We start from the raw sequence: 137,829 nt of genomic DNA, 5'->3' as shown, positions 1-137,829 counted from the left end.
AATTAAGATTTTTTTGACTTTCAAGTCCCCATTAGATTTTTAAAAATTAAAATTGTCTTTTAAACAATAATTGTTTATCATTTATGATTATCTATAAAAGAACAAGATGATTTGACATTTATTTTAATTTTCAAAACTTTAAAATATCAACTTTCAAATTGAAAAAACTAAAAAAAATTACGTGAAAAAAAAAACTAAGTTATTTTTTTATTCAAAACTAAAAATTTTGTGTCTATAAAGGAGCATGATGATGGAACATTGATGTGCAAAATTGAAAAATAAATAAATAACTTTAAAAATGAAAAAAATTGATAATATTCTCGGTTTTATTGGATAATTAAATCAAACCAATAAGTAGAAAGGCAAAAATGTTTAATCCCATACTTTGTTTTTTTATCAGTTAGTGAAACAATTAGATAGAGCATTACTATGCAAAATTGATAATGTTTTTAATTTTAAAAATTGGGAAAAACTAATATTCTCAATTTTATAAATATTACTTATTAATTCAAAAATTCTTAAATAGAACCTAAGCTACCATAATATTTGTAAATAGCACTTTCAGATAATTAACTCAAAAATTTATTATGGTCCAGATTTATTTTGTGTAGATCTCAATATAAAAAATTAAATTTTGATCACAAACTAATTTTTTTGGGTATTTTTTTTGTCTGAGTTTTTAGTCATAGCAATACTGCTCTACAAATATATTTTTCTATTTCTTTGTTTTTGTTGTTACCAAAAATATTCATATTTATAAGGGAAAAAAATAGTAAGGTGTCGTTTGGAAACACTTTTACATTTTTAATTTTCTGTTTATATTTACAAAAATTTAAAAACTCAAATAAAAACTTGTTTGGTAAAATTTTTTATTTATAAATCAGTGGTCTCAGTTTATATTGGCCAAAAAATGTAAACTCAAAAAATGTGTCTCCGTTTTGAGTTTTGAGTTTTTTTTTTTTTTACCACCCAACACTAGCCACCACTCTCCACCATTTTCCACCACCATCTTCCGCCGCCACCACCCACCCCTACCACCACCACTCACCACCCACCTGCCACCACCACCTGCCACCACCACCCACTAGCCACCACCACCCACCTGCCACCCACTCACCACCACCACCCACCCCTTGCCGCCACCACCACTACCACTACCACTACCCACCACCCACCTGCCATCCACTCGCTACTACCCACCACCCGCTACTACCATCCACCGCCCGTCACTACCACCACCACCACCACCCGCCACCACCATTCACCACCAGCCACCTGCTACCCACCCGCCACAGCCATCTACCACCCACCACCACCACCACCCACTCGCTACCACTCACCACCTGCCACTGTCACCCACCCACCCACCCACCCCCACCACCACCACCACCACCCACCACTCGCCGCCACCACCACCCACCTGCCACAACCACCACCACCATCCACTGGCTACCACCCACAACCCGCCACCGTCACCCACCCACCCACCATCACCACCAGCCATCTACCCGCCACCACCACCCCCACCCACCCGCCACCACTCACCACCACCCGTCATCCGCCACCCACCTACTACCACCACCACCTACTCGCTACCACCCACCACCCACCCGCCACCACCTGCCATCCGTCGCCCACCTGCCACCACCACCCGCCACCACCCACTGTCACCCATCCACCCACCGTCACCACTTTCCACCACCGTCTTCTGCCGCCACTTGCCACCATTTGTCATTTCTTACTCTTTTTTATATTTTAAATTTTTTTTAAACATTTTATCAATTACCAAACGCATTTGTAGTTTATGTTTTTTTAAAAATAAACAAAAAATAAACAAAAATCAGTTTATAAAATTTTTATAAATATAAACTGAAAACGTAAACGTTGCCAAACAAACCCTAAGTTGTATAGCTTCTCTCTCTCTCTCATTTGATCTCATACTTTGAACTTCTCTCCACGTAAATGTGATTTGTAAGAAATTTAACGAGTTAATAGTGTTATTCATAGCTCTATAAATAGTAAAGTTTGGGACCAAGAACTCATAAATAAACAAATAAAAGGTTAATTACAATTTTAATTTCTAAATTTTGATTCAAATTTTACTTTGGTCTTTATGATTTTAAATTGAATAATTTGGTCTCTCAACATTAAATCTAGTTTTCATTTGGTGATTTCATCTAAATTTTTATTAATTTTTTCTTAGTGTACACTTTAAGAGACTGTCAAGTATCCCAAAATCATTAACTTTTAACCCCCAAAAAAATTTATTGTGGTCCAGATTTATTTTGTGTAGATCTCAATATAAAAAATTAAATTTTGATCACAAACTGACTTTTTTAGGTATTTTTTTTTTGTCTGAGTTTTTAGTCGTAGCAATACTGCTCTACAAATGATATAGATTGACTCATTCATCTTGGAAAGCAAGTTTGTGTCTCAAATATAATTTTCTATTTTTTGTTTTTGTTGTTACCAAAAATATTCATATTTATAAGGGAACAAAACAGTAAATTGTAAACAATTTGACTATCAACACAGAAACTAAACACAAAATGAAACGCATAATATATATAAATGAATATGATTTTTTAAAATTTATTAGTGAGGCTTACTCCTAAAAAAATCTTATCCATCCATTTGATTCTATAACAAACTAAGGCCATGTTTGTTTGGGCGGACTGGATTAACATTCCCATGACTAATAGTCCTAGGACTACGAATCCGTTGGATTATGTATCCGATCTTAACTAATAGTCAAGCTTAAAATAATTAATTCCTACTTTAATTGTTTAACCAAACATCGGATTAATAATTTTATTGGACTATTAGTCCAATCCCAAGCTCATGTCCACCCAAACAAACATAACCTAATTGTGTTATATATACAGAGAAGACGAAATAAAAAATACACAGATGTGAGACAAAAATTATTCACATCTATAATTGCAAACATGTTGTCTCACATTTGTGCATTCTATGTTTAGTTTTTTCTATGCATCTAGATTTTTTTATGACAGAATTTATGTATTCCTGGGCTTATTCAATTAATATCTTTCTTGTATATCCCTTTCTTTCTCATGAGTATGACAGTCCAGGAAGAGAGGCAAATAAAAAATAGCTTAGAGCCAAATGGTCATCAGTACTATCCTCAACCTTTTGCAAATGGGGTTTTACATACCAAACACAAATCATTATCTAAAATGGCCAAAGTAGCAAATCTTTAATTTGGATTTGAGAGAAAGAGAAAGAGAACAAACACATTCATTCCAATCTACAATGTCAAAGTTAGGTATCCTTTCCAAGTGAATCACAGACAACAAGCATAATAAACTAGGCCTTGAGCTGAAAAATGACTCACGATCAAACCACAAAGCAAACCACTCCCATCCCCATCCCCATCCCCATCCCCATCCCCTTCCCCTGATTAACAATGACAAATTGGCAACACTCAAAGCACTTTCAATTTACAAAAACAACAATTGCTATTAGAAGAAAACCCCCAAAATCCGCAAACGAGGTGCTTACCCAAATCAGCATAACATGGACATCCACACTAGAACACCATTACACGACATCAATCAAGGGCATTGAAAAATCTACCATCTCAACATCCTTGGTGTTCAAATCATCCTTCACTTCAACAGCAATCAGAATTGAACCGGAGTCTTCCCCATTGCTCGTGCTCGAACCAGAACTGCCAAATTTGCTATCAGACGACAATGAAATACCAGACTCAATATGAGATGTAGAGCTAGAACCACTTTTGGGACTCACGTGCTGTCTTTGTGAATCTCCAATTGACTCTTCTTCCAGGGAACGGTTTTTGGCACAACCTTTCTCATCCAATTGTCTCAAGAAACATTCTTCTATCTCACTCAATGACTCGATATCATTCTCATCTCCGCTGCTGCTGCTGTTGCTGTATTGGGCATCATCGTGCTCATCATATTCGGACATTGGCCCTCTTAATTCGCAGCTCGTATCCATTTCTTGCTGGCTATCGATTTCCCCATCAGTTTGGTGATCAGACGAACCAGATAACATCGGTGAGTTTCCTCCTGTTGCAGCGTCTTCACGCTCTCTTAGCGTTTTCGTTATCAAAGTCTTCAGCAAGTTCATCACTTGAACCGCGTGCATCAGAGCCGTCAATGGATCAGACATCTGATCAGAGGAAAGAAAACCCATAAGCAAAAACATGATCATAATGGATTTAGCCAAGGAGATGGCTTTCAAATTGACAGGAAGTGCTAAATTATTTAAGGAACACCAAGTACTTTGGCATAAGGCAATAAGGTTTCTCAAGTTGAGTTACGTTCCATTTGTTTAACCGAAAAACTTATTTTTTTGAACATTTTTTTTGTATTATGTACAATGGAAAACGAAAGTAATGAAACTATTTTCTGTAGTCAACGGAAAATAAAGTTATTTTTGGAATTTTTTTTAAAAGTGAAAAGTGTTTTGCAAATGAATGTCTTACTAATGTCATTACACTACTACCGTCACCATCCTACCATCACCACATCACCAGCACCTCCACTCCTCCACCACGATTGCTACCCTCAACCACCACCCTACCACCGGTATGACCTCTCAACCACCACCTCCTCCACCACACCCTCCATCATCCCCACTAGCACACACCACCCCAAAACCACCACTAGCACACATTTAAGGTCACAACCAAACAAAGCAAAGCGTGTTTCTACGGGAAACATTTTTTGAAAAAGTATTATATTGAAAAATGTTTTCCCTTGAATCAAAGAAGCATTAGTGTGTGAATTTTTTTGTGGCTTGTTTGTTTACCTGAGTCATGTTTGGGGCGAAAACCATGGCGATATTTCTAGCATTCATTTTGTTGTATTCCTCATGCTCAACAACATCAGTCATGAGATCAATAGCCCAGTTGAGCAATGCTGATTCGGTTGGTTGTAACCGCTTCACAAGCTCCACTGATTCCTCCTCTGCGTCACATTCAAGAACTTGTTCAGGGGAAAGCCCATCTAACACACCCGAAGGAAGCTCTCGGAACCAGGCTTTGATGAGCCCCGCCAAGCAGTGAACATCAATGTCATCTGGCACAATGCCTCTGTTCAACTGGCTCCTCACTTTCTCCTCTTGACTGTTCTCTGGGTTTATCCGGAAAATTCCTTCCGCCTGCCGAAAAAAAAAAATGAAGTCAGAGAAACACAGTTAGAAAACCCTTCAAGATCAGAGGATGATGGGAACATATAAAATCAATCCTTTTTTTGTTTTTTAAATCGACTTTTCATTGATTCCCATCAACACTAGGTTGAGAGGACTGATTCATGCATTAATGGGACTTCAATGAAAATTTTATGGGACTTCGATTTATTGAAATTTTCCCAATAATGAGAGTTTTTTTTTTTACCGAAGCCTAGTCCTTTGACAACTTATTTCCTAAAACATTGTTATTTTAAACATAAACCCCATAGGCAGACTATTTTTTATGAAGTACTTCTACTACGAACACATAAATCGATAACGAAATCGGAAAAATATACATGAATGGATTGTTCACTTTTAAAAATCTAATTAAAATACAAATGTATCAACACATTCTGTGTTCAATTCTATTACCAGTTTTTCTATTCGTACACTTATTCTTTATGAAGTTGTGTATATATCTAATACACAACTTCAACCCACAACTTTACTAAGGCTGTGGTTTAGGATACACGACTTCAATTAATTTATTGTAAAATTTATTCAAATTGTGTTTTAAAATATGTTTATAAGCTAAAACAAAGTAAGCTTGAAAAATAAGTTTAAAACAACTTGATCTTGGTTAATATGTATGAAAAAATCATGGGTTTGGTTTGGCAAAAAAAAAAAAAAAAACTCCGACAATGAACCTATATAGAGCTTGGAATGCCCATTTGAACCACAAAAACACTTTGCAAAATTGTTTTTAGTTACCTTAAGACCTCCGTTTGAGTATAACCTCTCTTGCATTAGTAAGAGGATTGTAGGGACACTATTGCCTCTTGAATCATAAGAACACTGCATCGATTCTGCTGATACGCCAAAAACACTAGCACTGCAAAATTGGAATCACAAGCAAGCATTTGTTACAAACTCATATTTTAAATATATATATATATATATGTGTGTGTGTGTGTGTAATTTTGGATGTCATGTTAATGTAGCTCATGCAAGGTTGTTAAAATTGGGATATCAGGTAGGATCGTTGGGAGGGACTAATGGATTATTGATAATGATAATCTTTGTTATATAATTTTAAAAGAGGAATTTGGTGATAGACCCATCAATATCTAATTTGTCCTTCAAAATGACAAAAATTATATGGATCCTTTTAAAACACCTTAATATTTTAAAACTTCTTTATTTTAATAGAATACCCTCATATATATATATATATATATATGTGTGTGTGTGTGTGTATGTGTATCATATTGCAATCACTCTCTCTCATCATCTCAATCTCTTTTCTTTCTGTCTCGCTCTTATCACTGTTGCTCTCCATTGGTGCCATCCCCGGTCTCCACCAACGCCACCACTGCTCACCATGGAACTCTTTCTCTACCGTCTTCATCGCCACCGTCACTCGTCACATCTACAACCTCAGATTTAAGATTATTCACCGTCGTCATCGCCAAAAAATGACGGTTTCAGACGGTTCGCTAACTTGAGATCTGAGATACTTCACTCTCTCTCTCTTTGTGGTTCTGATGGTTCATGCTCTCTCTCTCTGTGTATGTGTCCCTCTCTCTCTCTTCTTCTTCTTGTGATCCTCTATTTTCGAACTTTGTCTCCCTATTTCTCTTTTTTCTTCTCATGATACTCTGTTCTTTGAACAATAAAATTTTACTCTAGTTCATGATAGCTGACTCTCTTGTAAAGCCATCCTCGTAGCTTATTTCAGAGTAAAATTTTACTTTGAATCATAGTAAACTTTACTCTGATTCAGAATAAAATTTTACTCTGTAATAAAAAATAAAAAAAAGATTAAAATTTTACTCTGAATCAGAGTATAAAATTTGCTATGATTCAAAATAAAAAATTTGTCATTATGCAGACCAACATGTAGTTAACCAGAGTAAAATTTTACTGTTATAAAAAATTAGAGTGCATAATAAATGAACGAACCAGAGTCGAATTTTACTTTTACATCTATGAATAAACAAATAAAAAAAACTCTTAATTTTTCATTGCAATATCTCGATTTCTTATTTTTCTATCAAATCTAAGTTTTTTTTATATCTCAGATCTAAAGTTATTGATCTCAAATACAAGTTCGTAGGTATCAAATTTGAGATGGAGGTGGTTTGATGGTACAAATGGTGGTTGCCAAGCAACAGTGAGAATGAGCAATGCCGGTAGACAATGAAGATGGTGGAGATGATGAACAATCGTTGAGTTGGTGAAGAGAGAGAGTGTGTTGTAAAAGAAATAGAGGGTATAATGATCAAATAAAATATTCAAATAACAAATTTTGGCCTTCATATAGGACTTTATAATTATGAGGGGATTTTGAAAGTATTAAATTTTTTTTTTGGTCCTTTAAAAAAAAAAAAAAAAAAACTAAAAGGGGTTTATGGCCAAATTTTCCATTTTAAAAAGATTAAAGAAAATTGGTAAATTTGATATAAATACATAAATTAGAGAAGACGTTAGAAAAATGAGTTAATAGTCAAAAATTTTATATAAATATACGCATATATATAAGAAATAAATAATAACAAAAAAAATTATTAGGATTGGGATCGAAGTAGAATCGGGATCCTATGTTATTCTACATCATTTATGATTCGAATCGTTTGACCCAATTGAGGTTGTAGAATCATAAGATTTTATGATCCGGATGGGGATTATGACAACCATGACCTCATGGTCTTTTTTTTTTTTTTAATTTTCTGAAAAATACAAAAAATTGTTTGGCAATTTTTTTTGAGAAAAATTTCTAAAAACACTAAAATGAAATGCAAAACAAAGATAGCATTTGGTAGAGTTCTCTAAATATGATTTGAGAATAGAGTTGTATTTTGAGTTTGTGAGTTTTGAAATTATGATTGAAGTGTGGAAAATTCGTTTGGTGAACGAGTTTTGAAAAGAGTTTTGAATTGAATAAGGAATTTTTGATGTGACATATGATATTTGATATAAAAAATTACAACTCATAACCAAACACACAACTCAAAATTCTATTTAAAACTCATAAAAAAATTTAAAAAATTCCAAATTTTTCTATTTAGAATATAAAAAATAACGGGTGTCAATTGTTTAAAAAAAAAACCTGTTCCGGTCAACCGGACGAATATCCGGTTAGCCTAAATTTTTCTTCCTTGAAAAAAGTTTTTAAAGTTAGGTGTAAAATTAATTTTTAAAAATTCTAAATAAATAAGACACTCAAAACAAAAGATGGAAATATATTTGAAGAATAGAACCGAACACAGCCAAATTTTCTTTTGGTTTTCAGAAAATAAAAGCAGAATATAAAAACAAAAACACAACCAATCATATCATAGTGTTAACTAAGTTAGTGTCCGTACATGGTTGAGGTTTTTTCTAGGAAAAGATCCCAGATAGTGAAAATTTAAGAATTCAAATATTTAACTTATTTTTTTTCTCGGAAAACAAACAACTTGGCATAGTTTGGGAATTTAATTTTGGTGGGTTAAGGGTTAAAATAGTCATAAAAAAATAAAATAAGTTATTTTAGTTATAAAAAATAAAACATCAAATCTAATCCATAATCATTACACTCTTCTTTCACAAAAAAAGTCAAAAAAAAAATTTCAAACTAGACTTTTTAACTCCAGACTAAAATAATTAAAAAATTAAAAAGCTAAAAAACTAATTCACTTCCCAAACGGAGGCTAAATCTAAGCATCTCTCTCTGATATCTAAACATCGCAAGAAATTTCAAACTAGAAATTTGGACCATTGTAGTTTATGATTGTCTTTTTGCGCAAAAAGGAATTTAATTTCTGGGAGTAAGAGTAGCTGAGGTTTTGTGCAGTAAAGATCCCAACTAGTGAAAATTTAAGACTCAAATATTTAACTTATTTCACTTCTTTGAACATTTTCTCCGAAGACAAACAACTTGATAAGCTAAAAAAAAAAAAAAATCGTATTTTTCAGAAAATCAAAACAGAAAACAAAAACACAACGAAACAGTGTTAATTTCTAAGAAAAATTTAAAAACTAGTTTGGTGAAAAAATAAAAAAAATTTAAAAAAACTCAATATTTTTTTGGGTGGATAATTTTTTTTTTTTTTTTTTTTGAGAACTCAAAAATATACTTTTTATGTTTGTTTTTGTCAAATTAATTTTTAATTTATCAAAAATAAGTTCTAAAACCTCAACTTAACCAGATATTTTATTATTATTATTATTATTATTTGTATTTTTTTAAAAAAAAATCAACCAAACAAGTGTTAATATCTAACAATATATATACTTGAGATTTTGTGTAGTAAAGATCCCAAATAGTGAAAATTAAAGAGTCAAACATTTAACTTATTCCCTTCTTTCAACATTTTCTCGGGAAACAAACAACTTGATAAGCTAAATCTAAGCTCCCCTCCCACGAGATCTAAACATCACATGAAATTTCAAAAACCCAGATCAACATTTTCAAAATAAAACAACCCAAAAATCAAAACAAGCTATAAAATAAAAAACCTGGCACTGGGGACTCTACAAGGAATCTCGACTTCGAACTCAACAGGAAGACCCAGAAACCCATTGAATCGATCGAATGTGACATGAGCAATGTGCTGAACATTCGTGGGCCATCCGATTTCCATATGTTGAACGGCCGAGATACCTTCTTCTTGTCGATCTACTCTGCAATAGACCATTGATTTTCTCAGTGCAGCTAAGAAAACCGCAGCAATGGAGAGATTGTTTTGGTGGTGGTGGTGTTGTTCTTGGTCCACTTTAGCACCACCATCACTAGTAGTCTTTGACAACATTACCATTCCAGTCATGTGTTTCTCTCTCTTTAACTTTCTCTTTCTCTCTCTGTTGTTGTGATGGTGAGGAGTGAGAAGAAGAAGAGATTTGAATCTGGTAGTTGTCGTTGTTGTTGTTTGTTGTTTCATTGATGGGAGGAAGGTGGTTTGAACTTCGATGATGTACTGACGTTTTTAAAACGGCCACTCGTTTCAAATTGTTATCTACATTCTTTATTCTCAAATAACATTAACCCTTTCCTTTTCTTTTAATTACCAATATGCCACTCAAACCATACTCTTTTTTTCTTTTTTTTTAAAATGAGCCGTGCTAGGGAGCTCGAAAGCCACCTCCGAATCCCCCGAATTCGAAGAAGAAAGAAGAAAAAGAAGAAGAAGAAGGACTGAACTGGAGGGGGCAATCGGCCGACGAGCTGCGACGATCTGCGAGCTGCGACGATCGGCCGCCGATCGGACTGGACTGGAGTGCTGCGACGATCGGCCACCGATCGGACTGGACTGGAGTGCTGCGACGATCGGCCTCTTTTCTCTCCCTCTCCCTCTCCCTCTTTCTCTTTCTCTCCCTTTCCCTCTCCCTCTCCCTCTCCCTCTCCCTCTCCTTCTGTCTCAGACCTACACCTGCATGAAGAAGAAGAAGGGAAAAAAAAAAAAAATACCTAAAATGACGTCATTTTGGGCATTCGGGGGATTAGGGGGGACAAAATTCGGGGAAAAAATCATTTTCCTTGTTAAATTACAAATTTGCTTAAAATACGATTTAACCATGTGGTTTTGAAAATTATATCTCACCCCTTAAAATTTTTAATTTCATAATAAATAGTACATTTTATTAATAAATTATCAAATCAATTAACAGTTTATAATGATCTCATAAATTTATTTTAATTAATAATTCAAGTAGTTTTATCATTGTGTAGGAGAGTAGTTAAAAATTTTATTTTTTTAATTAATTCTATCAAATAATTTTTTTTTTACAATGGAATAATTGTAATTTTTTAAACTATAAGGGATAATCTGTATTTTATGCAAACCCAAAGGAGTGTATTTGTAATTTGTCCTTTTTTTGGGTGAATTACAAATACATTCTTAAAGTTGGCTCTTATGATTTGAAATATTATAAATATTTCTTGTCAAATTTTTTATTTAATAGAATTAACTGAAAAAATAAAATTGATAACTGATGTCCTACATAATAATAAAATCACCTAAATTACTAGTTGAAATAAATTTATGATATATTTAAAAAATGTTAATTAACTTGATAATTTATTTTTTTTTAAAAATGAACCATTTGTTATGAAATTAGAAACTTTAAGAGATGGGATGTAATTCTCAAAATTACAAAAGATAATTCATATTTTAAACAAATCTCATGGGTGTATTTGTAATTTACTTTTTTTATATAAATTACACTAACCTCATCTTGAGATTTAAACAAAATACATTGCCCTATAAATTTGACATAATTATATTAATTTTTTTTTTGAAATTTTAATTCATTTAATATTAATTTTCTTTTCATCAATAATTCATTAGCAACAATAATTAAAAAATGGTATTGTTATCTCTTTTGCACTCAAGTATATATTTTATCTTATTTATTCATATATTCGTACACCATCTGTATTAGTTCTAATCACTGTAACCATACTACAAAATAAATTTATTTAATTACGTCAAATTTGTAGAATTTATGTATATGTTTTTTGAAACTCCAAAACTAATCACTGTATTTTACCTTTTTTAAAAAAAAAAGTAAATTATTGGTTTGAAAATTAACAATAAGGGCATCTAGCATTTTGTGAGACCTCTAAATTTTATAAATCCTAGCAAGACCCTTACTTTTGAATTATTATAATAAAAGCTCTTAGTTTCATGTTTATTGGCAAAATTAACCCTAGAGCTAAAAACGTATCACGAATGAACCTGTAGAAACCCTAATCGATCCCGATAACTTAGAAATCATTTCTAACACTCTAGTATTAATTATTTAACTCTCAAATTTTAGATTAGTAGCTTAAAATCCTAATTTTCGATTTTTATCATTTTCATTCGGTTATGTGTCTTTTAATTTAAAGCAAAATCATTCGAACCAAATTATTTTTCCTAACATTATTTTAATTAATACTACACTTGAAATAGATATTCTAATAAATTCCAAATTCACACATTTTATTTTAATTACATTTTGAGCCCAAATCATTCTTTATATATAAAAGTAACCCCCAACATTATAATTTTTTTTCAAAATATCTACAATATGTATTGTCACGACCCAAACTCGCCCCTACAGGTTTAGCATCGTAACCGGCCAGTAATCCTTGGACTACCGAAGGCCTCTGAACAGATTAACAAGATTAATAGTTTGATAGATTATAATTCTCTCCCTCTTCCTCTTTCTCTTTCTCTCTCTCTCCCTCTCCCTCTCCCTCTCCTTCTGTCTCAGACCTACACCTGCATGAAGAAGAAGAAGGGGAAAAAAAAAAATGCCTAAAATGACGTCATTTTGGGCATTCGGGGGATTAGGGGGGACAAAATTCGGGGAAAAAATCATTTTCCTTGTTAAATTACAAATTTGCTTAAAATACGATTTAACCATGTGGTTTTGAAAATTATATCTCACCCCTTAAAATTTTTAATTTCATAATAAATAGTACATTTTATTAATAAATTATCATATATCAATTAACAGTTTATAATGATCTCATAAATTTATTTTAATTAATAATTCAAGTAGTTTTATCATTGTGTAGGAGAGTAGTTAAAAATTTTATTTTTTTAATTAATTCTATCAAATAATTTTTTTTTACAATGGAATAATTGTAATTTTTTAAACTATAAGGGATAATCTGTATTCTATGCAAACCCAAAGGAGTGTATTTGTAATTTGTCCTTTTTTTTGGGTGAATTACAAATACATTCTTAAAGTTGGCTCTTATGATTTGAAATATTATAAATATTTCTTGTCAAATTTTTTATTTAATAGAAGTAACTGAAAAAATAAAATTGATAACTGATGTCCTACATAATAATAAAATCACCTAAATTACTAGTTGAAATAAATTTATGATATATTTAAAAAATGTTAATTAACTTGATAATTTATTTTTTTTAAAAATGAACCATTTGTTATGAAATTAGAAACTTTAAGAGATGGGATGTAATTCTCAAAATTACAAAAAATAATTCATATTTTAAACAAATCTCATGGGTGTATTTGTAATTTACTTTTTTTATATAAATTACACTAACCTCATCATGAGATTTAAACAAAATACATTGCCCTATAAATTTGACATAATTATATTAATTTTTTTTTTGAAATTTTAATTCATTTAATATTAATTTTCTTTTCATCAATAATTCATTAGCAACAATAATTAAAAAATGGTATTGTTATCTCTTTTGCACTCAAGTATATATTTTATCTTATTTATTCATATATTCGTACACCATCTGTATTAGTTCTAATCACTGTAACCATACTACAAAATAAATTTATTTAATTACGTCAAATTTGTAGAATTTATGTATATGTTTTTTGAAACTCCAAAACTAATCACTGTATTTTACCTTTTTTTTTAAAAAAAAGTAAATTATTGGTTTGAAAATTAACAATAAGGGCATCTAGCATTTTGTGAGACCTCTAAATTTTATAAATCCTAGCAAGACCCTTACTTTTGAATTATTATAATAAAAGCTCTTAGTTTCATGTTTATTGGCAAAATTAACCCTAGAGCTAAAAACGTATCACGAATGAACCTGTAGAAACCCTAATCGATCCCGATAACTTAGAAATCATTTCTAACACTCTAGTATTAATTATTTAACTCTCAAATTTTAGATTAGTAGCTTAAAATCCTAATTTTCGATTTTTATCATTTTCATTCGGTTATGTGTCTTTTAATTTAAAGCAAAATCATTCGAACCAAATTATTTTTCCTAACATTATTTTAATTAATACTACACTTGAAATAGATATTCTAATAAATTCCAAATTCACACATTTTATTATAATTACATTTTGAGCCCAAATCATTCTTTATATATAAAAGTAACCCCCAACATTATAATCTTTTTTCAAAATATCTACAATATGTATTGTCACGACCCAAACTCGCCCCTACAGGTTTAGCATCGTAACCGGCCAGTAATCCTTGGACTACCGAAGGCCTCTGAACAGATTAACAAGATTAAGGGGCTAGCGGAAGCAAATACATAAATATAGTTGTCCAATGAGTTGTGCTGACTTATATGAAACAGAATATTTAAAAACTTTATATACAATAACCGGTAGTCAACCATACATTATACCCACACACATAACAGTATTTTAAGACCAGCCAACAGAATTAAATTAAGTCATACATATACATAGGACCAACAGAACTAGAACACAGGACACTTCGGGAACCTCCACGTGAGGCACAATGATTGGCTGACAACAAAACACAGATCCAGACAAAAACCTTCAGGCTCAGGCTCCAGAATGCTCACCTATACATATATATACACACAATGAGCTAAAGCCCAATGAATAACATTAAGGTAAAGGGGTTAGTGAACGAAATCCGAATATATCATAAGCAGAAAACAGACCAGAGCATCATCATTTTCATATCAGAACATAATAATGGTACATCCCATAGAACACATCACAGAACGTCTTCCGACTAAAGTAATCGGTTTCGGATACTGATTAAACACATATCACCACAATGAAGTGGCTAACGAGATCTCATAATTACTCGTATGTCATGGACCCGCATTTTCATATGACTTGGGACTATCTATGGATGCCATAATAGATTTCAAACTTGGAATATTCGTTTACGAAAACAGATATCATTTCAAAAATCAAAACTTATCATATTTCATTTGGAACGTAATTCATATGAACGTATCTTTACAATAACGTTACTCACAGTGGTTCCAGCAATGGTCAATCAATCCTCGAGTCTTGACCTACAATCACAAAATACATAACACAAGCATGTCTTATCATTACACATTCAAGTGGCCATTAAAGCTTAGCTTTCAATACATTGGTTCTTATTCTTTCTTATCACAATGCCTAAAACACACACACTTGCAGTCTCGGAACTTAGTACATTCTTTTCTTAGTGTGTTTCTAATCCATAACCTCATTACTATGGCTTAATTAAGACTTAAGAATGCCTAAGATGCAATGAGGATGCCAAAACATGCCTTGGAACACTTAGTCAAAATTTTTGAAAATAAGGTCCACGCTCGAGCGTAACTTTCCTCGCTCGAGAGGACATGCAAAATGTGAATGGTTGCTTGAGCGCACATTCCTTCGCTCGAGCGATCTGTAAAAGACATGAAACTTCTGGGAGCTCGCAATTCACGCTCGAGCGGACTTTTGGTCGTTCGAGCGGAGTGCACGCACTCAGATTGGTCACTCGAGCGTGAACTCCCACGCTCGAGCATAGATGCAAATTCTGGAATTTCCAGATTGCACCTTCAAGCTCAAAACTCGAATTCTAACCTTCAAAACACATCTCTTAGGCCCCAAAACTTAAGATAACATAGTAAACTTGTAAAACATGAAGAATTTGGGATCATTTCATAAAATCATGGCCCAAGGGTTTGTTAAAAACTCACAATTTCAACTTAAACTTCAAGAATGTTTATGAACACAACATGCATGAATTTTTCTTGTATCAAACTTCTCAAAACATGATCAAACACCACAAAATGACTTGAAACTTGATGATTTCCCCAAATGAAGATGAATTTCAAACATACAAGAGAAGATTCATGGAAATCATGCTCAATTGTAAGAAAATGTACATGCATGCATGAATTGCCACTCAAATCTTCTTTCTAAGCTCAATATACACATCAAATTCATAATCTTGAAGAAATTTCATGTTAATGACTTAGTTACACAATCTAGAGGTTGTAATCTTACCTAGAGTCTTCAATTAGCTAGGTACTTGCACAATCTTTGATAAATTCAAGCTATATAGCCTTCAATTCCTCCTTAATCTCTACCTTTCTCTCTCTAAAATTGCACCCTCTCTCTCTCTAAGATGAATTCTCAGATTTTTCCACTCAAGGGAGATGAAACAAATGAGCTCAAATGAGCTTATATCTCACATATAAAGCTATGATGCTAAAACACACTAATTAGAACATTAGGCTAACCAAACATGACTTAATTAATCAGACTGAATCGATTTTTTAATAAAACATGCCATAAGGTTCTAAAAATTCCAAATAACATATTGGTGGAGTCAATTTCGGTTTGGGATGCCGATAAGGCTTTATATTTACATATTAAAGCGGAATTCCAGACAGATATTTCTACAAGTAACAGATAGTAAGCCAAATATCATGCAATTTACATATTGATCCCATAATTCATTTGATCCACTCAATTAGCATCTTTAATCATTGATTAGTAGCTAATTACGAGTCAGGATTATTACATGTATATAGATAAATAAATGAGAAAAGTCCCTCAAATCTATATCACATGGCCAGCCACCCTAGCATATACACTTGTAGTGTACTTTTGAAAACAACATTGCATGATTCATGAAGGCAAATTTGACTTTGGTACAATAATTCAAGCAAATTTGTCTTGTACTTGTAACTAGCTTAGTTCTAATTAAACATAACCCTAACTAGAACTTGTTCAAGTACACAATTAGAGCTCTAATCACCCTTCATTCCATTATATCCTAACTAAATCCAAAGACATTCAATTGAATTGGAACTAAGGACATTTTGGACTTTTCACCATTCTTTTTTTTCTTCTATAGATACACCAATCCTCTCTACACTTTGAGCACAAAACACACACACACACTACATATCCAGCTGAGAAAGAGAGGAGAGGGAGAGAAAAAGAGAAAAAGAGCTTTGGTGGTAGAGGAAAGAAAAAAATAGAAGAAATTGTGCAAACTCTTCAACTAGGCAACAAGTAAGCCACAACACAACTCTCTCTTTTATTTTCATTTTTCAAATACATGGTATTAGAGATTTAAAATCGTATTTTCAGATGTATTGTAATGTTGTTCATGTGTTCAAAGTTGATGAATTAGGCTTGATCCTTCTTCTACTCATATTTCCTTTTAATAGATGTGCAACTACATTTTTTTCCCCCATATCTCACATTATTTCCGAAGGCATACCACCACTCTAAAAATCTGAGTTATTAACACATTATTTAGTATGTTTTCATCACAAAAGAATTGAAAATTTTCCCTTAGCTAGCCTCTTTTTTCACCAAACTTCTTATTTTGAGTATTGTGCATAAAAAACCTGTTTACATCCAACTTTCGAAAATTCTATAAAAATGTAGAAAAATCTACTAAACTTTAGTTTTATTTCAAAAGCTTCCTTAAAGAGTTAGCTTTCAATGAAAATTGGTTTCATTGAAAAAGAGTGAGCGGTTAATAAGAAGATCCAATTTTCGTAGTGATCGACGAATCTGGACAGCGCTAGAGTGTTTCATAAATAACTAAAAATCTAGAAAAACTATTCAATTTTTGAAAAATGTTCTGAAAACTAGATAAAATTCTCTACGAACCACAGGAAGGCTTGGCTAGGAAAAATCTGAAATGGTCCTTTTGATTTTAATCTTTAAATGATATTGAATCTGGAATTTTAGTTTTGCATTGGCACTACAACATTTTCTTAGTTTAGTGACATTTGAAAGTGCCACAAAACTATTGGTTTAATGACATTTTTTAGTCTTGTGGCATTTTGAACAAGTGCCATTTGTATCCGTGCCACGGTAGATACTTGCAAGTGCCACTACACCATCATGGCTAAAAACTTTCAATGACATTTTGATATCATGGTAGATATTATTTGTGACACTATCAAGCGCCATTAAAAAAAAAGTTAGTGACACTTATAAGTGTCATTACACCATCAAGACTAAAACCTTTCAGTGACACTTTAATGTCATGGTAGACACTATTCGTGACGCTATCAAGTGCCATTCGTGACGATAATTCGTTGTAAAATAATTTGATCCGCTCTTGCGGAGACTTGAACCGCCAACCTCCCGCACCATAAACCTTATACACCACACTCTTCCCACTACACCTCTATAGCACCACGTGATTATATGTGCAACATATATTATTTATATAGTACATACATCCATATTAATATAAAATTATATGTATAAACATAATTGTTTTATTGAACATAATTTATGTAAAATAAACTACTTACTAGCAAAATAAAAAAAGACCACTTTTGGCGGCTAAAATATTTTTTAGTCGCCAATTCTATACTTTTGGCTACTAATTGTTTTTTAGTTGCTAAAAAACTTAACTTTTGCTGACCAAAATCGGATTTGGTGGCCGAAGATGCACTTTCTGCTATCAAAATTTTGGTCGCCAAAAAATTTAATTCCCGCCTTAGGATTTTAGTTCTCCCGCGCTAAAAATGACCACTTTTGCGACTAAACTTATTTTTTAGTCGCCAATTGTAGACTTTTTGGCTACTAAAATTTTTTTTGGCACCAAAAAGCTTTACTTTTGGCTACTAATTTTTTTTTAGTCGGTAAAACCCATATAATCAGCGACCAAACTTATTTTTAGTCACCAATTGTAGACTTTTGGCTACTAAATTTTTTTAGTCGCCAAACAGCTTTACTTTGGGCTACAAAAAAAATTTTAGTCACTAAAACCCATATAATCAGCGACCAAACTTAGTTTTAGTCACCAATTGTAGACTTTTGGCTACTAAAATTGTTTAGTCGCCAAAAACCTTTACTTTTGGCAACTAATGCTATTTTGGTCGCTAAAAACTATACTTTCAGCGACCAAATTTTTTTTGGTCAGGAAATTTAGTCGCCGAATATGCTTTTTCCTGTAGTGTACATTGAGTTTTATTTATTTATTTTTAATCATTTACTACATTTTAAAAATTTACAAAATATATTGGCATTTTTTGTTTTTTCAAAAATGCCATTACAAGCTTGGAAAGTTTTTGGCTCAGTGGCATTTCTCAAAATGCGATAAAATATTTGTTTATGACACTTTTCACCTAAGTGCCATAAAAAGTAATTTGCACCTACCTAGTGTCCTGACATTTTTTAAAAAATGCCATTGTGACTAAAGTTTAGTGGCATCTGTTGGTAAATGTCACGAATATAATTTTTTCTGTCATTATTTTATAAAATGCCATAAAATTGATGTGACATTTCTTTATTGAAATGCCACTAGAGTCTTATACGTTTGTGGTTCTGTGGCATTTTTCTAAAACATTTAATGCCAATTTTTATTTTTGTGGCATTTTCTAAAAACATGCCACTAGTGTAGTGTCACTAAAGTGTAAATTTGTTGTAGTAACATTTTTGTTGTAGTGAAGTGACACTTTTTTTAATTGAAATGCCACTAGAGCCTTGTATGTTTGTGGCTCTATGACATTTTTCTAAAAAATGCCACTAAATATTCTTTTTGTGACATTTTTTAAGAACATGCCACTAGTATGGTATCACTAAAATGTGTTTTTGTTGTAGTGTGGTATTGTAAGCTTTTGTCTTCACGAATATGTTTATATGTGATCATGTCTTGGTATGAATTACATGTGTTATGGTTATGTTCCTTATCTTCTTCATTTGATGATGCTCATGCTTATGTAGATATCACTATCTTGTTAAGTTGTTATACTTTTAATTTAAGACATCTAACTCAATGGAAACCTTAATTGGGCTAGTATTGGATTTTCGATCACTTGAATAATGAAGAGATGATAATGTGTTATGTATGGATTGGTGGAATGTGCTCCCTAATTGAAGGTTAAGTCTTGCGCAAGCGATTATCGCGTAAGCCCTAAAATGAAACGGATGTATTTGGACTCTTGCAATAATTTGATTTGGTGAGATAAGGTTGGGTCCAGATGAGACATTCAGGAGGATAAAACTTTTTTGAAAGGATAATGATGGATTCGGGATGATAAAACCTTTTTTCTTTTCGCCGTCCCTTTTGAGGTCCACTGATGGTATTGCACAGTATGTAACCGTTGTAGGCATCCATAATAAGGTTAGCAAAGCAACAAAAGAGGAGGTTCCGAATAGTCCGGTGTCCAATTCTTGCGGTTGGGAGGATGAAATCTCTTTGGAGGATTTCTAGATTACTAACATTTAACCTTGTAATCCTTTATTATTGAATGATTATCATGCGTCATTACTTGCTTGTTATAATTATGATGGTGTATTGGATTGGGAAAAACAGACGGGGTCTGTGTGTGTTTACTGGGCATTCAAAACTCACGGCATTTTGTGCCAGGTATTGAGGACTATTAGACTGGTCGAAGGCAAGGCTGAAGGATTTGAAGACGTATGGCTACCCTATGAGAATTAAGAACTAGTTTTGTAAACACGTTTTGAGATTGTAAGTGATTAATCGCTTGTTGTATTTAGGACCTGATTTTGTAATTATTATATATATCATTTGTAACCTATCTTTATACTTCGTCAACTCATGTAGGCCTTGTGTTAATACCTTGTCAAGATCTGTAAAAAATGTAGCTTTGCTATCTAAGATGGTTGGACTTAAAAGAGAGGCTATATTGACTCCTCCAACCTTCTTGGGATCTTACTTGGTTATTAACTAAAGGACTCATTAATGACGTTTTCTATTCTTATAACCTTAAATAAACCATGTATTTATTTGTTAATATATTCTCTGATGCTCCTGATTTTTGGGGCGTCACACATTTACCTACTTGAATGAAATTTAAATTTGAGTAAATTATTAAAACACATTCTACTCCATCACTCAAATCCATATAAAAATAAGTGTTACCCCTTCACTCAAACTCAAATTCATATCAAGGGTTATTTTGAAAAAATAGTTAAAAGTTGACTATCTAGTTTTTTTTTTAACATTTTTTAAAATAGGTGTATAAATGTAAGAGATTATGTGACCAAAAATGAGTTAAAAGTTAGAAAGTTGCTACTGACCCACTCCCAAAAGAGCCCTAAAACACACATACACACACACACAAAAAAAAAAAAAAAAACTTTGCCAACAATAATCCATGAGTTAATTAAGTTTAATACTTTTGTGAAATTTTATTTTGCTCCATACATTTTTAATTATAATAGTGAACTTCTTGTACTATATAACTTAAAGCGTCAATTTCTTCATTTTTGCCAATCCGACTTGGTATCATATCTTTTTAGTTTAGAAGTTAAAAAGTTATTTAAAAAAAATCAAAAAGCCTACCATTTTATCCTACAAACTTATCTATAAATTTCAAATCACGTGGTGTATGATTACTAGAACAAATCCTACAAACTATCTATGAAACCTATCCTACAAACATATCTATGAGTATTTTTTCTGAATAAAAAAATGGTGAAGTCCAATATCTATTATGTTAGGAATCCTAAATAATCTAATAATTTTTTTATCAAACCTCTCACATGGGCTTGTGATCCACGTACATGTGGATTTGTGTAGGTCCAATATCAATGTGAAAATTTTGATAAAAAATTTAATAAATTATTTGGGATCCATAACATTTTCCTTTATGATGCTCAGAACCCATGTTTCCCACTTCATGCATCCCATTAATCAGTGGCCGCGTCACTTCACCTGACAAGAAGTCAGGTGAATTGAAATTCACAGGTTGAATAGGGGCAAAAATGTCAATTTATCAATTTTTTATTTTATAAATTATTTATTTTCACATATTTTTGTAAAAAATTAAAAAATTATTCCCAAACAAGCTAGTTTTTTTTTACATCATATTTTAGTCAAAAAACTAAAATATTACTAAAATCGTATGTTCTCAAACGAGGCCAAATGAGCCTAAAATATATATATATATATTTTTTGTGCGGATGTGTGATAAATTTATGCCTAACTTCTTTTATCTTTCTTTTTTTATGGGGATTTTTTTTAGGATCCCTGGCATTAAAATTTTATAGCATAAAGGACATCTAATATTTTCATAATGTTTAAGGTCCCTTAACATCAATCCAGAGAAAATTCTCTCTAGAGAAATTATGGATCCATCCCAAATAAATTTTGTTCCTAGAGAAATTCTGGATCCATCCTAGAGAAATTTTCTTCCTAGAGAAATTCTAATTTTCTCAGAAGCCAAACAGTCCATTGAAAGAAAATTAAAGACATAACTGGGTAATAACAAGAGAGTAAGTGGGAGTTAGTTGGATAATCACAATAAATTTTCAAAACGGGACCCGTAGTGGGCCCCACAGGCCCAACAGCACGGTCCAATCCGATGATGGACTGGACCAAAGCCAGGCTCATGGCTAAAATAGCCGAAAAAGCCAACAACCAATCTTTCTAAACGGAGCCAAACTCACTTCCCAAACAATGGCACAATTGAAGATGGAATTTGACTTTTTTTAAAAAATTAGTACAAATGTAGGGTATTAAGTGTAATTAACTCTTAATTAATAGTACCAACAAAACTTGCGTTAATCAAGACATTAAGGGTAGTTTAGGCGAAGTGATTATACTTGTACTTTGATTGATTGACTGATTGACTAATAGATTGATTTGAGAGAAGAGAGTCCTTTCTACATTTCGCCCTTTTGTTTTCAAGACAAATATTTGCTTTGCTGCTGCCTACGCATGAGTAGTCTCTTATCCACCTCCAAAAAAATGGTGGGCTAATGACACCTGAAATAGCTTATATTTTACAAAAAAAAAAAAAAAAAAAAAAAAATATATATATATATATATATATATATTTTAACATTAATAACATTCTTACGTGTCTTTATTATTTTGTTAACCAAAAACGTATAAAAATCTGTAGGCAAAATTTTGATCATAGTTTAATGGGTGATCATTAATTTTGATAAACATGTAAAATACTATTAGAATATGTAAAAAAAAAAAAATGTATAATATATGTAAAAATGTACATAAATATGTAAAAAAATTGTATTAAAATTTTAAAGTATTGTTTGGTAATGTTTATATTTTATTTTGTTTTTTGTTTCCAAAAATTATTAAGCTTGTTTATGTTTATTTTTATAAAAAAAAGAAAAGAAAGAGAAACATGTTTGTATTTATATGTGCTGGGGATCCCATGAGAGTAAATGGTAAAATAACATATTTGCCCTCTAAGTATTTGATTTAATTATGTATTATATTTAGTAAATTAAGTAAAATCTAAATGTCTCAATTTAAAAATGAAATAATTTAGTTTAATTTTTATTGATGTTTTATTTACTTAATTTTTTATTGATATTTAATTTTCTTAAAAAATAAAATAAGATAATTTTTTTATTTGATCTAGCCAAAAAAAATATATTAAAGACAGGTTTAATATTGCTATTACTTTATAAATAATTGAAAAGAGTAAAATAATTTTTTGAGTATTTATCATTTTTCATAATATTTCAATCAAACATTGGATTCAATAAAATAATTATTTACAGACATATATTCCATGAAAACAAACTTGGGATATGCATCATTTTCCTAAGATTAATAGTTTGATAGATTATAATTCTCTCTTATCCAGTCGGTCCAAACAAACACGGCCTTAGGACTGTTTTGGGTATAGCTTATAAATTAACTTTTTTGCTTGTTAGAAAAAAACGTATAAAAAAAATAGAAAAGTGATGTGATAAAAATAAATTAATAAGCCATTTATTTATTTTGATCCTTAAAGATAGCATGAGATAGTTGTAAGCAAAAAGTGGAGGCTGGTTTTCTTCCATGAGATGTTGGCCAGAGGTAATGGTAGAGGGCCACAAAAATAGTGGCTCAAATGGCTCAAAACTGTCAAAATGACGTCGTTTTGGGATCAAAACCTGTCAAAACGACGTCGTTTTGACAGTTTTAAGCCATTTTAGCTACTGTTTTTGTGGCCCTTAAACATTTTTCTTATCATGTCTTTTATTTTATACTGAACCGTAATTATATTGTGACCCGTTATATTAATGGCATTATTATCATATCATTTATAATAATTTTTTTTTTTATTTTTTGTAATATTTTTTTGAAATCAAAATAAATTAAATGCAGAGGAGCTCTCTTGGTTATGAGATCGAGAGAAGGAGCGGCCAAGATTTAAATAGTGTTTTGTTTCCATTACCATATATTTCACAATGTTTTCATTATTGATTAAAGACTTTTGTTTGTTTTATGGTGTTAGAAAGCAAAAGAAAATAAAATAGTGGCAGACCAAGAAAGAAACAATAATAACATAAACAGATGGGGGACGTGGGTCCCAGGCTGTTCCATGTTAATGTCCGTCCGTGTCTCCCTCCAAAAGCTACTATTCGAATTTCAAATACCGAAGAATGTGAAAGAACAATTGTTGTCTTGTTTTTCAATTTGATCGTTACTCCTATTATTATTTATTTGATTTTTTTAAAGACACAGGTTGCTTTCACAAAGATATTTGTGAAAGATTTTGGATGGAATTTAAAAATAATAATAATAATATTATGTAAAATTAAATAAAATATAAATATATTTTGTTTATATTTTATCAATTTTTTTATTTTTTATTTAAATTTCTTCGCAAATTTCTTAACTAAATACGACATTACTCTTTTTCGAATAATAATTCGCTCCACTGTGGTGTTATTAATATTTAGGAGTAATTATAATTAAAAAAAATATAGAATTTGACTATGGTAATAAAATATATTTAAAAAAAATTATTTTGTTAATTTAAATTCTAATATTCTAATTTATTTTAAATTTAAATCATATGTTTATTTTTATTAAGTAAAATCGATAGAAAAATGATATTTTAGTTATTAAAATCAATAAAAAATGATATTTTAAATATTTTATGTAAGCTTACATTGAATTTAATAGAAAAAAAAATATATTATTTTTGTATATAAATAGCTGAATGTTTAAATTAAAAAAATTAAATTTAAATTAATAAAATTTAAAATTTATTTTGTTACAAAGGTCAAACGCTAATTTTTTTTATAATTACCCCTAATATTTATTATATATATTCTCTGAGAACTCAAAGAATATATATACATGTTAACTCATAATGTTATTGATGAGTTGTTTCACACACCAAAAACAAACACTAAAATATACCAAATTCCTTAGAATAACGGTAAGTCCAGGTATCGATCCACACGGATAAATGAAAAATTAAACTAGTTTAATTGTTAGATTCCTAAATTAATTTTGATAAAAAGATTGTGGGATTCATAAACTAGTAATAGCTAAAATAAATTAAGAGATTAAACTAGCAATTATAAATAAAATTGGAATTATTAATTTTTGGAAAAAAAAAACCTAGGGTAATGAGCCTACTACTAGTTACATAAATAAGGTTTCAATTTGAGATTCAATTATGTTGCGGTTCGAACTAAATAATACTTCGCAACTACAAGCTCAAAGTATTTATCAAGAAAATTAACACGTTCAATGTATAGGTACGAACCATCTCAAATAGTACGAATCGTTCGCTCTAAATTAGGTTAGCAACACGACTCATCTCTCGTAGTATGACTTGTCTCATATCTTAAACATGAAAGCACAGAAAACCATTAAATAGAAAGTATTCAACAATCACAGAAAAAAGAATACTTGAAGAGAATGCTGAAAAATATATTTGAAACTTTTTAAGAACCATATAATTTGTTCAAACCTTTACATAATTAAAAAGTAAAAAGAAAATCTTATTTACTTGGCTATGATTTCATCAAAACCCTAGAAATATGAGCCTAGCCACTAATGGTGAAGTGGGAACAGGTAGAGGAAGAAGAAGCCACCATGGGAAACATTCTTCAAGCTTATTTTCCTCCAAACCCTAGTCTCTCTCTCTTTTTTCTCTAAAATATTTTTGAACCCTTTTACAGCCTGTTTTTTATTTTTATTTTTATTCCCAACAAAAGGGCCTTAAATTTTCACGTACGCAACCCTAGGTGGGCTGCTCGAGCGGTGGTGGGCCGCACATGCGGTGGAGCTTGGTCGCATGTGTGGTGAGGTGGCAAGCGGGGACTTTTTACTGCTTGCACGAAAAATCTGCTTTTGCGCCACTTTTTGCTTAAATTTGCATGTTGCCTGCCAAATCTATACAAGTGCACAAAACACATTATCTCCACCAAATAAACTAAATTCAAAGACTATAAAAATAACTTAAGTGGCCTCAATATGATACTTTTCAACCTACATCAATTATTTACACGCCAGACTAATTGATGTGTTGATTTAATTACAGAACCATTAACTATTAAGATATATCTGAAATCACCGAGGTTATGGACCATTCAGGTTGAATACGCACACCAATTGTATCTAGTAAAATTTTACAATCCATAAATATGGAGATGGAGATGGAGATGGAGATGGACTGGAGCTCGTTATGAAGCTCCCATTGAATTAATTAAAGCTCCGTTTGTTTTTAGAGGTAGAATGAAAGAAATTTATAGTGAGAGGATTAATAGTGAAATGATTAAGTAAAATTGTATTTATTTTGATGATAGTTGTTAGTATGGGGATTGTTAAATTATTTTTATATAAAATAATAAAACAAATAAAAAAATACAAAAAACATTAAATATTAATATTCAAAAAAAATACTCAACATGTAAAAAATTCAAAAAAAATAAAACAAATAAAACAATAATTTTTACTTAACAAAAAATTAAACATTAATGTTAAAAAAAAATGCCCAACGTACAAAAAATAAAAAATAAAAAATTACTAGTCTGGCGGACTATTTTTCTAATTAAGAGATTATTTTATTTATGAAATATGATATATATTTTTAAAAATATTTAGATAAATAATTTTTTTTTTCAAGAATAGGAAACTACGACCCCTATAATCTTTTTTTAATTACATCCCCACTCTGGTTTTTGCTAACAATGGTGGAATCCGGATCTTCGGTCGCCTTCCCCTGTCGCCCCCAAAACGACGTCGTTTTGGGGGCGAATTTTCAAAAAAAAAAAAATGCAGAAGATGGAGGAAGGAGAGGAAGAGGGAAGGAGGAGGAGGAGGGCCGGCCGGACTGGAGGGGGCCATAAATACAGGGGAGGAGGAGGTGGAGACGGGTCGGAGGCGGAGCTCGACGGCGGTCGCAGGTGCTGCGACGAGGTGGAGCTGCTGCAACGGCTGCGACGGCGGCGAGGGACGACGGCGGCAGCCTCCTCCTCCTCCTCCTCCCTCCTCCCTCCTTCCTCCCTCTCCCTCTTCCTCTCATTCCTCCCTCTTCTCTGCGTCTCTTCTCTGCGTTTTTTTTTTTTTGAAAATTCGCCCCCAAAACGACGTCGTTTTGGGGGCGACAGGGGAAGGCGACGGGTGATCCGGATTCAACAACGGTGAGCATAACTGCAATTTAAAGGCCCATTGTCCCACACGTCGTTGCACCTCGTCAAAACAAACCACGCATGCCTATCCATCTATGATCAGTGTCCATCTATCTATACTATATATTAAGTAAAAGGAAATTTTTAACCCTAAAACTTGTAGGAGCTCTAATCTCTTAATCTTAATTTTTTAATTTTTTGATTTAAAAAAAAAAGCCACATTTATTGACTTCTCCCAACCCAACCTCAGCATTTATTGACTTCTCTCAACCCACAATCTCTTTTGACTTCTTTCATAATTATTGCAACACCCTTTTTAATTTCTCTTATACACTATGGTTACACACAAAAATAAAAAATAAAAAAAAGAATTTAGCTATAGATCTCAAAAAGATATAACATCTAAATTTGAATTATGATTTAATAATATAATTATGTATTTTTTTTAGGAAAAATTGGTCTAGGGTCCCTCTCCCACTTTTCGTAATGGAAGAGATCCACGATATTATTTTTTGATGTCTAAGGTCCCTCCCATCTATCACAGAGAAATTCAGCCCCCTTCATTTTCTCTACTCTCACTCATCACCACGATCAAACACGCACATACACAGAGTTCACTGTTCGTGATCGGAAACGCAATCATCATCACTCTGTTTCTGAAATACATATCGATCATGGAGAGTGAGATGATCGTCGGAACCCAACCTGCCTTTCCTTCTTCAATGGCGCACTCTAGCAACCTCCCCTGCGACGGAGACGGCATTTGCATGATTTGCAAGAAGAAGTCAGCGGAGGACGAGACCATCACCGCGAGAGTGAGGGAACTTGTGTGTTGCTGTGTGTGTATCTCTTTTTTTTTTTTTTTTTTTTTTACACCAACAACCACCAGCACAGTCTTGAACCCTGAAAGAGAGAGAGAGAGATCAGGTTGAGAGAGAGAGCAGTTGCAGTGTATACGAGAGAGAGAGAGGGTGATCAATTGTCTATGTGGGCATCAAATTGTCATTTATGGAAAAACAAGAGAGAGGTTGGTCATGCATGGAGAGAAAAGTTGCCGAGAGAGAGACCCAGCTAGAGAGAGATGGAGATGGGCTTAGTGGTGGATTGAACATATTTCTCCTGAACATATTTCTTAAGTTTGTCCATTTTTTGAGTATCTTTTTTTTGAATTTCTCTGGGTTTTTGTGATTTTCTTTGGAAATTTATCAGTGAATTTCTCTGAGTTTTTGTGACTTTCTCTGGGAACTTATCAGTGAATTTCTCTGAGTTTTGCTCAAGATTGTCCTTCTTATTGTGCCTCATACTGTTGATTTCAGCTCTTTTATGCCAAATTGCGGCTTTGCGAACATTTTCTCTGGACAAGTTACAATATTGAATGGAGAGTGCTTCTGGCATTAGCAGCCTGGTTCATTTTCTTTCCAGGAAACAATAGATCATTTTAATACAGTGATAAAACCTGTGGTGTATCTCTCATTGTTCTATTCCTTCAACAACCCCAGATCTTCTTTTGTTGATAATTATATTGTATTGTTATGCCTATTGTACTGTGTTACTTGTCACGACCCGCTCCCCGTACCCAAGGGTTAGGCATCGTGATGGCCAGTAACCGAGGTTACTTTCGGCCAAATCTTTAAACAAATTAATAAACGCAAGCGGAAGAAATATTTAAATAAGGGTACTAAAATAATCATTGGAGTTTCTATTTTTATTACAAAATGTATTGACCAAAAAGGCCGATATTTACATAAAAGAAAAATACATCAATAAAAGTGTTTTGTGCCTACCCCACACGCTGGTCCTGACATGTCACCTGAAAGTGGTAAAAAAAAACTATAAACTCATGACAGAGTGAGAAATATTATACTAAGAGTATAAGGCATAAAATTCACCATGGATAATTAGTTAGGCCAAAAAGAGTTTGATACATATAATACGAAAATCATTTGATATATACTTCAGATCATTTAACATGTAATACGGAAATCACTATACAACCATAACCACGGTACATCATTAAGTGCCAAGCACTACACTGGTCAATGGATCCACGACAAACACTGGACCACAAAGTGGTCAATCACTAAGCCCATGATTATTTAAGTCCCCCAAGGCATGAGACTCACTAAGACAATGGTTATTTAAGTCCCCCAAGGCATGTGACTCACTAAGCCAATGATTATTTAAGTCCCCCAAGGCATGGGACTCCCGTGGTGGTACTCACAAAATATATTTTCATATAAGGTCATAGCCAAATATTCTTTAAAAACAAAACAACATATCCATGGGTTTCCTTTTAAGCAAATAGGGCTCAGAAATAAAACCAAGTAACTGAAACCTTTATAAAACATAACTTTTATTAATATACTAACTTGTGTAAAATAGATTTTGATAAGTTAAAACATACATAAAATACATTTTAATAACTCAAGGTATAATATAACTCACCTTAACTTTAATACCTTACTCTTTCTTTCCACTATCAAAGATCTTTTTAACTTTCACTATTCTTTCCTCTCTTCTTTTTTTTCTTTCTTTCTTTTCCTTTTCTTTTTCTTTTCTTTTCCTTTTCTTCTTTCCTTTTCCTTCTCCAGATTGATCACTCTCCCTATATATAGGGAGTCGACGCCATTCATCGGCCAACACGTGGCCGAGCCATCTCTCTCCCTCCAGATTCGTCACAACTATATGAATAATGCTTGGGACCCCTTTTGGGGGTCACCCCTCACCCCCTTTGCCACGTGACGGGTGGTGATTGGAGGAGCAGGAAAAAAAAGAAAAAGAAAAAGAAAAAGAAAAAGAAAATGTAACCAATGAGAGAGAGAGGGGGTCAAAGGGGGTGGGGGGAAAAGGGAGATGAATCATTGTTGTAACTATATATAGATTCAATCTTATCCTAAATAAATATTTAAGATAATTACCCTTTGACCCAATATTTTTATATAATTATATAAATAATTTAATTTCTAATTAAATTACACTTTATCTTATACTAACAGAAATTAATTATTTATTTTAATACCACACCCATTATTATTATTATTTATATTATCTATATTATTATTGTTTATAATTTGACCTCTAAACTTTTAATAATTATATTATTTTATAAAATTACACATAATAATATATAATAAATTATATATTTTCCGAACTGAGATTAAATAATATTAGTATAAATTCTACATAACAATTAAAATCTGGGTTGTTACATTACTCGCATGGGTTATGCACTGTCCATCTTCCTTGGACCTGGTCCTGCTCAACTGGTGAGCAATAACATTTCACTTTGAAAGCTCATCAGCTTTTCAATATGAGTTTCCATAAATTAGTTTTTATTTATCAGTGCAAATGAGCTTTAATTTTTCTGGGTATTGTTAAAAAATATATGAATATGTTTTGTAATTGCAATTGTAATTTGTTTCTTGGATTTGCAGGCTTGTACTTTGGTTTGGGAAGTGAGAGTGATTGGATGGGATGTGTGCTATGGAGCTGAATTTGTGCCTGAATTTGAACTAAATTTTCTCCAGAGAAATTCTCAATCCAGAGAAAATTCCCACTTTCGTTATCTGTTTCTACCAGAACAGATTTAACCATGATAGCTAGCATGCCTGCCTGCTTATGCCCATGTTGGGCAACTCATCTCATCATATCAAAAGATTAGGGAATGGTTTTGAGCTGCTTCTGCCTCTACTTCTAGTGGATGAATATTAACAAGGAGCTGGCAGTTTTGGTAAAATTAGAATTTTTTGTTGTTTGGCTGTGTATGTATATTAGACTAAGAAGCAAATAATATTCTAGCTAATGATAAATATGCATCAACTTAATTTCTTCCACTGCTTTGCTTAGTTGCCTTGTCCTCCAGCAAGGTTTGAACTGCAGTTGGGGAAGAAGCTATTGTGACAACAGTAGCAACAATGGTGGAGGATCAAACCTACAGCAGAGAAATTTGAATTTTCTCTGGAGTCCATGAAAGGCTAAGGAAATTTCTCTGGCAGTGTCCATGAAAAGCTAAGGAGGTCAGAGAAATTTAAACTCTGGGCCAATTTTCTCTGACTTGAATTTTCTCTGGACCAATTTCTCTGGACCAATTTTCTCTAGATTGTTGTTGAGGGACCTTAGATATCATGAAAATATTTGATGTCCTTTATACTATGAAATCATAATATCAGGGACCTTAAAAAAAATACCCTTTTTTTTTTATGTATATCTATCAAAATTTTAAATCACTTAATGAGACAAATTAATCAATTTTTCAAAATTATTGATTTTTAATTTACAAAATAGATTAAAAAAAACTATTGACTAATTTATTTATTTAATAACAAAAATATTTCATAATTTTTCCCTCCTAATCTCTCTCACAAATTTTCAAAAAAAAAATATTAAAACTTGCGTTCATTTTTTCTTCCCCAAAAAAATCAGATAATATTTTTTATTAAAGTTGTAGATATCTGCCTTTATTTTATATATTATATTATAACATAACAAAAAAAAAACTATAAAACTAAAAAAAAATGTTTTTAAAGTTTATCTAAATAACTTTAAATCAATAAAACTCACATGTTTAAAAATAAATGAAAACTACAGATAAATTAAATTTAAAAAAAAAGATACCCACAACTCCATCTTAAATAAACTGAAAAAAAAGTACCCGAATAAAAACCACACAAAAATAAAAAAATATCTATCTATCTATATCTATACTATATATTAAGCAAAATGGGGTTTTTAACCCCAAACCTTGTGGGAGCTCCAATCTCCCAATCTAAATTTTTTGATTTTTTGATTTTAAAAAAAAAAATTTTTTAGCATTTATTAACTTTTCCCAACCCCCAAGTCTCACACTCATAATAACACTTTAATGCATTAAGAACAACCATAAAAAAAAATTCTTTAAAATCCAACACATATAAATTCCTTAAAAAGTCTCAACACATATGATTATTATCCTTCATAATAACACTTTAATGCATTAAGAATAAGCATAAAAAATTTTTCTTGAAAAGTCTAACACATATGATTATTATCAAAATATTAAACTTTAATATAATATAAAAAAAGAAAAAAAGAAGACATTTAAAAAAATATATAATTTAAAAATCATAATTTTTATATATAGATAATTATAAATACAATCCACACATGGCACGGGTGATATGCTATTAGCTGACTTATTATCATGAGGAAAGTTAGAACTTTCAAGCTATTTGAAAGATTTATTTGTTTTTTCTTTTTGGTAAATCTTGAGAGAAAGTCAGGGTATTTTACTTATTTATTTAGAGACTGGTCTCAAAAGTTCGAAAAATTATACAATAGTCTTGTGATATTATATCATCATACTCCCTCAAGTTTTGAGTGTGAACATTGATTCTAAGGATTGCTTAGGGAGCTAACTATTTTAATTGATGTTTTTTATTTTTTATGAAAATATGTACAAAAAAATAAAGAGAAGAGTTAACGTTTTGGTAATCATTTTTTGTTTGAACAATTTTCTGTATAAAATAAATAACTTGAAACTAAATCGAACAAATAAAAATAAATTACTTACAGAATTTATTTACCGAAATGAAAAAGTACAAAATAGATCAAGTCGAGTGTGTGACACTCTATCCTTAAGACAGATTCGCCCTGCTCTGATGCTTACGGAAAATTGACGTCTATCTCCCAAGATACAATGATATACACAGATTGTAGTAGCACTCCAAACCATCTGTACGGCAAATTAGAACCTGTGTTCTATACTTTCAGAATTTTTCCTAAAAATAATATGAAGAATAAATCAATACAAGAGAGCACAAAAAGATAATGAGAGAATTTTCGGAATGATTAAGTTGTTGGAAGAGGGTCTCCTTTTATAGGAAAATTAGTGGCTTTACCGAACAGGTGTAATTCAAACTGAACAGGTGCAAAATCTGTTTGAACACAGATTTGAATCTGTTCTGGGAAGAAACTGAATCTGTCCATGTGCAACAGGTTAAAAAATCTATTTAGACTAATTTTGATCATGCTGGAAAATGGACTGAAAAAGGGCACTGTTTGGACAGAAAAATTAAATTAATTTCACAGAAAAAATAATGTTGTCAAAAAAATTAATATTAGAATCGACCCGACCCGACCAGATAGGCGGCGACAACGTGTGGTGGTTTGAGCCAAAGGTCACTTTGTCCATAATTCCTCATTTTTACAAACTTGGGGTGCCCGTTGGGGCCCAACCAAAGTATTACCACCTGAACTTATATACCCACATAAATTCTCCTAAGTTTTCAATGTGGGACTACCATTACAAAGAAATTCGTATTTTATTCTTTAATAGTCCATTCTACGAACCCAAAAACAACGTCAACTTTTTATTCACTCATAAATGGTTTTGACAAATTGTCTTCACTGTATGACTTGCCATGCAGCAAGGAATACATTACCTATGTGGACCCACCCCAAAAGATGTGTGGGATCCACTCAAATTTAGGCTCAAAATTGATCCAAAATAAGCTTATAAAACACCATAATTCCAACACTTTTTGACTATTTGCGGTTGCTGCCAAACTTGTCTTAAATAATTGTTTGATTGTATTTTTGTTTTATATTTAAAACTAGCACATCACCCGTGTTCTGCACGGGAGAAAATAAATCTTATTTAATAAAAATATAATAATTATATTTAATTTTTTTATATTATGTAAAATAAAAGTTAAATGGAAGCTAGCCAATCGGGATTTTCTTAATTATTTAAAATTAAGAAAATCAAAAAAATTAGTATGATATATTGATTATAAGGCTTCTCATTAAAATCTCATTTTGATTATATAAATGGGAGTATATGATTCACTTTATGTAAGTGAAACGATTCACTTTTTCCTTCTTTTCTCAATGTGAGAATATAAAATAAAAGTTAAATAAAAGCTAGCCAATGGAAATTTTCTTAATTGTTTAAAAGTTAACAATTGTTTAGGAGGAAAGTTTATTTCGAATCAAGCAATCTTAGCCATTAATCTTTAATTAGCTCAAATTTTAATTTATTTCAAATCAAACAAATTTAACCAATATATTTTGATAAAATCGCTAAAATCGCAATTAAACCAGCGAATCAGTCAAACTGAAAACGGTTCACCCTATTAGTTAGGTCAAAGGACTAACCAACTTATACAAAAATTAATTAATTAAAACTTTTAAATTTTATTTTAACTTTAAAATTTAAACTGGCTTGAACTAAAACATACACAACACTACAATATTAAATGGGGCATAAGGTTTATACAGTGAAACAACTCATTTTTTTACTCATTTTCCTGATATGGAATTGTAAGTTAATAATTGTTTGGACGGGAAGTTCATTTCTAATAAAATAATCTTAGTCGTTCAATTTTTAATAAGGTCAATCTTAATTTATTTCAAATCAAACAAATCTAAACAATATATTTTGATAAAATAACTAAAACCGTGGTTAAACCAGTGAATCAGTCAAACTGAAAACGATTCAGCTTAATCGGCGGCTAAGTCAAAAGACCAATCAATTTAGAACAAAATTAATTAATTAAAACCTTTAAATTTTATTTTAAAATTTAAACCATATTGAATTGAAACATATACAATACTATAATATTAAATGAGAGTATAAGATTTACTTTATATAAGTGAAACAACTCACTTTTTATTTCTTTTCTCGATGTGTGATTGTAATTATTTTAAAGTTAAATATTATGAGAGTTTCAAAATCTCATACAAAATTATTTTTAAAGTCAAAACGTCTATGTGAGATTGTACAATAAAAGTTAAATGAAAGTTAACCAATGGAGATTTTCTTAATTGTTTAAAATTAAGAAAATAATAAAAAAAAAAAATTGGTAAAGATAATAGGGCTTCTTACTAAAAATCTTTTATTGCTTATATAAATGGGAGCATAAGATTCACTTTATATAAGTGAAACAATTCACTTTTTTCTTCTTTTTCCGATGTAAGATTGTAAAATAAAAGTTAAATGAAATTTAACAAATGGTGATTTTCTTAATTGTTTAAAATTAAGAAATTTCAATAATATATATAAATTGAAGCATAAGATTCACTTTATGTAAATGAAACAATTCATTTTTTTCTTTTTTTTCCCCTCCAATTTGGGATTGCAAAATAAAAGGTACATGGAAGTTAGCCAATGAGAATTTTTTTAATTATTTAAAATTAAAAAAATTCAATAATTTCAGAATGAGGGTTTGGAGTTTCTAGAAGGCTTCTCCCTTAAAACTCTATTTATAAGATTCATTTTATATAAGTGAAACAACTTACTTTTTCTTTTTTTTTCCCGATGTGTGATTGTAACACTTTATATAAGTAAAACAACTCATTTTTTCTTTCTTTTCTCGATGTGAGATTGTATAAACAACTCACTTTAGTTTCACTTTTTCAAAATTTTATACCAAATTATTTTTAAAATCAAAACTATGTGGGATTGTAAAATAAAAGTTAAATGGAAGCTAACCAATGGGGATTTTCTTAATTGTTTAAAATTAAGAAAAAAAAATGAGTATGAGATATTGATCATAGGGTTTTTCACTAAAAATCTCATTTTGCTTATATAAATAGGAGCATAAGATTTACTTTATGTAAGTGAAATAATTCACTTTTTCTTTCTTTTTTCGATGTGGGATTGTAAAATAAAAGATAAATAAAAGCTAGCCAACGGGAATTAGAGAGGCATAGTTTAGGTTGGTAAATTTATCATACTCGATCATTTGTAAACTCATATGCATATTAAAAAAAAAAAAATTAAATTCATTCTAAAGTCATATTCATGTGATTACAATATATTTATCTTTAATAAAAATATATGATCTATTTATAAAATTATATATATATTATTTATTTTTAAAAATTAAATATAATAAAATTACGTGATTATAAATGATAGTTTCTATAGCGATCCCGATTTTTCTTACATTGGTTATTGTATTCCGGACTCGGTTCCGTGGATGTCTGTTTTTGTTTATGTTTCTTTCCGTCCTTTAATTCATTGTATTCGAGTTTTAGGATGTATTGGGCAGGTGTGTAACAGGTTGGGTGTGTTTTGAAACAAATAGTTGTTGCATAGATTTTGGTGTCTTCGCTCGAGCAAGGTTTTTGTCGCTCGAACGAGCTCTGTGTTTTAGTTCCTTCGCTCAAGCCAGGGTTCCTTTGCTCGAGCGAGAGTCGAGTGGTGTGTCTGATGGCTCAAGCGATGAGTCTTGCGCTCGAGCTTGCGTCTGTGTCTGGTTCTAGACCCGAGGGTTGCATTCCTTTGCTCGAGCGAGCGAGGACTGTGTTTTGAGTTTTTTCGCTTGAGCGAGCTTTTCTTCGCTCGAGCGTGCTTTTAGGTTGCAGACCTGAAACTTCGAATTGTTGGCTCAAGCGAGGCTTTCTGCGCTCGAGCAAGGTTTCTTTGTGTCTGGTCGCTCGAGCGACCATTCCTTCGCTCGAGCGAGCCTTGAATATATCAGTTGGCAGCAGCAGGTTACACTTCATTTCTTTACCATCTCTTTTACACAAACCCTAAATCTGGCTACTCCCTCTCTCTCTACATACCTTCTCTCTAAGAATCCATCTAGTTCTAATGATCTCCTACCCTAGCCTCTTTGTAAAAAAGGTGGAGCTTGGTGTGGGCTATATTTTGATCCGAAAATCTTTGGGTTTGGAGCATCTTGGGTTTTCTTCATCTTCTCCATTTGGTCTCTTCATTTGAGGTAGGGATAACCTACTCATTCCTATCAGTTTTGACATAGATATTATGCATTTTGTATAGATGGTGTTGTTTGGTAATTTTGAGAAAGTTAGGGTTTGATTTGAGGTTGAAAAGGGGGGTTTTCAATTATTAAACTCCATGTGTATGTGAGATTATGAAAAATGAAATTATTGTTGTTGAATTGAGGAAAATGAGCCTTAGGTCTAATGTTAGGAAAAAGGGGGAGAAACCCTAATTTAAATGTGACTAATTAATTTGTATAATTAATTTGAGAAATTGTGGAAATGTGAAATTGAGTTGGAAATCATGAAATTGGGAAATTATGGGATTTGAATGGTGTAGTTGAATAAATTAATCATTCACCTCTTAGAATGTTGACATTTTATCTGTTTAGAGATAACTGCTTTGGGCTATCGGTGGAGGATAGTCTTGATTGTTGTAGACACTGTATGTTGATTAGGGATAACTGAAACTAATCACATTGAATATGTCATTGAATATGACGGTTGGAATAATACATCGAATCTGTGTATTGATTAATCATTGTATATGATAAATGTTTAAATACATTGTATATGTATGTTGTGTGGGAGAAGATAGGGGATGTACTCCATGGTTTGAGAGGAGATAGGGAATGCACTCTCAAACCTGTTTGAGAGAAGATAGGGAATGGATTCCATTGATAACTAAGTTGGCCGGAGTGTCCAGGGTGAAAGTCCCGAAATTCTAATTACGTTTGCATAACGTAGATAAATTAAAATATTGGAAGTGTTTTGATATGAGTTGTAGTCTCATTTGAATTGTGGAAGTATGGAAGTGTTTTAATATGAGCTATAGTCTCATTTAATTGTTTGGCTAAATATTGAGCCAGGTTTATGAATGTAAATTGGATAAGTAAAGGAAAATGAAATGAAACACAGATGTAATTGTCATGGAACTGGAATGTGTTGTAAGTTGATTTATAAGTGTTAATCATTTATCAAATGCTAATATTTTAGTTATTGCTCATAATTGGTTTAGTATATCTTTACTGGGCTTTGGCTCACCCTATATGGGACATCATTTTCAGGTTCAAGTGATACGTCACATCCAAGGACGTAGCTTGGGAGGCTTTGAGGCTGTTAGATCTTTTTGTTGTTCTCTTTTGGTATTACATGTAAATTCAAGCCAAGGGCTTAAAGTGTATTTGAGTTAGTACTCTCTTTTTGTTACCAAGTGTTGGCTTGGAAAGTTGTAAGCCCGTAGGGCATGTACTTTTGTTGTCTACATGTAACACTTTTGTAATGAATACTCTGATATATAGAAATATGTTTTATTCTCTTATGTTTATGCATGTCAAGAATGTGGGTTTATATGTATTATTTTGAGGGCGTTACAGTTTCGCTCAAAGTAAATCGAACGTTAATTTGTTCAGAATGTTGCTAATAAAAGCTAAAAATAAATCAAAGTCAATCAACATGCCTCTTCTCATCTCCGACATGTGCCTTGTTACATTGTCATCCATGTGATTATAATCATGGAATTAACTTGCATAATTGCATTTGGAACAAAATATTGTTTTAAAAATATAATTAATTGTAGTCATGCGATCAAGATGGACCCAATTGGGGGAGATGAATGGCAACCTCCAAATTTCGAAACCCTTTAATTATAATAATAATAGCATTAATTATTAAAAAAAGCCTTTAAATTATATAAGTTGGCCTCCTATTAGAGAGACATATTTTCACTATATAGTTTGGTGAATCATCAGCCTAAACTATGATAAAAACTTCCAACCTAAATTATTTCAACCTAAATAATTCACTTTTTTCTTCTTTTCACAATGTGTGATTATCAAATAAAAGCTAACTAATGGAGATTTTCTTAATTGCTTAAAATTAAGAAAATTAAAAAAATTAATATGAGATATTGAAACTCTCACAAAACTCCCCACTAAGTGGGATGAGAGTATAAGATTCTTTTTATATGAGTAAAACAACTCTCACAAGGCTTCTTTTCTTGTTGTGAGATTATCAAATAAAAGTAATTATTTAAAATTAAAAAAATCAAGAAAATTAGAATGTGGATTTGGAACTCGTAGAAGACTTCTCATCAAAAAGTTCATTTTCCTTATATATATACTAGCCTGTCACCCGTGTTATGCACGGGATAATTATAGATATTTATATTTGTTTTAATTTTTTTAATATATAAATTATGTTTTTTAAGATTTTTTTATAAAAATAATTTAATAATCTTATCACTACCCATAGTGTATAGAAGAAATTAAAAAAACTATTACAGTAACTATGCACAAGCTGTATATATAATTATTTGTATGAGGGGATTTTAAATGCTAATGAGGGATTTTGACCAAATCAATAAATGCAGGCATGTGGATTGAAAAAAGTTAATAAATGTTGATCAGGGGATTTTGACCAAATCAATAAATGCTGAGTTTTTTTTTTTTAAATCAAAAATTTAGAAAATTAAGATTGAGAGATTGGAGCTCCTATAAGGCTTGGGGTTTATTAGAAACCCCATTTTCCTTAATATATTTACAATTATCTATATATGTGAATTGCGATTTTTAATTTTTAATTTTTTTTAAATGTCTTTTTTTTTTTCCTTTTTTATATTATATTAAAGTTTAATATTTTGATAATAATCATATGTGTTGGACTTTTTAAGGAATTAAATGTCTTCTTTTTTTATTATATTATATTAAAGTTTAATATTTTGATAATAATCATATGTGTTGGACTTTTTAAGAAATTTTTTTTATGTTTGTTCTTAATGCATTAAAGTGTTATTGTAAGGGAGAATAATCATATGTGTTGGGACTTTTCAAGGAATTCATATGTGTTGGATTTCAAAGAATTTTTTTTGTTATTGTTCTTAATACATTAAATTGTTATTATGAGGGTAAGACTTGGGAATTAGGAGAAGTTAATAAATACTAAGGTTTTTTTTTTTTTAAAATCAAAAAATCAAGAAATTTAGGTTGGGAGATTGGACTTCCCACATGGCTTGGGGTTAAAAATCCCCTTTTACTTAATATATAGTATAGATGTTGAAAACGTTGGTCATTATCATTTCTTTTATTTTTAATGTTAAAACAAATTTTCAAAATTTTGAGAATAAATTTTTATATTTCTTAAAAGCGGGATGTTTTCATAAATAGATTGTGTCTTTTTGAAAAATAAAAAATAAAAAATAAAAATAAAGAATGAAAACACAATTTAAATTATCAGCCATTTTTGATTGACAATTTGACATGTGAATTGAATTAGTAATAAGTCGACTACATGTAAATCTTGTTCAGTTAAAAAAAAAAAAAAAAAAGTCTCATGAAACTAGCAATGTCCATGAAGGATGGGGTTAGCATTATTATGAAGATGGGTGAAAAGAGAAATGTTATATTAAAAGAGTAAGATGATGTCTTTTTTTTTTGTGACAGAAAAATACCGCTGCATTTATTTAAATCATTTTGTGACTATATATATATGAAGTGGTCTCAAAGTCACAATGTATATATATATATATGTATATTGTTTTATTATTATTATTATTATTATTATTATTATTATTTTTTTTTTTTTTTATAACGGCACCCATTACAGTCGCAAATAATCTCCTTTTTCGTGACAGCATTTTCTGCCGTTGCAAATACTCTATTTGTTGCAAAAAGTCACATTTTTCACGACGGCAAGTTGTGCCGTCGCAAAAAGTCACATTTTTCGCGACGGCAATTCGTGCCATCTCAAAAAGTCACATTTTTTGCCACGGCAAATGTGCCGCCGCAAAAAGTTCCGTCTTTTAAGCCCACTTTTCTTATAGTGTTATCCTATAAAATTAAAATTAGAGGTAAAAAACTATTTTGTACTCATTTATAGAAACAAAAAGGGACAATTGCAGAAGAGTGGTAATATCACAAAATAATTAGAAAGTGATAAAACTGAAAACACTTCATGCATCACTTGGCAATTTTTATTTTTATTTTTTTTTTTAAAAAAACTCTAAATGAGTTGGTAAAGTAATGACTTGCATGACCGGAGGTTTCGGGTTCGAAACCTATACCAACTTCCTTACAGTCCTTGACTGAAATTGGGGAGTGAGGGGCGGCTTCCTCGACATCCTCTCTTGGGTTGGTTTGTAGGATCGGGTTATAAATGGACCCGACCTTATGGGTTCCTAGATCATAAAAAAAAAAGTGTGTGTGTTATTATCACTTTTCACCAATTATCCCAAAACAAAAAAATTTACTTTTTATATAATGAAGAATTTAACATAATAGGTAGGCCCGCACTTAAATCTAAGTGGGCCAAGATAAACTGGGCAGTTGTTTTTGTGAATAATCTGGCCACGGCTAGGTAGGCCTGTAGTTAAATCCAAGTGACCCTAGATAAACTGGGCCGTTATTTCCATGAACAATCTGGTCACGGCGTCAGGCGTCTATGGGCCTAGTTGAAGAAGTGAAACCCACATTATCTCTCAAATATCATATCATATCGTATACGGGCAAGGATTGTTTTGTATATGGTTTATAATTTGAATTTTTTTTCATTATTATAAAAAAACGTGTATAAAAAGTATATAAATGATTTAACTAAAATAAATTAATAAATTGATTTTTTAGATATTGCCCAAAGAAATCTAAATAAAACTTATATTCAACTGTCAATTGGAAGTATTGTTGGGCTTCAGTTTGGCTATTACGAAGCTGATCTAAATATTCTATTATACAATTTGTTAAGTAAATTATTCATACAAAAAATTAGATTGATTGAACAATTGTATGCATATTTTTAAATTATAAAATGTATACCACATATAAGTTATGATATTTATAACGTCATAATTATATCATCTTTTTATTATAAGTATAAAAATAAATAAAATAAATAAAAATTTGAGTAGTAATGAAACCCCACATAAATTTGTTTTGAGATGTAAGTTAAATTTTTTTTTTTTTTTATATTTTTTTTTAAAAAACGTGTAAAAAAATAATTAAATGATATAACTCAAAAGAAAAAGATAAAAAAATATATTTAGGCCAAGTTTGGGAAGACTAAAAAAGTATACTTTTTGTCTTTTTGGACTAAAAAATTGAGGTTGAAAATATGGATGTTTGGGTTAACTTTTTGACTTTTTATTGAAAAATGTATAATAAAAAATTGTAAAAATTGATTTGTAGGGAAAAATTTGAATTGGGAGTTGTGCAGCCGTAATTGTTGACTTTTGGTGAATAGTATTAACTTTTTAACTTTTTGAGTAACTTTTTGACTTTTTGACTTTTTTGAATCTTCCCAAACTTGCCCTTAATCTTTTTATCAAAAGAGGCAAAGTGTAACTTAATACCACATAGTGGTAATAAAATATTCGTAGATTATATTTATTTATAAAATGATAAATAATCTATTAACAAAATTACCATTATACCCCAATTTTTTTTTAAAAAAAATAATAAATACAGTATGATTTAATCACGTCATCATCCAAGCAATGAAAAAAAAAAAACAGCATATATTCTGGGGAGTTGGGGTCGAGCAAGGATCCTCTAGAGTGATTTTTTACTGGCAAGTTACATCAATTTTTTTGATGTAACTTGCCAGTAAATTTCAACCACACAATGTAGTACTCTAGGAAACTTTAGGGAAATTTCACTCTAGAGGATCTTTGGTGGTTGGGGTCACTGTAGCTTCATGTTCTTTTCTTCTTCACATGTTCATGCTTTGGAAGCGATTCCAAACCAAAACAATAATTTTACAAAGTGATTCCATACTTTAATTTTACTCCACCCACATTCTGTTCAACTCTCTTACATTAGAATGAACAAATGAATTAAAAAGATATCATTCATATGCACACCATTGACAAGATCGACAAGTGTAAAACCTGTAAAATTATAATGGCGAAGATGATTATCAGAGTTCGAAGCAGAGATGGGTTAGAGCGAGTTTCAATCGAAAACCCAAACATCACAATTTCCCAACTCAAAACCCTAATCGAATCCCAACTCAAAGTCCCCATTCCCACCCAAACCTTATCCACAAATCAGAACCTCTTGCTCGCCAAAACCCCCTCTGAAATCTCCAAATTCACCGACATGTCCAACCCTAATACCCCAATCTCCACCCTCCGAATCGCCCACGGCTCCATCATCTACCTCGCCTACCCCGGCGAACGCGCCGTCGCCGGTCCCAATTTCCGCCCGCCGGCTTCATCCGCCCGCCGCAAGATGACCTTGGACGATCTAATCGCCAAGCAAATGCGAATCACCCGCCAAGAAAACCCTAATTGCAAACATGTATCGTTCGATCGTGGTGCGGCCAATTCGTTTCAGAACTACGTGAACGAGTCGCTTGGATTTGCTGTCAAGCGCGGCGGAGTTATGTACGGCACAGTGTCGCCGAAGGGGAAAGTGGAGGTTGATTTTATCTATGAGCCGCCGCAACAGGGGACGGGGGAGAATTTGATCCTCTTTAGAGACCCTAATGAGGAGAAATTGGTTGAAGCAATTGCAATTGGGTTGGGGATGAGGAAAGTAGGGTTTGTATTCACTCAGACGATCAGTCAGAGCAAGAAGGATTACACGATGTCGAATGCGGAGATTTTGCAGGCGGCGGAGATGCAGGGGGAGAGTGGCTTGAAGGAGTGGGTGACGGCGGTGGTGAAATTGGAGGTGGATGAAGACGGCGGTGGCAACGTGCTTTTTGAGGCGTTTCAGATGAGTGATATGTGTGTTAGATTGTACAAAGAAGGGTGGTTTGAGAAGGAAATTGGGAGAAATTTTGATCCAAAGGTGTCAAGAATGAAGAAAGATGTGGTTGTTGGAAGCAAGAATACTAGGGAAGTTGATAATGACTTTTTCTTGGTGGTTATTAAGATAGTTGATCACCAGGTGAGTTCAATTTGCCATTTTTGATACTTGTATCTGCAACTTGTAGTCTGGTTTATCTTGAATTTTGCATTTGCATAGAAGATTCAGTAGGCTCTTTCATGGCATTGTTGTTGCAATGAGTATCTCATTGTTTGTTGAAGATGTTGTTTGGCATGAAAAGAAAATATACATACCTATATATATTACAGGAAGAGAACTTTTGATGTCACACGCGCTAGAAGAAGATAATAGCAAAGTTTTTTTGAAGCCAAATGTGTAAGGTGAGGCATTTTACCTCTCGTGAAGCGAGACACAAGCCTTTAAAGCATTGAGGCATAAGCATTTCGAATTTTGAATTCTTATATTTAGTAAATATATTAAATATTTTAGCATAGTATAAAAAATCAAAAAATAAATATAAATATGTAAATATTTTTCTTCTAAAATTGTCAAACATTTCATTGCAAAGAAAGAAGCTTGCCTTCATAAAAAATTTGGGTTATGTTTGGATAATGTAAGAATAAGATTAGGGTTCAAAGATGGGTTTAGGATTTCATTGGCAGAAGTTAAGGGTGATTTTAGTCTGAAATCCACAAGAAAAGCTTGAAGGTTGTGTTTGGATTTTAGATTTGGTGAAAGGAAAAGGAAGGGAAAGGGATTTAAAATTCCTTCATACGTTTGGTTGTTGAGGGAAAATATTGAATAAGAGAAAACAGAATAGAAATGAATAAGTAAATCTGTACCCTTGTCTAATTTATTATCGACTTTATTGGAGATCTACAAAGTAAAAACGATCATATACTTACAAACTTGTCATTTTCTACTCGAGTTACACATTCTTAGGTTTGCTTGTGTTTTCAATAGCAAATCTCTACTTATTTCCCTCTCATTTACCTTGTACAACCAAACAAGGTTTTCAATAGCAATTTTTTCAATCCCTTTCCTTTCCCCTCACTAAATCTGGAATCCAAACACAGCTGAAGGGTTTTCTGGACAAGGGGGAAAATTTATGTTTTTAGTTTTTTTTAATGGTAGGATAAATGGGGTAGGGCTAAGATCAAAGGTCTAGGGTATGAAGGAGAGAGCTGGTTGTGGTTACAGATTTACACTTGGTTGGAAATCAATTAAAGAATTAGAAGAGACTCTACATTGTGAAGGGTTGTTTCAACCATTTGCTCCATTATGTGAATAAAAGCCGCGTTGTTCATGTTAAATTCTTGTACGGATCTTCTCCATAACGTATTTTTGCTGCTTGTAGCCATATATGTAGGATGTGAATTCGTTATTCGGTCACTCTTTTAATCTGTGAGTTATTCTCACTACAGTGATTCTAATGAATTTTCATGGCAATGCAGGGCCCCCTTTCATCAACCTTTCCTATCGAGAACAGGAACACACCAGTGACAATGAAAGCCCTGAAGCATCATCTGAACCGAACAAGAAATCTTCCATTTGTGAAGCGAATTTCTGATTTTCATCTGCTGCTCTTGCTGGCAAGGTTTTTAGATGTCAGCACTGATGTTCCCGCATTGGCAGGGTGTGTACAAACACAGACACCTGTGCCAGAAGGTTACAAGCTTCTAATCGAGTCCATGGCCAGTGCTTGTTGATACTGATTGCAACTGATCCTTCTTATCAATCCTTTGGATGGCTTCTAATTGGGCTCTTTGGGTTGGTTGTAACTGAAATATTGAGAGCATCATGTTGCTTCAATTTGTTAGTATATATTTAGATTTTACAAAGCCATGTTATAGTACAAATACTTGCTTTGGCGGTTGATCAAGATGGAGTTGGAATTTGGATCATGAGTTTATGTATATATGTATATATATTCTCGTAAATATTTACTAGGGAAATTCTACTATACGCCTCAAATTATGTCATTTTCTTATTATGATCAATTGTATTATTTAGTTATGGCTCATGTGTTTTTTAGTTATATTTCATATTGTATTTAATTATGATATATATGTTTTTTATAATTATGACTAAAAAAATTAAAATTATATTAATTTTTTTTAATTATAATGTGCATATAAGATTTCCTATTTAGTGGTGTTTTGAAAAGTTGGTAAAAAATTGACTTTTTAACTTTTTTGACAAAAAATTGGGTTCTTTTGGATAAAAAAGTCGATTTTTTTTTACTAAAAAAAGCTAAAAAGTCAAAAAAACTGACTTTTTTGGTCTCTTCCGAAAATGCCCCTACTAATTTCATAGTTGTTTTATGTGATTTCAATTGTCATGGGCAGCAACACCTATGGTGGTGTGGGAAGCCTGTTTTGTTATTTGGAAGCATGATCTGAAGGCACATTCATCATCTTTCGTATATATTAATTTTTTTATTTGGTACTTTTTCATCTTTCGTATATATTAATTTTTTTATTTGGTACTTTTTCATCTCCAAATGTATTTCTTTTGGTCTTAGGATAGAAATTGGTTTTTTCTTTTTTTGTTGCAATTTTTTTTAAGGCAAGTATTGTGTTGTATATGTTATTGTTGCTGGAGATGGTTTTTTTCATTAAAAATATTGTTACTTGTAAGATAAAAAATAAAATAAAAAAAGAGAAGTGTTTTCACACTCTTTCATCTATTCTTACGATTTCTTGCACCATATAAACGAGAAAATCTATTTTTCTCACTAATTTGTATGTTTTTTATCGAAAAATTTTGCTATACACATCCTCAATCACCACCATATGCACTCTTAAGTTATAAATTCATAAATTTTTTTATTATACATTTCTTTATATTTTTTTAGTTATATTTTGTTTATCAACAATGCTATAGAGCTCTAAGTAGAGCTCTAAAAAGAGCTTTATTGAGCTGGCAGTCCCAAAAAAAAAAAAAAAATATATATTTCAAGCTAAAGCATCACATCAAACTGGACCCTACACACTTCCATGTCATTAGTGCATGGTTTAGAGCTCATTTCCTAGAGCTCTCAAGCATTTTTCTTTGTCTATATTCGTTATGACCTTTTTTTTTTTATCTCATTTTTTAAAATTATAATTTTAAAATCATTTTTGTAATTATAATTAAAAAAAAGAAGATAAATTACACTTACACCATTGAAATTTGGATTTAATATATATAACCCTCATGTTTAGAAGATTACACTGATCTCCTATTATTGTAATTATTTATACGGAATTAGCATTGGTATAAAAAAGACATTATGCACTTTTTTTTTTTTTTTTTTACTTTGTTATACTTTAAAAAAAAAATCTTATTTGCTCTGTTTTTCTACCAAGAAGTATTGTCCTTTTATTAGGGGTGAGCATGGTCCGGATTGGATCGGATTGGAATAAAACCAGGACCAATCCGTTTTCTACGGTTCCTAAAATATTGGAACCAATCCAATCCGTTTAAATCATGGAACCAATCCGAACCAATCCATTTAAATACGGATTGGATCGGTTTAGGACCACGGATTCACATAATTAAATAACCAAAATATATTTATAACACTTTAATTTTATAAAAATATAAACAGCGCTATATTAGTTCCACAATATCAACATATTTTTTTATAATAGCGACATACTGTTCTAAAATTTAAACAACCATAAGAAAATTGGTTTCACTATAAGTATTTAAACTATTACAAATTAAAACTAAAAACCAACAAACAAGAGTAATAAAAGAAGATATTATATGGTTTTAGGTTTGAGTTTAGATTTTATATAGAATTAAGAGAAGATACTATGGGGGAGAATGTATAATAAAAATATAGACTATTTGTATACGGTTCGGATCGGTTCCAATCCGGAACCGTGGGGTTCAATCCGGAACCAATCCGTATACTACGGATTTTTAATTCTTCAATCCGGAACCGAACCGCGGATTCAAAAAACCAATCCAAACCTATCGGATTGGACTGGACTGGATCGGATTACGGATTTCACGGATCGCTTGCTCAGCCCTACCTTTTATATAAGTAGGCAGTTTATGAGATGACACTATCCACCACAAAGAATGAAAATGTAATAATATCAAAAAATAAGATGTATTTGAGCTACATCTTACAGATGTCAGTGTTATTTACCAAAAAAAAAATAAAAATAAAATTATGTTATTTTCTCCGTTTTGTTACGAGGTAGGGATGAGGTGTGTACTGTACACGTATCCGGTCGAGTCAACTCATTCCAAATCCAAACGCACTCGCTGCTGCTAAGCCCAAAGAGGTCGTGGTCCGTGGATTTCTTTGGCGGGAGTTTTTCTGGTTCGATTCTCAATCTCCTCTGAGCCCAAATTAGGGCAAATGTTCTGTTCACGAAGATACTACTAGTTCTCTCTCTGTATCTCTCTGTGATATTGAGGGCATATTATCACTACTAGGTCATGGAGGACACACCCAGAGCTTCAGAACCATCAATTCGTTCATCTGTTAGTTTCAAATTTCTTACAACCATCCTCTGATTGATTTCTACATCTACCTATCACACACTTCTTCTAATCTTCTCTTTTTTTTGTTTTTGCTTAAACAGAAAAGAACTAGGGTTCAGACTGTTAGGACTGGCGCTGGCGGAGATAATAACCCCGATGAGACCAGCGATCGGAGTGATCACGACGACTCTTTCGATCATTTTGCCGAGCCTCCTCCCAAGTCTAAGCGTAAGCGGACTTCGGAGGGGGCTTCAGCTGCGGCTGCGCAGAATTCTGATCAAAGCTTGATTGGTTAGTTCACATTTACTTAGATTTTTAGTAAAATCTTCATTTGATATAGAGTACTCCAATGGCTAATCTCAATAGTAAGTATAAATTTGAGTAAAAGCTTGGTGAATGGCACAACTGTAAATTTAGAAGCTGTTATATCACCCCAAATTGCCTTTAGAAATTTGAGTTAAAAAAAAGGGGGGGGGTTTCCCGTGATTTGGGTCTAGAAATAGGTAAAACTCAATTTGGTATAGGTTTAAGGATTGGAGAATGTTTTGAGGGTTTTTTACTCAAATTTAAAGGTTTGGGCTGGAGTAATGGTAAAGAACTACAGGGACGCTGGATTTGATTCATAGAAGGGAAATGTTAACCACCACCCAATTATTGAAATATGTGAAAATTTGTATATATATATATTTAAGTGTATGAGAATATGTGAAATGTGTATCACAGTTGTAACTTTTTATATCTTATTCAACCCTTTAACAAAACATTTTATTTCTAACTTTGAAGACATGAAAAAACCAAGTATGGACAGAACTGGTTACAGTTGTGATTTATCATATTGATTAGGACTCCATTGAGTAGTTTCTATGTAGGTTTATAGGAGTACACTATGAGTATCATTTTGCTTTTTTAATTTAAATCTTGGAGGTCAGCTTGTTTGCATAATGGGTTAAAATTCAGTTTTTCATCTGTGTTGTTTGGATACCTACTATCGTGGAAAACATTCAGCTTGCCAGATTGGTATGTACACCCTTCCAATATTCAAGTGTGCAGACCTGCAGTTTATTATTAGGAAAAGGCGTAACAAGCATTACCAGAAAACCTTGATTCCCTAGTGATTTACGTTTCGGAATGCACATTATGAAATGTGATACATTCTTTCATTTTAAAATGATGAATTTATCAATCCAAAACGATCCCAAATTTGTTCCTAGTTATGTCCTTAGTTGGATAAAAAAACCATATAAAATGAAGTAACATTTAAAGAGGACAAAAAATGTAAAAAAATTGGGCCATATTGCTTCTAAAAATATGTTTTTACATGATTTATTTGAAAAAATAGACTATATTTTGGTATATGTCTAATTGTTAAAAGAAATTTTCTCTCACGTTTAGAAGTATCTTAAATTTTAATTGCTTGATATGTACAGTTACAATTCTACCCTATTATACTACTTTTTAACGTATGTGGTGTACCACTTTCCCGTTCAGATTCATTGCACTGGAAAAATCTACATTCCCTATAAGAGCATCTCCAACGGTGCATCCTTTTTTTCACCAAATTTGACTAAAAACTTCATTGGATATCAAGTGCTCTAACAGAGGATTTTGAGCTTTCATTAAAACACCGGTTGACTGGCCAGTGTATTTTTTTCACAAATTTTTGCCTAGAGGTGGTTATCCGGTGGTGAAAATTCAACGGTTATGAACAGTGATTTGATGAAAGCTCCCAACGTCCTCAATTTGGTGAAAGATTTTTGATATCCTCAATTTGATACTGATTTGACGAAACATTGGAGCAGGAAAAATGTTGTTTTTTCATCAAATTTAAATTTGATGAAAGAATTGATGAACCGTTGGAGATGGTCTGACATATACTAATATTGTTGTGGAAGTAGTTTGGGTTGGTAGGGGTGTGTGTGCGTATATGATTAGGTAACAAATGAAAGGCAACACAACAAGCCATGATATGTCAATTAATGAAGCAAATTGATTGTGAGATATAGGTTCAATTGATCCTAATGTTTTAGATAGCAAAATATTAGAAGACGAAATGATATCATTTGTGGTGTAGTGGTATCAAGAGTATCGAGTAATAGTTATTGGGAATTGGGTGACGTGGTTGTGAATTTTTTAAAATCTACCAATCGCAAAATTTATCAAAATCTATCAATCGAGAATCAATAACAAATTGGCCATATTGATTGTGAACCAGTTGTATCAGTTGTGAATAGGGTTGTGATAAACCAATACGTATCGCAAATCAGCCGATATGCAAGAGATGTTCATTCCCATACTATGAAAGGTATATCGGGTATTGGGGGGCCAATAAACCATATGTACTGTCCTATACGTGATGTATTGGCTGATATTTAAAAGCTTAATTTATCCAAGATGAAAAGTGCATCATTGTTCATTTTAGGGTTGGAACTTAAGTAGGTTGGGTACAGTTGAAGGCTAATGGAAGCCTGGCCATGGGACTTGTATCTCCTGGGACCAAACACAACCTTTGGTTGTGCTCCTTGACCCATGCTTGGAGTAAGTACGTCAGTCAGGTATATTTTGGGTTGGGGGGTGAAATTTATATCATTCAATCATGTATTGTCTACTTTTTTTATTGTAATGTTTCAACAATGATATTTGTGACCTATGTCACATGGATTTGAGTATGGGGATCAGATACAAAGTGTGTGTTAAAGGTCTCGTGCCAAAGGACACCATGACACAGCTAAATTATACATATTTTAAATACTTAATTTATTTATTTAAGATAAAATGATGTTTACAGAGTAGCATGGAGCATTTTATGCATTGAATGTCTTATACATGGTGTCATAGTAAACTATACTATGTATTGGCTATGTATACATCAGTATTTAAAAAGTTTCACTGTGTAGGTTAAACTAGTTTTACTACTAAGTTGTGATATGTAGGTATATATAGAGGTAAACAAAATGCGACTTATTCCATGTGGGAAGTACTGAGTAAAAAGTTTAATGGAATAGTCAAATCTAGGTCCTAGAGATGTTTGTCCCACATCGGAAAAAGAAACAAAGGATCTCTTACAAGTTTTGTATATAAGAGTAGTCTCACTATTGTTGTTGTATCTCCTCTCCTTTACAGAGGATGACATCGCCTAATGAGTGAATTCTTCTCACCCTTTTCTTTTACAAAATTTCCCCCCTAACCATAGTCCATGTTTTAAGCATTAATGCAATTTGGCTTGCTGACCCAGTAATGTTGCCAATTTAATCGTTGAGGGTTGAACTTCTATAGTGATCCAAAACTAAGCAAAAATTTGAAATGAAATAAGGTTTATGTAATGCCGTGGTTCTGTTTTGGCTTAAAAATTGGAGAACCAACCTAGGTTGGTTTATTTTTGGGTTATGCATCAAACTAAACCGAAACAACCCATGTGCACCTGTAGTTCGATGTATGCGGGATCCTTTGTCATCACTTATGTTGGTCCCATTAATGTGGGGTTTTAGAAGGGGGTAGACTAGGTGCAGTCCTTACCTTACCTTTGCTACTCACTCAAAACTGTGTGCTCACGCTTGATAGCCCAAGTTTTTTGACCATTTCCCCTAGCCATGCATCCTATAGAAATAAATATGATGTCTTATAAAATAAGTTTGTGGAATGGGCCCCACTGTCGTCAGGGTTCTTGATTCCTCCACTGGAGCCCAACTTTGGTCCAAACTTTTGGATCCATGACTAAACAAAACCAGAATGTGACTAACAGATTTTGTCTTGAAGTATTTGATATTTTGGTTCATATATATATATAATACATTTATATTACCAGGAGCATGTTTTTTCTGATGACCTTTTTACACAGCGGTAGTAAATTTGTTTGTATCTGCAGAGGTTATCAAAGGTAATGGGAAACTTGTTCCTCAAGCGGTTAAGTTTTGGGTTGAACGATATGAAAAGGATTCGAAACCTGCAATGGTTGAACTTTTGATGATGCTTTTTGAGGTAATCTGACATTTTTTAAATTAAACCCCTGAACCACACACACGTTTAAAAATTCTTTGTTGAAAGAACAATAGCTTAATAGTTTGCAAATGCTTAGTACTCTTTAATGATGCAAGTGCAACTGAGGAAGCATACTGTTGTGCAGGCATGCGGGGCAAAGCATCATATTCAACATGAGTTACTGGATGAGACTGACGTGGATGATGTAGTAGTTGCTCTTGTCAATCTGGCACAAAAAGTATCCTCTGCAGTTGGTTTAAATATGTTTCCTTTATATGCCTTTCTTCTTGTGTTGTATTCTGAGTATCCTTTGACTGACTGAATATCCAAAACCTTGAGTTTATGCGTTGACATTAGTTTCTGTAGTTTTGGCTTAACATCACCACAATCTTAGGGTGAAGTTGAAGATTACCAAAGCTCAAAAAAGAAGGAGTTCAAGAATTTCAAAGATAACCTCACTTCTTTTTGGGACAATTTGGCAATTGAGTGTCAAAATGGGCCATTGTTTGATCAGGTCTTGTTTGACAAATGCATGGATTATATTATTGCACTTTCATGGTCAGTGCTTGATTTTGGAGTGTTGAAGTTTCATTAAGGTTTTCAAGTGGGTTCGTCTGTTAATCTACTTGGTATTCATGTATTTCAGTACTCCTCCAAGAATTTATCGTCAGATTGCTTCATTGATGGGACTCCAGCTTGTCACATCATTGATAAATGCTACTAAAATGCTTGGTGAACAACGAGAAACTACTCAGAGACAGTTAAATGCTGAAAGAAAGAAACATGCTGATGGTCCACGTGTGGAATCACTGAATAAAAGGTTATCGATGACTCATGAAAAGATAACAGTGATAGAGGAAATGATGCGCAAAATATTTACTGGGTATGACGACTCTCCTTCTGACTCTCATCCTGATGAATCAGAAGGATTTCACTCAAAAAAGTTTTCCCCATTTTTTATGATCAAAAGTTTTCAAACTTGTCCAATGTGTTATTTTTTGAAGGTTATTCGTGCATCGTTACCGAGATGTTGATCCTGAAATTCGAATGTCATGCATACAGTCACTTGGTGTGTGGATTTTGTCATACCCATCACTGTTCTTGCAGGATTTATACTTGAAGTATCTTGGATGGACTTTGAATGACAAAGTTAGTTGTAATTGCCAAATAACCTTTTATGTTATTTGATCTTTCAATCACTGCTGCTAAAAACCTGACTGGCTCTTTTTGTCTTTTATAAGAATGCTGGTGTAAGGAAAGTTTCTGTCCTTGCATTGCAAAACCTTTATGAGGTGGATGATAATGTGCCATCTCTTGGACTTTTTACGGAAAGATTTTCTAGTCGAATGATTGAGCTTGCTGATGACATTGACATTTCTGTGGCTGTATGTGCCATAGGACTTGTAAAACAACTACTGAGGTATCTCCTGGTTGTTAACCTTTTGAAATCTTCTTTTTTTTTAATATCCTAACAGTTTCTGGTGACTGTTTATTCCAAGGTTGATGCATGATGAGGCTGGTATCTTTTCAGGCATCAACTCCTAAATGATGATAACTTAGGTTCTTTGTATGATCTGCTAATTGATGATCCACCGGAGATCAGGCGTGCCATTGGGGCATTAGTGTATGAGCACTTGATTGCACAGAAATTTAATAGCTCTCAACCACGTTCAAGAGGTTTCTTCAGACTGTCTTAACATCTCTACATTATGATCTTGTCAAGTCAAGCACTCATGCACATAAAAATGGTTTTTCAGGTGAAGAAAATGATTCTTCAGAGGTACATCTCGGTAGAATGTTGCAAATACTAAGAGAGTTTTCAACAGATCAAATTCTCAGTACCTATGTCATTGATGATGTTTGGGAGTACATGGATGCCATGAAGGTATGTAGACATATCAGTTTGAATGTTGGTGCCTGCTACTTGGCTGGCTAAATATTTCCTAGCTGGATTCCTGACCCAATCAATTTAAAAATATAATTACATTTATAATTTCATAATTTGTAATATTTATGTTTATTTATTTTTAATTATAGGTTAATTAGGAATTTTATTTATTTGGTTTTCTATTTATTAGGAATTCAGGTTTCCTTTTTCTATTAGGGTTAAGTTTCCTAATAATATTATAACTTAGTTTCTTATTTTAAAGTAGGGTCTTTATCCTATAAATGTTAGGGTTCATCATTGTATTATTTAGCTTGAATTAATAATATCAAGTGATCAAGGACTAACATGGGTTTAGACTTGAGTTGAAGCATGGGCAATCTGACTGTTCTTAATATTTTTAAAGGAATGTGATATTGAATATTTTCTTAGGTAAATGGTCTTACCCTAGTTGTTTTCATTTGTCACTTCTTAATCACATTTTGCTTCCTTTGTGTAAATTTTTTTTTTTGTTTGTTGCTACTTCTTGTAGTTGGACTTCTAAAATTTTGATTGCTTACTTTTTTGTTGGTAAAATTTGTTTCAAGTTCCACTTTATTAATGGACCTTCTGATATAGAAATTAGAAAAAATAAGCCTGTTGGTGCCTAGATGAAGCCAACCAACTTGGCTTGATCCTGTCAAAGATTGCATACCAAAACAAAACAATAACCAAATGATTGTGGTTAGTGACCAGTGCCTCAAGACTAGTCTTCAGCAACTAATTTTATGTTTTAGAGTTGGGATGGTGCTCCTCTTCGACCTTATCCAACCAAACCCTAGATTCAGGCCTATAGATGAACTTCCCTTTTGTTGAAATTGTTTATGTTTTTATTTGATGGTAGTTCACATTTTCTCACAGGATTGGAAGTGCATTATCTCTATGCTCCTGGACGAGAACCCCCAGATTGAACTTACTGATGATGATTCAACAAACTTAATTCGGCTCCTCTCTGCATCTGTCAAAAAGGCAGTAGGAGAAAAGATAGTTCCTGCGACTGATAACCGAAAGCAGTACCACAATAAAGCTCAAAAGGTGAAGATGCCCTCAGTTCTATTTGCTTCTTGTAATACCCTTTTGGTTACATTATTTCTTCTAGTTTTGCTTTTTAAGCTCTGATGCCTTCTGATGCTTCGTAAATGAAAACTGTGTAGTATTTAAAAATTGAATGATATAATGAATTTCTGTCTTTCGAGTCAGGTATAAGAGTATTTGTCTGGGTTGGATTGCTTTTCTTTAGGAAATTAGTTCCTTTGATTCACCATTTTCATGTATGACTAATGTGCACTGAGAGTTTACAAGCAATATATTATTCTGTTTTGAGTTCAGATCCATTTCATCCTACATTTGTGCATCACCTCTAAGAGCATCTCCAACGCTTCATCAAATTCGAGTAAAAATTTGATGAAAAGTTTGATTTGATATATGATGCACTCCAATGGTAAATTTAAAATTTTCATCAAATCTTGTTACAAGCCTGGTGTGGAAATTGATGATAAAGAAAGCCCGGTTGTCTGGGAGGATGTCCGGCCCAACGTCCACCTACAAAATTTGATGAAAGGATAAAGCTCCCTTGATTTGTTGAAAAATTTGACTCTGCCCCTTCATTTGATATTGGTTTGATGAAATGGTTGGAGCTGGGTTTTAATGCATTTTTCATCAAATTTGAATTTGATGAAACATTTGATGACGGATTGGAGATGGCCTAACATGAGAAATGATAGCGACACAGAACCAACCACAAACCATTATGTGGGGCTCACAGCCTTGGGAGAGGTTTGTGGTTGGTTCTGTGATGATTTCTGTGTATATTGTGTTACTATTAACACAAAGGGTGCTACAGGCCAATTCAGGAAAGTGTCTAGCCAAGAACCAAACTTACTTGGACTAACTCTCAAAATTTGACCTATGAATGAATCACCTTAGGGAGGAACTGGACCAAGCTAACCTCTCTGGTTGGTTCGGGGTCTGTTTTTGAGTTGGAATACTTCCAAGAAGGTGAATCATGGATGGCCTGACTTGTTCATCACTCATTAGTAGCATGGTCTGATTCTTAGCTCAATCATGAGCCATGTCTTTCTTATGTCCTTCACCCCCATTTGGGACTTATACATACATTACTATCATCATACCACCACTTTGGTATCTGTAAAATAACTGATGTATTAAATAAAATAAATAAAGAAATAACTGATGTAAAATAACTGATGTATTATTATTGATTGTATTGATTGATCTGATACATTGATGTGTTATATTACAAATCAGAGTGGCATTATATAGGAGAGGGTTTGGGTAGTAGGTGAGGAATAACTGATGTATTAAATAAAATAAATAAAGAAATAACTGATGTAAAATAACTGATGTATTATTATTGATTGTATTGATTGATCTGATACATTGATGTGTTATATTACAAATCAGAGTGGCATTATATAGGAGAGGGTTTGGGTAGTAGGTGAGGAGTAGGTGAGGGTAAATTGGTGGTAGGTGGAGTGTAGTAGGTGAGTGTGAATGGTAAATTCTAACAGCCCCCCGCAAACTCAAGGAGGATAGAAACTAACCAACTTGAGTTTGGAGAGAGGAACAAAACAAGATAATACATAAAAATAAATAAATAAATAAAAAAAAAAAATAGGAGACACTGTATGGTCGTGTCAGACCGTTGGTGAAGATACTGAAAGGTGGTGCCATAACGTGGTAGAGGACACTGGATGGCGGTGTCATAACGTTGTAGAGGACACTGTATGGTGGTGTCATAACGTTGTAGAGGACACTGGATGCTAACCGGAATCAAAGGTCGGGACAGTTTATAGGGTCATGTCGGACCGTTGTAAAAGCTGACCGGAATCAATGTCGGGACAGTTTATGGGGTCATGTCGGACCGTTGAAAAAGCTAACCGGAATCAAATGTCGGGACAGTTTATGGGGTCATGTCGGACCGTTGGAGATGCTAACCGGAATCAAATGTCGGGACAGTTTATGGGGTCATGTCGGACCGTTGAAAAAGCTAACCGGAATCAACGTCGGGACAGTTTATGGGGTCATGTCGGACCGTTGAAAAAGTTGCACCCTCAAAAGGTGTGCCTAATTTTGTCAAAAGGCGTGCCCAATTCATCAAAAGACGTGCCGGACATGATGGCGAGGCACGTGGGCGCCTTGGTTTGCGCGCCCGTGTTGTCGGTTGGTGGGAAGAGGCGCGCGATGCGCGTGGCTGCCTCGGCTATAAGACAGAGGCTGAGGCTGAGGCTGAGGCAAAAAACCTGCGAGAGAAATTCTGAGAGAGATTTTGGAGAGAGATTCTGTATCACTCTGTTTTCTGAGAGAGAGTTCTGAGAGAGATACTGTGTAACACTCTGGTGCCTAGAAAATGGCTTCATCGTCTTCCCGCGGGCTGCTCACCCTCTTTCCCGACCTCAACGAGTCAACGAGAGAGAGAACTGGTGCGGTGGCACTGGAAACTCAACCAAGCGCCCCGGAGTTTGCTCCGTTGAACTTTCCGATGCGGGCTGTGGAGCAAAGAATGGCAGGGCAGTCAGATGTTGAAGCCAATCAATATACACTGAAGTCATGTGTGGAAACCATGACTGCGGTTACAAATTTGTCGAACCGGCTGCAGAGTAGAACAAATGAGGTGCAGCATTTGAACGGCCAACTGGCTCTGCTCCAACGCATGTATAAGGATGCGCGAGCAGAGATAAGTGTGCTGAAAGCAGAAAATAAGGAGCTGAAGCGGAAGACCACCGTGATGTTCCGATTTGGAGGGCCGCCATATACTGCAGTGGAGGAGCAGGCAGGAGGCAACTTGCTTGGTGGCCTAGGAAGCACGGAGGCAACACCGTCAAGGCCCGCTCAGGACGGAGGCAAGAAGAAAAGACCGGCAGCAGAGTAGAGAAGAAAAATCCCGCTGTGGGTGTTTTTTTTTTTTTTTTTTTTTGTTGTTGTTGTTTTTTTTTTTTTTTTTTTTTTTGTTGGTTTTTTTTTTTTTTAAGTTGTGTGTAAAATGGTGATCGGGGTTGATCCCTGAGAGGAATAAAATATGGTGTGGTGTGCAAAGCTATATGGTATGAATGGAATGGGAAAAAGATTAAAAAATAATGGGAAAGAAAAATAAAGAAAGAAAGAAGAAGAAGATATGTGAAAGCAAAAAAAAGAAAGGTGGTTTTGTGGAAGAATAAAAGAAAATAAAATAATTGTAAAAGAAAATAGATAAAAATATTTGTGAATAGAAAAAGAAAGATAGAAAAAAGAAAAGAAAATAAAATAAAATTAAAGGAGGGATAGGGGAAAGAGAGGAGAATAAAAATATAGATAGAGATATAGTAAAAGAAAAAAAAAAGGTGTGAAAGAACGTGGGTGGAAGCCCATTGTGTTGGTGTGATGGTTGTGGATTCTAAGTGGGGGCATAAAAAATAATAAAAGGAATGGGTGGAGAGAGTTGGGACGTGTAAAGAAAAGAGGGGTGGTGTGGGGAATAGTCCCTTTTGAGGCACACCAAGCCCGAGCCCCTTTGTTTTTGTTTTTTTTTTTTTTTTGTCGGAAACCACTCGAGTATTTCCACCATCCACATCCATCTTTTCCTCCAAGTTCCTTTCCCTGTATGCAATATATTCTCCAGCAGTGGAGATGTGTAGAGCGACATGTATTGGGGTCCAAAACCAGTTTTGATGATTCGGGCGTCCACCAAATTTCGAACACTGAGGAGTTGGTGCTGCGACTTTGGGCATCCTCTTATAGTAGCAGCGGCAGTTAGAAGAAAATGGTGATGGTTCGTGGTTCTTTTCCTGACGCTCGTGCGAGAAAGAGAGAGAGAGAGCCCGAGAGCAGATGCCCGAAATCAGAGGGAGAGAAGATGCTATTGAATATGCTAAGAAACATAATGTACCTGTCCCAGTGACCAAGAAATCTATCTACAGCAGAGACAGGAACTTATGGCACCTCAGTCACGAGGGAGACATCCTGGAAGACCCAGCAAATGAGCCGCAGAAAGATATGTACATGATGTCCGTTGACCCAGAAGATGCACCTAACCAATCTGAATACGTAGAAATTGGGATAGTTTCAGGACTTCCCATTTCAGTGAACGGGAAGGAGCTCTCCCCTGCATCTCTTCATCTCCGAACCAGTTCATGCCAGAGAGAGAGAGACCAGGTGCAGAGAGAGAGAGAGAGAGATATCAAGCATCTCTTGTGTATATGAGATGGTCTGTGTGGAGGATGGGTCTGGAAAAGCTTGGTCTTCGTTGGCAGCCATTGTAAAGGCAGAGAAGAGCTTAATTATGGAAGAAGGTATGTGTAAAAAAAAACAAGCAGACTAGGTTGAGGTCCGGCGGGCGGCCAAGGCGAGGCTGCCGCCCGCCGGTGAAGCAGAATGATCAGGTTCTTAACCTTGCTCTGATACCGTGTAAAATAACTGATGTATTAAATAAAATAAATAAAGAAATAACTGATGTAAAATAACTGATGTATTATTATTGATTGTATTGATTGATCTGATACATTGATGTGTTATATTACAAATCAGAGTGGCATTATATAGGAGAGGGTTTGGGTAGTAGGTGAGGAGTAGGTGAGGGTAAATTGGTGGTAGGTGGAGTGTAGTAGGTGAGTGTGAATGGTAAATTCTAACAGTATCCTACGCTGGGAGTACACTTAGGGATCCACCACTCTGAATTGCTGGAGAATTGTGGCTTGGAGACTAGGATCAAGGATTTGTCTAGGATGCTTGGCTCATTTTCCCTTAAGGAGAAGCCATACCTTGATTAGTTTTAGAGAGAGAGACAGAGAGGCACTAACCCAAACATGACACTTCAAAAGAGGTATCATGCCTACCACTTATGTCATGCTATGATAGATCCTCACGATATTATACCTAACTTTGCAGCTCTCATGATGTGAACCCCAAGGTCTGAATTATGGGATGCATAGGTAGAAATGATACCTCTGCTTTGTTGAACCAAGGGGGGTCGGCCACTTGTCCACAAGTGAGCTGGCCTTCAATGATCTAGGACCTTATATAAGGAGGTATCCTCGCAACGTAAACAACATACAACTGGACCCATCTTTTTCTTCCACTTGCTCCTTGCAGTAGTCTCTCTCTCATTGCCATCCTCTCTTCCTCTAAGGCTACTTTGGTTCTCTCATCCTCCACCTCCAACGATTTCCATGCCATTGAAGTGCTCACCATCTTTCTAGAGGTTCACAACTGACCACCTCACCTACCATTGCCTACAAAGAGAATATAAAATGGTGGGCTCAGTCTGAGCCTCTCAAGTTTCATTCCACAAAGCCCTTTATCCAACAATGGAGGCTTCCATGTTCGCACTTCAATTTCCAACTCAATCTATACACAAAGGAATATTTGAGATATCTCATGGGTTAGAGACGTGCCTTACATTTGCATCAAGATCCTAATTCACCTTATGTATGTTCATTATGTTCAGAGGCGCCTTCCATTGGGATAGGAATCTGAATTTCTGATATCATTGCTGAATTAAAAGGACCTTGTTTATTGCCTTACTCAAACTATAGCAGGGCCTACGAGAACTTATATGGGGATGCCACTGTGGTATTGATTAAAAAGATATGTGCGATTTAATATTTAGTGGTAGGGATGGATTACCTAACCTATTTGTCCAGCACTGAAAGGATTTTGATTGGTTTTATTTCTTTTTACCAAACCAAGCGTGAATTTAAAACTACACTGAATGAACACAAGATAGTTGGGTTGGTTCAAGCCTTAGATTGTTCTGAACCAAGTTGCCCAAATATGTAAAGCGCTTGTTTTCTTTGGGTTTCACAGTTATCTGAGATGTCCAATTGAGTTCATTCAGCTCATGTCTGGAGAAATTTACTTATGAGGTTCTGTTTTTTTTTTTTTTCTATAATTATCAGGAAATGATTGAAAACAATAGGCGAGATGTTACTATCTCCATGATGAAGCGGTACCCTCAGCTGCTACGCAAATTCATGGCTGACAAGTCAAAGATAGCACCACTGGTTGATATTATTGTTTATATGAACCTAGAACTTTATTCCCTGAAGAGACAGGAGCAGGTTGGTTGCGGGAGTTTTACCATGCAAGTCATTCCTTATGGTTTACAGCCTAGGCGCAAAGTGAATGTTTAATTGCTTGCCTTTTCAGAGTTTCAAAATGGTTCTTCAGCTAGTGAAAGAGGCATTCCTTAAACATGGTGAGAAGGATGCTCTGAGGAGTTGCGTGAAGGCTATCAATTTCTGTTCCACAGAGAGTCGAGGAGAGTTACAAGATTTTGCTCAAAATAAATTGAAGGAACTTGAGGATGAACTTATTGCTAAGCTTAAATCTGCAATGGAAGAAGTAGCGGTATATTTCTACTGGACAACTATTTTACTTCTTTTATTCTAGTTATTCAGATCAATTTTGATATGTTTCAATGCTCCAGGATGGTGAAGATGAATACTCACTTCTTGTAAATTCAAAAAGGTTGTATGAGCTCCAATTGTCAAGATCTTTTCCTATTGATAGTTTATATGAAGACATGGCTGTGTTTCTTCAGAGTTTTAGGAACATTGATGATGAGGTGTGTGTAATGAAGTGTCCACTAGATTCACATTTTGTTTACTTCGGCTTTGCTTATGGTTTTGCTGTTCATGTTCTTTCAGGTTGTCAGTTTTCTGCTTCTCAACATGTATTTGCATGTTGCCTGGTGCCTGCAGTCTATAATAAACAGTGAAACTGTCTCTGAAGCATCTCTGTCTTCCTTGTTGTCCAAACGCACTACCTTGATTGAGCACCTTGAGTACTACCTGCAAACCCCTCCTGAAGTTCAGGTTGAAGTTAAACGTGGAAATCAGCTAGTGTGTAGGGTAAGCATTCTTTGCAGTGATTGATTTATGAACTTCTACATGGCCATATATTTGCCATGAAGCATGCTGGAAATTTGTGTTAATGCATATAATATGATAGTGGTGTTGGTGGTAGATAGTGGCATGTATAGAATATGATAGTGGTGTTGGTGGTAGATAGTGGCATGTATAGAATATGTAAGTGACATATAATGGGTTATAATGATGTTTGTAATATCTCCTATATAAGGAGTGTCATTTGGTCTTGTAAAATAAGAAGTTTTGAATATAACAGAAATATATTCCTTCTTCCTCATATTTTCGGAGTTCTTCTTCCTCATATTTTCTAAGTTGGTATCAGAGCAACAAAAAACGCAGCAGCCCTAAAACCGTCATAGCCATGTCGGAAGTCACGTCCGAAACTACTTCAACCCCTGCCGCTGCCATTCCGGTGAAAACGTCCAACTCTCACTCTGTCCAAATCACCACCATCCGCCTAAATGGTGATAATTTTCTCCGCTGGTCACAATCTGTCCGGATGTATATCCGTGGGCAAGGAAAGATCGGTTACATCACCGGTGACAAGAAGGCTCCTACTGTTAATGATCCGCTGTTCGACAGTTGGGACGCTGAAAACTCCATGGTTATGACATGGTTGGTCAATTCTATGGAGGAGGATATAAGCTCTAATTACATGTGCTATCCTACTGCACAAGAATTGTGGGATAATGTTAGTCAGATGTATTCTGACCTAGGAAATCAATCTCAAGTTTTCGAATTAACTTTGAAGTTGGGAGAGATTCGTCAAGGAGATGATTCCGTCACCAAATATTTCAATTCGTTGAAAAGGTTGTGGCAGGATCTTGACATCTTCAACACATACGAATGGAAATCAGTTGACGACTGCAACCACCACAAGAAAACTGTGGAAGACAGCCGTATTTACAAGTTTCTTGCCGGCCTCAACATTGAGTTCGATGAAGTGCGAGGAAGAATTATTGGCAGACCTCCTCTCCCATCCATTGGCGAAGTATTTGCCGAAGTCAGAAGGGAAGAGAGCCGAAGGAGCGTCATGCTTAAGAAAAAAGGTACTGGTGAATCAATTGAAATTTCTGCTTTAATTAGCAATGCTGCGGCCAACAAGGCTGCAAATTACCAGCGCAGGTTTGATGATAAGCCACGGGTCTGGTGTGATTTTTGCAACAAGCCTCGCCATACACGCGAAACGTGTTGGAAGATCCATGGCAAACCTGTCAACTGGAAAAGCAGCAAACAAGGAGAGAAGAATCGTGGCTTTCCTACTGCTAATGAAGCCGATTCAGGTCCCTTCAACAAAGAGCAGATTGATCAACTCTTAAAGCTGATAAAATCCAACTCCTCATCCGGTACTCCTAGTGTTTTGTTGGCACAAACAGGTAGAAATCCTAAAGCCTTCTCTTGCCTAAACTTCTCTCCGTGGATCATAGATTCCGGTGCCTCCGATCACATGACTAGTTTTTCTCATTTATTTAGTACCTATTTCCCTTGTTCTGGTCATGACAAAATCAGAATAGCCGATGGTAGTTTTTCACCTATTGCAGGAAAAGGATTTATTAAACTAACTGAGAAAATTAATCTCAACGCTGTTCTTCACGTCCCCAACTTAGCCTGTAACCTTTTGTCTGTCAGTAAACTATCTAAGGATTCTAATTGTCGTGTTACATTTTTTGAATCCCATTGTGAATTTCAGGACCAGAACTCGGGGATGATGATTGGGCGTGCTAGGATGCTTGAAGGTCTTTACTACTTTGATGAAGTACCTGTTAGTAATAAAAAAGCTCAGAGCTTTAATAGTACTAGTTCAATCTCTGTTCGAGAAAAAATAATGCTATGGCACTATAGGCTAGGACATCCTAGTTTTCTTTATCTGAAACATTTATTTCCAAAATTATTTAAAGGGATTGATTGTTCTTCTTTTCATTGTGAAAGTTGCATTTTTGCAAAATTTCATCGCTCTACTTATTTGCCAAAACCTTACCAGACTTCCAAACCTTTTTATTTGATTCATAGTGATGTTTGGGGCCCTTCTAAAATCACTACTCTTTCTGGTAAAAGATGGTTTGTTACATTTATTGATGACCATACCCGCTTATGTTGGATTTATTTGATGAATAAAAAATCTGACGTGAAAAATTTATTCACAAATTTTTACAATATGATTGAAAACCAATTTCAAACCAAAATTGGTATTTTACATTCTGATAATGGAACAGAATATTTCAATGAGCAGTTGGGTGAGTTTTTGGAAAAAAAGGGGATTTTTCATCAATCTACATGTCAGGATACCCCTCAACAAAATGGCATTGCAGAACGAAAAAATAAACATCTACTTGAAGTTGCACGTGCTATAATGTTTTACATGCATGTTCCTAAATATTTATGGGGTGAAGCAATTTTAACAGCCTCTTATTTGATAAACAGGATGCCTACAAAGGTGTTAACATACAAAACACCTTTCGATTGTCTCAAAGCTTTTTTTCCTGACACGAGGTTGTTTTCTGATTTACCCGCCAAAGTTTTTGGATGTACTGCCTATGTTCATGTTCCTAGTCAATTTCGTTCAAAACTTGACCCCCGTGCTATAAAATGTGTTTTTTTGGGTTATTCCTCAAACAAAAAGGGGTATAAGTGTTTCGATCCTCAAACCAAGAAATTTCATGTGAGTATGGATGTGTCATTTGTGGAAACAAAATCCTATTTCCCCAACACTTCTCTTCAGGGGGAGACAAGTGGAGTAGAAGACCGTTTTTGGGATATTTCTATCCCGCTCCCCAATGTCATTTATCCTACACAAAAACCACATCTGTCTGATAATGATCACTTAGGAGAACCAAGTTCTATGGTGCCTAGTCAAGAAGATTCTTGTTTAGGGGGAGAAGTACTACAAAATGATCTAAATCCTGAGCTTCAGGTTTATACTAGGAAGCGATTTCATCTGAGGAATAATGACCTGAATGTCCATCCTAATGACCCGAATGTCCACCCGAGTTCTGGCATCGAAATTTTAGGTAATCCTATTCCTTCTATTTCCGACCTTGATGTTCCTATAGCAATTAGGAAAGGTGTCCGAAATTGCATTAAACATCCTATTGCAAATTACCTCTCCTATCAAAGACTGTCTAAAAACCATAGAGCTTTCACATCTAGGATTTCACACTTGTTTGTTCCAAGAAATATACAGGAAGCATTGGATGATCCGAATTGGAAATTAGCAGTCATGGAGGAGATGAATGCTTTAAGGAGAAGTGGTACTTGGGAGATAGTTGATCTACCCAAAGACAAGAAAACAGTTGGGTGTAAATGGGTGTTTACGATAAAATGTAACGCAGATGGAAGCGTTGAGAGATACAAGGCGAGACTGGTGGCTAAAGGCTTCACTCAAACTTATGGGATCGACTATCAGGAGACGTTTGCTCCTGTTGCTAAAATAAATTCCATCAGAGTACTGTTATCTCTTGCAGTAAATTCCGATTGGCCTCTACATCAACTTGACATTAAGAATGCATTTCTCAATGGTGATCTTGAAGAGGAGGTGTTCATGAGCCTACCGCCGGGATTTGAGCAGAGACTTGGAAGCGACAGAGTATGCAGATTGAACAAGTCATTATACGGACTCAAACAATCACCAAGAGCGTGGTTTGAACGCTTTGGGAGAGGCTTTGAGGCCGTTTATAAGATCTTAAGATATTTGAAAGGAACTCCAGGGAGAGGCTTACTGTTCAAGAAACATGGACATCTTCAAGTTGAAGTATACACAGATGCAGACTGGGCAGGAAGTGTTACAGACAGGAGATCAACATCCGGATACTGCTCCTTTGTAGGTGGGAACCTAGTTACATGGCGGAGCAAAAAACAGAATGTGGTAGCTAGAAGTAGTGCAGAAGCAGAGTTCAGAGCTGTTGCCCATGGAATCTGTGAAGTAATGTGGATTAAAAGAATTCTTGAAGAATTAAAGCTTTCTCACCCGACACCTATGAAGGTCTATTGTGACAACAAAGCAGCTATATCTATAGCTCATCATCCAGTTCTACATGATCGCACAAAACATATAGAAGTGGATAAACATTTCATCAAGGAGAAAATCAATGCTGGCATAATCTGTATGACCTACCTTCCAACAGGTGAACAATTAGCTGATGTGCTAACGAAGGGACTACACAAGAAGCAATTTGATAAGCTGACTAGCAAGCTGGCTATGGAAGATATCTTCAAACCAGCTTGAGGGGGAGTGCTGGAAATTTGTGTTAATGCATATAATATGATAGTGGTGTTGGTGGTAGATAGTGTGTTAAAATCCACCTACTCTCCACCTACTTCACCCACTTAAACCTACTCCACTAAACCTAACCCACTACACCACTACCACCTCACCTACTCCACTAAACCTAACCCACTACACCACTACCACCTCCACTTTACCTACTCCATCTACCACCTACTCTTCTATATATAGGAATCATTGTAACATTCAATATATCTATCAATAATACAATCAATATCTATACAATTCTCTATTTCTCTTTATACATTAAATTTTTCTACATGGTATCAGAGCAAGGTTGAGCCTAGCATTTTCGCTTCACCGGCGGGCGGCAGCCTTGCCTTGGCCGCCCGCCGGACCTCTCATCTCTCAACTGTTTCTGCATCACTTCCACTACGCCGCGAAGCACCGGATTCAGCTCCTGGATTCGGTTCAGGTAGAAGTCAACGAGCTGTCTTGATGTGAGCTTCTTGCCGTTTATTTGCTGGAATTGGAATTGGCATCTCATCTGCTATTGTGCCACTTTACATATCTGAGATCTCACCAACTGAAATTCGTGGCACACTTGGATCTGTTAACCAACTGTTTATCTGTATTGGGATTCTTGCAGCATTGGTGGCTGGGTTGTCCTTAGCAGGAAACCCTTTATGGTGGAGGTCAATGTTTGGTATTGCAATGATACCCTCTGTTCTATTGGCATTTGGAATGGCAGCTTCAATGCTATTGCTTTCCTTGTCACTCACTTGGACGGTCAGTGTGTGAGAAGTAAAAACAGAGAGCAGAGAGTCAAGCCTGAAGAAGTGTAAGACAGTAACCTGCACAGTTTCTATTTCAGCACAGAAAGCAAAGTCTCTCTCTCTCTCTCGGGCATTGTCTCTCTCTCTTCCTTTTAATTAAGTGTTTAAACACCCTACACACCACCTCCACCCACATGGGTTGGTTCCCACCTCCAAACCACTTTCCTTATTTCCCCCATCTTTCATTTTGATTTCAAATATATTTTTATTATTTCTTTCTTTATTTTTCTTTCACATTATTTTTAATCGTTTTCAAATTCCATTCATACCATCTAGCTTTGCACACCAAACCATATTTTATTCTTCTCAGGGATAAACCCCGATCACATTTTTACACACACCAAAAAAAAAAAAAAAAAAAAAAAAAAAAAAAAAAACCAAAAAAACAAACACAAAACGATTTGTTTTCTTTTCTGCAGACGGTCACCCACCGACCTCACTTCCTCTACTCTGCCGCCGGTCTTTTCTTCTTGCCTCCGTCCTGGGCGGCCCTTGACGGTGTTGCCTCCGTGTTTCCCATTCCACTAGGCATGATCACTACTCCCTGCTCCTCCACTGCAGCATATGGCGGCCCTCCAAATCGGAACATAACGGTGGCCTTCCGCTTCAGCTCCTTGTTTTCTGCCTTTAGCATACTTATCTCTGCTCGCGCATCCTTATACATGCGTTGGAGCAGAGCCAGCTGGGAGTTTAACTGTTGCACCTCATTTGTCCTGCTCTGCAGCCGGTGCGACAAGTTTGTGACCGCAGTCATGGTTTCCACACATGACTTCAATGTATACTGATTCGCCTCAATATCTGATTGCGCTGCCATTCTTTGCTCCACAGACCGCATAGGAAAGGTCAACGGAGCAAACTCAGGGGCGTTTGGTTGAGGTTCAAGGGCAACCGCACCGATTATCTCTCTTGTGGACTCGTTGAGGTCAGGAAAGAGAGTAAGCAGACCACGGGAAGAAGAGGCCATGTTCTGGGTAGCTGGAGGGGAAGAAGAGGCCATGTTTTTGGGTTGCTAAGTGTTTCAGAGAAGCAGGGATTACCGATTGGTACTGTCAGACAGGGTTGGTTACAGAGTGTTTCAAGATTTGCAGCTCTTCGAGACAAGCTCTCTGAGAATGCAGAGGTTTCAACTGGTTTGTTATGCTTCCAAGCCTCAGCCTCCGCTTCGGTTTATAAAGACCCTGACGAAGAGGCCGACACGCGTTCTGTCGGTCACGTGCATCGCCGCGTGTCTGGCGCGCCTTTTGATGGCTCGCCGCTCGATGATTTCTGTCGGGCACATCTTTTGATAAAGTGGGCGCGCCTTTTGAGGGCGCGACTTTTGAGGGCTCACTATATATATCCATATATATATATATTTGGGCAGCCTATATACACCATCATACAGTGTATTTTTTAAGGGTCCGACAAGACTCTGTAAACTGTCCCGACATTGATTCCGGTTAGCTCCTTCAAGGGTCCGACAAGACTCTGTAAACTGTCCCGACATTGATTCCGGTTAGCTCCTTCATGGGTCCGACAAGACTCTGTAAACTGTCCCGACATTGATTTCGGTTAGTTTCTACAAGGGTCCAGCAAGACCCCGTAAACTGTCCTGCTACAACGGTCCGACATGACCCCATAAACTGTCTTCTACAACGGTCTGACACGACCACAGTGTCTGCTACAACGGTCCGACATGACCCCATAAACTGTCTTCTACATCGGTCTGACACCGCCATCCAGTGTCCTCTACACCGTTATGACACCACCATACAGTGTCCTCTACATGGTTATGACACCCCCATACAGTGTCCTCTACAACGTTATGACACCACCATCCAGTGTCTTCACCAATGGTCTGACACGACCATACAGTGTCTCTTATCCTCTTTTATTTTTATGTATTTTCTTGTTTTGTTACTCTCTCCAAACTCAAGTTGGTTAGTTCCTATCCCCCTTGAGTTTGCGGGGGGCTGTTAAAATCCACCTACTCTCCACCTACTTCACCCACTTAAACCTACTCCACTAAACCTAACCCACTACACCACTACCACCTCACCTACTCCACTAAACCTAACCCACTACACCACTACCACCTCCACTTTACCTACTCCATCTACCACCTACTCTTCTATATATAGGAATCATTGTAACATTCAATATATCTATCAATAATACAATCAATATCTATACAATTCTCTATTTCTCTTTATACATTAAATTTTTCTACATAGTGGCATGTATAGAATATGATAGTGGTGTTGGTGGTAGATAGTGGCATGTATAGAATATGTAAGTGGCATATAATGGGTTATAATGATGTTTGTAATATCTCCTATATAAGGAGTGTCATTTGGTCTTGTAAAATAAGAAGTTTTGAATATAACAGAAATATATTCCTTCTTCCTCATATTTTCGGAGTTCTTCTTCCTCATATTTTCTAAGTAAGCATGTTATTGAAGTATCCTCTATTGAATTGTGCAAGAACATTGGTCTAATAAAATGTGCTTTTTGTCCAAGGTTTGCACTATTTTTGCAGAACTGTGGTGTTTATTCAGAAAGACAAATTTTGCTTCAACAAAGCTGGAAAATTTAGGGTATTGTCCCAATGAGTCCGTTCTTCAAAAGTTTTGGAGACTTTGTGAACAACAGCTCAATATCTCAGGTGACTTGACTTTCTAATTTTTACTGTTAGGCTACAATTGTGCATGATAGGGTGATTTTAAGTTCATCTGCTGGTTTATATGTGATATATAACAGATAATTGTAATGAATCACTGAAAAGAAAAATAATCACAAGGTGATGGTATTCCTTATAATTAAGTGTACAACATCTGCTACTATTTATAAATATGATATGACATTAATTATGTGCTTTCCAAGGTTTACATCAAGAATTTCTGTATATGATAGGATAAAGTGATAAGTTTTCTATTGTTGTTGGGATAGATATAATAGATGCATCACCAAAAACTAAACAATATGATGGTGAATTGCTTTACAGTTTGACCTTTGTTCCAGGCGTGTGCTCATATGATGGTTGATGATGTGAGTGATTTGTTGCTAAAATAGCTTTAAAAGGAAAATTCCTTCGCCATAAAATTAGTTTTTGATGTTTTTAGAGTATAGATTTAATCCTCTGTGGGATTCCATGCTTAGCTGATGTGCAAGTGAATGTTATTGCCAGAGGGCTGAAAGTTTTTGCCAACATCATTTATTAGCTGGACTGGCATTGGGTAACAACCTTTCTATTGTTTGTCTCCTTTGTGAGATGATGGACTGGATTTGATTTTCTGAATGCATGGGGGTATTTTATGGGATTTTTTTTTTTTTTTTGTGTGTGTGTGTATCTTGGAGGATGTCTTTCCGTCTACCATTTTCTTCCTTTATGATCTCTTAGTTTCCCATCTGCGGCAGGCAGTAGTGTATAGGCAACTTGTGTCTGTGGGTAATCCTGAATCTTGTATGTCTAGCCACATATCTCCGTGCACCTGAATGCTAGTGTTGGTTTTTCCATGAGAAATATACACATAAAGGTTTAGCATGTCATATGCACTTTGGCTTTTTAGCTAATTTGTAACAGTTTTTCGTTAGTTCCTATAGACTTACTGTGCAGTACGGAAATCAGTTTGCATAGCTGACTTCTTTAGTTAGGACATGATACCCAGTTCATTACCATATATGAGGGAAATACTATGTGATATGTCGCGTAGATTTCGTTTAACAAATATCACATTGTATTGCTTCAGGAGAAATGGGAAATTGATAGTAGACTACTTGAGAGATAATGATAATAAAACGGATTAAAAAGAACCCATGGTGAAAATGGAATATAGTTCTAGACTGGTTTAAAAGATTTTTGGTATTTAACTTTAATGGCCATGCATTATTTCTGTGGTAGTAACAAAGCATATGAATTTTAATTTAACTGAACATGTAACCCTTGACAGAGCGGAATGATGAAAAAGGATTCATGTAGCCGATTCCACTTGATTGGGACATAAAACTTGGTTTGGATTGACTCATGCATTATGTCTGTAATGTTAAAGGTGTGGCCAGATGAATTGAGCATTTGGATTATATTATGAACAGAAAATGTCTAACTTAGTCATTTCATTGTTTTAATGTGTTTTGGTTAGTTATTAATTTTCCTTTTTTACCATTGATGTCTGTGAGTGTCTTGTGTATGGAGTACGCATATTTTTTGTTGTTACCTATTCAGATTAATTACTGGGAGTCTGGAACTCACCTGTTCTTTAACATGATTTTCAGTTAAAATGTGATATTTATCAAATGAAATCCAGCATTCTGCACTCATTTTTAGCTTTTCCCATCCCTAAAACTTCAAATGTATCTCCTATGGGTTTCTGTAGATGAGACAGAGGATGAAGATATCCATAAAGAGTATGTTGAGGAGACTAATCGACAAGCAATTATGATTGCTGCTGCCAAGTTAATTGCTAACGACACAGTTCCTGAGGTGAACATTTATTTGCGATTTTATAGAAGTTCAATGATGACACTCTTTTTGGTTGGGCAAACTTATTATGAATTCTACATTTGGAAGATTACTATCACGTAACTGGTTAGGAGTACGGCCTTGTGAGACTGTGGAAGCTGTTTAGTTGTCCAATCTAACCACATAAAATGCGTTGTAGATTGGTTAACTAAATTTTTTTGTTTTTGTTTTTCCCATTAATTGCTATAAAAAAGGAAGGAAAGAAGAATGCTTAATGGCTATTCTGAATGCAGGATTATCTTGGCCCGGAGATCGTTTCCCATTTTGTGATGCATGGCACAAGTGTGGCTGAGATTGTGAAACACCTCATAGCTGTTTTAAAGAAAAAGAATGACGATGTGTCCAACATCTTTTTAGAAGCACTGAAACGGGTAATGCTTGGGACTTTGTGGTCTGGTTTGACCAATTGATATTTGTTATAATTCCAAAATCTTATGCAGAAATAATAATTTTTCTGTCCCTGAATATGTGTGGAATGTATGGTATGAATTGGTGATATTATTGACAAATCACTCCAGATAGAAAAAACTGCAATGGATGCCATGCATTTAGATTTACTCGAACATGGTAGTTGAAGTTCTGGAGAATTTTTTCATGATATGAAAACATGGTCTTACTTTTAATTTATCTTCATTTGGTTTTATTTTTAACCTCAGCTGGATGTTAACTTTCTTTTATCTTGCTTTTGACTAGGCATACCATCGGCATATGATGGTAGTTTCAGAAAGCAATGATGGATCTCTTGCTGGCAAGTCTTTTCAAGAATGTAAAGATCTGGCTGCTCGGCTTTCTGGAACATTCGTAGGTGCTGCTCGAAACAAGCATAGATCAGACATATTGAAAATTGTCAAGGATGGTATTGAGTATGCTTTTGTTGATGCTCCAAAGCAGCTATCTTTTTTGGATGGGGCTGTGGTCCATTTTGTTTCCAAACTTCCTACACCTGATATCCTTGAAATGTAAGAGTGAATCTTTTTGACTTTTTCTTCTATAAGTTCTCTAACATATACATTTGGAAGGCAAATGTTAATGCTCCATCATTGTTGCAATAGTTTGAAGGATGTCCAAAAACGAACAGAGAACGTGAATACAGAGGTAGATCCTAGTGGATGGCGCCCCTATCACACGTTTGTAGACAGTTTAAAAGAAAAGTATGCGAAAAATGAAGGTTTCCAAGGTATAATTGGTCTTCCAATTGTTTCTTTAAAAAATCATGAAAGCTATTCTTTCTTCTTCGTAGTCACTTTGGTGTTGCCAGGCTTCTCCCTGGCAGGGCACCCCTTTTATCATTTAGTTTCAATTGCATTTAAATAGAGACCATTTCTGCTCGTTCTCTCTCAGTTCTAACTCTTGTGCTTCCTAATGTTACATTCTTTTCCTCACTAATATCAGGATTTAGAAAATAGAAAAAAATAGAAAATTTCTTTTGATATTAATGCTAATTTTGTATATTGTTGTTCAACCTTAACTTTGCCTGTGCTTAGTGTTTCATTTCTACACAGCCGTCCCCTAGCCCAGATAAGGAGGGTTGTGTATTAGGTAGCCTGATCTTAGTAGTAGGAAACTCTTACTTGGATGACGTTTCTTACTTAGAAACGCAATTATGCGCTCTCAAGTAAGAAACTCGTAAAAAACTCACTTCGAAGTTCTACCTGAGAGAGAATCTCTTGAACATACAAATCTCAAATAAATAAAAGAAAGACAACTCAAACTTATTCTAGTGCTTTTTACTTGTATAATACTTTTTTGATAAAAACAATTTGTAGTTGACATAATTCTCCAGTAATAATTCATTTTTTCACACATTACAATTGACAAATAAGCAGAAAAAATAAATGTTTATATTTAATATATAAAATATGAGAAATGCTAGAAACTCACAATTTAGATCTCAAATTCACCCATAATGATGTGGCAAGGTAGTGGTGCTATATATGATGGAGTGTGATAAATTAAAAATTGACATCTATCATGTCGTTGCCACATCATTGTGGGTCAAATTAGGGGAGTTTTTTTTAGAGCACTCAGATATTTTCCATAACATATATACATGCCTCTATAGGTGCTCCTAATCTAAAAAACTTATATATGTCCTCGCTCCCCCACCCCCGTTATTGTTTCTACTCTTGCCCGCACCCCCACTTCTTGCAACTAAGAGCCAGCCTGATAGTTAGCACATAAAAGTTCTCGTCAGATCCCTTATGAACATAAATCCTAACATGAATATGCGTGTAAGGTTTAAAGCGTTCTCCGTAAGCGACATGTTGCGTAGATGTTTTGAAAAATGGGTAAGGGGTGCCGCATCGACACCCGTTTACGGGGGAAAGAGGTAAGGGTCCTTGTGCTTTCTTGGACAAGTGCATGGAAAGAAGTTAGTCCAACATTTGAAGTTTAGATTAACAACTTGGAATATAGAGACACTAATAGGTAAAATTATGAAATTAGTAGATACTATGATTAGAAGGAAAGTTAGTATAGCATGTTGACAAGAAACTAAGTAGGTAAGTGAGAAAGCAATGAAATCTAGAATATTGAGTATAAAGATTTATCTAAAAACACTTGGTGTTTGAATAGTGAGATACATTCTTATAGATTTAGAAAAAGAGTAAATAGAATTATGGTAGGTGCTAAAAAAAATGAGTTTGACTTAAGGATATATTGATGCAATAAAAGACCTGTATAATGGGATTGTGACTACAAAGTAAATTTTCAATTATTGTATGCTAAGAAGCGCGGATATAGACAAGTGACACGACATTGACATGACACCAACACATTGATACCAAAAAATTTAGGATATGACACGTAGGTGATAGCAAGGTTCTGAAAAACGATTGCGGTCGCCGTAACGGTGGCGGTGACGCGGTTGCGGTTGCGGTTGCGGTTGCGGTTGCGGGGTGTAAAGGCCGTAGTGCAACGGTTGCGGTAATCGGAACCGTGAATTTTTTTATTTTTTGCACAATTGAAAAAAATTTACCAATACACATATTTTTTTTCCATGATCATATTTATTGGATTAAAAATAAATATTGATCAATTTTTGTAAATTTTTAAGTATGATCCAATATATTTCATATTTTTAAATCACTATAAACTGAGTTTTTTACATTTTATTTTAATAATTAATGACTTTATATTATACAAAAAATCAATCACTAACTATTATATATAAGATAAACAATGACAAAATTAAGAGAATAAATAAGAGCCTAAATATATATATATATATATATACATATTTTAATCAAGCCAAATAGATAATGACCACACTTATTATTATTATTATTTTCAAACAATATATAGATAGACACACACAAACAAAATGGTTTAGTAATAGCAGCTGAATAGAATAGCATAGGTCTTACAGTTTCAACAAATCAATAACATGTACTTCATCTTTCCTCTTCTCTCTCTATCTGTTGCTCCTCCATTTTCTCTCTTTATCTTCCCTCTTCTCTCTGTCTCTCTTCCCTCATTTTCAGCTTTTTTTTGTGTGTTTTTTCAAAAGAAATAGTTTGGAACCGTTACGTAACGGTGCGTAACAGGCCGTTACGACACCGTTACGACTGCTACGGCAGCCGCTACGGCTGACACACCTGTGAATCTCAATCACACTACAAAAGCGGCCGTAACGGGTGGCGGTAATCGCCAAAACCGTTACGTAACGGCGTTACATAACAGTTGCGGCCGCTTTTTAAAACCTTCGGTGATAGGCAAAATATAATTTTATATATTTTTTATATGACATGTATAAGCATCTATGAAGCACGGGTACTCCAAAAATAGTGCCGTACACGCACCGGGTACTTACTGGGTGCGGGTACGCGTATCGGTACGGCTGCACGCGTACCGGGTACGGCAAAAACCAGTTCGGTACGTCTGCCTCAGTTGGGTACGTCATGGGTACGGCTCGGGTACGGCATGGGTATGCCTTCGGTACGTTTTGGGTACGTCGGGGGCAGAAATCAATTTTTTTGAAAAATTAAGGGGTACCGAAGCAATATTAAGAAAAAAAATTTAAAAAAAAAAAGAAAAAATGTGCATACCCGTATACGAATGCCCTAAGCTTCACTGGTTTGCATCTCATCCAAGCAAAGATAGAGGCGACTTCGACCATCGTCATTTTCCTCTTCTGTGACTTCGAACAGTGATCGACTTCGACCCTCACCCTCATTTTCAACCCTCACCCTCGTCTGCGACTTCGAAACAGATCGACTTCGACCCTCACTCACCCTCGTCTTCGATTTCGACCTAGAGATTCGACCCTCGGCTTCAACTTCGACGCAGAGATCAGATCACCCTCCTCATCACTGTTTTGCCCTAATCTCCTCTTCGACGCAGAGATCAGAGGTATACGTATATCTCTCAATATTTTTTTTTTTTTTTTTCTTGTTTCGTCTTTAGTTATTATTATTAATACTGAAAATGCTAATAAATATTAATAATAAATACTATTAGAGTTGAAAATACTAATAATCATAAATGGTAATCATAAATATTATTATTAGTTATTAATAATAAAAAATTACTTCATCTTTATTTATTATTATTTTTTTCTTGTTTCTTCTTTAGTTATTAATACTGAAAATGCTAATAAATATTAATAATAAATATTAGAGATGAAAATGTTAATAATCATAAATATTATTATTAGTTATTAATAATAACAAATTTGAGATGAAAATGCTAATAATAAAAAAAATTAGTTATTCCTGAAAAAACAGTTTATGCTTATAGGATGTAATACGCAGTTTAGTTAAATTAGATGTATAAGCTTTTCACCACAGTTTATGCTTATAAAACAGTTTAGTTAATAATCAAAAATATTATTTTTTATGCTTATAAGAAAATGAGTTCATCAATTTGTACGTTGGATCTTTCAACCATAATTATAAAAAAATTAAAAAAATTAAAAAATATTGGTGTACCGCAGCCGTACCCGTACCCTACTTTTTTGGGGTTTTGCCGTATCGGCGTACCCGTACTCGTACCCGTACCGTACTCGTACCCGCACCCGTGCTTCATAGATAAGCATAAACAATTATTATATATTATATGTATGAATAATTCATGTAAGGGTAAATTACAATTACCACCCTGAGATTTTCTTAAAATACGAATTATTCCCTTTGGTTTTGAAAATTACGTTTCTAATTTCATAACAAATGATCATTTTTATTAATAAATTATCAAGTCAATTAATAGTTTTTAATGATGTCAGAAATGTATTTTAATTAATAATTCAAGTAATTTTATTACTATATAGGAGAACAGTTGGGAGTTTTATTTTTTTCTGTTAAATAAATTTTTTTGACAAGGGGGTCTTTGTAATTTTTCAAATCATAGGAGCCAATTCGTATTTTAAGCAAACCTCTCAGGGGGTGTATTTATAATTTTTCCTTAATTTAAATATAATAATTTTGAAGTCTAAATGAGGAAAATATGTACAAATTTACGTTATTTTTTTCATCGTTATATTTTATATTTTTTTATTCAAACTTGTAATGTGTTTCATGTTTGTTTAAGCGATCAACACATTTTCCAAGTGTCAAAAGTATGTCCAGGTCTATAATTTTTTAAAAATAATAGTACATGTTTGGACGTGTTTCTGACAATTATTGGAAAGTGTGATAAATGTCGTGTCAGTGTCCGACTGCTACCTTCTTCGAAGTGTTCAGACTTTTTGGAATATAAGATTGCGTCAAGGACTAGCTTTGAGTCCTTGCCTATTTGATTTAGTTATGGATGAATGAATTAACTAAACACATTCAAGATGATACCCCATGATGTACGTTGTTCACTGATGATACTGTTCTACTAGATTGAACTAAGGAAGGAGTTAACACTAAAGTAGAAATTTGGAGAGAAACACTTGAGCAAAAAGATTTAAAATTTGTAGAAACAAAAGTAAAATATATAGAATGTAACTTTAGTGACAGTAGAAGTAGAAATAATAGAGAAGTGAAGTTTGAAAACTAGAAGATAACAAATAGTGAACATTTCCGTTACCTAGGTTTTTATTATTATCATGGAAGGTGAGCTTGGAGATGATGTGATTTATAGAATCAAAATAGGTTGGTTCTAGTGGAAGAGTCTGTTTGACATATTAAATAGTTGACTAATACCAAGAAAATTGAAAGGAAGATTTTATAGAACAGTTAATAAGACCAGCAATGCTTTATAGGACACAATATTGGGCAACTAAGAAACGTGTTTATAAAATGAGTGTAGCTGAGATGAGAATGCTTAAATGGATGTGTTGTAAGACTAAAAAATATAGAATTAGAAGTGAATATATTTGTGAAATGGTAAAAGTAGCACCAATTAAACATGAGTTAAGAGAGAAAACGCTAAGATGGCTATGTTTGAATGGCAGGACTGGAGAGGTGGAATGGCAATCTCATTCCAATTGTCTTTCATTCTGTTGTTTGGGTGCATTCAAAATTCAGAATGTGATTCCTAGTTTGGTTCCCAAGATAGAATGAGACAATCACCCTAAGTGGGAATCCTATTCCCACATCGCCCCTATTTAAGAATAAAGCAGGTAGGTGGGCCCATAATATTTAAAATTATATCATATTCCTATAGAGGATTCTTAGGCAAACCAATTGCTTGAATTGCATTAACACTAGAATATTATTACTAGTAATGGGTATCCTTATAACAGGATTTTTATTCATTTTCTTTGAATTTTTTTATTTGGTTATTCAAACATAGCCTAAATGGAAATGTTAGGGATATGGGAAGACCATGCTTAGTTTAACTGAATGGCAAAAAAGGTTTGATGTAGCTGATCTCACTTGATTGGGTTAGAAGCCTTAGCTTTGTTTGTTTACTGTTGTTCAACATTTCTTCTTGCGCACCTACTGATTTGGGCTTGAACTACATTTCTTGTTCTCCGTTGACACGAGGATTGATGTCACTTTGAGTTGCAGATGAAAAAGAAGGGTCGACTGTGAGACGCCGAGGTCGTCCACGTAAGAGACAAAATGTTCAGGGAAAGAAACTTTTTGATGAGCACGGTTCAAGTGAAGAAGAGGATTCAATCAGTGCATCTGACCATGATGCTCGAGATGAAGAACAGCAGGAAGACGAGGAAGATGCACCTTTGATACATTCACTTAGGTCAGCATCCAAGCTGCGTTCATTGAGAGTTTCAAGAGAGGAAAATAAAGGGGAGAATTTGGCTGCTTCCAGAACATCAGGTATGAATTGTGATTACTTTATGCCATGTTTGATTGCTAATTTGGTTCGGATGATTACTCTTACCATGCCAGTTTAATCAGCTCTGTTATGCCAGAAACTAAATGCACTCTCGTTCACTTGCATAGTTGCATTTATGGTTATGGATCCATATAGTTCATAATGTAAGTGCATTTACGACAGATTTTTGGGGCTGAGTAGCCATATTAAAAAAAGTACAAATTAAAAATATCAAAAACACTTTGGTAAATTTGAATCTGGAGCTAGGTCTTTATTTTCTCCGAGTTAATCAAACATGGAAATATGATTATGGGATTGCTAGTAAGTTGACCACCCTTTTACAGGTACCACATCATATCATCAATGTCTAGGTTCTTTTTGACCTATGAACACAAAGATCGTCTTTGATGCTGAGTCATCACTAAGCATTGCAATTATTTTGGCAGATCTGCATATTCTAAGGTCTGTTGTCTGTTGTGCAGGGCCTTCTAGCTAGTAACTGCAGTGTTCAATATGCACGTTTAAGATGGTGAGGCATGAGGTTTTTCCATGAACCTATTCCTCCTCTCAACATTTCTGGTTGGAATTTTGAGACACTAGAAACAATGTGTTGCTTAAAAGTCAAGAACTCATTCATGTAAAATTGTAAAGATTGTGAAGTGGAGTAGAGCAGCCATGTGGAGACGCTCTGGTGTTTTGACAGGATGTTGAACCGATGTTTGTTTGTTGTATGGAAGTTTGTAAACATTGGGCGCTTCCTCATCTGTTCGACTGGTGAATTTGCATTTGCTATTTTTCTCCTAATGTCGTTTTCTGATTAGCACATTTTGGTACTACTAAATTTGAAATTGTCAAAATTATTTTGGATAAAGCCATCCCAAGAGAGAAAGCAATCAAAATTACCTTTTGATGGACAAATCCAGTTGAGAAAGAGATAATGGTCCATTGTCCACCATAGTCTGACATCTAAGCAATATAATGAACATTTCATTAGGAGGGTTAAAGACATTCTTTCCTTGTATTCCTATTATCATTTTAGTGAATCAAACACCACCTTAATTCTATACAAAAAATGCAGGTATCAAACTTGTTAAGACAAATTCTATAAGCAATGAATAGTGAAAGCTTGAAGGCAAGCAGCCAGATCCTGAGTCCTGACCAGTAATTCTTAGAACTTTACAGCAGCTCATCAAAGCATAATTCCAAGTTGAGCACAAAATCTCTCAATACCCAATTCCACCAAAAGTCACCGACTATTTGGTGCACTTAATCAGGCTGCTTATCCCTTTCCGATGTGCTGCCCCCCCCCCCCCCCCCCCCCCCCCCCCCCCCAAAAAAAAAAAAAAAAAAAAAAAACAAACAAACAAACATAAGCAACCACGGAACCTTCAATCTGTCATCCATAATGATAGGAGGTTGCTTGCATTAGGGGTGGGCGTGGGTCAGTTTCGGTCATGGAACCTTCAATCTGTCATCCATCTGCTAGATGGGTGAATTAAAAAAAATTAATCCGCATTCGTCCGTTAATCCGTCGGATGTGGATTGGTGGATGGATGCAAATCGATATGGTGGTTTAAAATTTTATAAATTTTCAACATAATTTAACTTATCCACTTCCTTAAAAAAAAAAAAAATTACAATCAATTATTTAAAAAAGTATTGCAATCATTACATGCTTCATCCAAAGAAAAAAAGTTTGAAACTTTAAAATATTACAACCATATTATGCCTTATCCACATAAAGTATTACAATTTGTGATTTTTAAAATATAAAAATAATTTAAACCACCAAAATCATGAACAGGACAGTAGTAGAGATTGTATGTTTTCGTATTGTTACATCTGTATCTATTTTTGAAATCAAAAACCAACCAGCATATATCATCTTTTTTATTTATTATTTTTAGAGTTAGATTTAAAAACAAAAAATATAGATAAATAATATATTTATATTTTTCAATTCAAAAAATATATTCAATTTGAAAACTCTTTTTCAATAGAATATTTAAATTCTTTTTCAATTGAAAACACAAATAGAATATCTAAACAAATTGAAAACATAAAACCTTACAAATTATTACAGTACTCATTTTTTACTTTTTTATTTTTATTTTTATTTTTGTTAATTTAAGAATTGAAAAGTATTTATTAAATGGATGTATTGGATATGTTTAAAATGGTGGACAATAACTAATATTTTTATATAGATTGGTGATTATATTTAAAAGTGGCTCAAGTTTGAAATGTCCTAAACCGATTAAACCACATTGAACTAAACTGTTTCAATCGTTTTGGTTCGATTTGATGGGTGAAGTGATCTGTATTGATATTTAAAATAATAAAAATGATATTATCGATTCGATAAATTTTTTTTACCTAAATATCGACCGTACCGAACTAATTATATTATACCGAACTAATAGTCCCTCCATTAATAGGACCATGATCCTATAAAAGGGTTGAGATTAAAAATTAAGTGGGAAGATTAAGAAACTTTTAAACAAAATTTATATTTAAAAAAAATTATAACATTAAAAAAATATTTAGGCCAAGTTTGGCATGACCTAAATAATACAAAAAGTCAAAAAGTCACTATCCTATTTAAGTCACATCAACATATTTAAATCACATCACCTCTCTAACACATCACATCAAACCCAACCCAAACTCAATCCATATAAGCCAATAAGTCAAAAAGTACACTTTTTTAGAACATTCCAAACCAACCCTTAAAATGAAAAAATAATTTTAATAGTATTTATAATATTATTAGTCTGATAATATATAATAAACACTTTTTATTTTATATTTTTAATTTAATATTATTATATTAATAAATCAACGCACTCAATTTCTGGTGGCTCAGGCTATCATCAGCAGCGTACGTTAGCAGCCTCTCTGTCGATATCATAGACTTTTATTATATTACAGTACTCATTTTTCCTTTCCTAAATAATCAAAAATCAAAATCAAGATGAAAATCAAACTATATAAAGCGTAAGTTAACGTAGTGTCCACAGTCAGACATTACTCAGTACTACTCCCCAAATCCCAACTCACATTTTAGACACCCTGAATCTCTCTCTATCTCTCTGTCTCTCTCCGATTTTTGGCGTCGAAGCTTCGTTTTCTCGACCTCTCTCTCTCCGATTCTCTCTCTTCAATCACCGTTACAGTTCACAAAGGTAATCTCTTTCTCTCTCTCTCTCTCTCTCGAAAATTTCACTGTTTCTCGACTGTTTCTCTGTGTTGTTCGCCCTGTATACAGTTCTTTTCCATAAATCTTCGAAACCTTTCACTCAAATTTGCCTAGGGTTTCAACGTCAAAATTGACTCTATTTTGCCTAAAATCTAGGGTTTTCTTTCACTTCTTCTGAAGTTTTTACATCTATTTTTTTTTTTTTTATAGATACTTAAGAAGAATCTTGAGCGAGCGTATATATATGTAATGTATATATCGCTGTATTTATAGTTTTTTTTTTCTGTAGCTGTAGATTTCGAAGAATGAGGCGCGCCAAGGAAGAACCATCAAGCAGCGGTAGACGTCAAGTAAGCACATCTCCATTCCTTTCTCAAAATTTCAAATTCGAGTAGAACCTTTATTTGATATGCATCACTCCAAAGGAAAAATTCAGATTTAAGCATAAATTTGGTTAACAAATTCACTAATTATAGAGTGGTAAATTTGATAGCCACAAAATAGCTTTGAATATTTGAGTAAACATTTGAGTCTCCTTTGATTTGGGTAAAAAATTGAGTAAAACCCAATTTTGATTTAGTTTGGGTCAAGGACTGACTGGAAGTTTTAAGTGATTTTTACCCAAATTTGAATTTGAATTTGATTTGGGTTTGAGTCAAAGATTGGAGACTCCCTAAGGCTGTGTTTGGAAAGCGAAAGGGAAAAGGTTTAAAACATACCTATATTTCATCAAGTTTTACACATCTTTTCACTTTCTCTTTCCAAATCCCTCCCCAAATCCTTGAACTAAACACAGCCTAAGACTTTAACTTTAGTCCGTTGAATTGTACTTTCATTCATCTATATCACTTTTGTTGGATGGGAAAAGGGCCAAAAATTCGTCAAGTTATTTTTGCACACTCAAGTTGGGAGGAAAATTTTTGTCGTATATTCTGGTTGGTATATTCTGGTTGGTCTTATTATTTATGTTTAGTTTTTTTAAAAAAAGAAAGACAATTGCTAATGACTGCCTAATGCATGTATAGAAATGTGTGAAAAGTTTATAAAAATATGTGAAAGTATTTTGAATTATGTAAAAAGTGCATTAGAATTCTAATTGTCTTGAAATTATCTCCATCATAATGATGACTACTCATAGGGTTGTGGGTAGCATGACCCTTTTTAAGAAAGAAAATTGTAAATGAAATTTTGTAAATTTGAGTGCCTTGGGGCCTTGTGGTATCCTGGGAGCTACAACAGACAATGCCAAGGCTCAAATCTACCATCTTCTTTGACCATTTGTACTTAACATTTGATGTGGCATACACCAATACTATGGATATAATAACTCCCACATGCATATCATTAATATCTAATAGTTATGGAGTATGTCACATGAGATAGTACATGCAAATGGTAAACAAATCATTTTTGGTCTATAATATATATGTAAAACGGACACCAACAGACAAATCTTGCACGAAACCGATGATTCTGGACAAGATTCTTCTAGCATCTCTAAATCCTGATGAGAGATCGAGTATGATGCATATCAAGATTGGAATGGCATCCAGAAGACAACCATACACACAAAGTGGTGTTGCCTTTATAGTTTTTTTTAATGGGAGAAAATTCTGTTTATGCTTTTTATTTTTATTATTAAGTTTTTCCTTGTAATTTTCAAGCACATTTTTTACTATTAGTTTTTTCCTCCGTATTGTAATATTATCATGTCTTTGTTTAAGTAGTTTGTAAGCAATTACATAATTAAATGGATACATTCTGATTTTTTTTAAAGGTTTTGATTTATTGAGACAGACTTTTCACTTAAAAACATGCTGTGGCTTTGTGCTCTGTTAATTTTATTTTCTATCCTTTTTTCAGTAAGTCACACATATGAAACCATCTCTGCGATACTGATACATATTAAATTTGCTTGATTAACAGACTCATCTATATGATAGTTTGTACTGTCCATTATAGTCTCAGAACTTAGAACATCAAGTGCATGCTTATTGGTAATGCTATAAGCTGTTCACAGGTCTCGTTGTTTTAAAGATACGTCTATTAGAATGAGAATTATTTTCTTAATGGTCTTGTTTGGACGGTGGGAAATTCTGTTTGCACACCACAAAAAGTCTCAGTATACACCATTTGTGTCATTCAAATATAAACTTATGAATAAAAGGTAAAATGTTCAGACATAAACTTTCGAACAAAAATGAATTGTCAGGATATATATTCCATTCAACTATTTATGTTTGAACGACTGTTTTTTGTTTGAAATATTATATCCGAACAACATAAATGGTGTGTACAAAGATTTTTTGTGGTGTGAATAGAATTACCCTTAGTTGGCTGGTAGCATAAGGGGTGGATAACAATGCCCCAGGACCTAAAGGCCAGACTAAGCATCCTATGGGATACATTGTCCAATGGTGGATAGATTATTTGCTTGGGGTTGGATTGGGGCCGGATAAGTCAGATCTGATCCCATTTCATGTTTGGAATTACAATGTACATGGGTAATTGGTAGATTAAGGTCACCAAATGACCGTAATACCCTCATTAAAATTATTACTAGTTTGTCCCTAGCATTTTGGTCAATATATAATTGACCAAGGAAGATACAAATGTGATTAGTTTTTGGAACTTTTTTGTTTGTAGCAGGTTACATGAGGGGCATCTAAGTAATTTGATATATCTATTCCTACCTTCTTTTTGTTTTTCACAAGAAACTCTCCCATCACTGTTCAATTTAAGAAACGTTATTTTCCCTCTCATACTAGTCCTAACCTTTTCTTCTTCTTTTAGCTACCAAACAAAGCCTATATGATTTTCTGACTACCATGAGATATATTATTTCTGATTTCATAAGGCATGTCTTCAGAGGATGGAGTTTTTACTTTTCTTTCTTGACCAAAAAATGAGATCGGAATATTGAAAGGGAATAAAGGACAAACAATTATTTATAGATTTATTTGCTTACTAATTGTTTCTACTGGAAAAAAAGTGGTTATCAATAACTTTGTTATCAGAATCTTACGATTCACGATTCGATTCGCAATTTTTGCAAAATCGATACGAATCTATGGGTGAATCTATTTTGGAAGTGAATCTCCAGTGAATCACACGATTCATAATCGATTCACGATTTGATTCACTTTTTACGATTCATGCAATTTTTGAAATTGTTGTGTACGACATATTTTCAACTCTTTTTTTCTCCATCTTTTTAGTGAAAATGGCATAATACAACTTTTAATAGCATTTAATACCAAAATAACCAACATATATACATGATTTATTGTTATTTTAGTGATCATGGAGTTTTTAATAGGATACAATCAGATTCAATCAGACCTAACATATTTTTAACCTTTCTTCTCATTTTTTTTCTTTTAAAAAATCATAACATATCTTCTAAAGATGTTTAAGATTAAAGTTACACTATGAATTATCTATTACTATTTTATTAAATTGAATATTACATGTGTGAGGTCAGTTATACTTTTTAAAATGTTTTAGGTTTTAAAATAAAAGATTCTAAATAATTCCTTGTTATTATTTGCTCACTGTTACTTAGAAAAGTATATATGTTTATTGTCCAAAGATCAACATTGTTGTTAATTATTGTTACTTTGGAAATTGATAATTTGTCTATTTGATTACTATCTTTATTAAGAATGGCTGATAAGAAATATCTAAAAAAGAAAAAAGGCAAGATGGTGATATTACATCTTTATTAAGAATGGTTGATAAGAAATAGCTAAAAAAGAAAAAAGGTAATGTGGTGATCTTACATAAGAACCTTTGTTAACTTTTTACCTATTACGTGATTATTATTCAAAATAACATTTTTATTGATTTAAGTCTAAATAGTTTATATTCATAAGATATATTTAACATCTAAATGTGTAGATATATGTTTTTCAGTAATTTAGAAAAAGTGACCGAATCTTTACGATTCACGGTTCGATTCGCGATTCGGTATAAGACCATTTCGATTCACGATACGAATCCCGATTTGACAACTATGATCAATAATATGAGAAGAGATGACATGACATGGAAACTAGGAACAACATAGTGTTATTTTCTCTTAGCTCATGGTGGTTTACAAGTTGTCTCTTACAAGTAAACTTCATATAAGAGGGATACCTTATCCTTGAAAAAAAAAAAAACAAAAAAAAGGATAGAGAGAGAGAGAGAGAGAGAGAGAGAGAGAGAGAGAGAGATTATATAATATAAAGAGTAAACTTTGAAGTTGACTGTTTGCATTCTGCTCTCTACCTCAATTCGAATGTGTCTCAAGATGAGGTTTTGTTGACTTGATTATCTGGCCAACTCCAACAGGCTACATCTGTATTGTTTAGTACTGTTCTGTTGGGCCATAGCATTTGATTTAGTACTCCTTATTAATTCAGTTATATGGAATTTTTTGAATGGTGGTCTACAGTGAAATGCTGCACTTGCTGTTTAACTAGCCATACTACTGTTGGGCCATTGTCTTTTGTTTTATATCTCTCCTTTTGGGCCATGACATTTGATTTAATTTTGATTCAGTCGTATGGCCCACTTTCTTTTCTCTCACACTTTCCACCCTTTGGTTAGGCCATTGACTTAATTTCAGCAGTGAAAGAGTTACACAGACTCAGCCCTCAAGATCTTAGTAAGCTAATCAGGGACTCTGAGAATAATATCCTTCAGACTGTCACTGAAAGTGGGTCATCTTTTCAGGTTGGTGTTTATTAATAAGAATTATTTTGTAATTTTAATAGTCTCTAGAGTTCGTTGTTTGTGTTCTTCTCGTCAATTTGACATATCTTAATGTTTCAGATTGATGTGGAAAAACTTGCAAGGTTTCTTCCTATGCATCTTATGGCAAAGCTCATGTCGTCTGAGAGAGATGAAGCATTGTTCAAATACTTGTTATGTGGAATTCGACTCTTGCATTCCTTGTTGGATATAGCACCTAGACATTCCAAGCTAGAGCAGGTTAGTATAAGTTAAGTCTTATTTATGATTTCAAATTTTCGTAAGTGGACTAGTAGGTTTCTAATGGTTATTAATTTTTTGAAAAGCAAGAAGAAAGAACAAATTTAAACAAAGAAAATTCTTTTCTTTCCCCTTTGCTGTGAAGAAGAAAGTGAAGAAAGAAAAAAAAAAAAAAAAAATAGAAAAGAAGAACTCTCCTATTTGTGCAGTGCATTGCACCAGCATTTGGGGGATCTAAGTTGCACCTATTGTGGGTCCACTACATGCAGTTTTTTCTTCTCTAGGAGTGTTCATGAAATCGAGTTCTCAAAATCTGCTCAAAAGTATTGTTCACAGTTTTTGCAATTATACCATAAGGGTGGTCATCATCATCTGTTGAGTTAATAGTTCAGATGGCTAGTTCTGAGTTTCATTTGCGGAGTTCATTGGTACTGCCTTCAATGGCAATTAGTGCCTTTTCTTTTTTTCTCAATGTCTTGTGTGTGGGCTTGTGGCTTACAATATTGGTCATGAATCCATTGAGCTACCTGCCTGCTTCATCTCTGAAGGGAAGGGACCATCATATCTTCTTGCTTCGCTTGTACAGCACTTGTCACTTTAGCCTGATTTGGCGTTTATTAGAGATTATTTTGAGTTTTGAAATAATTATCTTGTAGTAGCTGACTTTTTTGTTAGTACATTTTTTTTACAAATAAATAAATAAAAAATAATCTGCACACTAAGGAAACTAACTTCCCAACCAATACTTCCACAGCTGTTCCTTGTATGCCCCTACTAGACAGATATTGGCTGTAGCTGACATATTATCTTTTGTTAGAGCATCTCCAACGCTAAATAAAAAATTTCATCAAATGTGAATAAAAAATTGATGAAAAGTTTGATTTGATACCACTCCAATACTAAAATTAGAATTTTCATCAAATTTTTTCACATCTCCTATTGTCTGGGAGGACGTCCACTGGAGGTTGTTGGGACATGAACAAAAAAAGCTGTCAAATTGCTTTAGGTGGACATCCGGTCCAACAGTAACAATTTAAATTTGATGAACGATCAAACCTGCTTCTCGGCTATTTGATATCACTTTGATGAAAACGTTGGAGCTCACTTTTTAAGACTTTTTCATCAAATTTGAATTTGGTGACAGATTTGAGTAAAGGTTGGAGATGGTCTTAGTGAGTTTGGATGCTACCTTAGGAGCTATTTGAAGTTTTTAATTCGGAGTTTCTAATTGTTCATATGTGTTTAGTGAAACTTTTGAAAGATACAGAAGTTTGGATACTTTAAAATTATTCTAGATGTTTGCAGGAGTTTACTCGGCTCAATTTGCTTTGCCCTGGGGTGTTTATGTTCCACTTAAAATTTTCAGATCTGTTCCTTACTCTTTTGAATGTGTAATTAGCCTTTATTGAAGAGTTTGCAGAAGTCTCGATCATATTGGGGAAACCATACTTACATATTTATAGTTTTCTTTCAGATTCTGCTCGACGATGTGAAAGTATCAGACCAGCTTCTTGATTTGGTTTTTTTTCTGGTTATTGTTCTCTGCAATTATAGACAGGTTGTCCATTTATCTTCTTGAAGATCTATCTGCCATGTTGTTTATCTGTACTAAGGTTTGCATGCTTTGATGTAGGAACACCACACTTCAAGTCCTATGCCTCTATTGCATTCAGCTTTAGTTTCCTGTAGTCTGTATTTATTAACTGGATGTATTTCTTCTCAGTGGCAAGATCTTGCTTCTGTTTTGGTTGTTCACAGTAAGGTAAAATTTTCTCTGCTGCATTGTTTTAATCTATGGACACTGGTCTGGTATAAATCTAAGTAATTTAGCCTGCAAAGCTACTTGTTTGCATTTAAGACCATTTATGTGGAGATTTGTTGCTCTGGCATTTGTTTGTCTAAAAGTTGAGCCACATTTTCTTGCCGAATAGTCTTGATTACAAATTATTTTGATTTGTTAACCACTGAGGCAAAACACATTTAGCAAATGGTTGATCATGGATCTTTCTGTTACAGGTTGATATATTTATGGATGCAGCTTGTGCAGCACTTCGTGTAGACATAAAATTTCTCCACATAAAGTTGTCAGGTCAATATACTGATTTGTGCACGAAGTCAAGTTGTAATGCTGAAGGAACATTGATCTCTATGTGCCAGCAGTGCGAGGCTTCGTTGCAGTTTCTTCAATCATTGTGCCAACAAAAGTCGTTCCGAGAGCGCCTTGTTAAGAATAAGGTTTATGTTAAGAACTGTTTCACTCTATCTGTTGGAAGCAAGAAGAATTAGCAATATGGCTGTTGTTCTATATTCTATAATGTTGAAATGAGGCGAATGAAGTTATTGTATGAAAATAGTGAAACCAGAGGTACTCAACGTAGATTTAATGGCCTCTTAGTTGCTCTTGAACTCGTATTTGGTGTCCTAGTTGGAATGGGAAGTTGATTTGAACTTCCTAGACATACACAAGTCCTCAATTTGGAGCTGGTTGAATGGCCAAAATAATAGTAGTTTGCTCTTCAAATTGGGTCAACAAAGTCATGGATGGCAATTGGTGAAATTTCATATTGAGGTTTAAGTTATTATATCATGATAGTATATGTATTTGTATACGGGGTGCACCACCTTGGTGCCTCTTTAATAAAGTCTTATCTTATCAGGAAAAGAAAAACAAGATAGTGCATGTACTTACCAAACAAATATAGTATTATGTGGACTCAATATTTTTTCTCAAGACTAGTGTATGTTATTAGGTACTATTTTTTTTTAATAAATTTTTTGTGATGAGTAAATATTATTAGCTACAATTCCACTTGTCTTGTATGCCATTGGTAGAAACTTTATGATCTATGGGAACATTTGCACTTGATTTTGCAATGAATTCCAGTGTTGTTGGTCTTCCAGTTTTAATCCCGACCCCCTTGGTATCATGCCATGATGTTAAACTTGCGGCCTTTCTAAATTAAAGTCTCTCATTATTGTCCTTTAATGAATGTCTGCTTTTGCTACTATTTCAGGAACTCTGTGGAAAAGGTGGTATTCTTTTGCTTGTTCGAGCTATTTTAAACCTAAAAATCACTCCATTGTTTAGAGAATCATCCTCAGTTGTGGCTGCTGTGTCTAGGCTAAAGTCTAAAATTTTAACAATTGTAAGTCCAAGTGATTGGCATGACTGGAGGCTTAGGCTAATTGAAAATTCATCTAACTTTTACTATGTGATACTTTTTTGAATGAACTCCATTCACTTACCAACCACAACTCCTATTTCTACAGCTGTTGCATCTGTGTGAAGCAGAAAGCATTTCTTACCTGGATGAGATTGCCAGCACCCCTCAAAGCATGAATTTGGCAAAATCTGTTGCATTAGAGGTTGGTCAGCAAACCCTTTCTAGTTTGTATATTTTTACTTGTCATGCAATATGATGACACATGTTTTAATGTTTATGACACGCGCATTTTAAAATTTGGACAATTCGGCAATCATTTTTTGTAAGTAAAAGAATTCTATTATGATGCCATTAATCATCCAATTAGTTTCTTTATCATGATCAACCTACTTTATTTTTTGATATCATCTCTTTTTTCCATGGAACCTGCTTATCTGACAAGCTTGTTGGTTTTAATACAAATGTTATTGTGTAGGTTCTTGAGTTACTGAAGACTATGTTTGCTAGAGATCCCAAACAACTTAATGCTTGCTCTGACAAAAATTACCCAATGGGCCTTTTGCAACTGAATGCAATGCGCCTGGCAGATATCTTCTCTGATGACTCAAATTTTCGCTTTTACATCACAACATACTTTGTAAGCTTTTTACTAATGCCTGTAGCTTGTCATGGGTCCGTCTAATTCATATACTTGTTGTGATTCCCTTTTGCTAGTTTCTTATTTGTTATTGTAGTTCTCTTCATTGATGTCTTTATTCTCTTTTAGCCATGGGAAATCACATATTTTACAAGAATATGAATTACTGCATTTCTGGTTGAAAGTTATGTCCTGTTTATGGGATTTACATATGAATGGCTAACATTGTATGCTTTTTAAAATCTTTTCTATGCTGAGGTTTGCTGCTAATTCATTTCATATCTCTTCAGACAGAAGTTTTGACTGCAATTTTTTCAGTCCCCCATCAAGAGTTCTTGTCTAGTTGGTGTTCATCTGACCTTCCTTTTCCGGAAGAAGATGCTACAGTGGAGTTTGACTCACATGTGGCATCTGGGTGTGTTTTGGATTCATTGTCATCGTCAGATTTACTGAATGTAATGAGTTCAGGATTCACTCTCGTTCCTAGTATCATGCCTCGGGCTTCCTATGCGCATCAGAGAGTATCATTATTGGTCAAAATAATAGCAAATCTCCATTGTTTTGCACCAAAGATCTGTAAAGGTTGGTGTTTTTACTAACAATTTTTTTGATGCCAACTGCTATAAGAATTGTATCGCAGTTTTCTTGATCATTACGTGTAATATCTGTTTCAATTCACAGAGGAGAAGGATGTCTTCCTTAACAAGTTTCTTGAGTGCTTACGAGGGGAGCTACCTGAATCATCAGCTTCGGATGCTGAAAAAGCTCGCATAGTTATCAAGAATCTACGTAAATATTAGAATCTCATTATTAGTTGATGTGCGAAATTAAATGTGTTTTTATGTTTCTAATGACTGACATGTGTGTATAGGTTCCTTGTTGAGTCATGCAGAGTCTCTGACTCCTCCCTTTTTAAACGACGAGGATGTGCAACTGTTAAGGTGATTTAAACCTAAATTGTGTAATTACCAATTTCTTCTATTAATATTTCCTTGATATTTTATTTTGAGTTGCTTGACAATATCATGATGATTTCTGATTCTGAACTGACCTTGCGATGATCAATCACATATTCGTTAATGCAACATGATTACAAACTTCTAAAACCATTATGTTTGGTTTCTCTGCATATATATATATATATATATATATATTAAGTGTATCCCTACTCCATACTTGTCTCCTAATATTCTGTAGGCTGTAGAAAGCCAGCAACACACAATTTGAGACATCTTACACTTAAATATTTTAAGCCATTCCCGAGCTTGCACTTCTCTTTACAAGTCTTTTTTTAGCTGTTAAAAATACACACACACACACACATATATATATAATTTAAGACCTCCCACATTATAGCATGAGTATGATTAGTTGAAAGATCAGTTTTAGTCCTTTTACCTGAGCTGCTGGCCCATGATTCAGAAACATGCCAGAGAATTTTATTAAAGGGGGAGTGCTCTCATGTAGTCCCTACTCGGTGATATATGCCTTCATGGCAATGGTTAGCTAATGCATTAGCAAGTCTTTGTGTGTGCATGCGTTTTTTAATGTTTTTGACTTTTGAATTTCATCTCTTTATATTATTGAGTAGGGAAGGCCATGATCAAGATCTTTGAACCTATTCTATCCGCAACATTGATCTACATTGATGATATCCTTTTATTCCCCCCATATCTGGTACAACAATATGGCATTTTATGCTCTCAGAAAAGAAGATGAAAATTGGGGAACTTAAAATCAATTTCCTTGGCATGCACATAGCTAAGGGATAATACCAGCTCCAACCCCACATTGCCTGCCAACTTGAAGATTTCCTAAATGAACGTCTTACATACAAGCAGGTCCAACAGTTTCTTGGTATTGTAAATTACATGGCCAATTTTATTCCTAAACTGTCCAAATACAGGACTCCTTTGGCAGCCCAATTAAGGAAGAACGCTCCCTAGTGGGATGGGATCAAACACACTGCTGCAGTTATCTCTACGAGAAAACTCTCCAAAACACACCCTCCATTGAAAATCTCCCTAAGATCTCAAACACAAGTCTTCAGAGCAGTGGGACTTTTACCCTGCCAACTCTTATTGTGATTGCATGAGGTTCCACCTCAGTCACACAGCTCATAACAAGTATTAGATAGAGAATTTTTACCAAGAGTTAGTTATCTGACAGAATATAAATTAACAATGTTTTATGTGTCTATATGCTCATTTATCTGTTGTGCATTTAATTTATGAGTTATGTGTTATGAATTCAGTTGTAGTTAAACTGATGCTGTAGCACAGTTGCTTACTCTTAGAAAAATTCCTGACTCAAATTCTTAAAATTTTTGTTGCAGGGTGTTCTTTACGCAATTAGCATCACTGATTTGTCCAGCTGAATTAGAAGATAATCGAGTTCAAGTAATTTTTCCATTTATCTAATTTAGGTCCACTCTGGAATGTATTTTCACTTTTACTTATACTAAGTCATGGTGAAATTGTCATTTCCTTCCAACTCAATGTGATCAAACTGTGCTGCTTGAGGAAATTTAGGAAAGCAAATTTAAGGGATCAGTATGTGGGAATAAGTTACCCAAACTCAGTTTTATTGAACATCTTCAGGTGAATACTGGAATTTCATTTTGTTGTATTGACTAAAGTCACCGAAAGTAAAGAGGGTGGTGATCCTGCACTCAAAACGTAGATTGGCAGATTTTTGTGAAATTCATCAGAAAGTAGCGAATTTATTAAATTGGATCTTCAGATTTCTATTTGCTAGTTCATGGATTTCCATAAACCTTTTTTTAACCATTCAATTGATGACATCAGCGCAAGCTGGAACCAGTGTTACCGAAAATGTTGATACCCTAGTGAATTACATTGTGGAATTTCGTTCCAAAATGATAAATTTAGCAATCTAAAGAATTCCCATGAGTGTTTTTTTCCAATATATTTCCTCAAAGTTTCCTTAGGCGTTAAAAAAAATAATGAGCTAAAATCTAGGTTGGGTGACGTTTTGACATGACAAATCGTAAAAAATGGGCCATTAAAAACAAAAATGTCTTGTTACATGACTAATTTGGGAGAAAAAAAACTTGCAGTTTATTAGGTGTCTAATTGTAAAAAGAAATTATTCTAGAAATATCTTAAATTCTTATAGTGTAATCTATAGAAGCTTACTTCTATTATACCGTATTTTGGAGCATGTGGCGTACCTTTAGTAGCAGGAAACTTGTACTTAGGTGACGTTTCTTAATGAGAAATGCGTTTTTGCGCTTCCAAGTAAGAAACTTGCAAGAAACTAGCTCAATCAAGAAAGAAACTTACTCCCGACTGGGATAGAAATTCTTAAAGCATACAAATCTTAAAAAAGCAAACGAAAAACAACTTAAACTTATTATAGTATTTTCTATCTATTTATACTAGACAAACAACTTGTAGTTGACATTATTCTCAAATATTTATTCATTTTTAACACATTTTACAACTACGTAGAAAAAATAATTGTTAAAATATATAATTACATTTAATATATAAAGTTTTTACACACTTCCATAGGCATTCCTAACCTTAGAAACTTGTATAAGCTCTCAATTCCCCGCCCCCGCTCCTGCCCTCGTTAAGGGCGTACCCCATTCACATTCTCATTCCATGTACCGAAACAATACACTTTAGGTAACATAGGGTGGAACAATGTTATTAAAGGCGCGCCTAGGCGTGTGCCTAAGCCCAAGTCTCATTCAGACCTAAGGTTTGCGCCTTGTAGTGTTCCAGGCCAGGCGACTTCCATAAGGCACACCTAGGCTTGCGCCTAGGCCCAAGACCCATCCAGGCCCAAGGTTTGTGCCTTGTAGTGTTCTAGGCCAGGCGACTTCGATAAGGCGCCTGACTGGTCCAAGGCACAATAAGGCCCAATGCTTGTGTCTTGAGGGCTTTTTTTATTGTTGGTTTAATTGGTTTTGTTTAAAATTTGACCATTGATTTAATATAGTGAAGTTACAGAAGATCTCTACTCTTATTATAGATGCCAATGCATTGGGCATTCAATCCCAAATATATGATAGAAAAAAAAATAGTATTAATTTCTAATTTCCGAAGAACATTAAATATTTAACATTTCATTTTATTTATGTTGAATCCTAAATTATTTACTTATATTATATCTATTTTTTCATACAAGGTGCGCCTCACTTCAGTGAAGCTTGCCCCTCGCCTTGAGCCTAGGCCCCAGGAGACCTTGGCGCCTTAGTGCGCCTATCGCCTTAATAACACTGGGGTGGAACCTTCCATATCTACGCTTCACTCAACCACTCAAACTTAACGAGGAAGTCTATGTAAACTTGACAATAACTTGTTAGACGAGTTCCATGTAGCCAGTGAGTATGAGTACAACCCATGAAACAGGCTTTTGAGTTCCATTGCATTGTAAGAAATCATTCCCCCTTCAAGTGAACTCCATGTGTCTGCTCTGGCTACGAAGCGGTGGAGAGGAGTTCCGAAGCACACTAGTTGCTTGGACTTCATTCATGCACTTGGCAACTCAATTGGTGAAGGCAACATGAGAAACGTTGTCTCCACTGCTCGTGAAACAGAGGAGAGTCGGTCAGTCAGTATAAGGAATGTTTCTTAAGCTCAAGTATGGGCGAAAAGTAACATAGGCTGGAACCTTCCATATCTACACTTCTAAAAGGCATGAGCTTGCAATCTGTTAGGGAATTCAAGTTTCACCAATATATATTACTATTGTGCCATATTATTAGTTTTACTAACTTAGCAAATGAAATATTATATATCAGATTCATACTACTAAATGCTCATAACAATAATAAGAAATAAGTACATATCACAAGTACTTATAGCATAAAAAAATTATAAATACTTTGTAAAACAAATATTTGATTATATTAATGTATACATATTTAATAATAAAAAAATTAATTACATAAATATATAAAATATAAATGTTCTCATGATGCTCTCAACTTTACAAAATTTGAAAATTGGCGCTCTTGTTTCTGCTCTTGCTCTTGCACACGCACAATGAACCGGTGACTTAGGTACTGACAAGTAACATTAGCTAGGTGGATATCATTAAAATGTTGATCAAAATGATTTATTTCTATGTGAGGTTAAGAAATTCATGTTGTGCAACTTATTGGTGGCTGTAAAATTTGAATTAGGTTAGTTTCCTTCTTTTCTCTGAGACCAATATGGATGTATTTTGTCATAAATTTAAATAATTTTTTGGCTAATCTTCTATGCTATGCAATAAATGGCCCAACTCCAATGATTCTCAAATTGGCTATTTACCATGTTGATCTCTCTCTCTCTCTCTCTCTGGGGAGGGGAGGTGTAGATTTAATTTTGTTTAAGTGATCTGAAAAATAATTTTTGATTCCCTTTTAGGAGGATCTTAGTGCAGGGGGGTGCTCATCTCCGCTACTACATAAAATAGGTAACCTGAAAGAATGCACATCAGAGAACTCAGCTTTTCAAGAAGAGGACCAATTCTATGTCAGGGGCAACTGTATAGATCAAACTGGTGATATAGTGCCGCAAGATAAGGGGGAAGATAAAGGTAAATCTGTTAGGGTGGCTAAAGGTTTGAGGGAAATTGATCGAGACATTCAAAATGTTGAAACGAGTGGGTCAGATTCAAGCTCTACAAGAGGAAAGAACTCTGTTGATCACAATGTTGAGTTCCCAAACTTAACTGAGCACATCAAAGAAAGTGGGCTTGGAGGACTTCAAGAGGATGAAAAGGCTGAAGCTGTTCAGTCTGAAGAGAAGCAGCGACGAAAACGAAAGCGAACTATAATGAATGATAAACAGATTAGCCTAATTGAGAGGGCCCTCTTGGATGAACCCGACATGCAACGCAATGCTGCTTCAGTACAGTCGTGGGCTGATAAATTAAGTGTCCATGTATGTAAAGAGTACACTTACCATTATATAGGTTATGCAAAGTTTTTATTTTATTTTTTTATTAACATTAAGATGTATTTTCTTCCTAAGTGGTTCCTTTTTTCTTTTTCAGGGACCTGAGGTTACAACTTCTAAGCTAAAAAATTGGTAACCAAGCCTTTCCTTTCATATTCACCATATGATGTACTGCTCATCTTATTTTTACTGTGTCAGTTTATTTGATTCCAAATTAATTGCAGTCAAGAAATTGGAAACAGAACTTAAAATATATTAACAAGTTGAATGGTAGGCTAGTTATAAGATTTTCTTTTTATTGTCTTCCTATGAATATGAATTTTTGAAAATCAAATGGATCATAGTCAATGCTTGCACTGAAAAATTATTCACCCTTAAATTCTTTAGACACTTTGATTGGGTGGCAATGCATCTCATCACATTCCAAATACCCTTTTATTGACTCCATAATTGAGCCTACCAAGAAAGTGCGAGGGATGAAGTTTAGCTTGTAGTAACAGAGCCTCGAGGAAAGATTAAGTTCTGCTCATTTGGTTTACAAAGAATCTTGAATGAGTCACAAAATGAGCAAATTCCAAATAACTTGCAAGTGGCCTTGTTTGCATCGCAGCAACCATTTTTAGTGTCCTTATTGTTGCAAGCCTCTTCTATCGAAGTTGATCATGAATGTGCAAGATTTCCTACCTAGGTCTGAGATTTTTTTATTTTTATTTTCAAATCAACAATCTTCCTCAACAATCACCATCTTATGTACCATTTAGAGTTAGACTGTTGGAAAGGTATTCCTTGTGAATGCCTTTGTTTGCTTACTGTTACTAAGATTGTAGGCGGAATCTAGAACGGGGAAGGGATCTTCCTTGTCCCCTTTTAGGAAAAGATTTGGCATATTTGTGTATTTTAGGTTTACGCATAACTCATTCTTAGACTTTTGCTTAATGTTCCCGCATTACTTGCTTTTTTTAGCTCGTCAACATATGAAAACAATTAGTTTTTAATTTAGTTGAATGGTAAGTCCAAGTAATTATGTTCATATATTATATGTATATATATTGGTGCAGAACAGTGTTCCTGCATCCTTGTTCTTTTGGTTGGTAAGATTGGAAAACATTTTTTATACTGTAGAACGATGTGCAATGAAGCACACCAAAACAATCCACTTGAAACCTGACAGAATAGCAGCTAACCTATAAACCCCAACTAGATTCTCTCTGTCTGGCGAGATAGGGATACAAAAAAACAAGGATCTTTCACATCCAAAGAGTAGGAAATTTACCAAACCAGGGAGAGCTATGCCTCCATCTATCTTTTTCCTGTCTTTATTTTCATTTTCTTATCTTTTTTAGGAGTTTGTTTGGAGGATTTTTTTTTTTTTTTTTGATACTCTAGATTTCTCTGTAGACCTGTACAAAACAAGGGATAGGTGAACTTATTGATCATGCCCAGCACGGTGGCCTTTGCTGCATTGCTGAAGGTTGAACAGTTTTCTACCATCCTCTCATTCAACCTTCAAGTGTGTGCAAATGCATTATGTACATCTCTGTATTGAATTTGATAAGTAGACATCTGTGTAATGATAATTTGTGCAGCACCGTTGCAATTTCTGGGTTGGGACTATTGGATAGCCAGGAGGCCATCTTTTTTCCCTTCTAGTTTTAAAATTATTTTGAGGATGATTTTAGCTCCTTGTCATTGGTTTCTTAATATTTCACCCTTCTGTCTATCATCATTATCTGTGAAGTAAAGACATCTCTCCGGAGGTCAAGTACCGTTGTCCGACACGTTGGGACACGTTGGGGACACGAGGTGGCCCATATTTTCTTTATTATTTATTTTTACTAGAGTAGCATACCCAAGGTTGATGCATTTGATAGGAATAAATATTTGATATAGAATAAATATATAATATTAAAAAAATGACGTATAATAAATATATAAAATTATATGTTTTGCACGTGCATCCCGCGTGTTGTGTCTTGCATTTTTTTGAAAATTTGCACTTGGATGTTGTGTTGTGTCACATGGCCTTATCCATGTTTCTTAGGTCATCATCAAATCACATTCAATATTCAGTTGGGAGATGCTTAATCCCTTGCGTTGATTAATGTAATATTGAAATAATGGATTTGTTTTGTCACAAGCATACTATTTTGTTGACATGCACCTCATGTGAATCAAACAGCATGAGGTGCCCATTTATTGTAATTATTTTGAACTATAAGTTTGAGCTTTTTGTTATTAATTTTCTTGTTATATTTTTTTCAAAATTTTCAACATTGGCAAATTCGAAAAATGTCATACTTCATATTTTTTTTTTTTTTTTTTGAATTTTCCTCGTTAATCTTCTCTTATGATTTGACGCATTCTTTTCTGATGGAAACCTCCTCTCTCCCTCTCTCTCTCTCTCTCTCTCACACACACACCAAACAGGCTAAACAATAGAAAAGCTAGGCTAGCCCGAGCAGCTAAGGATGTACGTGTGCCATCTGAAGGGGGGGACAATGTATTTTCTGACAAACAAGGTGGGTCAGGAATTGCATCCCACTATGACTCAGCTGAAAGTCCTTCTGAGGACGTTTATATCCCAGAGGCTGCAAGAGGGATTCACCAGAGTGGAATTGGAGAAAGCACATTGAGAACTGGTACCAACGAAAAAGCAGAGACTGTGCACGCAGAATTTATTGGTATTGCATCAGCAGGATTTGTTCAGTGTGAGCCTGGTCAGTATGTTGTGCTTGTAGATCAGCAAGAAGAAGAAATTGGCAAGGGAAAGGTGCATCAGGCGCAAGGCAATTGGCATGGATGTAATTTGGAGGAATTAGAGATGTGTGTTGTGGATGTTATGGAGCTTAAGGTTGATAGATGGATGAGTCTTCCACACCCATGTGAAGCCACGGGTAATTCATTCGATGAAGCTGAAAAGAAACTTGGGTTAATGAGAGTGTTGTGGGATTCAAACAAACTTTTCATGCTGCCGCCTCGGTGAATGTGAGTGCCTCTCCTGCTTGAAGGGCCAGGTAAGAACTTTTTGTAATCTGCAAGCAGTGAATTTTCTACATTTTGACATTGAATAGATTATTATTATTAAGGTTAATTACACCATGACCTGCGCAACTATTAGCCAATATCACCTTACTCCTCTCATCTATGAACCCGTACATATTAACCCCTTCAACTATAAAAACGGTACAAATGGCCCTTCTACTGAAGGTGGTTTGGAAGGGGTGAAAGTGATACATGTTTATAGTTGAAGGGATCAAAAGGTATAGGTTTATAGATGAGGGGGTAAGTTGATATTAGCTAATAGTTGAGGGGGTCTTGTTATAATAAACCCTTGTTATTATTTGGGAGGTTGGAAGCCAAGTGTTCTACGAGGCAAGCTTTCACATGTGCATACATAATCTGGAAAGGAGGCTGCACTGCATCTCAAGTACCTATATGCGTATAAAGGGGTCACATAAATCACACATTAAATTTTCTGCAACTCACAAGCCAATAACTCACAATTCGATCAACACATACCGTGTGCTTATCTTTTCATTTTTCATAGTTAAAATCATGCCACATAACACCTCTAGTTTAGACTAATCACTTACATTACAATCATTGTTTCATATAAGAGGATTCCTATTTAGAAATCTAGTAGTATTACATATGTCTTAATATACCTTCTAACATCTTCATAATTTTTGTAGATTTATTATGGTTTTAAACAACAATTCAATCAAACACAAACTTTCACGTTCATATAGTCACATAAGACTTTACATTGTATCACATTCCATGGATATAGTATTAGAGAGACATAAATATCTTCATATACAAAGATTTTTGTCACATAATATTATCACGCTAACATTTGATAAGTACGTAGATTCCACAAAATAGAACCCATAGCACGGAAGGGGTACAACTTATCACACAACACAATATGATGTCCTAATACATGACATTTCTTTCTAAATGACTCTATGTCTCTTAGTGTCAAACCTGTTCCTCTGATAAGGGTTCCTAAACCTGTTGCTCTGATAGGTTTATTGTGTTATTGGGATTGTAATGCTTCCGCTAAATAAATGAGAAAATTAAATAAATTCCATATATTTCCAGATTTCCCCTCCCAAACACACATTAATGTGTACTTCTTGGGCGTTGTTTTTTTTTTTTATATTTCCAGATTTCCAAATGCACCTCTCACTGGGTATAGGTAGGTCTTGGTAGCCTGTGGCTATCAGCCAGTCATGCCTTAAATCTGCCTATAGTGGGGTTTGGGTCATGAAAGAATGGTATCAGAGCATATGAGAATCATGTGCTAAACATTGTGATAATGTCCATCTAAATGGAGCTATACTGAGGGATTAATCGAGCCAACTCCCGGTTAAATAAACCGACATTTGTAGCTAAGGGAGCTCTCAATTATCGATATATGGGATTTAAGAGGTGTCTTGTATAGATTTTAGATGTGGTTGCCACTGTGTTTTTCGCAATGTAGTGTAACAGTTAGTTCCATACTACATTTTGTTCCCAAAACATTCATGTCTACTAGCAAAAATTACCTTAGTAGCTGAGACTAACCACAGATGGCACCTATATAGATTGAGGCATATTCAAGCATGGGACATCTATGAATTATGAAACATTTCGTCATCATAAGTTTAAGTTCCAAAAATGTTGTACCGAAAATAAACTGACACATATCACCACTCGCCTTAACCCCACAAAAGTATGTTAGTTCCATAAGATAATTAGCCTACATAAGCATAAAAGACACTGCGTAACAAAATTAAGGCAATGCTCTTTGTTAGAAAACCCTAACCCCAATACTAGGAGGAGGGAGCATGTTTGATCTAATATATATATATATATATATATTCGTTTGTTCCAACTTTTGCTATTTTGTTATGTTGATCTTCCTCTCTTTTTAGGGTTCTTTTGTAATCGCTGTTTAAAACTGAATTAATGTCATGTGAACCAACAATGGATCTGCTGCCCACCGCATCACTTATTTTTTGTTTTTCCATTGCATTAATCAGTTGATAATTGCTCTCTAATTGCTGCTAGACTGAAACTACAGCCACAGGGGTGACATCCAATGGTTGAGATTTGGGGGGGAAAAAATTCAAGAGCAGGCCACTTCAAAAGACATCCACCAAGGAGGCGACCACACTCACAATCTAACTAATAACGGGGATGCCTACTACCATGCTTGAAATTTCAATCCAGGAACCCCCCTGACTGCGAATTTCTTGGAATGGCATCGAGTGGGCTCTGTTAATTGTGGTTGGGGATCATGTATAGCAGAAAGATTAAATGGTAACTCACCTAGAGAGAGGCTTTCAGGCTCCTCAGCCATTGAATCTAAACATTTTTGTATATATATATGTTCTTCTTTAACTATTATGGATTTTTTTTTTTTAAATGATAAATTATTTTTCAGTAAAACTTGAGCTATTTGTTGTTTGGTGAAGCGTCCAGATTTCCTAGTGCCAGGTGATAATGAGGGGCTAAAAGATTATCAAAACATCCAAGTTGATTATTTTCCAATGCTTGTATATGCTTATGAGAAATGTTATACATCATTGGTTTTTTCATCACTGTTTAGTAGTACTAGCTACATTTATAGTGGTCAAATAGTTCTCTATGTTCATGTTTGTTTGAATGGACATGACCGATTGGATTAACAATTCAAAAAAATTCACAATGTGATGTTTGGTTATAAAAATTAAGGTGTGGACTAATAGTCTATTGAGACATAATATCCTCCAAAATGGGGTACTATTGAATCCGAACAGAGTCGTGTGATACAAAATAGACGACTAAGGTTTTGGATTAATTAGTTAAATTATAAAATTAATAAGATTTTGTTAATCTCGTCATTATCTTGAGCTAATACAATCTAAAAGCATTAATAATTTTAGGACTAAATAGTTCTAGAAATGATGTTAATTCTATCTAATCTGGATTTGAGCAATTGAAGCAGTTGAAAAGTTGTTGACTAGGTAAACATTTTAGAAGTGAGATCTAAAAAAAGAAACCTCAGCCTCTGAGCTGGTTCAAAATTCATAAAAATAATATACATTTACAATATTATAAAATTAATAAGATTATGTTAATCTCGTCATTATCTCGAGCTAAGATAATCTAAACACGTGATAGGATATACAATCTAAAAGCATTAATAATTTTAGGAAATAGTTCTAGAAATGTTGTTAATTCTATCTAACCCAGATTTGAGCAATTGAAGCAGTTGAAAAGTAAGAAGTGAGATCTAAGAAAGAAACCTCAGCCTCTGAGCTGGGTCAAAGTTCAAAAAAATAATATACATTTACAATACAATACAATACACTATACGAAACCTTAGGGAGCAACTTCCCCCAACTAAAAGTTGTGCGAGTCATAAGTACAGCTTCCACCAGCTCAATTGTACAAATACAACAAAAGCAAATTGGGGAAGAGTGGTCACTACGCATCTGCTAACAGCTAGCTTTTCTACCATTCCCGAGCCATGTAGTATAGACTAGCCTCCTCTAATGGAACTTGGTATCTACATCATGAAAATACAACACGGGGTACTGTATATTGTGAACATGTATTGATGTAGAACTGGGCAGTGATCATTCTTGATGTAGAACTGGATTGTGATCATGCCCCCTATAAAAAGTGCGGTTAAGACATTGTAAACACTGTAAACAACAATTATGTCGCAAGGAATCAGATATATGCAAGTGAGTTCCGGTCAAGTTCAGGTTGTGGGCGACCTCTGGTAGGGGTTGGTGGCCTTTGAATGTTAAGCTCCTGCAGAGACCAATAACCAACAGAAAATACTCTATAAGTCAGCTAAACAGATATATTTTGTTATCAGTTGGGTATGGGATTCAACAAGAATCTCACCTGCATCCATGCATCATGTACGACACGTTCTGGAGATGTCTCTGGGGACTGAAAGGGAGGTGGCAGCGGATGAATCAATTTCGGAACGATGACCAATCCTCTGCCAACAACCAGTAGTGCTCCAGCGTTGTTGGCCGTCCCTGAATGCATTTGCACAATTAAGCTGTGAAGGGTTGGCAATAGTGAAGGAAAAACACAACTTACGAATGCTTACCACAATAGTTGGTTGCAGAAAAGAGTGTGATCAATTGGCCCTGAGCAAACCGTTCAAACCCATCCATAACGCATTCATGGGCTCTTATAATTAATTGCAATTTATTTTTCTTACAGAAATCTGTGACGCGATCAGGCTGCAAGCATTGACAATTTGTTATGATCTAATAGCAGGCCTACAAGTGCAAATAGAAGCTGAACTTCAACTCAGAAAAATCATTAACTAGTATCAAAATGAAAATGCTTGTGCGCCAATTGTTTTACCTGTAGAACTATATATCACAACTGCCAAAAACTTCCAAACAGTACCAAGGTCTTAAACAAATATCCAGTTTAAACTGCAAAGATTGATATATATACTTTTAAGCTATCGGGTTTGCGTCACAAGTCGCAACTACAATGTCTAGTTTAGTTGAGAAGTTTGAATATGAAAAGATGTGCTTTAGCTTGAGTAGGAAAGAAATCTCTGTTTCTAGTTTTCTTAATCCCTCTGTTTCTGCTGGTCAGCTTCCAACTGTATATGTCGCTGGCATCTAGTGTATCGACTTATTACCATATGAAAATATTTAGTAAATTGTATTGGACATACAACATAATGTAGCTGCAACTCTAAAGGTAACAATATACACCGATGCTTCAGAGAATTGAAAGTGAAAAGTTGTGTGATGAAGAGATTTGAATAAATGCATATACCAAACATTTCTGTCATTAGTGACCGAGTATGAATTTGTCAACAGTCTCATCCTACGGGTCAGTGAGTTCAGGATTCCAAGAATAGAGTAACCCAGAAGAATATATGAAATGCAAAATTCAACAAGCAAGGAAAAAAAATCAGATTCATTCCATATATGTGAACTAGCATTTGTACCCCAAAAGTGACGAGACCAGGCCCTCTAGCATTTGGTCTTAAACCCTCCACACTATCATTTTCTGTGGGATCAGACCTGTACAAAACATAATAATGTTGGCATGAAATTTTTAGATGATGTTGGATGGAAACTAAAAACTACAAATGAACTAAAACATACCATAGAAGATCCATTAAAATTATAGATCCACCATCCATAGTTATGGGTCTTTCAAGTTTCTCTATCTGTTCTACTGAATGTATTGACCTCCCTATTCCACCATGCATACATATAATTTTTTTCTCAATGAGTGCAGCAAGCGGAAGAAAGTTAAAAAGTTGATTGAATCGTGTCCATGCCCAGATTCCATCACTTTCTCCCTGCATATATACATTCATAGTCAGTACCTCAAAACCTTTCAAGGAAAAAAGTGTCTGCATGTTCCATACCATTCTTTCAATGCATTCGAGACGAAAACCAAAAAGTGCATTTATGTCAGCAGCCTCATGATTCCCGCGTATCAAAAAAACATTATCAGGATACTGAATCTGAAAATCATGGCATGGGACAAAATTGTCAGTAAGACACTGTAAAATAAAACCGAAGTACTTAAGTGATCAAGGCAGAAACACACCTTTAGTGCAAGGAGCAAGGTGATGGTCTCCAAGCTGTGCTGTCCTCGATCGACATAATCACCAAGAAACAAATAGTCAATGTACCTGAAGCATAGAGACAAAAATGGCTGTCACACAATTCCAGAAAATGGTTTGTCAAGCTTGTCATTTGGATTTTTAATCTATAATGAGAATGGAGAAGCATTCCACAAAATGGGACCCCCCTTTTCCTGATTAATCACAAGAGTTCCACATTGGAAAAGAAAAAAAAAACATCATCGATTGATGCATAAGGAGACTTTTACACAGCTAACAACATTAAGAGATGTATAATACAACTGCAACCCAACTTTCGAGGCCAGATAACCCTTCTCTAAAATGTCCACCGTGCCAAGCATCATTGCTTCTTATTAAAAGGTTTTTCACTTCCAAGTCCTAGTAAAAATCAAGAGGTGAATCATCTTGCAGTGCACAGATTAACTTGAATAGGCATTGGTGAAAAGCATAGGGAGATGGTCCTAATTACACACCACCTATTGATTAATTTAAGACTCTCATTCTAAGGCAAATTTGCCTGTTTGTCGAGCATTTGTTCCCTGCCCACTGAAGCATATAGACAAAGCATAGGGGGATGGTCCTAATTACACCCCACATATTGATTAAGACAGTCATTCCAAGGCAAATTTGCCTGTTTATTTGTTCCCTGCCCACTGATAGTTCCATCTTCCCTATGCGCATCAAACATGCACATAATCATTACCCCTAATACAAGTAGCATACTCCACTTTTTCCATAGCTAGTTAAAGTACTAGGCCAGAAAAATGGACTTCCTTTCTGACACTAATATTAAATTAAGTAGATTAATCTCATTTCTAAAATCTTCATCAAAGGATATTTGCATCTACTCCATCTGTTACTTGTTGTAAAAGATAGTTCCTAGAACCACCAGCTTGGCTCGAGTCCAGAATGTAAATATGATTCCAGAGCAGCACCTTGGAAACCATATTTCAGTAGAAACTTGTGCATGCCTTCCTCAGGTTTCCAACCCTACCAAATACCTACCCTCAAATTGTTCATTCAGAATACATTTGTGGGAGCATAAGCAAATCATCTCAATCAAGTTTCCCATAGTTTGCACATGCAGTGCATTCTCTTAACACATTTTAAAATGCATTCATTTCAAGTCTAAACTTCCAATACCATTCAGCCATAATTCATAACACATTCACACCAGCTCTACATATCCTCACTTGACCCAAATTCTATAAGCAAATCCTCAATCTCACTCCTCCCTTGTTATACATCAAGATCCTATTGCACTTCCATAGTAGAAGCACAACACTTCCATGGAGGAGGCATGCCGTGTTGGACACAGACACCTTGTGAACACTCCTAAAATTGTGTCCTACACTTCTTCAGGTTGTCTTAATTAATATTTTTAATTCATAATATCAGACATTTTACAGCCACTTCTCAAACATTTCGGTGACGCTTCTTGAACTCTTCGAACACAACCTATGCGAGAATCTCTTCAAAGTAACAACGTTTTGCTTTCTTTAGAATGCAACTTGCGCACTCTAAATACATTTTGAAACATTTATAAGATGAATATATCATGTGTATTTCAATGTTCTACAATTATTTTGCATTCTTTAGAATGTTATTGTTACGTAAATGGTATTTTGATGTTTAAGTTATGAAATATATTTTTAAAATTTTAATTAGTGTTATCTTGTTTTTTTCATTACATTTGAATAAACTATTCATATATTTGACATATAATAAATTTATGACAATATAAATTTTTAACTGGCCCTGGACCATGTGTTGTGTCTTGCATTTTTTTAGAATTGTTGTGTCAACATGTCGGTATCTGTGCTACTTAGACCATACCTTAATTAAGGTCTTAGAGAAGCCACAGCTGCCACACATAGTGCAGTATCAAAATCCATCTATTTCAAGGCACTCTGTAATTCAAGTTATACATCTAATCAGTGTCACCCAACTAAACCATTTGATTTGAAAATATAAATCCCAAAAAACAGTTTTAAATTTGGGCAGACAATCAAATTGCATCTATAGCAAAAAACACTTACACAAACCTAAGATTATGCAGGATTATTGATAGATAAAAATATTTTAGGCCTACAGTAACTGATGAACCTATGTACCAAAAGCACAACAGATCCCATCAATCCCAAAATTGCAGTTTGAAAAACAGATTGCTATCAAACTTACGTTATGTCTCCTGCAGGGGAAGGAAATCCATATTCATCAAATAAACGCATTAAATCACCAAACTGTCCATGAAGATCACCAAATACTTTTATAGGAGCTTTCAGTTGCAGAACTGTGGGCTCCTGCATAAAGATTTGTTCAACAGCATAGCAAAGCTCACCCACTTCATAAGAATCCAGAAAAAATCTCCTATTAGGAGGAGCTTTCCAGTTCCGAGGCATAAGCAAAGTAGAAATAATCTGCAAGAAAACAAAAGATAATGAAGAATTCACAAAACAATTCATTTTTCTCTTAGAAAACTGTGAGAATATTATGTTAATTATGGAAATATATTAGACTGATATATATTGTAAGAAAAACTGATGTATTATTGATTGATTTATATTGATTGATATCTATTACAAATGGTGAGTGGCTCATTATATAGGAGAGGGTGAGTGTAGTAGGTGAGGAGTAGGTGGTGGTAGGTGATGGTAAATTGGTGGTAGGTGATGGTAAATTCTAACAGCCCCCCGCAAACTCAAGGAGTATAGAAACTAACCAACTTGAGTTTGAAGAGAGGAACAAAATAAGAAAATACATAAAAATAAAAAAGGATAGGAGACACTGTATGGTCGTGTCAGACCATGGGTGAAGACACTGAATGGTGGTGTCATAACGTTGTAGAGGACACTGTATGGGGGTGTCATAACGTTGTAGAGGACACTGTATGGGGGTGTCATAACGTTGTAGAGGACACTGTATGGTGGTGTCATAACGGTGTAGAGGACAGTTTATGGGGTCATGTCGGACCGTTGTAGAAGACAGTTTATGGGGTCATGTTGGACCGTTGTAGCAGGACAGTTTATGAGGTCATGCCGGACCGGTGTAGAAGACAGTTTACGGGGTCATGTCGGACCGTTGTAGCAGACAATGTTGTGACAGTTGTTGTGACAGTTTACAGAGTCTTGCTGGACCCTTGTAGAAACTAACCGGAATCAATGTCGGGACAATTTACAGAGTCTTGTCGGACCCTTGGAAAGTCGCACCCTCAAAAGGTGTGCCCAATCTTTCAAAAGGCGTGCCATCAAAAGGCGTGCCCAATCCATAAAAAGGCGTGCCCTCAAAAGGCGTGTCCAATCCATAAAAAGACGTGCCATCAAAAGGCGCGCCAGACACGCGGTGATGCACGTGATCGACAGTGCGCGTGTCGGCCTCTTCGTCATGTGCTATATAAATGAAGGCGAGAGAGTAGCACTCTGTAAACACTCTGTAACCAACCCATCTCTGAAACACTCAGCAACCATAACATGGCCTCTTCTTCCCGTCCAGCTACCCAGAACATGGCCTCCTCTTCCCGTGGGCTGCTTACGCTCTTTCCAGAACTGAACTAGTCCACAAGAGAAATAACTGGTGCGGTGGCCAGTGAACCCCAACTAAACACTTCTGGGTTTGCTCCTTTGAACTTTCCGATGCGGTCGGTGGAGCAAAAAATGGCGGTGCAAACTGATATTGAGGCCAATCAGTATACTCTGAAGTCATGTGTGGAAACCATGACGGCGGTCACAAACTTGTCGCACCGGCTGCAGAGCAGGACAAATGAAGTGCAACAGTTAAACTCCCAGCTGGCTCTGCTCCAACGCATGTATAAGGATGCGCGAGCAGAGATAAGTGTGCTAAAGGCAGAAAACAAGGAGCTGAAGCGGAAGGCTACCGTGATGTTCCGATTTGGAGGTCCGCCATATACTGCAGTGGAGGAGTATGGGGGAGTGAACGTGCTCGGTGGACAAGGAAACACGGAGGCAACACCGGCAAGGACCGTCCAGGACGGAGGCAAGAAGAAAAGACCGGCGGAATAGGCGAAGAAGTGAGGTCGGTGGGTGGCCGGCTGCAGAAAAGAAAACAAATCTTGAGGTGTTGTGTTTTGGTTGGACTTGAGTAGAGAGAGATAGTGTTTTTCAAACAGCCAAAAAGGAAGAGAGAAAGGGGAGTGCGTCTTTGAAACTATATGCTGGTTTTGATCAAAACCGTGGGGCAAATTACCACCCACGTGAGTCCACTTTCCCATGTACCAACATCAATCAGCTCAGTCATTCTTTTAAAAAAAAAACTCTATCTCTCTCTCTTCGAAGACGAAGAAGACGAACCCAACTTAGACTTCTCTTCTATCCTCACCACCCTCCAACGAGAGCTCTCCGGCGACTCCGCCACCTCCGACGAGCCTGCATCTCTCCCCACGGCGACCTCAGAGTACAGTCATGGTGGTTTGAAGGGAGACGATGAGGAAGACGAGACTGAGAGGTTCATGAGACACCTTCTCGAAGCTTCTGACGATGAGCTTGGGTTACCCAATAGGGCGGACGGCGGTGGCGATGAGTTGGTTCACAGCGGAGACGCGGTGTACTTTTCCTGTATGTGGTTCAGATCTGGTGCAGGAGAGTAGCGACGAGGAGATCTGGGCGGCGGGAAAGACTGAGACACTCATTGGACCGTCGTCATCAAAGAGGTAACCAAGAGAAGATCCACCACCAGGGGCAGAATGGATCTTAGTTGAGGGCTGATCTGTAATGAAAGTGCCACCGTTCTGACCATCTGCCCTGAAGTATTTATTTGCAGTGCTGCTATTTATACCGGGAGGAATCTGCTTAGTAACATCTACTTGTTGAGAAGCAGCAGTAGTCTTGGGGGGAGGACCATTATTTACATCCTGTCCTTCACTTGAAGCAGGTGTTGGATTGTTTGTGGCTGGCTTTGGAGCCTCACCACTCCCAAATAAGTAGCCACGTGAACTCTGTCCGCCGCCAGAGCTGACTCCACGACCCATATCAACAAATTCCTAGACAAGAGACTCAGTCCTGCCCACAATGTAAAGCTTTCCTCTCTCGGATTAGATCTGGTGAAGAAGAGAGAGAGTGAGAGCTTATGAAAGAGAGAGCATCTGGTGACAGAGCCTCTTGAAGCCAGAGTAGTCTCAGTTGGGTTTATTGAAGGTGGTGGACTGGAAGAAATTTTAAGGTATGTGTAGAAAATTCTAGTGGACTAGGTTGAGGTCCGGCGGGCGGCCAAGGCAAGGTTGCCGCCCGCCGGTAAAGCGAAAAATACTAAGTTCTTAACTTAGCTCTGATACCATGTAAGAAAAACTGATGTATTATTGATTGATTTATATTGATTGATATCTATTACAAATGGTGAGTGGCTCATTATATAGGAGAGGGTGAGTGTAGTAGGTGAGGAGTAGGTGGTGGTAGGTGATGGTAAATTGGTGGTAGGTGATGGTAAATTCTAACATATATTTTAGATTGATTGTATAGGGTTATTCATATTTCCTATTTTAGATTAGGTCTAGGATTACTATATATATCGGTTGTACTCTTTGTATCATTGACAACTGAATATACAGATTATTCAGAATTCTTACATGCTATCAGAGCTTTGCGATTCCTGACTTCGTGGGAGCTAGGGTTACACATGAACTGGTCTAACTTCCTCGTGATTCATCTAATTGATCGAGCTCTCTCTTCTCGACTTATCTGATACACGATCGAACTACTTTGGTTTGATCTTTGGTTCTGGTTCACGCTCGCGAGGCCCACTATGGTTCTAGTTCGTGACATCTCTTCTCTCTGGTTTTGACTCACGACTCTGGTTCGACTCCAGTCTGTGTCTGATTGTGAGGGTTCTCGTTGACTTGTGAAGTTGGGTCATCACCATCACTATCTCGCACGACTGGTTTTCATTACTCATCTAGTTCGTGATTCATCTGTCGCGTGGTTGGTCAAAGCTTGTCGCCTCTCTCTCTGTCTCTCTCTGACGCAAAGGTTTTCTTCAACTTCAGGCTCTCTTTCCGAATTGGTTTTCTCGGCTTATCTCGTTTCATTGATATTTGTGGGTCTTAGGGGATTTGATAATTATATTAACCCCAATTGGTTATTATACATCCAGACCCAGCACTTGGTTATTACACTATAGTTTTGGATTTAGGGTTTATTCCACTTAAACCCCTTTATCTCTCTGATTATTATGATATCTCTAGCTATTGATGAGTGTGTCTTCTGCCATTAGCAAGGCTATTGGAAGTATCATTGTCCCAAGAAGGGACGCTTATCTGTCTCGTCCTTTCAACAATCTCAGACTCTGTTCCATGCTCCTTCTCAGAGTACTTTTTAGACTCTAGCCACTTATATTGCATCTACTCCGGCCCCTGATCCTGACTTGGCTTTCTTGAGTGCTCAAATTAGTCAACTTCAGCATATACTATCTACCTCTCAATCATCCCCACCTGCCTCCATTATTTCCTCTCTTCATTCAGATTTGTTTGAGTCTTCTTCACCACTTATATTGCATCTACTCCGGCCCCTGATCCTGACTTGGCTTTCTTGAGTGCTCAAATTAGTCAACTTCAGCATATATTATCTACCTCTCAATCATCCCCACCTACCTCCATTGTTTCCTCTCTTCATTCAGATTTGTTTGAGTCTTCTTCATGTATCTCTTCGTCTGTTTGGATTTTTGACTTTAGTGCCTCTCATCTTATGACTCCCTATCTCTCTGTACTTTAAAATTGTACTCTCCCTCCCTTTCCTATTACTGTTAATGCTGCTAATGAATCTGGTATGTCTGTTATATCTGTTAGGTCTGTCTTACTGTCTGTTGTTTCTGTTCCATCTGTCCTTTATGTCCCTCAATTATCTGTCAGTTTATTATCTATCAGTCAGCTTAATGCCTTCAATTTTGATGTTATCCTTTCTTCTTCTATCTGTTATGTACAGGATCGGATGTCCAAGCAGCTGATTGGGACTGGTTATAGAGTTAGAGACCTCTATGTGGTGGAAAGCCTACATCTGCCTATAACTACCTCTCCAACTACTTTTCCTCTTTTTAGTTAGATTTTTTGTCAAGTCCTTTCTATTTGTGGCATTCTAGATTAAGGCATTTGTCTGGTGACCGCTTACAGTCTTCAGCTCAATTAGGTATATTGGGTCAAATTTCTCCTAGTCAACTTACTGAGTGTCGAGGGTGTAAACTTGCCAAAATGACAGTCTTACCTTTCCGTAAAAGTACCTCTATATTCGATACACCATTTTCTTTAGTTCATACTGATGTCTAGGGTCCTTCTCCTGTTCTCACTAAAGGGGGTTCTGCATACTATATTTCATTGTTGATGACTGCACCGGTTACACTTTGGTTTATTTTATGACTCATAAGTCTAACTTTTACCAAATATACCGTACTTTTCAGTCTAGAGTCACTACACAGTTTAGGTCTACTATTAAATTATTATGGTCTGACTTGGGCGGAGTATACTTTAAAATTGAGTTTTGTGGATATTTAGCCAATTTAGGTACCATTCACCAAACTTCTTGTACTAATACATCTGCCCAAAATGGTCTAGCAGAGCGTAAACACCGTCATCTCCTTGAGATAGCTAGGTCTCTCGTTCTCTCTACCTCCATTCCAGCTCCATTTTGGGGTGAGACAGTTCTTACTAATGCTTTTCTTCTTAACCATATGCCTACCCCATTTCTTTCTGGTCGGTCTCCTTATGAGGCTCTGTTTTCTTAACTTCCTAATTACTCTCTCCTTCGTGTGTTTGGGTCTGCTTGTTTTGTCTTTTTAACCCGTAAAGATAGGACCAAACTTAGCATCCGGTCTACCCCATGTGTCTTTTTGGGTTATAGTCTCACTTATAAAGGTTATCGCTGTTATGACTCTGTTTCCCGTCGCCTTTATGTCTCCTGCCATGTTGCCTTTCTCGAACGTCTACCTTACTTTCAGCTTCCTCCTCTCACAGCCCAAATTTCCAAAGAAGATTTGGTTCATATTGATCCATTTCCTTTTGAGGTCCCTCCTAATGAGTACATCTTTGTTGTTCCTCATGAGCTTATTCTCTCTTCTCTTTATACCACCCCTCCTACCGAGTCCCTCTCCACTGACCCCCATGAGTCTATTCCCTCTTCTCCTTCTCCTTCTCCTTCTCCTCCTCCTCCTCCTCCTCCGATGTTAGTCTATTCTCATCGCAAGGCTCTCCTTCCACCAGTTGTCTCTGCCCCTGCTACTGATCCTCCTGCTTTTGACGACTCTGATCTTGGTAACCGTAAGTATCCCCTTCACATCCGTAAACAGGTAGTCAAACTTGGTTTTGCTAAAACATGTTTTTTTTTTTTTATACTGTACATTTTTGTCTGCTATTCACTCTTTTTCAAAGTTTCAGTCTTACAAGGAGGCCTGTCAGGATCCTTATTGAATTCAAGCTATAGAGGATGAGTTGTCTGCTTTGTACAAAACTAGTACTTGGGAGTTGGTTCCTTTGTCTGCTAGTAAGAATCTGGTTGGTTGCAAATGGGTTTACAAAGTCAAGACTCATTCTGATGGTTCTCTTAAGTGCTACAAGGCTCACCTGGTTGCCAAGGATTTTTCACAGGAGTATGGTATTGATTATGAGGAGACCTTTGCCCCTGTTGCCAAAATGACTACTGTCCGTACTTTGATATTTGTTGTTGCCTATGAAGCATGGATACTTCAAATAGAGAGACGTATCCGTATCGGATACCGACACTCCTTGGATACTTACAGATACGTAGTAGATACTTATTAAAAGTATCGGATACTTCTTAATTAATTTTGAAGTATCTGATACTTAGTTTTGACGTATCGGATGCTCCAAGTCACCTATTATTGGATACTTCTCAATTAATTTTGAAGTATCAAATGCTCCAAGTCACGTATTACTTCTTTTATGAAATTAGAATCGTATCATTGTTTACATAACATCATAACATAATATAATTGCAAGGATAAATATAATATTTTTACAATACTTTGCTTAGTTTTTATAAAAACAACATAGTAAGCTAAAGTAATAAAATTCATCAAATTGACATATCTTCATTGTATCATGCATGTCCCCTATAACTACATAGAAATAAGGATTAATAAGATAATATAACAATAGTAAAATTAAATAACAATAGTAAAATTAAATATCAATAAATAAATAAGCAAATAAACTTGCATAGAATATTTTTGACTAGTGCAAAAGGAAAAAGCATAGGGTCAAGTTGTGGATTGTTTTGATATTAATATTAAAATGAAATATTTGCAAGACCTATTGAAAATTTAAAAACTAAACTAGCTACTGGCTTAAATTAATATCTAATTTTTAAATATTAGTATTTTGCATTATAAAGTTACTATGGTTTCTCAACATTCTTGAGCTTATTTATTTTTATTTTTTACAAACGTATCCTAGCTGTACCCGTATCCTACTTTTTTAGGTTTTGTTGTATCGTTGTATCCGTATCGTATCGTATCCATACCTCGTATCCGTATTCGTATCCGTGCTTTCTAGGTTGTTGCTATTCGTCATTGACCTCTTTATCAGATGGATGTTAAAAATATTTTTCTTAATGGTCATCTCACTGAGGAGGTTTACATGCATCCTCCCTCTGGCCTTCACCATTTCTGTAGACAAGTTTGTCGTCTTCAACGTGCTCTGTATAGTCTGAAGCAATCTACTCGTGCTTGGTATGATCACTTTCAGATTGTTGTTACTAAACTTGGGTTACATCCTTCTGCCCAGGACTCGGCTTTGTTTCTCCTCCACACCTCTGCCTGTTTTATTACCTTATTATTATATGTGGATGATATAATTATTACTGGCTTTGAATTCTTCTGCTATCTCTAAGGTCAAGAAGCATCACTTCCGCACATTCAAAATGAAGGAGCGGTACTTTCTTGGTATTGAAGTGGCTTCTTCTCCCAATGGCTACTTTCTGTCTCAGGCCAAGTATGCTAATGAAGTTATTCACCGTGCTGGCCTTACTGACACTAAGATTGATGATACCCCCCATTGAGCTTAATGTGAAACTTAACACTACTAATGGTGTTCCTCTACCTAATCCTACTTTATATCGAGAGCTTCTGGGTTGCTTAGTCTATCTAACGGTTACTCTAATCTTGCCTATATTGTTCATGTGGTTAGTCAATTCATTTCTACTCCTCGTTCTACATATTGGGCTACTTTGGTTCGGATTCTTTGCTATCTCTGGGGTACTATAGTTCAGGATTTACTGTTGTCCTCTACTTCCTCTTTGGACTTGGTAGCTTATGCTGATTCTGATTGGGTTGGTGATGTCACTGATCGCAAGTTCACTTCTAGCTTCTGCATGTTTCTTGGTGATTCATTGATTTCTTAGAAGAGTAAGAAATAGACTGTTGTTGCGTATTCCACGACCGAGGCTAAGTACCGTGCTATGGCTCATGTCACTGCTGAGATTGTTTGGCTTCGTTATCTCTTGACTGATTTGGATGTCCCTCAGTCTTCTCCAACCTCCCTTTATTGTGACAACGACAGTGCTATTTAGATTGCCTGTAACACTGTCTTCCATGAGCGGACGAAGCACATTAAAATTAATTGTCATTTTGCTCGTTAGCATCTGTAGCCTAGCTCCATCTCGCTTCCTTTCGTCTCTTCGGCATTACAACTTGCTGATTTCTTTACCAAGACTCACACTACTGCTTGATTTTAGTTTCTTCTTGGCAAACTCTTAGCGTTTTCTGCTAAAACACCTTGAGTTTGAGCGGGAGTGTGAGAATATTATGTTAATTATGGAAATATATTAGACTGATTGTATATTTTAGATTGATTGTACAGGGTTATTCGTATTTCCTATTTTAGATTAGGTCTAGGATTACTATATATATCGGTTGTACTCTTTGTATCGTTGACAATTGAATATACAGATAATTCAGAATTCTTACAAAAACAACCACACAAGCAGAAAATTAAAATAAATAAATAAATAGAACACTTGAAGTCTGACAATACTTGCCTTCTTATGCAAGCCTTGAGGAGACCTCTGCCGGGTAATTTTTTTGGTAGGATATGACTGGTCATTATTCCAGGGAACCATTCGTCTGCTCTCATTTTCAAATTGATCCAAGGATAGCTGCCTTACCATCAAGCCCAGGTTTCCCGCAGCCTCTTTAGCAATTACAACCTGTGGCATCAGAGACGGCAGGTTTGTTGAGCTTGAAAATGAATGAATCCTTTATATATGATGGGACAGCAGAGTACATACCGCTCTGGGGTGAAGGCGAACATCTGGGTCAGTGTCACTACTCTCCGAAGCAGTCTCTGCAACTTGTGAGTTGTCATCTGACATAGATGTTTCTTCAGGAGTGGCAGATGTTGCCTGCATGGCTTGCCAGACGGCACTAGCAGCCTCGGCCTCGGCAGCAGAAGCCTCAACCAGTTTCTCCATAGAGTTCTTGCGCATGCTGCTAAGGATGGAAAATGTGTCACAAAATTTTTGATGAAAGACAAATCAAAGTTTCAAAAAGAAAGGAAGTGCGATATGGAAATAAAAACCTCATGCCACCAGATGAGGTAATTTCTGGTCGTGTATCTGAAAGTGATGTTGGGTCGAATGAACTTAAATTAGAATGGTTTGTTCTGGGCCGTGTCATGGTTGGGGCCCTCTCAGATGACAGAATAGGAGAATTAATGTCAGACTGAATAGGTGAATTTTCTGCAACCAGGAATTCATCTAGCAGTATATCTGCACAAGCAACCATGAACTTTACTACATGACAAGAGAAGGGCAAGCAGCGATGAAAAGGAACATAAAATTTGCAAAACAAGCTTAGCAATTGCTCAGTACACGGTCTAGAACTCCATATGCATTGTAGCGTGGGTGGGTCCATCTTCTAACATCTTAAGCTTGTAAAGCAACTAGTTGTCTGACATACTCTTATAGCTTTGGTTTTGAGGGGTTTTTATGTTCAAATTTCTGTGTATTTATACTCATTATTTTTATATATGTACACACTCCGTTTAGTTGGACTCCTTCCCTATCAGTTTAAACTTCTTGGGCCATTGGTTGTTTAACTAAAAAGAGAAGAAGAAGAAGAAAGAGAAGTAGAACCATCACCACTCAAATTATGATCTTAAAGGGTATGTATACATCCAGACATACTATCTTTTGTTTTGACAAATGTACTCCGGATACTGTTGTGAGAGTGAACAAACTAGTATTGATTCCAGATACAGGTTCCTTTTTCATTAATTTTTTTTTTTTTTTTTGGGGGGGGGTTGGGGCGGCGGGGATAAATGAAGTGCTATTAACAAGGCACCAACGGAGTGCCACCTGTGTTCAACTATTGGACACAAAACAAAAATGAGACAAAATATACAGGAGTACTAGTATACATGAACCAAGTAATTTGGTTTCACAATCTGACTGCTTTGTTATGCTTGATTAATGTGTACAAAAGTTGAGGTTATGGACGGTAATGCATGTAATGTTGCTTCTCTTGGTACTGCTAGTAACATGGAGGATAATGTGGCGACTCCATGTAATGCCACTCAATGTAACATTGGGAGCAAAACCTTTTAGGGTTGGTGCTGTTGAAATGGTTGTTGAATCAACTCCTTCAAAAGATGGAATTAAGGGGAATACAGATAGTCTACTATCATCACAAAATGAAAATCAAAATTAGTTTGAAATAAAATCCAGTGACTTAAGTTTGCTAGGGAGAAGCAAATCTTTTGATTTGTTGTTTCTAAGCCTTTTGAGTTGTTTTTTGCCTCTCCTCCCCCCCCCCCCCCCCCCCCCCCCCCCCCCGCGGCAGCAAAGGATGGTTTTGTGTTCCCTTGTAAGCAAAGGGTTTTTGGCTTGTATTAGCCCTGTCTTATTGTATCCTTTGGGGTTGTGGTCGCTTCATTGTGTAACAATTCTTTTTGGTAAAAAATTGCTTACTAACCAAAAAAATAACTACATAGGAACTCGTATCTCAAAAGTCACTATTAAGTTTAAAATTTGATAACATTCCCCCACACCGCAAAGGATGGTTTTGTGTTCCCTTGTAAGCAAGGGGTTTTGGCTTGTATTAGCCCTGTCTTAGTGTATCCTTTGGGGTTGTGGCCGCTTCATTGTGTAACAATTCTTTTTGGTAAAAGCTTACTAACCAAAAAAATAGCTACATAGGAACTCGTATCTCAAAAGTCACTATTAAGTTTAAAATTTGATAACATTCCCCCACATTCAACTAATGAAAATGAACAGAAATCTACTTTTTCAAGACAAAGAGGCTGTTCCACCCCTCAAAAGTCCTTCGGTTGCGTTCACACCAAATGATCCACATCAAGCATAACAGAGCCAAGCCTTCTTTCTTCTCTTTTGCACCCTCTCCAACTTCCAACTGAACAAAAGATTCACTGCACTCCTACAGAAGAAACCCACTGTACCGTAAACATGCTAAGGATCATCCCCTGAAGCTCCCTAGCCACGGTCCAACCTACTCACCATTGCTTTTGCACATGCAACACTAATTCACGACTTTCCATTGTCCAACCAATTACCAACAATAAGCATTTTCCCATATGTTGCTACCCATGTGCAGGAAAAAAAATATATCTTACCAAATTAAAATAGATAACTTCCAACAGTCGTATAATAAATTGCTATGTTGCATTAATGGAAGAGGGTGTTACCAAGAAGCACGGACAAATTCCCCAAGGGGCAGGTGTGTGTCCGACATGTGCCTAACACAGATGTGTCAAACAAGCGCCAACATAAGTCGGACACGCGATCATCCACGTCCTAACTTTTTTAATTTTCTGCAGGACACATTCCAGACACACGCGACACTTCTTAGGACACTTCTCAGACATGGTGAGCCATTGATTACTACTAATCTCTTCAAATTTTGCTAATTTCAACTACAAATTTCTATGCAGTTACTTCATATTATCATTCACCAAAAGAAAAGGTAGGATTTCGGCACCTAGTTGACATAAATATTCTCCATTGACCTCTAAATACATCTTCTTTTCTCCACAGTTTAATGGTACCTGACTATTTTAAAACAATTTTAGTAGTTTTAAAATTGATATCAATCCAAGAAAAGAATGATTAAAAGCTGAGTTCCCACATAATTTTGTATAAAGAAATGCTTCCAAAGAAGCCTTTAGATACAGGTTCAAGTCTTCACAATCAGACCTAACTTGTGCAACATTTGAAAACAGTTTAGTAGTATTCCAACCAAATGCTCTCTGTTTGTACTGGGATGCCAATTGGGATTGGAATTAATCTTTAAAAGCAAATAAGCCTAAATGCAATAGCCAAAATACTGCCACAATCCACACACAAAGATACAAAAAGTAAGATTGCTCTTGATAGTTATGGCCAATATTAAATAAAAAAACAAAAAAAATGATGAGATCAACATTTCTCCTCATAGTCACACCAATCAAAATATTGTGCGAGCATGGTTATTCTCCAACAAGGAAAAATTGACAGAGAAGGCTCTAAGTGGAAATGACATCAAGTGTCTTCCCAGCAGTTGCTTCCATAAAAACTAGTTTTAGTATCTCAGGTCTTGAAAAAAAGAGACAATCTAAATTCTTCAAGTACTAATTCAGTCTATACCTCCTTTGAGACCACCATAGATATATATCCGTTCCGCGACAGATGCGGCTGCATGCCGACAACGACGCATAAGCTCCAAAGAAGGATCATGCTCAGTGGGTCCTTTGCTTGTTCGTGAGGTAGTCACAAGCCCATTTCTATCCAACCATGCTCCAGCAGCAGTGTCCAATACTTAAAACAGAAACCATAATAATTGGTATTCTCTTTGAATGATTGAATTGGAATAGTCATCCATATTGGTAAACCAGAGAGGGAACCCAAAATTTACCTGCAACAGCTGCTTCACCTTCAACTGCACGTCCTCCTCTAAGAGCACCTCCTGTGACATGCAATCTAGCACCAACAAAGACCTGATAACCAGCAATATTATGATCAGCGATAGGATAGAAATGATAAAAATGAAAGAGCTAAACAGTCAAGCCAGCCAGTTAACAGCCAATCACTCTAAAAGCGCAAGCTATTAAATAGTGGTGTAGCTTAGGTATTAATATGTATTGCAAAAAACTCAGGTACATTAATATAAGAACGCATCCTCAACTATGGGAGGAATCCCCATCATGCAGATGTAAAATACAATCAGGAAAGTTCTCCAATCTCAGCCAATGTTTTGAAACCGACAATGGACCGGAATTGTGCACTTAACAAGTTTCGGAGAGGGGGGGTAGAAAAAGGAAAACCAAAGAGAGAATCGTCTCCTCTCCAAAACCAGCCATGTTAAAGAAATCCATTAGGATTGCTGGATGAATGGGTATCCAATGTAACCTGTTTTAGGGATCATTTGTTAATGTTTTCGTTTCTTGATTTCTGTTTTCTTTTTCAAAAATTTTGGAAATTAAAAGCAGCAGCACATTTGGTGGTGGTTTTTGTATTAAAAAAAGCGGCAGCAGTTTCAAAAATTTTAGTTTTCAAAACAAGTTTTCACTCTCTCCTACCTCCACTGTCTCTGGCCACAGCCAGCCGAAGTCCTTCAGGCAACCTCCAATCACCTTCCAGTGAGCTCCGTCAACTCTCCGATGACCCTCCAGCCACCACCTCCAGCATTTAACCAAGCATGTTTCTTTGTTTTTATTTTCAAAACATTTGTGTACACCAAACAATTTTTTTATTCTACACTTTACCCACCGACCCCCCTTCCCCCTCAAAAAAACAAAAAAACAACTATCACTATATATCACTTTACCCCCCTAAAATTTAGAATTGTGCAACACTCAACTATCAAAAACCATACAAAACCCCCCCTTTTGGAGAGGGTGAAAGTGAAGCAATTTTGCTACTTAAGGGGTTTAAATGTATGGTTTTAAAGTTGAAGGGGGTAAAGTAATATTCAGTGATAGTTGAGGGGGTAAAGTGTAATCAACCAAAGCTCGAAACATTATCAAACCCCACCTTAATATCAAGATAAATCAATTTGTGGGTGTTCTCAAGTTCCCCATTTAATGTCCCTCATACTCTCTGCCACAAACACAAAACCAAAAAAAAAAAAAAACGACTCCAATAATTCATGGCAGCATGGCCGACGATCACTGACCACCCACCCAAATTCCCTTTCTCTCTCTTATATTCTCCTTACCTGTCCAGATTGAATGGGGGTAAGTCTGGTTATTTACTACTACTACTACTACTACTACTACTAAAATATACAATATTTATTTATTACAATTCTTTACTTGCATCTCTATCAAATTTAGGCCAAGGGGAAGGGCTCAATTACAAGTATTCTTGGAAAATATACAATATTTATTTATTATAATTCTATACTTCTTTTTGACTGACAAGCTTTTTTCTTTAACCATATCGATATTTGATGCTTCCAATTAGTTCCTTGTCTATTGGTTACTTCTTTTATTTTGTGTTAGCTTTAATCATTTATTATATGTGAGGCAATCAAAACGTCACTGTTCAATTTTGATTGCCCAATGCTTGAACCAAAGTCCCACAACTCTTCTTCAAGTTTGCTAGATAGTATGGCTATTAAAATATTTATAGAAGCAATGGACTTCCTACATCAATCCATGTTGACAGCTGATTGATCTGAAGCTTAAGCTATTAAAATGAAACTCAAATCATTACTGTCGCATCAAGCCAACAGGACAAGGTTTTCCCAGCCATGCCATTAGCAGCCATACAATCCAAAGCCTACAGTCCTTCCAATAAAACATCAACTCCAAAAAATTCAATACAAAACTCCACTCCCAAGAATTTAGAGAGAGAGAGAGAGAAGCAATTAACAATTCAATAGATAAAGGCCCTTGGTATGTAGCTATCACTTACTGCAGCGTGTTCATATCTTGGTGAAGGAGACACCCCAGGTGCAAGAGTCCACTCCCACTGACCGTTCATATGCATAAGCAGCCCATAAGCATCTGCCAGTGGCTTTATATGCACACAGAAAAATCAAGACTTTAATAACTATGCTGCAATAGATAAGCCTCAATAAGAAATACACACAGAACAAGAAAAATGTCATTAACTGTCGCCCAGGAAAGTTAAGGTGCTTCAGAAAGCATCAGAATCTGAAACACTATTAAGCATAAGCTTTGGGCGTTCTGCTTCTTTTATCTTTTTTTTTTCTTTCTTTAACTTAGTAACCACTTGAATGTAAACCAGTAAATCTCTGTGTTACACATTTGAACATGTCATGTAAGCAAACAAGATAAAAGAATAGAAAGCAGTAAGCTCTCTGTCATATTCACCATTGACTGATAATAAAAGTCTTCACAAGCACAATAGATCATACCATGCCTGAGGAGTCTCTTCCACCACACAGCAGAAACATGCCATCCGAACGGGCACTAGCTGTTGCATACCTGCATTATGTAATGTAAAATTAAAAATATGTACCGCTCAAAGAATACAGAAAATTCACTTATCAAAAACAATAAAAAATTACTCGTTCATGCTTTTGCATTGAGATGTAAAACTTGAATTATAATGAAGCAAAAATGCTTCAGTTCAAAATTCAGCTGCTTACCCAAACAAGGTGAAATTTTTTGTCAAGTAACGTCAACATAAGTCACAACAATCAGCAAGTTTTAGTGATTATATACAAGTTCTGAAAAGCTTTGTCCTGTCCTTGCATTTGAGAACATGTACATAATCACTCAACTGCATAAAATATAGGCAACAACTGATAGCCACCAGGAAATAAAGGGAAGTTGAAAAGGGAATATGATGGCAAAAGCAAGTGAAGAAAAACAACAGAGAGGGGAGTTATTGCCCATGCCAAGATTAGCAGAAGCTTGAACTCACATCAAAGCCTCCCAGCTAGTTTGTAGTTTGCAAACACACCACCAATAAGGGTAGAACGTTGAAAATTCAAGGGCATGTCAAAGACTACCCCATTGATGGCATGGCAACTAAAGTTCGTCCCATGTCAAAGGCTACCCCATTGTTAAAAGGGTGGGATTTAAAGATACTATTCAGGTTGAACATAATGGCTATCAAGACAGAAACAAGTTATCTACCAGGAGAAGAAAAATTGGACTGGAAAAGGGAAATGAAGGAAAACAAGGACATGTGATGAATAAGAGAGGAAAGGTAACTGATTGAGGAAGGGAAGAAATTTTTCTTATGTGCATGTTAAGAGAGAGAAAATGGTCTAACAATTAATAGCAATAGAGTGTAAAAATGAAGAAGAAGAGCAGAGAAGATACGAAGAAATGTGCAAGAAAAAGTGGGAAATTTGGGGAAAATAGAACAACAGGTTCATTCCTAACAAGAAAACACTAATTTGGAAGAAAATGGCACCCTAGTTATAATTAAGAGAATAGAAGTTGGTAACTGAACTCGCTAATTGGGAAAATGATATTCTACCGGTAATGATGTTCACATACAACATAAAACCAATGTGGCTCCTCAAATTGTCATATTTCAAAATGCAAGAACCAGTCTATGACTATGAGGCTCCGTTTGGGAAGAGAGGTTTGGAGCTTTTTTGGCTAAAATAGCCACAAAAAACAAAATAGGCTTTTTAGCCCAATAAGACAAAATATTACATCCAACCCATAATCATTACATTATTTCTCTCACAAAAAAGTCAAAAAATCCAAAAAAACCGAAAATCCTTCCCAAACTAGGATTTTTAACCCCAGGCTAAAATAGCCAAAAAAATCAAAAAGCCAAAAAGCCAACCCACTTCCCAAACAAAGCTTGAGTATATTTTAAAATCAAGAACTGCATAAGTACTACTACAGTGCAAACGGTCAACAATGCAGATAAGAGAGTTCTTGCAATGATGGATATCTTTCTATTTAATGTAAAACAAAACTATAACTCAATAAAATGAAACAACACAACACCCACACCTTTAAGAAGTCACCAAAGACCTAACTTTTCAATGATGGAAAGGCAATTACACTCACATTCTAGCAGAAGGTCTATCACCTTCTGGGTTAAGCATCTGCCACACATATGGCTTCTGAGCAGTATCCAGAACCCAAGCATCTGACAGCACTCTTTTCCCTGCAGAAGAACGTAAATTACTGTTATTATTGTTTAAATAGATTCTATTGCATAAAGCACACATCTCAGAACAGTTCTAAAGCCTTGCCGCACTTCTTTTTTCCTTTTCTTTTTTTTCCCCCCAAGAATGCCTATATCGTTAACTACTCCAGTGAATAACTACTACCAGTTTGCAAATTTGTCAAATTGCCAAAAAAATTTAGATGTAAAATTGTAAATGCGAGCAAAACAAATGCACTTCTCATTAGCAACTGAACACATGCACAATCACCAGGGAAACATAACTTGTTTCCCTATATTAAACACCAATATTGCACTCACCGTCATTGCCGCTGACAGTAACAAGGTATCTTTGTCCAACCAAATCCATTACATGGCCATATCGCGGCCCAGGACCCTGTCCTTGAACTACAACTCTACACTCACAAAAATACAGCGAGCAAGTCAAGGTTCCAGAAAACTCAACAGAACAAAAAACAGATCAATTTTGAGTGTATCTAGAAATAACCTGTGCCACTTGAATTTGTCACTGGCCAAGTCAAGCACGTAGAGGTCATCTGTTGAATGCCCAGCAGGACCTATTCCGCCCTAGCCATAGATCATCAATCCAGAAATCAAGAAAAACAAAACAATAACCTAGAAAAAAGAATTGACATTTTCTCACATTTTTAATCACCTGAAACACAACCATAGTGCCAACAGCTGCTGCTGTGTGTGCAGCCCTAGGAGAAGGTGGCTCCCCAGCCGGTCGGAGTCTGATTAGATATTAAAAGAGAGAAATTCTCAATACAACAAACCTCAATTCAAACATTGGCTTATGATACCGTTATTTATTGATATATATATAAACCAAACCAATCCAAGCCTTAAGTCCCATCAAATGGGGTCAGCTACATGAGTCCTTCTTCTCCACGTGGCCCTATCAAAAGCCATTTCATTAGTCAAATTAAGGGGATTCATATCTCTATTTATAGCGCTAGTCAACGTTAATCTAGACCTACCCCGTCCCCTAACACTTGCATCTACCGTTACAGCATCGCATCTCTTCACTACTGCCTCTGTTGGTCTCCGTTGAATATGATCAAACCATCTCAAACGATTCTCTCTCAACTTATCTTCTATCGGTGCTACTCCTACCCATTCCCGAATACACTCATTCCTAATCCTGTCCTGTCTAGTCTTACCACACATCCACCTTAGCATCCTCATCTCAGCCACACTCATCTTATCTACATGTTATTTCTTGGTTGCCCAACACTCCGTCCCATACAACATAGCTGGCCTAATAGCCGTTCTATAAAACTTACCTTTTAGTCTAGTGGGTATTCGTTTATCGCACAATACCCCAGACGCACTTCTCCACTTACACCATCCCGCCTTAATCCTATGGGCCACATCTGCATCATTCTCTCCCGCTGTTGTGATAATTGACCCTAAATAACGAAAATGTTCACTCTTAAGCAGTTCTTGGTTCTCAATCTTCACTTCTCCTCTGTTTTCATTGTTACTGTTACTAAATTTACACTCCATGTACTCTGTCTTAGTTCTGCTTATCCGAAATCCTTTAGATTCAAGAGCTTTTCTCCAAATCTCCAACTTTGTGTTAACTCCTTCTCTAGTCTCATCCACTAACACAATATCGTCTGCAAAAAGCATACACCATGGCACGTCATCCTGAATATTTATCGTCAACTCGTCCATAACTAAAGCAAAAAGATAAGGACTTAAGGTAGATCCTTGGTGTAACCTTACAGTGATAGGAAATTCATTTGTTTCTCCAGCTGGCGATCTAATAGTGGTCACCACCCCTTCATACATGTCCCTAATCACGTCAATGTTGCCTTTTGTCACCCCTTTCTTCTTTAACGCCTACCATATTATATCTTGGGGCACTCTGTCATATGCTTTCTCAAGGTCGATAAGCATCATATGAATGTCTCTTTTCTTTTCTTTATGCTTTTCTATTACTCTCCTCAAAAGATAGATCGCTTCCATTGTTGACCTACCAGGCATAAACCCAAATTGATTATCTGACACCTCTGTTATGTCTCGCAATCGGCGTTCCATCACCCTCTCCCACACTTTCATTATATGACACATTAACTTAATTCCTCTATAGTTGTTACAATTCTGGACATCATCTTTATTTTTACAGATTGGCACTAAAATACTCTTCCTCCACTCATCTGGCATGTTCCTAGTCAACAAAATTTTGCTAAACAACTTAGTCAACCAAGCAACTCCCTTTTTACCTAAACACTTCCAAGCTTCAATAGGTATATCATCAGGGCCTAAAGCCTTATTTGATTTCATCTTCTTAAGTGCAATCTCCACTTCAAAATTCATAATCCTGCGATAGAACCTATAGTCTTGGTTTATCGTATTACTGATTATTTCTTCCCCTATTGTCGTACTTCCATGTTCCTCATTTAACAGTTTCTCAAAATAATTCTTCCATCTTTCCTTAATCTCATCATCCTTCACCAATACCTTAGAATCCTCACTCTTGATGCACTTTACTTGATTAAAATCTCTTGTTTTCCTCTCCCGTATCTTAGCAAGTTTGTATACCCTCTTCTCTCCCTCCTTACTATCTAGTCTAGTGTATAGGTCATCATAAACTTTCAACTTAGTCTCTCTCACTACTTCCTTGACCTCTTTATTAGCCAATCTATAGCTCTTAAGGTTTTCCTCAGTTCTATCCTTCTGCCACTTTTTAAAGTACTCTTTTTTTGCCTTAACTACCGCTTGAACCTCTTCCCTCCACCACCAAGTTTCCCTAGAGCTAGGTCCCGTTCCTTTCGACTCTCCAAGCACTTCCCTTGAGATTCTCCTCATACAATTGGCCATCGAATTCCACATAGTGTTAGCATCACCTTCTAAGTCCCAAGTACCTTCCTTATCCATTCGATTCTTAAATATTTCTAGTTTATCCCCTTTTAAGTCCCACCATCTCGTCCTACGACGCCCACCATCCTTCCTAACTTGGTATTGCCCTCTAAAACATAAATCTAATACCAAAATCCTATGTTGAGAGACCAAACTCTCTCCAGGAATCACCTTACAATCATTGCATTTTCGGCAGTCCACTTTTCTCACTAAGAAATAATCTATTTGGCTCTTAACTAATCCACTCTTAAAGGTTATCAAATGCTCCTCCCTCTTCTTATACATAGTATTGGCCACCACCAGGTCAGAGGCCAACGCAAAATCTAAGATTCTCTCTCCAGCCTCATTTCTGTCACCAAAACCGTATCCACCATGCACCCTTTCATAACCTACTTTATCTATGCCCACATGGCCATTAAAATCTCCACCTATAACCAGGTTCTCTCTTACGGGTATCTCCTGTAAGATCTCATCCATTTGCTCCCAAAAATCTCTCCTAGTCTGATCATCTAACCCTACTTGAGGGGTGTAAGCGCTAATAATGTTCACTATATTCCCTCCAATAACTAGTTTAACTAGCATAATCCTATCTCCTTTCCTAGTGACCGCCACCACACTTTCCACAAGACCCTTGGCAATTATGATTCCTACCCCGTTCCTGCGTCTATCCTTACCACTATAATAAAGTTTAAAACCAGTATCCTCAATTTCCCTAACTTTCTCTCCCGTCCACATAGTTTCTTGTATGCAAGCTATACTAACTCTTCTCCTAATCATAACATCTACCAATTCCATCGTCCTACCAGTTAAGGTTTCTATATTGCAAAATAATGTCTGATTTAAGCTGATATATGACCATATTTCATCCCATACCATTGGATTATGGAATTGGATAAGGATTTGGAAAGGAAAGGAAAAGAAAACGAATTTACTTCTCCATTTCCATTTCCATTTCCATTTCCATATCCTTTTCCTTTTCCTTTTCCTTTTCCTTTTCCTTTTCCTTTTCAAATTCCTACAAGCATATGCTTGCACGGATCCAAACACAACATTCAAAGAATCCAGAAAGAAGAGGTAGTAGTAATTGAAACATGCCTGGTCCATTTCCTGGTGAGAACATCGTAAGAATGAATTGCATTCGTTACACCAGCTAACCCTAGAATCAGAATTGACAATGAAAATCAGCGACTTGAGAGAGAGAGAAAGCAAGAGAATATATATATATATATATATAGATATAGAGAGGGGAAAGAGAGAGAGTACGGATGCCGGGGGCAGAGGAGGAGGAGGCGCCGCCCTCGATGGCGGTGGCGCCGCCGAAGAGGATGAGGCGGGGGCCCTGAGATTTGGTGGCGGAGACGGCGGTGAGAGTGTGGCTGCAGCGGGGACCGGGGGAGTCGTCGTCGGAGTCCCAGTAGGTCTCTAAGGTCCGATAGGTCGGAGCCGGGTAGAACTGCCGGTTCGAACCCATCAAACATATATTGTTATTAATCAGTATACAATAGTTTTCAAAATCTGAGGATTAGAAAGAGAGTTCAGAAGAAACTCAAGAGTCCAGAGGCGTCACTGTCTGTCCAACAACGCTCTGGACATTTGTCTCCGGACTCCACTCGCTCTTTATACCCGTTTAGGACTGCAGAAACACTCCTCTCCACACAATTCTTATTACGCCTCGTCTGCCAAGTCATTTTTTTTAGTAAAACATTAAAAAATTATTTAAAAAAATTAAAAAAATCAAAAAATTATATTAAAAAATTGTAAAAAAAATTATTTTTTGTATATTTTTTCATAAAAATTAAAAAATCATTCCAAATATATTAATTTCTTTATATCATATTTTAACTAAAAAACTATTAAAAAAACATGCTTCCAAACGATACCTCAATAAAAAGATAAATTACAAAAATCTCTTCAATTATGAATCATTTCTATTGAGTTAACGTTAGGTACCCTAAATAAATTATTAAATATTTTACTAAATCATTCACATAAGTGTAAGACACACACAAATCACATAAATCCCGCACCTATATAAAAGATTTGATAAAACATTTAATAACTTATTTGGGATCTCTAACCTTTTCTATTTCTATTTTATCTTTCTAAATTTTAAAGGACCACAGTTGACTATTTTAAATTATTAAGGGCAAATTACATACACACCCCTCCAGGTTTGACAAAATTACAGATACCCCCCTGAGGTTTGAGAAATTACGAATTCCCCCCTGAATGCTATATTTGCATAAGAAATTAGGGGGTAATTTGTTATGGAATATAAACCTCAGGGGGTAAATTGTTATGAAAATACAAACCTCAGGGGGTGGGATGTAATTTCCGAAACCTCAGGGGGGTATCTGTAATTTAACCAAACCTGGAGGGGTGTATATGTAATTTGCCCAATTATTAATCCTCAACCCTTTCAGCTGATATAAAACACATAGCATACTTGTTCTTTTTTATAAAACATTTTATTTTCAGAAATTTTATTCATAAATCTCATTTAAAAATGTTCTATAAGAAATCTATAAATAAATTGTTTAACCTACTTAGTCTCATGTATGCTTTTATTTCATAAAGTTTTTTTTTTTAATTTACATTATTTTCTTAGACTCTTATGCCTTAATATTTAATATTGATATTTAATGTCTCTAAATCTTAAACCAAAAAAGCTCATTTTTCATCAAACTTTAATGTTGATATTTAATGTCCCTAAACACTAAACCAAAAAAACTCCATTTTCATCAAACTTATTAAAAAAATTGATAATCTTATAAAATAGACACCTTTTCAGAAAGTTTTTTAGCCTGTGTTTGGCAAGTGGGTTTGCAGGCTTTTTTAGCTATTTTAGCCACAAAAAACAAAATAGGCTATTTTAGCTATAACAAACAAAACATCACATCCAACCCATAATCATTACATTCTTCTCTCACAAAAAAACTCAAAAAAGCTAAAAAGCCAAAAAGTTCTTCCCAACCCAAGCTTTTAAGCCCAGGCTAAAATAGCCAAAAAAGCTAAAAACCAGCCCACTTCCCAAACGGAGGCTTACTGGTTTCAACGTCCTGAGAATTCTCTCTCATCTAATGTGAACATTCACAACATGTGAACATTCTTATTTTTAAACAGTGATAATATGTTATTTTCTTCTTTTTTGTGATTGTGATTGATATTGGTATTGATGGTGTTCAAATGATATAAACCCTCTGTTTTTTTTATAAAAAAAATTAAGGAAATGATGGTTTGATATGTTATTGTCTATGTGTGTAACTAATATTGTGATGTGAACATTCAAATCATCTGTATATTCTTATTCAAATCCTATTTGATTATTCAAAAAAATAGTGGTATGTGATTAATGCATTGTCGATACTACCATGTTTTTTGTATTTTCTCTCTCATCTGATGTGAACGTTCACAATATCTTTTCGGAAAATTCTCCTTCATCTAATGTAGTGATGTGAACGTTCGCAACATGTGAACGTTCTTATTTTTAAGCAGTGATAATATATTATTTTTTCCCTTTTTGTAATTGTGGTTGTTATTGGTGTTGATAGTGTTCAAAGGATGTGAACCCTTTGTTTTTTATTTTTTGTTCAAAAAATAATGAAATAGTGGTTTGAAATATTATTGTCTATGTCTGCAGCTAGTTTTGTGATGTGAACATTCACATCATCTATACATTTTTATTCACATCATGTTTAATTATCCAAAAAAATAGTGGTGTATGATTAATGCATTGTTGATGTTGTCATATTTTTGTACTTTGTAAGCTGCAATGTGAATATTAAACATCATTCTTATATTCAAAATAGGGATTGTTAATGTAAATCTCAACATTATCATTGTGGACATTAACATTTATATGTGGATATAATATAAAGATTACCTTTGAAAAGTATCTATTCCTACTTAATATTATCCATTTTTTTGCTCCAATGTGAACTTTCACACATGTTACCATAATCATATCGATAAAACATGGTGAACATTAACATTTGTATGAGAATATAATATGAAGATTACCATTGAAAAGTACCAATTTCCACTTAATATTGTCCATTTTTTTGTCCCAATGCGAACTTTCATACACGTCACCATGATCACGGTGTTTTTATCTATATTTCAAAATTCATGTGAACACTCGCATTCAGTGGCGGAGGGAGTATAGGACTCAGTGGCGGAGGGAGTATAGGACTAGGGGGGTCACATGCCCCCTGGATTTTGGGAATTTTTTTTTTTTTTTTTTAACAAATAGAAAGAAGATATTTTAAATAAAAAAATTACAAAAATATTATTAGAGTGAAATGTCAATAACATTTTAAAAATTTTGAGAATAATAATGGTTGTTTTAATTGAAAATGAAGAGACTATTATAAATCATATTATCTATGAAATATTTTAAATGTAACGGTGATATCATTATTAATGACATGCAAGTATAATTAATCTTACTATAAAGATATGAAATTTATTAGATTGTTAGTTACATTTGACATGTGAGATTCATTCTCTATATATTTATTTACTATTAGTGGACATATCAATGATGACGTAATATTACCATTATATCGAATTTTTAATAAAATTTTGTATTAAAAAAATAATTTATCATTATGTCTCTGTTTGGGAAGTTGAGTTGGGGTTTTTTTGGCTAAAATAGTCACAAAAAGACAAAATAAGTTTTTTAACCCAATAAGACAAAATATCACATCCAACTCATAATTATTACATTATTTCTCTCACAAAAAGTTAAAAAGTCATTCTCAAACGAGACTTTTTAGCCCCATAGTAAAATAGTCAAAAAACCAAAAAACTAACCCACTTCCCAAATGAACCCTATTTAATTTATTTTAAGACTTATATCAATATTTTTTTTATATTGTTCATGATACACTAGTTACAAATAACATTATTTTTTTGATATTTTTCGAAATCAATCGTAAAACTTGTTGAAATATTTTTGTAAAAATTTTCGATATCGTAATTAATAAGTGCTCCTTCTAATTTAATTTTCTGACTCCGCCACTGTTCACATTTGTATGTTTTATTATGAATATTCACATCATATAATTGACAACACAATGACAAAAATTCATTTTAAAGTTAATGTGAATATAATGACAGTCAACATCCTAATGCATGGGAACTACCAAAACATAATGACAATTAACATTAAATATGGCAGGAGAAATTGAGAATATTTTGGTGTTCTTATCTCAAATAAGACCAAATGAAATAATCAAAAAGAACATGGAATAGATTGGATTGAATAAAACTCTTAAAAAGAGAATTTATCAAAAAAAAACTTATTTTCCTTATCTTAATAGGAAAAAAAATTAATAAATATATAATGTACTTTACATTAATTGATTGATTTTAATTGCATTAAGGATAAATCCATTTGCCAACTATAACTGGAAAAAATCAATTTGATCATATTTTTTTAATCAAAAATTATGATCAGATCACACCTAATTAATCTATTCTTTTTCATTTATAGAACGTTCTGAAAGTTTTACAAATTTAACGATTTAGATTATTGAGATTGATCCATGATGGACTTAACAGTAATATCACACCTTGTGAAATGATCAATAAAAAATCGTACAAATTAAACTCACAATACAAATCAGTTGGTGATTTAAATAAATTAAATTTGACAAAGTTTTAAAAAAATTAAGTTTGACTCGATAAATGTGTACTCAACATAAAATTATATAATAATTCTAAATTATATGTCTATTAAAGTTCACCTAAAATATTAGCTTAACAAAAAGAAAAAAAGTTACTTAAAATATAAATAGCCATAGGGGCTATAAGCTTTGGTTATAAAGCCGCGAGACAAAAATAGAGATGTGAAGGATAAGGAAAAAAAAAACTTTCAATAACTCGATCAGTTTTTAATATTTTGACCATCTCACGTATATTTTTTATTTTTCATATAGTATTCTCCCTCATGAATGTAAATAAGTTGCGTCGAATCACATAAACCTTTGTATGATTAAGTTACGTGGGTTGTGTTCGGGATGTGTTTCATAATCCAACAACAATCACATGAGTCCCAGTCATACACATCACCATATTCAAGCAATAGCTAAGCATCCTATGTCGATTTTTTTTTTTTTATGCCAAATGTCTATGTCAATAACTGCCAAAGTTCATTCATTATTCCATCCAGGTGCTTTCAATATAAAAAAATTATCTACAGAATATTGGTTCTCACGATGATAATTCAAATGAAAAACAATCATAATTCATGAATGAGAAAGAAACAAATCAATATCAAGGTTGAATAGGAGCGTTGAACGAACCTTGCATCGAGCAGTTCTTGGAGCTGCCACAACTTTGTTGCTCCAAGAACAGCACTAGCAACAAGAGGTTGTTCCAAAACAAAGGCCGGCCAAAGAGCAGAGCAAGAATAGTTGATGAGCTGTAAACTGACAAAACAACATATTCGGTGATCAGAAATCAAACAGATGCATAGGTGAAGGTTCTATAGGTCAATAAAAGACGCTCCTATCTAAACATATCCATCCATCCAGTCAAAACCAGGAAATCAAAACTAATGATGGTATTTGATCAACAGTTTCAAGTTCCGATTAGAGCTTTGCAACTCATGCATACAAGTGCATATAGAAAACCCCAAATTTACTAGCCCTACTTGGCATATATACTTGCGAATAACTACTTCCCCAGAAAAAATATATTTGGGTTCAATTGAGGAATAACCAAAAGTATACCTCGTGTTTATTTTGTTGCAACACGAATAGAAAGTGATTTATCGAATATAATTGTGTTCAGTTTTCTACTGCTTCAACAATCGTAACTCTCCAATATTGGACAATGATTCAGTTGTTGAGATAGACAATGTTTTCCACTCAGTTGCTCTGATCCATAAGGTTTAGCAATGCAATCACGCCAACAAAAATACAACATTTCCAATGACACAAAAAACTGTTTCACTCAATGGAAGTTGCAATTTAAGGCTTCCATTGCATTGAAATTAACTCAGACAGCTTCAAAACAAACTAGAAACACAAAAAACAAAAACAAAAAAATACAGGAAAATAACCAAGAGGAGTCAGGCAGAGGCCATTGCAAAAGCTTCAGTAATTTATTGATATATAGGTAGGTGAGCAACAGAGAGAGAGAGAGAGAGAGAGAGACTTAACAATTAAAATAGTCTCATTGGTTTCTTAATTTTGAAATCTTCTGCAAAATCTGCCACAAAAATAATGGTAGCACGGGGAGAGTATGAAGAATTTGCTTAATCTTGCAGCCACTTTTACAAATGGTGTTAGACAAGTTGTATCCGTACTCTCTCTCTGAATATCTCCCTGGGCATAAAATCAGAACATGCGTCACGGATGGGTTGCAATATTAAGTAAACAAGGATTCTCACATAATTTGGAATCAGACTCTCAGAGTGATGAGATTAATTTGGCAAGCTGATACCATACACACAAATTACAGCCACTTCAGATTCAGGCCAAGTTTGGGAAGACTAAATAAGTGCACTTTTTGACTTTTTATGAAATATAGGTTGGGTTTGGGTTGGGTTTGAAGTGATGTGTTAGAGAGGTGATGTGACTTAAATAAGATGATGTGATTTAAATAGGATAGTGACTTTTTGACTTTTTGGATTTTTTAGGAGTTGCCAAACTTGGCCTCAATATGTATCGAATGGTGATTGAGAATGGCAGGTGCAGCACATATGGCAATGGCACAAAGCAAATAGTTGCACCCCTGGCTAGAGAGGTTGTTGCGGACTTTCAACACATGCAAAATCCTTAGGCAAAACCATCATCCAAAAACTTTGAACATGCAGTATAGAAAAGACTACAAACATTGGATCCATCAGATAATAAAGCATAATCACGAGGTAAAACCTTGTCTAATACACCAACACAATAAAGGATGATCTTCACAACATACATACAATCAACAACAGCAATCCAACAACACTAACACATCTTACTGCAATCTCCAGAACTGGATCACTGAAGATGACAAATGACTGTAACTAATAGAAACCACAACCATTTGAAAAGGGAAAAAAAAATTAAACAAACAATCCAAACAGACCTAACATCCCAAATTGTACTTTTCTTTGACTCCCAGTTGCTCTAAAAAACTCAGCACTCCCAGTTCTCTATTGAAGTATAGAAATAATCAATAAAATAAAAAAGAAACAAACAGCATTCAAGAAATGGGATGAAAATTTCAAATGAAGATTCCTCTGTTAATTCATATAGACAAAAATAAAAATAATTGAACTCAACAGCATTCCAACACTATTGATCAACCAAAAAAGGCAAACTAAAGTGAGGTACTCATTTCATTTATAATGTGATCCAAAACCATATCCAACAAATTTATTGTTCTTCTATATTCAATAAAAATAACCAAACACAGGGATCAAAAATACAAAGCACAAAAATTGATCCCATCAATTTAACCACATGAAAACCTTAATTATATAAATAATCCAACCGCAACAAAAACCCTAAAACTCCTGTGATGCAGATCCAATCTCGCCTTTCCCTTTCCCAACCTTCTTTGGCAACAAATTCTGATGAATGTTTGGCAGAACACCACCGTTTGCAATAGTGACTGTTCCCAAAAGCTTGCTTAACTCCTCATCATTTCTCACAGCAAGTTGTATGTGCCTTGGAACTATCCGGTTCTTCTTGTTGTCCCTCGCAGCATTCCCTGCAAGTTCAAGAACCTGTGAACAACAAAAACAAACACAACAATCAGATACCATAAAATAAGATTAACCAAAAAATAAAATAAAAAACAGAAACTATTAAAACCCAACCAAGGTTCTGATTTCTAGGGTTCCACAAAAATAAAATAAAATAAAAAAAAGAATTCCATAGATTCTTCACCGCTTCACTTTCTTTTCCTTTCTAGCATTTTCCCAGTAACCAAAAACGGGAAATTTAGATTCTAAGAGGGTCTCCAATCCTGAATCTCTTTGTTCATCAAATTCAAAAGCTTAATCTGATATGATACACTCCCATTTGTTTGTTTTATTTCATCAAACCTTTTTAACGATTTAAAATGAAAGAAAACTGTCTACAATCCTTAGTCTTCTAAAAACATTATCAAATTTGAGTAAAAATACCACTGTTAGAAATTTGGTGAAAAAATTGTGCTCCCTTGATTTGATACAATGAAATGATTAGAGCACACTCTAAGAAAGGCAGACAAAAACGCTAACCACAATAAAGAAACCCTCCATTTTCACAAAACCTAAAGAAATATGAACTAAATTTGAACTGATTTCTAGGGTTCCACAATGATATAATAATAATAATTCCAAAGATTTCTAGGTAAAATTATTACTTTCTTTTCCAAAACGGTAAAGTCTATTACTAGGGTTCGCGCCTATGGGAAAATTTCTAGGTTTCACATGACAAAAATAAATAAAAAAATCGAAAGTTTTCTTCGATGCATCACTTTCTTTTCCTTTCTGGCATTTTCTCTGCAACCAAACACGGAAAATTCAAAAAGGTACCTCGGCGGCGAGGTATTCGAGAACGGCGGAGAGGTAGACAGGCGCACCGGCGCCGACACGCTCGGCGTATTTTCCGGCCTTGAGGAAACGGGCGATTCGGCCTACGGGGAATTGGAGGCCGGCTTTCTGAGATCTGGAGACCGATTTGGAGGACTTGGGCTTGCCTCTGCCTCCTTTTGTTGTGCCTGTAGAACTCATAATCGTTTATTGATGATCTGTCGATCGAAGACCCGCCAGAGAGAGAGAGACAGAGAGAGAGAATGATGTTCGCGAGAGCAGAGACCGATTGGAGTATATATAGTGGAGTCTCAGAGAGAGAGAGGGTGTCGAATGGTGAGTTGTGATTGGTTGGTGACGAAGGGCACGGATTGCCAGCGTAAGGATGGGTTTGGGAATTCTGTAGCGTTCGAATGGTATTATTGTGGGAAAAATGCTTGGTCCTCCCACTAATTAGGTGGCAGTGGGTCTCGTCATTAATGATGTGATGTTTTGGTCTTGGAGTTGTGTTTTTTTTTTTTTTTACTTTTTTAATACATTAGTGCTATTAGTGGTAATATTTTTAGTGGGTTGAATCATTGTTGATTATTGTGGTCCAAAAAACAAAGAGGGAGTGATATTGTGCATGTGTGACAAAACGACTAGATCACCAATAAATAAATGAATTTTTTACCTTTTGGTTTAAATTTTTTAATTTGTTGTTGTTATTTTAATTAATTAATTTCTTATTTTTTAGATACATTTAATTTAGAGTACTCTTATTAATATTTCATAAGTTATTTTAGACTCTCTAATTTTTAACTTTTTTTTATTACAATAATAATTTTAAATAAAATTACTACAAAAGACATCATTAATTTTAAGACACCCCATCTCACAATTAAATCTACACATCCACTACCTCATGAATTAGGGTTTATGAGAGCACCCACCTCCATCATCATCCATCTATCTTCCCCAAATTCCATCTTCAAAACTTACCCACCCTTAAAACCTTAAAAATCCTTTGGTGACAATATTTCGATAGTAACGTTGACAATCATTTGATTACCTACGTTGAACGGTCAAAACATGAAAATTTCTTAACACATTGAACGGTCAAAATTATTAATACTTATAGAAGTTTTCAGCCTTGTTTGTGTTAATCATAT

The 137,829-nt window shown here is 34.9% G+C and overlaps 6 protein-coding genes and 1 pseudogene across 25 annotated transcripts; 3 read left to right on the top strand and 4 right to left on the bottom strand.

Annotated features, from left to right (window-relative positions):
- Window positions 1–3,207: 3,207 nt before the first annotated feature.
- On the bottom strand, window positions 3,208–10,155 carry LOC114256650 (rho GTPase-activating protein 2). Its single transcript, XM_028196307.2, has 4 exons — window positions 9,664–10,155; window positions 5,935–6,055; window positions 4,801–5,151; window positions 3,208–4,158 (listed from the first exon to the last, which is right to left on the bottom strand). Exons 1-4 carry the CDS (start codon window positions 10,083–10,085, stop codon window positions 3,562–3,564), a joined length of 1,491 nt encoding a protein of 496 aa, XP_028052108.2. The 5' UTR covers window positions 10,086–10,155; the 3' UTR covers window positions 3,208–3,561.
- A 32,446-nt stretch (window positions 10,156–42,601) lies between these two features.
- Window positions 42,602–45,693, top strand: LOC114256657 (NPL4-like protein A). Of its 2 annotated transcripts, none has more exons than XM_028196313.2 (2): window positions 42,602–43,820; window positions 45,155–45,693. In XM_028196313.2, exons 1-2 carry the CDS (start codon window positions 42,780–42,782, stop codon window positions 45,407–45,409), a joined length of 1,296 nt encoding a protein of 431 aa, XP_028052114.2. In that variant the 5' UTR covers window positions 42,602–42,779; the 3' UTR covers window positions 45,410–45,693. The 2 variants fall into 2 exon arrangements, 1 of the variants encoding a protein (XP_028052114.2); XR_014347036.1 differs by having other exon boundaries at window positions 42,622–44,080.
- A 2,026-nt stretch (window positions 45,694–47,719) lies between these two features.
- On the top strand, window positions 47,720–79,512 carry SCC3 (sister-chromatid cohesion protein 3). The gene is made up of 22 exons (XM_028196325.2): window positions 47,720–48,185; window positions 48,287–48,476; window positions 52,048–52,160; window positions 52,306–52,398; window positions 52,555–52,718; window positions 52,807–53,043; window positions 53,165–53,309; window positions 53,402–53,580; window positions 53,692–53,837; window positions 53,918–54,045; window positions 54,946–55,119; window positions 60,978–61,139; window positions 61,228–61,428; window positions 61,508–61,645; window positions 61,728–61,931; window positions 69,507–69,651; window positions 71,360–71,466; window positions 71,739–71,876; window positions 72,199–72,464; window positions 72,558–72,682; window positions 78,441–78,710; window positions 79,191–79,512. Exons 1-22 carry the CDS (start codon window positions 48,141–48,143, stop codon window positions 79,202–79,204), a joined length of 3,384 nt encoding a protein of 1,127 aa, XP_028052126.2. The 5' UTR covers window positions 47,720–48,140; the 3' UTR covers window positions 79,205–79,512.
- Window positions 79,513–81,644: 2,132 nt separating this feature from the next.
- LOC114256667 (nodulin homeobox) lies at window positions 81,645–102,039 on the top strand. Of its 8 annotated transcripts, none has more exons than XM_028196345.2 (18): window positions 81,645–81,893; window positions 82,197–82,257; window positions 86,501–86,626; window positions 86,726–86,884; window positions 88,359–88,442; window positions 88,518–88,646; window positions 88,901–89,119; window positions 89,899–90,030; window positions 90,155–90,250; window positions 90,524–90,685; window positions 90,976–91,267; window positions 91,367–91,474; window positions 91,557–91,626; window positions 93,021–93,084; window positions 96,070–96,588; window positions 96,701–96,735; window positions 99,031–99,617; window positions 101,672–102,039. In XM_028196345.2, the coding sequence occupies exons 2-17, from the start codon at window positions 82,213–82,215 to the stop codon at window positions 99,584–99,586; spliced, it is 2,796 nt and encodes a 931-aa protein (XP_028052146.1). In that variant the 5' UTR covers window positions 81,645–81,893; window positions 82,197–82,212; the 3' UTR covers window positions 99,587–99,617; window positions 101,672–102,039. The 8 variants fall into 8 exon arrangements, with proteins under 8 accessions (XP_028052146.1, XP_028052139.1, XP_082755733.1 ...); XM_028196338.2 differs by having other exon boundaries at window positions 101,659–102,039; XM_082899607.1 differs by having other exon boundaries at window positions 81,647–81,893; window positions 88,608–88,646.
- An 827-nt stretch (window positions 102,040–102,866) lies between these two features.
- Window positions 102,867–128,833, bottom strand: LOC114256696 (serine/threonine-protein phosphatase BSL1). 11 transcript variants are annotated; one of them, XR_014347050.1, is made up of 22 exons: window positions 128,425–128,828; window positions 128,257–128,317; window positions 124,937–125,027; window positions 124,781–124,860; window positions 124,594–124,688; window positions 124,173–124,272; window positions 122,549–122,618; window positions 122,083–122,184; window positions 120,080–120,161; window positions 119,812–119,982; window positions 116,751–116,940; window positions 116,461–116,662; window positions 116,212–116,379; window positions 107,402–107,640; window positions 105,184–105,268; window positions 104,999–105,097; window positions 104,730–104,929; window positions 104,570–104,645; window positions 103,966–104,039; window positions 103,703–103,838; window positions 103,489–103,628; window positions 102,867–103,392 (listed from the first exon to the last, which is right to left on the bottom strand). XR_014347050.1 is itself a non-coding variant. In XM_028196385.2 (21 exons), exons 1-21 carry the CDS (start codon window positions 128,630–128,632, stop codon window positions 103,309–103,311), a joined length of 2,664 nt encoding a protein of 887 aa, XP_028052186.1. In that variant the 5' UTR covers window positions 128,633–128,833; the 3' UTR covers window positions 102,867–103,308. The 11 variants fall into 11 exon arrangements, 8 of the variants coding, with proteins under 8 accessions (XP_028052186.1, XP_082755736.1, XP_082755737.1 ...); XR_014347051.1 differs by having other exon boundaries at window positions 116,461–116,659; XR_014347052.1 differs by having other exon boundaries at window positions 116,461–116,659; window positions 124,949–125,027.
- Window positions 109,484–110,339, bottom strand: LOC114285097 (protein SPIRAL1-like 1 pseudogene; annotated as a pseudogene). Its single transcript, XR_014347054.1, has one exon. The product of XR_014347054.1 is annotated as a protein SPIRAL1-like 1 pseudogene (transcript).
- A 6,645-nt stretch (window positions 128,834–135,478) lies between the features above and the next one.
- On the bottom strand, window positions 135,479–137,089 carry LOC114256722 (histone H2AX). Its single transcript, XM_028196396.2, has 2 exons — window positions 136,682–137,089; window positions 135,479–135,886 (listed from the first exon to the last, which is right to left on the bottom strand). Exons 1-2 carry the CDS (start codon window positions 136,877–136,879, stop codon window positions 135,665–135,667), a joined length of 420 nt encoding a protein of 139 aa, XP_028052197.1. The 5' UTR covers window positions 136,880–137,089; the 3' UTR covers window positions 135,479–135,664.
- Between the last annotated feature and the right edge of the window lie 740 nt (window positions 137,090–137,829).

This window comes from Camellia sinensis, chromosome 12, assembly GCF_055761805.1.
Source record: "Camellia sinensis isolate YWXY chromosome 12, ASM5576180v1, whole genome shotgun sequence".
NCBI classification, from domain to species: domain Eukaryota; kingdom Viridiplantae; phylum Streptophyta; class Magnoliopsida; order Ericales; family Theaceae; genus Camellia; species Camellia sinensis.
This window is presented reverse-complemented; position numbering and strand designations above follow the sequence as displayed.

Coding starts and splice junctions, on each gene's coding strand:
- SCC3 (XM_028196325.2), top strand. CDS start 48,141: ATGGAGGACACACCCAGAGCTTCAGAACCATCAATTCGTTCATCT. Junction 61,932..69,506: donor GAAATCAGCTAGTGTGTAGG/GTAAGCATTCTT, acceptor TTTTTGTCCAAG/GTTTGCACTATTTTTGCAGA. Junction 71,877..72,198: donor TTTTAGAAGCACTGAAACGG/GTAATGCTTGGG, acceptor GCTTTTGACTAG/GCATACCATCGGCATATGAT.
- LOC114256650 (XM_028196307.2), bottom strand. CDS start 10,085: ATGAAACAACAAACAACAACAACGACAACTACCAGATTCAAATCTCTT. Junction 6,056..9,663: donor TGTAGAGTCCCCAGTGCCAG/GTTTTTTATTTT, acceptor CCAATTTTGCAG/TGCTAGTGTTTTTGGCGTAT. Junction 5,152..5,934: donor ACTCAAACGGAGGTCTTAAG/GTAACTAAAAAC, acceptor TTTTTTCGGCAG/GCGGAAGGAATTTTCCGGAT.
- LOC114256657 (XM_028196313.2), top strand. CDS start 42,780: ATGCACACCATTGACAAGATCGACAAGTGTAAAACCTGTAAAATTATA. Junction 43,821..45,154: donor TTAAGATAGTTGATCACCAG/GTGAGTTCAATT, acceptor ATGGCAATGCAG/GGCCCCCTTTCATCAACCTT.
- LOC114256696 (XM_082899610.1), bottom strand. CDS start 128,632: ATGGGTTCGAACCGGCAGTTCTACCCGGCTCCGACCTATCGGACCTTA. Junction 124,861..124,936: donor TGTTTCAGGTGATTAAAAAT/GTGAGAAAATGT, acceptor ATCTATGGCTAG/GGCGGAATAGGTCCTGCTGG. Junction 124,273..124,593: donor TACTGTCAGCGGCAATGACG/GTGAGTGCAATA, acceptor GTTCTTCTGCAG/GGAAAAGAGTGCTGTCAGAT.
- LOC114256667 (XM_028196345.2), top strand. CDS start 82,213: ATGAGGCGCGCCAAGGAAGAACCATCAAGCAGCGGTAGACGTCAA. Junction 88,443..88,517: donor TTCTCTGCAATTATAGACAG/GTTGTCCATTTA, acceptor GCTTTGATGTAG/GAACACCACACTTCAAGTCC. Junction 91,475..91,556: donor CATAGTTATCAAGAATCTAC/GTAAATATTAGA, acceptor ATGTGTGTATAG/GTTCCTTGTTGAGTCATGCA.
- LOC114256722 (XM_028196396.2), bottom strand. CDS start 136,879: ATGAGTTCTACAGGCACAACAAAAGGAGGCAGAGGCAAGCCCAAGTCC. Junction 135,887..136,681: donor TCGAATACCTCGCCGCCGAG/GTACCTTTTTGA, acceptor TGTTGTTCACAG/GTTCTTGAACTTGCAGGGAA.